Source organism: Harpia harpyja, chromosome 4 (genome assembly GCF_026419915.1).
Source record: "Harpia harpyja isolate bHarHar1 chromosome 4, bHarHar1 primary haplotype, whole genome shotgun sequence".
Lineage (NCBI taxonomy): Eukaryota > Metazoa > Chordata > Aves > Accipitriformes > Accipitridae > Harpia > Harpia harpyja.
The window spans coordinates 67090644-67234822 of record NC_068943.1 but is presented as its reverse complement, the minus strand read 5'-3'; the positions used below and the strand labels follow the sequence as shown (position 1 = coordinate 67234822).

General features: G+C 39.3%; 1 protein-coding gene across 6 annotated transcripts; it reads right to left on the bottom strand.

The window, feature by feature from the left end:
- Positions 1 to 25449: 25449 nt before the first annotated feature.
- ADGRG6 (adhesion G protein-coupled receptor G6) lies at positions 25450 to 142471 on the bottom strand. Of its 6 annotated transcripts, XM_052784542.1 has the most exons (27): positions 142090 to 142457; positions 135986 to 136086; positions 97565 to 97906; positions 91381 to 92001; positions 85301 to 85369; positions 81516 to 81599; positions 77041 to 80091; positions 74272 to 74357; positions 72839 to 72891; positions 72705 to 72758; positions 63235 to 63377; positions 62408 to 62522; positions 60313 to 60374; positions 58623 to 58830; positions 57971 to 58136; positions 54567 to 54707; positions 50776 to 50892; positions 49589 to 49634; positions 47710 to 47816; positions 44806 to 44933; positions 43236 to 43504; positions 41557 to 41671; positions 40167 to 40450; positions 36142 to 36243; positions 33040 to 33192; positions 30745 to 30791; positions 25450 to 28397 (listed from the first exon to the last, which is right to left on the bottom strand). In XM_052784542.1, coding segments are annotated over exons 1-26 (6633 nt in total). In that variant the 5' UTR covers positions 142092 to 142457; the 3' UTR covers positions 25450 to 28397; positions 30745 to 30777. The 6 variants fall into 6 exon arrangements, with proteins under 6 accessions (XP_052640502.1, XP_052640499.1, XP_052640501.1 ...); XM_052784539.1 differs by lacking the exon at positions 30745 to 30791 and having other exon boundaries at positions 142090 to 142455; XM_052784541.1 differs by lacking the exons at positions 30745 to 30791; positions 142090 to 142457 and adding an exon at positions 141300 to 141385.
- Between the last annotated feature and the right edge of the window lie 1708 nt (positions 142472 to 144179).

Below are 144179 nucleotides of genomic sequence, written 5' to 3'. Positions count from 1 at the left end.
TAGACTGTGTCTAAGGGCTGTGCAGCGTGGTCCAAGGAAGGTGTTAAAATTACTGGGAAGATCTCAGGCGGGGAGTCTGTGCTCTCCCTCTTAGGGTATGTCCCTCCCCGGTATCCCACATTGCCAGGAGGGTAGGAGAGCTGTACAGTGCCTTTATGGCCCTCAGAGCCCCCTCCCTGTGATGCCAGGTGGCTGCAAGGGCCTGTGCTGGACAGGGCAGGGATTCCCAGCTCTGGGAACAGATCAGGGTACGCAGGCTCCCTTGGGCTGCCCTGCCAGCTGTCTGTTTGGGTTTCAGCCTCAGCTTGACTTTTTTACACCGGCACCCAGGGTTTTGTGCTGAGGTATGTGAGCGGGTCCCCAGCACGCAGCAGGCTCTGCTCTGAGGCATCCCTGCTACGCCAGGCGTAGCTGGGGCTCCGAAGACCCTGCTGGATCCAGCACCGCAAAGGGGCTGGCTCCAGGAAGCCTCTCACCCCAAAGCACCCCGTTGTCCGTGAGCGGCAGCCTGCAGAAAGAGAGGTTACTGGCCCAGGCGGTGGTTGCATTACACCCTGACACATCAGGACTATCAGGTCTTAAAGGTTATCCTACCTAAGGAATTGCACGGGTTATTTGTATAAATGTCTGCATCTTATTGCTAGAAAGCTTCTGAAAGTTGTGTTTCCACTCCACTGGAGCAGGTATGCTGCAGGCTATGAGTGCTCCAGGTAAAGATATAAACGTGTCCTTCATCCTTCCACATTTCCTACTTCTAACTGCATTGTGTGGGGCCTGCCCCATTCATGTCATCTTTCGTACACTGGTGAGGCAAAGGACTGTTTTTCTCTATAGCTAAGGTAATAGCATTTTGAGGTTTTTTTTTCCACTTTTTGGAATCATTTCCCCTAAGAAGGAAAAAAATTACTCTTGATTACATGTATGCTAGACCTAACAACAAAAATTATACACCAACATTTCTATCAAGTACCTATCATAATGATTATTAGAGTTGTAGAGTGAAGCATCACCAGTATTAAGTATTTTTGCGGCTTTCACGGACCTGCTCCTCATGCTCTGCAGTTTTTCACCATATGTTTGTGCACGGTGCTTAACGGTGTCCGGAACAATGAAGAATACTGCAGTACAATAATAATGCTAAGTCCTCTCACAGAGCAACCTCACATTAATTTTAAAAGAAACTTCAGTCATTTAGGGATTGCAAGGTTACGCTAACAGTATTTAATGAGCTTTGTTCCAAGTCTATCCTGATATCATCAGCAATTCTGGTTCACAGATGAGGATGCAAATAAATAGAAGGGAATTACTTTCCAGAGCCATTAAAAATAGTAGGCAAGGGACAAAAGATACAGCTGTGGGAAAATAAGGTAATTATTTGTCAAAGTATTTTTTAACAGATTTTCTCAGCTTTTATGCTACTGCTAATGAGCATGAAGTTAGACAAATTACTTACAAATGTCTCTTTGAAAGCTGTTTCACTTCACTTCAGTAATACATTGTTTACCAAATATTTTCCTCATCTTAAGGCAGTACGTGGGATTAATTTGCTGTTATTCATTGTCAGGGTGATCATCTTTGCTTGTGATTAAAAACATACTGTAAGTAATTTCAGTTCGCTGAAACACAAACATTACAGAAGATATTCTGGAATAATGTAAATATAGTATTAAGTGTATGATTTTCTTATCCAATGCCCTGGTGGACATTTTGAGGGGTGGGGAACTACTTTTCATTTATAGAAGCACAAACAATGTGCAAGGAATTGTCATTGTGTTCCCATAATGCAAGTGACCCTGACATTTTTGTGTGGGATGCAGAAGGAATTAATGAAATTTTATAACCCAGTCAGGATATGCGAGTGCTGGATAAATATATGCTGTGGAAGTGGTGGTATAACATCATTGCCAGCGACAGCTTGCGTCATGGAAACCAAAATCTGAATAGGAACAGCAATTTCACTTCTTGCTTTCAGATGGCATCAAAGGTCCATGGGAAATTTGTTTTCATTAATGCATTCTTCACTGATGGCAGCAGGAAAAACATTTTTAGCCTGGAAAAAACAAATCAACCTTTTTTGAAGTGGTGAATATCCATAAGTTTTTTTTAATTTAAAATTTCTTCAACATATGCTTGGCATTCTGATATAGTAGAGACTTCAAAATCTTTACATCAGGTTTTTTTGTGTTTTCGATACAATGCTGCTACACAGCCCTCCATTCCTGTTTCCTGAGAAGCTATTTCTGGTCTCTAGCTGCAGCCAAGGCCTCAGCTCCAACACCAAGCATGAGGTAAAGCCTTAACTGGGACTCTTAATGACCATCGTAGACTGTGAAAGGCTACCATAAGATTTTCTTGTGTTCTATGTCCATGAAATGGCTCATGTAAAACAGAATCCCGGAACAGCTGGGGCTGGAGGCCTCTGGAGATCACCAGTTCAACCTCCCCGCTCAGAGCAGGGTCAGCTGGAGCAGGGACCTCAGGGCCATGCCCAGTTGTGTTTTGAGTCTCTGCAGGGATGGAGGTGCTACAACATCTCTGGGCAGCATCTTCCTATGTCCTGTCAGCCACAGTAAAAAAAGGGTTTTCTTATGTTTCACTGGAATTTCCTGTATTTCAACTTGGGCGAAAAAAGTCATGTGATGACACTATCTGCAGCTGTAAGAGGTCTTTCAAATTGCATGACTGAAACATACAAAGCCACTGTGCATCCTAGGAGGTTAGAAGAGGTACTACGTAAAGAAATGGACGTAGAGGCAGGTATGCTTAGTGTTAAATTTTAAAGTGAGGGAGACGTCCAGATAGAAAAGCAAACCTGGCTTAAGGCACAGCCAGAAAGGCAGCCATTTTTCACCTGCTCCTGATCATAAGGTTGGAAATCTCAACTCAGCTGACCCTGGCAAGGTCATATGCTGCATAGACAACTCAGCAAACCTTTACTCATGCAGAATTAATGACCAGGGTATGAAACTACATGATGGAACAGTTATTTGAGTACTAACCCACTAATACTTTTGCCTTGATGGCTTGACTGGCCAGGGAGCAGTCTGGATGTGCTGGCAGGGATAACGGGTGTGGTGGGTGCCCTAGAGAGACAGGCACAGAGTATTCAAATGCCAGAGCAGCTCTGAATCGCAGGATACAACTGAGTGCCTGCAGGTTCCCTTCAGCTATTTATGATCACTGTGTCAATCTCCTCTTGGTCAAACCACACGAGAAGTGACAGTACTCCTTGTATAACAAATGCATGTGGCCTTGAAAAGGCAAAAATTATAGATTTGTAGCTGAAACAATTTTTGTCCACCACTGTGGACCTTTCTTCAGCAAGACTAATACCCTTTGGTCTGAGGAATGCCATGGTGTACATCCTTAGGTCCCAGAGCAGTGGGGTGGCCCCTTTCTTTGATGGCAAATGAAGAAGGGAACATAATGTTGTCCAAAGACTTGGCCCTAGCAATGTTGAGATTTTTATCAAGATGTGCTGAAACATGGAGGGGAACTTCTCAGTAAGCTTATCCATTCCTGGAGATTTATTTGTTTTCAAAATTTTGGCCAGAAAGAAAGTGAACCTTGGCCGGTGCTGGTTGCTCTCACTCTATAAAATAAGCAAACCTCACCGAATCCTTTGTATATCAGCCTTTATCAGGTCTGCAGGCAAAAGTTTTAAATATAAAACGTTCATGGGGCGCTCAGTTCATAAGTGAAAGTGTGAATGCTATCTCAGCTCCCTGACAGTCATTCCTTTGGGATGTATTTCCAGGGCAAGGCCTGGAGGGATGGAGGTGGCACTGGTGGGGCAGAGAGAAGAAAGCACGGACCAGACTGCTGACAGCAGCAGCAGAGAACATCACTGTCCCTCCTCATCCCCCTCCATCCTCAGCTCTGCCTGCTGAATCTAAACCAGTGGTTATGAGTGGAGTATGCAACCCATGACAGTAACCAGAAGACTGAGGCAAGGCAAACAGACCATTGGAACAGATTTGAGAAAAGAAAAAGGAGGGAGGCAATGGCATGGGAAGCACTTTGATGGGATGGATGGGGAAGGTCCAGGATCAGATATAGAACCCCCAAACTCACCAATGTGGGGCAACAGGAGGATGGTCCGAATTCAGCTGAAGTGAAATTGTCTTCATTTTGTCCACGCCAAGAGGACCTTGAAGCACAGCCTCATGTTTCCCATGTGCTTTAACTGCCAAACTGAGTAAAAGCTAGAGACGACCCCTCCATATTTCCCTGCAGGCATACCTTGAGTGGGGTATGCTGGGCACCATGGCCAGGATCACCCATTTGTGGACCCTAGGAGGCCCGGGTATGAGGTGGGTGCTGGGAAGCTCAGTATGATCAAGGCTCGGGAAGCCTTGCACTGCCCAGGGGCAGACATTTAGATGCTCTGGTGGTAACTGGCAAAAGCTAAGGAAATGCGAAATGACAGGCAAAGCCTCTATCCCTCTGTCTCTCACCTGTACTCAGTGCTGCCTGCAAATACGTCCTCTCTTCTCTCAAAAGAGGCAAGCAAAAGAGATTTTTTAGTTGACTCTCGTGTTTTCCTGCACAAAGATGGAGGCATTATATTCCTGATTCGTCCTCGTCTAAATTTTTTACATTATGTTTTTTATGAACTCTAAAAGCCTGCCCCCCACTTCCCCGTTTCTGTACTGGATGGGACGTCACATGGTATGGAATACACCGTTGGCCAGTTTGGGTCAGGTGCCCTGGCTGTGTCCTGTGCCAACTTCTTGTGCCCCTCCAGCTTTCTCACTGGCTGGGCATGAGAAGCTGAAAAATCCTTGACATTAGTCTAAACACTACTGAGCAACAACTGAAAACATCAGTGTTATCAACATTCTTCGCTCTGAACTCAAAACATAGCACTGTACCAGCTACTAGGAAGACAGTTAACTCTATCCCAGCTGAAACCAGGACAGTATGATAGAAGAATGCAGTAAGGTTTAGGATCCTAAGTCCCATAGCAGGATTTGGTCCTTCAAATCAGCTAGATGCTATTACATATTTTATCCTAAGCCTTCCTTTCTCTTCTCCCATTGAGTTTACTTCTCTTTCATGTGCAACAGATAACCAGGATGAAACAAATATGTCTCCTTCCTGTGTATTATTTTGCTCATTTTCTGCAAGTTGGGTCCCTCAATGGTTGAAAATTCTTTTCAGGAATGGAGTTCTTTTATGACGTATGTTGAACATGTAGTAAGCACATCTATAGCCCTAGTCTGAATTGTTAGGCAGCAAGGAGAAAGACTTAATATCAAGAGGCTTAAAGTTATAATTATTGCCATTTTGGAGAAAGGGGAGGGCTTATGCAAGTGTTTAAATTGATCAAGCAATTAATTACTTTTCATGCTAAAGGGTTTTTTTTATTCCTATTCCCCTCTCACAAATATTTGTCGGAAACTGGTAGTTTCATTTCACTCCAATACGCACCAGATTCCTTTGGGGAAAAGATTGGCTCTAGGCAGATGCTCTGTTTAGCCAACTGCTTTGCTTTGGAGGGAAAAGAAAAAGATGTCAACACAAACACAAGTCTGTGATTGATGAGATGTTTTAGGGCAGTGGGGAATATTTCCAATTTTAATTTGTTATGCCCTTAATGATGAAAAAACTAAGGAGATTCCGAAAGCTTATTTAACTTACTTAAACTTACTTATTTGTTGGCCTCCTAAAGGCTAGACTTTTGCCAAGAATGAAATAAAATTAAAAAAAAAAAATTTTTTTTCTTCTGTCGAGTCAGGGATTTTTTTTAAATTTTAACTTGGTTTTTGAAAGGCATTATTTGCATTGGTACACAGCTGTGCCAGCCTGGCATTGTGAATATGATTAAGTGTGTGGTAATGAGTCCTTGAATATAGTGCATTTTTTTTATTTGACCAGTCAGTCTAGCACAAAACTCACAATTCCTGTGGGCAATGTCAGCTGTGAGACTAAGAACTCAGTGGTGCCAGCGACCAACATCTGGTCTATTTTCTTAGAAAATCAGGATTGATTTTCTAAGAATAACTGAGCACTGTAACCAATGGGTATTGATTATTTCAGGGAATGGCTCTCTCCTATTAGACTTATTTCCTTGCCATTAATAAGAAGACGCTCATTAGGAAAAGGGGTTTGAATCTTGAACAACTTCACAGGAAGGAACCTGTTTGTCAGTCCAGATTTGTATAGACAAATTTACAACATTCAGTCATATAAGAAAGGAACTTTTCCTTAGAACTTACATGGGTAAAGAAGGAAAAAAGAAAGGCTTTTATGTCATCACAATATTATTCTTTCTCACCTAGACAAGCAGTGCAGTCTTCCTAAGATGACCTTCCCAGTTCTGAATAAACTGCCTCCTTTTCCAAGCATTTCCAGGGATTTACTTGATCCTGCCTTAGGAACATATTATTTTTAGGAGTTTTGCCCATTTGGTTTGCTAAACAAATACAACTGTAAAATTAATGTTGTTTGCCTGCCCTTGCATGTTTAAGACCTCATTCAAAATGAAATCTTTTGGAAGGATCAAAAATATTCCTCTACTGTATTTCCTGTCTGGGTTTTGATTTTCTCTAAGTTCTCTTTTTAATGTTGTAATAATTCTTGTGATACAATAGCTTTCATTTGAAAGAAGGAAAAAAATGTTTTCTTTGCTCTGCACATCTAGTAGACACTCTTGATTTTAACTTTCTCATTTTTAACTCATTCATAGACCTGTAAGTTTTCTTCTGCTTCATGGCAGGAGACAGTGTCGTAAGAGGGCACATAAAGGATACTGCCTTGGCTTATAGCAGTTACAGGAAGGAAGGGGGATGAGGAGGGACGATGTTACCAGGCAGCACCTGCGACAGGTAGAGCTCTTAGTATGTGCTGTAGCTCTTTCAACACTGTGGCCAAGTGGTCTTTCAGCTGCTGAGCCTGTGCTCCAAACACAGCTTCTCTGAAAATGAGCAAGGTTCAGCTCAAGCCCAAAGATCCCGAAAAGCATGGATTGTTGAAGTCTGAAAATGCTCAGTGTGTGAGACATGACAGGTGACGCTCTACTTCCAGTCAAGCTCTGGATCACTGCATTTGACTTCCAGCTTATTACCCAGAGTCTGTCTGACTAAGAGGAGAATAATTTCCTCATCACCACATGTGGTATCATTGGCAATTTGATTTCCTGTTCCACCAGCATCACCTTGCAGTCCCAAATTAGAAAGGAATTATTTATATTTTAGTGTGTGTTGTAATACAGAGTTCCACCTTTCTTTTACAGAGAGGTGTTCAGCAAATGCGTCAGCAAATTGCAAGAGTGCTGTCTGCAGGCATGGTTTCAGTAAGCCCCCTTATTAAATATGGAACTCTCCCTAGACACTTCTCTGCAGCCAAAGATTTAAATATTCAAATAAATATTTAATGACTTGATGGTTTTCTTCTTCACTGGTGTGAATTTTCCTTTACATGCCAGAGGGACCTAACAGAAGAGCCAAGTGGCTTGAATCATGATAACCATGTTGCCAGTAAATGGCAAGCTGTATGTTTTGATTGGCAAAAACACTAAGGAACATACCAGCTGTGAATTATTTCTTCTCCCTGAGTAAGAAGGTTTGCAGGACAATTAAAAATAAAGCCAGATAATCTTGGGCTGGGAATGCTAAGGAAGTTGGGGAAAATACTGAAAAGATCTGAGAAAAATCCAGAATGAGCTCCCCCATGTTGTTCAAAACTATGCATAGTTAGCATCTATAGTCAAGCTACAGACTGCTCTACACACGTTTGAGGAAGAGGGATTGGATGAACCTGAATGAGGACAAAGACTTGGGAAAACCTACTTCTATTCTCCTGACATAGCCAATGTTAGACTTTCCAAAGAAGAGTGTGTATGTAGGGGAAAGCTGTGAATTAGCACTCGTAGTAAACTGTGGAAAATCTTAGTTAATAGATGGAAGTTGGAGATGGAAAGCTCTTGTTAATCCATCTAATTCAGAGTTATCACTCCAGGAGAGCTCCCTCATGATATTTTCTAGTGACTCATCTAGCCTCACATAAATTTATATCTATGAGGCTATTACTGTCTCTTGCTTTTTAGGAGTCGTGCTCATGGAAAATGGAAATCCAGGCTTAACTGCTAAGAAGTTGAAATTTATTGCGTCAGAATGCATGGCTCAGCTCCAGCAGAATGCTCCCTTATCCTTTCTCATTTAAAAATTAGGGCTTTTTTCACCTGCTCCTCAAATGTCATGATTCTTGATGTCTTGTACCTTAAGTACTCCATAGAGCATTCCTAAATTATGTTTTTTTCTGATTAGTTGTTATGGAACAAGATTCCTTCACTACCCAATTAGCTGTGGGATACCTATGGGGCAGCACCAGTTACAGACCTTGATGGACACAGACTTTATTGAAGTTATGGTTAACGCTGCGGCTGGAGTGGCAGCATGTATAGATTGTATATAGATTTTTAGGCTAAATCACTGGCACTGTCCTGAGTACTTTATAGCCCCAAACAAAAAGCAATCTGGTGAATAGAGAAGGCCATTAAACTATTCCTCTCCTGATGCCATGAGGTGTTCGCTCTGACACAAGGCTGGCCAGACACAGTGAGGGACCCAGATGTGAACTGCGCCTGTGCACACTGGTAGGCCAGCTGCTGGCTGGGTGATGCCATCTGTGTATCAAGGCACAGCCTGAAGGAAGGGAGGATCCCAGAAAAAAACATAATGCATTTTCCTTTTGCTGGCAAAAGAGTGTACTGCCTTACACATAAAACATGAGAAAGACTTTGTTAAAACAGAAAAAAAACCCACATATTTTTCAGGTCTTGCTACCATGTAAACCATAAGAGAATTTCTTGCAGGTATTTACATTTCAGGCTTTCGGGTGAAGTAGGACAAACTTTGCAGATAGCCAGGACTAGATGATGCTGGTGCCATGAGTTCTGAAGAATGTCAAACATAAAATTGCTAAACTATTACCTGTGGCAATAACACATAGCTTAAATCTTCAGCAATACCAAACAAATCAAAGCTGACAAAGGGAACTTCAGTCATGAAAGAGTGGTCTTGGAAAACATAGACCAGTGGCTCTAATTTTTCATTCTTGGAAATCAGTAAAAAAACTAATAAAGAGTAGAATAAACAGATACTGATAATACATAACAGGAAGGAAGAGGCAATATGGGTATTACCAAAGGCCGTTATGCCTCAGAGAGCTGTTAGAGTCCTTTGTCAGTAATATATGTAGATCCATGTAGTATAAATGGACTTGCTACAAGCTTTCAGCAAGATCATTAGCCAGGGGTCTTAAAAACCCTAAAATCTCTTAAAACCCCCTCCAACTAGAAAAGATGCCCCTTTGGGGTTGTTGTGGTTTAACCCCAGCCAGCAACTAAGCACCACGCAGCCGCTCACTCACTTGCCCCCCCCCCCCCCAGTGGGATGGGGGAGAAAATCAGGAAAAGAAGTAAAACTCGTGGGTTGAGATAAGAACAGTTTAATAGAACAGAAAAGAACAAACTAATAATGATAATGACAACACTAATAAAATAACAGTAATAATAAAAGGATTGGAATATACAAATGATGCACAGTGTAATTGCTCACCACCCGCTGATTGATGCCCAGTTAGTCCCTGAGCGGTGATCCACCCCCCCCGCCCCCACTCCCCCCCAGTTTCTATACTAGATGTGACGTCCCATGGTATGGAATACCCCGTTGGCCACTTTGGGTCAGCTGCCCTGGCTGTGTCCCCCTCCCAGCTTTCTCGCTGGCTGGGCATGAAAAGCTGAAAAACACTTGACTTTAGACTAAGCATTACTTAGCAACAACTGAAAACATCAGTGTTATCAACATTCTTCTCATACTGAACTCAAAACATAGCACCGTACCAGCTACTAGGAAGATAACTCTATCCCAGCTGAAACCAGGACAGGGGTAAAAAACTGCTAAAAGATAAAGAATGAAAACTTTTAGCAATGGAATGAGGTGTAGCCCCATGAGAGGTGCATTACCACAGGCTGTACTGTTAAATATACCCATACATGACTTGTGAGGAAAATAGAGGTAATGAAGTCTGAAGGTGATTTGGGATACTCAACCAGAAAGATGGCCGCAAGAAGCCATATCACAGTATTGGGCAACAGGGAAATAAAATGATAGATGAAATGTGATGTAAAGTACTGCATGGGGGGAAAAATGACAAATCCAGTCAATGGGCTCAAAATCAGCTACCAGCAATCACTTCAGACATGGCTTGTTTTTTATACTTTTTCTTAAAGTACCTGCAGATAGCCTCTATTGGCCAGACAAAAATAAGCTGGATGAATTTTCAGCCTGAACCCATGTGGCATTTTGTTGTGCTTAGAAATTTTGATGAAAAATTGGGAAGAGATGCAGACTTCATGAGCCCACTTTAAATGTTTTCTGCTTTCTTACCCTCTCTGTGATAATCAATTTTATCTTAAAAGGTTTGAACCATTAGTACTGCAATATTGACAGAAGACCGACTTACAGGACAGTACATATAAATTGTGTCATTCTTACCATGCAATCAAAAAAGCAGAGGAAACTTGGATGACATTGCAAAGGTAATAGGATTCAGGAATATAAGCATATGTAAATACTTGAATGCTTCTGTTTTAGGAAGGACATAAAAAATCATGTTTTAAATCTCTTGAGAGTTCATTTCTTATCCTGTGAGACACAGATAAAATATTATGATTTGGACAAGAAATGAATTTTGATACTAGCCTGGCTAAATCTAGGATGGATGATTATATTCTATTTATGTAAATGTTATAGAAAGTTTTAACCTTTTTTCTTTGGTTTTTTTTTTTTTTCTTCCAGTACTCCTAAAAGTGTTCCTGTACAGATGCTGTATTGCACTTGCGTTTGTTATATTTCCCTGGTGCTTTAAAAGGTTCTTTTCTGTGCCGTTTTCAAAAGGATCAAGTTTCTCTGGAGGACAAAAGTGAAAAGCAGCATCATCAGTGCCTTGTTCAGGGCCTTTCAGTCTGACACTGTCAAGCTGTCACACACCAAAACCCGTCCGCCAGAGCCCTTTATACACCAGCACTGACGGCAGCAGGAGCCGGGGTGCTGGAAGGACTGGCCACTTGAGGATGGCATCCTCACTCAGGGCTGTCCTCTAGAAACATCCTAGCTGTCCCTTTTCCTCTGCTGTACTCCATGCGCACTGTTGGATGGAAAGGTGGCATCAAGGAGTGATACCCACCTCTCAGACAGAGAATATTCTGTTTTCCCTAGACCTCCCTCTGCATATGAAGAGCTGCAGTGGAACAGATACTGTTTACTATGCTATGCCTTCTTGGCCAGGCAGTACCACAAAGTGAGGGTCATCTTTTCTCCTGTTTCTTGATTTTTATTTCTCCTGATTGCTCTTCCCTTAGATGCTGTCATCAGTTCTATACTGGAATGTGCTGCACATGTTTGAAAAGCATTGTCTTGCATAAATCATAAGCTCAAGAGTTGCTAGCGTTTTGCGATCCTTGTGTGGCAGTGAGTGGAACCTGGTCTATTGCTGAAACAGAACCTCTGGAAAGGGAGGAAGAATAAATCAGAAAATTGTTTCTCTCTGGTGACGTAGAAAGAAAAAAATCCATGGAAAGAATTCCCCTTCATAAACTGTAGATTGCACTTGTAGTTTATTGAGCCCAGAACAAAGATTTGATATCTATTTCCTTTCTATTACAGCTTGTGAACTCACAACTGGAATTTGCTTTTTATAAAAGAATAAAAGAAGAAGAAGGAAAAAAAAAGGTGCAGTGAGCCAGCCCATAAAACTATATTGGGCTCTTTAAAATTATATTATAATTGGAATTTTTGAACCTATGTAGAGTCATTACTGTGCTGAAATATCTGAAATAAGATATTTTCAACATAAAAGTTAAAGAAAAAAAACCACCAGTAGTATAGGGTAGGAAATTACAAATTGAAGCACTCAGTTTAAAAAGGATTATGGCTAATGTAAAATAGGCCATTCACTTAACACTGCTCTGCTATTTTGGCAGCTATGCACCAAGAGACAATTGAACAGTTGCATTATTTGTGGCTATAAGATTCTATGAGCAAATTCAAGTTACAGAGTAAATAAGCTGAGAAAATTAACTTTGTGAGGAGTCCTCTTACATCACTTAGGCTTGCTACTGTCCCAACAATGGTGATATAGAAAGGAAAACCAGAACAAGCTCCCTAAAAAGGGCAAAAACTGAGTGCCAAGGCCACAGAAATCTGACTCGGTTTACCTTCAGTTCTTCCAGTGTGGGGTCTAGGCCATCTTTTCTGATGGAAGAAGGACTAGCTCTGGTTTCCAGTGAGAAAATAGCACACAGAGCCCACAATGCCTGCCAAAGACCAGCAGGTCCATACAGGTAAACACCAAAGGGACTGCAGCTTTCCCAGGCTGGGGTCCAGCACTGTTCCCCTCCCGAGTGACCCAGAGAAGCAAACAAGGAAGAGGAGTAAGACAACCAAAACTAAGGCAGGCCTAGCAGAGGGATAGAAATGGAGATGGCACTCCTACGACTGTGTTGGTTGCCCCTTGCAGGTGCATATCAGGTCACTGGCGCCTGTGGGGCTAATTCTGACTTAACCTGATGTCATATGGCACTGCTTTTACACTGCAATCGGTTGTGATGTGCTGCAAGATCAGAGTGAGACCCTCAGTTAACTGTTTAAGCTTTGAGAAAGTTTACTAAAAGTACTTACGGACACTAAGAGAAGACCTCTTGCAGTGACAAACTTTCTAGCCTGTAGCTGCATCAGTTACGGTTAAAAGCAAAGGGTTCAGATTGTCCCAGGGTAAACACGTTGCTTTGTAAGCATTCATATCTTAATTCTTTAGAATTTATTACAGGGCTGGGAAAGAAACAGCATGTGAGATAAATGGAGTGACAAAAAGATGTATGGGAAGAACCTGTGATTATTAACTGAAATAATTCAGCATAGATTGTAATTCCACCAGTGTGACTGTGCTGATTTATGCCAACTGAAGCTGGGGTTGTTTGTTTGCTTGTCTTAATTGCATTCAAAAAGTAAAGTATTCATTTCTAATCCTCATGTTTGCAGAGAAGTGCTTGAAAACATAAGTGCATCTAACTGTTCGAAGAAGCAGAACACAATTATAATTATTATTATTTAATTTTGCAGTATTTAAAGAAAATTATCCCTATTTTTTTCAGACTATTTTGAGAATTAGATAGGAGTTTTGTGTAATGGTAGTTTCCCCTGTGTTTTTGTGTATCTTTCAAACAGTGCCAAAAGACAGCAAACATTACTTAAGGTAAGAATGCTTTAGCATAAAAATTAGGCAAGTTTGACTGTAGCAGATGTAGTGAATGTAGTAACTGAATTACCCCCTGCTTACCTGGAGAAATTGATTGATTGCATCCTGTACAAAGATTCTTAGAAATTTTTGTCTCTAGAATTTGCAAATATCTTTTCTCAGAATTTCACACCAAAATAGTTGAAGCCTCCTGTGACTGAAAGACCAGAAAGAAAAGAATTGAAATCCATAACCACACTGAAATTAATTACAAACTTTTTATTTTTTTCAGGAGGATTTTTTTCCAATCAATTTAACATGGTAGTCTGCTGGCTTGGTCATACTAGAGGATGAATTCTCTGTCCATCAGCAAGAAACAGAACAAGAAGCAGCACGTGCAATCTACCAAACCTTTTCTTTTATGGCTTGCCTTTAGTGGTGATCCGCCAATGTTCACTGCATTACTGGTTTTGCTGCTGAGCCAGCCTATAGTGAATGCCTCTCTGTTAGGGACATTTTTCCTGGGCTCCAGAAAGAGAAGAGGCAATTATTTTCTCATACTTTTCACAGAGTGCAAACTTGGGAGAGGGTGAACTCAGTGGCTTGGAGGAATGAAAAGCCCAGATGGGAGGTGGGGAGCAAAACAGCTTTGTGCTGCATCTCTGTGTGACCATGCCGTGTGTTTGCGTGGTGTTCTCATGGGCGCTGGTCAGGGGAGGGAAAAGACTAAACCCTTTCTGATACCTACATGCCTGTCTTCTTCACAGACCAGTCTACTTGGTGTCCTAAAAAGCCCCAGACAACATGTAAGTGTAAAAAAATACTCAGTGACGTGATAAAGATTGTAGCACATGAGCAATAAACTTCACAAAGACATCTAAAACTTCTTCTCTGCCTAATGTTCTTAAAGAATACCAAAAAGAGTCAAAACTGACACTGAGACAGCTGTAGGCTCCTTCTATTCACAGCCAGGTGTTCCAGAACTGGGGGACCGTGCAACTACAACTGATCAGGCATTTCTGCTGCAACTATTTATCATTCAGTCCCTCCACATGGATTTATTTTTTTCTTTTTTTCTTCTTTTTCTTGAGGATGTCCCCATTTTGCTGAGCCCAACAGCAGTTATCCAACAGCAGGTAGCATCCAGGGGATTGACTTGCTCCCCTCAACACCGAAGAGCAGTGCCTCAAAGAATGGCCTACAAGCCAAACAGTATTTTGGGGGTGACAACCTTGAAGAGTGGCTCGCAGGTCACACTGCCACAGGAGCCAGGTGACGCCCTGGGACCCCAGTGCTATGGGGAAGTTGGATGCAGGCAGAGGTTTTGCAGGAGTGTTGCAAGTTAAGTTTTGCATGTACAACATGTAACAGTCATTCTGTAGATACTAGGCATGCATGCAGAGAGCCGTATGAAACCCTATAAAATAGATAAGATCATTCAAGAGGCTGCCCGAAGGGGCAGTAGGAGGTAGATGCTGCTCTTAGACTGACTACTGCAGCCTTACTTGCCCACTCAAAGGACGGTAAAACTATTTTTAATTCAGCCATACACTGTAGCCCGCAATGTCCCCAGTTGCTGGACCTCTGCACGGGATGACTTCAGAAGAACTTATGCTGGTGCCTTGAATTATTAGATCCTCTGCTGGGATTTCTCATTTCAGTGGATTTTCCCTGTATTAAGCAGGAAAAATCCTAGAAATTCTTGCAGAATGGGAAAATTGTGTTGTCCTCAGTGCTGCTTGCAGTCAGGTCGTACCGTTCAGGCATAGAGGGGCTTGCCTGAACACACTGAAGCACAGGCTTGAAACCAATGTGGAATGAAAAGTGATTTCTGACAAAAAAATAAACCTCCATTTTGACCAGTATTTCCCATAGTGGTTTTCTTTTTGAAAACATAAATAAATAAAAGGAAAACATCTGTCAGTGCCTGCAGGTTTTTTGTATATACAGTTTTTGTTTTAAAAATGAAAAGACATGCCGAAGAATTAAAACTATATAATTTGTAAACATATCCCAGTAAAAATATATGAAACTTTTCCAACATTTTCTTCTACTTCTCTTGAATGTCGTCGTTGCCTTATAGCTTATGCATCAATTTATCTGTGTCTTTACCTGAATTTGAAGCCAATTATAGCAGACAGAAGTTTAATATTTGGCATGTGACAGATTTCCTAGGAACACCTTTGGTCATGAGTCCGGGGGTCTTTAGTGTCACTGGTGAATCTCAGTGACATTTGCCTTTCCCTGCTTTTGTGAACTGCTCCATACAGAAGTTGGACTAGATTTATTGAGCCAAGCATGTGTGGCAGCACTTTTCACAGAGAGGAAACAGCTCAAAGAAAAGTAAAACTTCCCCTTTTGCCTTTCTGACACTGCTGTGGCTACAGGAGGCACAGCTGCAGTTACAACCAGCAGCATGGCTTCTGGTGGCAAAGGCTTCCACATGGTTTATCACAACTTGCTCCGTGGCTGCTTATCGCTGATTATTCCTCAACATTTCTAGATGGGATTTCCTCTAATTGTTCAGTACCCTGGGCCTGATGTAGCTTATTTTTAATCATCCGCCCATCCCTGAGTGCTCCTGACTCTCCTGGAGCCCTGGGGCTGCGCGGTGGGATAGTATTGCTGTGGCTCTGCCGCCTTCCCACGCATGGCTTTATGCCCACGGCTGCACCTGCTGCCGGGCCGCCAGCTAAGAATAGTGCCCTATTAGCTGGCGCTATCTCTAAACTGCTGCTGAAGGAAAACAGCTAGTGAAAAACTCAGCGCTGCTGAGGGTCACAGAGGAAGCCTGGGGCTGAAATGGAGAGCACGAGGCTCTTCAGATGCCAGCGGGGCGCTTTGAAAGCACTATCTCCTTTCTGCCCATGTGTCTACCTCCGAGCGTCGGTGTGCTCTGAGTGCCGGAGTGCTCACCAGGAGATCCATGGGGAGTTTGAAGACAAGGTGACAGTTGGATTTAGGAACTTGCAGAAACTGAGCTTTGCCTAATGCTGCTGTCAGGAGGAAGGTCTTGTTTCAGTGGCATAGCAACCGCAAGATGAAAAGGGCCAGGAATGAGAGGGAAAGGCGAGATGGTGTCTCGCTCTGTAATGCAGTTTCCTGGTAGGGGAAATGCTTCTCATCCTGTGGTGCTCTAGACAGACTCCCACTGAGCAGCGTGAACCAGGCTCAGAGAACTCGGGATTTATTAGTGCTCTATTGCCCTCATAATGCTTTGATGCCTGCCTCATGTCGGGCTCTGTTTGGTCTCAGTGCAGAGTGCAGGAGCTCTCCCAGAGCCCCAGTAAGGACACACATGCTGTCCACATGTTGGGCTGAATGCTCGACCTCCTTCTCCTCCCTCACTCCCTGCTTTCCAGGGGAAGGGCGGCTCAGATGGGTGCCCTGGTAGGCCCCTTCCTTGGGGGTCAGGCCAGATGCCAAGCTCCTCACTGAGCAGTAAATACAAATTCTCCCACCAGGACAACGCTCAAGCCTGGACCCCTCGTTGTAAGTCTGGTGCTCTTCCAGCAGAGCAACCCGGAGGGCTGTTTGCCTGGTACACAGTGTCACAGGAGTCACCCACCACCCATTCTGGGGACAGTCTTGTGGGCCAGACTCACGATGGCTTTTACCCCAGAGTTTCATGTCTGCAGGAGACAAATGACACAATTTAAGGCTGCCCTTTGCCTTGATTTTTAGCTTTGGCTCATTCCTGAGCTTTAACTATAAATTTGCTTTTAGTTTAAGCTATCTGACAGTTTCTTGCAATTGATAGATTTATCACAGCAAGTGGAGACAGTCAATTTATATTTTGGTAAGTGTGCTTGGAAATGTTTTTTGTCCTGCCAGACAGGGAAGTGCAAGATGTGCTGTTCGTTCACTCTCATGTAGTGACTGACCAGCTGCAATTCCCTTTTCCTTACTTAGGACTTGAAATCTGTTTTAATCTAAAACTCCACTGCCATAAACTTGTAAGCAGCATTCCTTCTACCGACAAAAGTATGGTAAATCCAGTATGACAGAGAATTTATTCCCCCCCCCCCATGTTATAAACCATGCTGCTAAAAAAAGTACAGATATTTTTAAACACTATGTATGTGTTATCCAACGGTCTTGTAAGTTGATGTTCCTGCCTTTTAAAATGACAATTTCACTTACGTATAGAAATCATTTGGCTATAAAGGCTACAAAGAGAATTGCATCATTCAACCACTCTGAAATAATTTATTCTTATGACCAAAATCATTGCAAAGACAAGCAATCATTTATAATTTTTTATATAGCTACTTACACCCTGCTTCATAGGCACAACAAGAAGACATCAGTAGCATGTCACATTCAATAAATCAGTGCATTCAGGTCTCAGGCACGCAGTTCTGTTACAGCAAATGAATGTGCATCAGCTGAGTGAGGACTGGTAGCAGCTAGCTCGATTCCTAACGTGTGGCAAGTGCAAAGTAAAACATGTTAGAGAAAGAAAGAGGTGGATGAAGAACCTTCACCTTGGCAGTCCTGATGACTCAGGAGGATTGGGCAAACTTTTAAAATGGCAATAACTTGATTGTATGTCTGAGCCCCAAGATTTATGGAAAGGGAAAGCTGAGTGCTTGAGAAAAGATGCCAAACTTTGTGGATGTGAGAGGCCAGCCGAGGAGATTACATGTGGTGAAGCATCAGCCCCATGGCTATAAGCTGCTGCTACCTCTACATCGAGAATATACATCACATAACTACCTGAATTTAAAAGCTGTTGCTGTGCAGCTAGATGGATCGTGATAAAATGGAAAAATGAATAATCCATAGGGGTCGTTTGCGCATTTTGTTACAATATGCGAGCAAGGCCTGGAGAACCACTGCACTAATGCTCCACTGAAAGGACATCCATGCTAGAAAACCAAAAAATATATAGGGAGGCTATGCACAATACTAGGCTCAGGCTGAGCCCTCCATCTGGGGAGCGAAAGGAGGAGGGCTCTGTTCAGCCTGAGTAAAGCTTATGCTCCTCATCCTCCTTCAACAGTGTGGCTTAATAAAAAAATCACAAACGTATGACAAAAGAGTTAAAGAAAACTAGTCCTGTTTTAGCTGATATAAAGAAAACTATTTCTGCAAGACCTTCCTATCTTACATGTGGGTGTTGGTTCAGTGGACCCTATCCATCCCAAACTGGACAAATGAAGTTGTGCAAGACAAACCACCTTTGTTTTCTGAACTGAGGCACTTAGTCATCGGTAATTATTTAGAATGCATAAATGAGCCAAAACACTTCATAAAGCAATATTTTTTTTGTTCCTCAGCTATTGCATCTGCTGCTTTTCCACAACCACCTTAATATTAAAATGCTTCTTTTGGCGTTGTGCCAGCCATGGGAGAAACAAGCTGGTTGAAAGTAGCCACATGCCAATCACAATCATAGGGCTGCTCTACACACATTGAAATCTCTGGTTTACAGGAATAAGCCACCACAACTCCTATCATCAGGCAGCCAAAACCTCGTGATTTGTATGAGCCAAGACAATTCAAGGTTTGTGCGCATAGAAGCCCTTTTAGGCAGAGATTGATATCTAAGGAGGAAGGACTCTGCCAAAGGGAGAATTTTTTTCCTGTGGTATGAAAAATAACAAAACCCAAGCCATTTCATTAAATGCCTAAATGTGGAACTGGGTTGACACATTTACTTGCAAATATCCTGGAAAACTATCTGTTAGTTTCTGTATCCTGGACTTTGGGACAATTGCAGCTAGTGTTTTGCTTTTGTGATTGATTGTCAAAGCAGCAGTTTAGAAAAAAAGAAGAAACACATGGCCTGTTTTTCAGACCTGGCTGGGATGTGGGTATGTATGTGCATCAGGATATTCCTGCCTCCACATGTGCTACCAATATGCATTGTTACTTACATCCTTCCCAACTTACTGCCTGCTGAATACCTGCTGAAATGGCTGCTTAAACAGGGAGCACCGCAGCAGCCTCTGCGCATGCATACCCAAGTGTTTGAGAAGTTAATCCTTGCCATCCCTGGCAAATGTCAACACTTTGAGTCCAACTTCTTTGCGTTTTAACATTATCCCTGAAGCTTCTTTCTCAAGTTCTTTTTTCAGCCCCACCAAAAGAAAACACTGAAATGTCTTTTGCAGCACCTTCAGTAATGGATGGGTTTCTTGTAACTGGGAAGTAAAGGGCCTGTCAATTTTAGCTGGCAGGGTCAAAGGAAGTGCAGGCTACCACGCTCAAGGTAGCAGCTCACGCAGGCAACCGTATGAATTTAGCACAAAGGTTAAGGAGCGAAACAAATATCTGAAGCTCTGGCACAGATTTGACCTGGTCTGTAAAGGCACTAGTCAGAAGCCCTGGTTTCTAGTGTAAATAGCCCCCACAAGCCTACACTGGATGTTAATCTGAGTAAAATAATAATGAAAGAGGAAAACGGAACCAGAAAGGTTCTCAGGAGGGTGTCTAATTTTCCCCTCTGCTTTAAAGCAAACTTACCCGTGTCAAAATCAACCCTGAGATACATATGCCTAATCCCGAGGTTTGCAACCCACCTCTAAAAGGGACCAGGACTCAGAGGTCGTGGTGGCAACGGTGTCTGCAACTGCTCCTCCAGCACATGTGTTGCCTGCACACAGCAGGTTACTGCTGCTGATCGGCTGCACCACAGCACCCCGCCAGCGCCAGGCTGCTCAGGAGCTGCGACCTGTTGCTCTTGGGGCCTTCTCTGCTTTACATCTACAGCACAGGCTTTGGTAAGTGAAGGGGTGGGGGCTGTTGCTGCAGTGGGGGGAGGCTGGTGAATGGGGTGATTAATGGTAGTGTGGACGCATGGTGGGTGTGGGGTCCTTGTTTGGGAGGGTGAAGCTGTTGGGAAGGTGGATGAGGCAGTTGTTATGGGCAAAGGGTTTACAGCTGAGACATTGGGGGGAGAAGAAGATAAGCTGTGGAGATAGGGTACTGATATGAATTTATTGTGGGAGCACCTTCCTTCTCATGCAGTGTACTGTGTTAGTAAAAATAGTTACATGAAATTAAAGAGGATCACAGGGCAGGAGGTTGTCTCTGTATGTCATCTGATACTGCTGTCGGTGTTGGTGTCACCCACATGAGTGGGTTTAGGAAGCCCAGGTTCAGCCTGTTCTTAGACACCTCCAGTGATAAGGGGCCTCCTCTGTCCTGAAAGTCTTCCAGTGCTTCACTAGGACATATCCTTCACCTTTGCCTTGTTCAGGAGGCAATTTATACACTATCCTTACACCAGTCTCCAACTGATGTCCAGTCTGATTGCAGTGAGAGGATCTCTTTGCTTGAATGTAGGAAGCATCATATACAGCATCTGGTAGGCTAAAATATGGTCAGAAGATCGCTTATTTGCTGAACCAGAGCATGCATCAGTTTGGGTGAAAACAACAGGCAAATTGAAAAAGACCCATCTTTGGGAGACATTAAAAAATCAATGTGAATAAAAGAGCGGGATGCGTTAAAGTCAGCTGGCTGTTACCCAGCAACAGTATCTGACAGTCACACGCTCATAGACAGGCTGCTTCTGCCTATGCTGATCTTTTTCGGGTTGATCTTTTCTGCAGTGAAATGTGCATTTGGCTTTTGTCTCAGTTCTGCCCAGCCACCTCAGACGTACCACGACAGACTTGTTTCACTATGCCTCTAGCTGAAGCTGGTACAAAGATCTGGAGGTGTGCAGTGTGAGGCTTGAACAGGCTCACCTTTTCTTTGAAAACCCAGTGAAGTACCTCCACAGTGTAATCCTTAGAGTCACCTACTAGCAACTGGCAGGTTTGACCCCAGCTTCTCTTCCATCTAATGTAGCTAAAATAAATGTAAGTTTCTCATCTCCAGTGTGATCTGCCATCTAACCAGACCAGGGGGGGTGGGGCCTAGTTTGGATGACCATTTTAAGGCCCAGTCTGCCTAAATACATCCTGCTAACCTGCAAGAGGTATTAGCCTGACTGCTTCAAATCTTACTCCACAGGTACCACCATCTCTAGGCTACACCAAAGAAACAGCAAAGAAGCCATCCGTGGGTTGTGGTCCAGCTAGGCTGCTGGAGCTGCAGCCCCTTGAACTGCCCTCCCTGCAGAGCTCAGCCTGGGCCCATCTCACACCCAGTTGTTGCAAACACACACAAAACTCCTCTGAGAGCTCTTTGAATTGCACTCTGTATGGGAAACCACAGTATTTCAGCCCCTGTCCTCCAGTGCCCCTGCAAAGCTTTGTAAGTGCTGGGTTCCCATGCTCGCCCTCCTTTCTTGAGCACCCTCACTGTCCTAAACTGTCGATTGCAGCTCCGTGATCTGGGTGGTGTTGTCAGTGTCTGCATAATGCCCAGCTCACCCTGTACCTTGGGTAATTCTACAAAATGATCACGTCTGAGCAACGCGACGTTTGCAGCCAGACTGAGAGGCATGCTGGCACGTCTACTTTCCTGGGAAGAGAGTGTTGGTCGTAGGGAGCACAGAGAAACGGCAGGGAACTCATGCTGGCTCCTGCCTTGTGCAGAGCCGTGCTTGTGCAAGTTCACTGAGAAGCGATGTGCCAGTAATGCAGCTGTGCCATGACTCTGAACTTGTGCAATACCAACGCCACAAGTGTTTTGGAGAAGGGATGGTGTCATGACGTCTGTCATACTAGTCTTGTGCCCTGCTCTGTACACCAAGTCCTGACTGTTCCTGGGCCTCCCTTCCCACTGCTCCTTCTTCCCACAGCCAGGGCAGCCACGCCTATGGGCTCTCTCCAAAAACAGCAGGTGAGGCTAAAGCAGGTCATGTCCTTCCCTGCCTTCCCCACCCCATCCACCCCAGACCACCCCTCTCCCCTTAGCTTGGTGCTGGAGCAGGTGTGGGGTGAGAGGGGCATGCCAGTGACACTCCTGGGACAAGCACAGATGGCGGGATTCAAACTGTTTCAGAATATTTTCCCCAAAGATCTTGCCAGAATTGCAGATGAGACATTTTAATTTCAACACGGTGCTGTTTTCCAATAGAACAGCTTTCTGGTCAGTCCTGCCCCATGACGGAGCAGCCTTGGGTGCAGCTATACAGCTGAGCGTGTAGCTGAGCGGTTCTGCACCTTGCTCGAGCTGACCTGGTAATACGTGCCATGGGGAAAGATTATGTGGAGCAGAGGATCCAGCTGACAGCAGATCTGTCCCTGTGCTCTTGTGGGAAAAGGTGGTAGGGAGGTATGGGCCTGTGTGCCACAATCAGCAGAGTGCTGCTGGTTTTTTTCCCCTCCCTGGATAATTATGCATACAGTGAATTTCTGAGTCACAGGATGGCAGCCCAGCAGATCAAATCATTTGCCCAGTACTGGAATAAGCTGGTGTGCAAGCCTGAAGTGGTGAGCTGGCTCTGTTTGCTCAGCTGACAGCAGCGTAGCAGTTGCTAATTCTATTGCATCTCCTCAGAGCAAAAAAGGAGAAAATGTAGCAACCAGCAAGAGAAAATACAGAGAGACTCTGTATTGCTCTTTCCACTAAATATGCCCAAATGCAGGCAGACAGCTCTCTCCCCTCACTTCCCCGAGTGCAGAGTGTTTGCTTTATCCGGTGATGTAACAGATTGCTAAATAATAGACAAACCTGATATGAACTCTCCTACTTATCTCTGTGCCTGTGCTTACATGTGGAAGAATCTTGTTGCGTTTTTCACTTAACAGCTTTACAACTAGCAATGTGCCACTGCCCTCTGCTGGAAAAGCATGAGCAATCGTGCCAGGCTAGTGGGAAAGAAAACCAGAGTGGAATTTTGTAACTTTGTAATGTTAGTTGCATTTACTGCACTTGGCACTGGAGCGCTGTGAAATGCAGCGTGACAGGGACAGGAGGAGCCCTCCTCCCGGCAGGCAGAGCAGGTTGCACTCCTTTACCACAGCCCTCTTCTTCCCTTGCTTTAGTGGGCTCCCAGGGTGGGAAAAACCTGGCAGTGGAAGGAAACACCAGACCAGAGTTATCAGCATTCACTCTTTCTCGTACAGTTCACATATGGAATACAGTCGGATTTTTGAGAACTCTTTTCTATCTAAAGCTATGTTTTTTGAGAACTCTTACTAGAATAGTCTGGATAGAAAGTGCCCAGTTTAGACTATCTAGTACATGCTAAAGATTCAAGCTGGCATTTATTTTGTAGGGTAGGTCATTCAACACATCTTGAGGAAAACCATGTCATTCAAAGTGCTGTCAGGCAGCTGTGGTTATACAATCCATATGGACATCACCACAATCGTCACTGCTCATGAGTACTAAATCTGGGCTTAATCTAAGACCAATAGCAGCACTGGCTTTGAGCAAGCAGACATATCTGAGGAAGGGCTATCTTTCCAGAAAAGGTTTCTGTGAGATTTATTTAGCTATTTCTGGTGTGGTGTTTGAGCCTTATCAGACTGATTTCTCATCATGAGGGGCATTAGGTTCTTGTTGAACTATAGAGATATTATTGCTAGGTTAGTCTCCAAGCATGGAAATACTGGAGTTGCTGCCTTGAAGAACCAGGGCTTAAAGCTGGAGGGTCAAAAATATTAGTTTTAATTGACAGGTGCACAAATAGCCATGGTGGTGTGTCTTACTTACTCCAATGGCCTGCCTCCATCACTGGTCAGGGTGACATATCCTGGGGAAGGGGCAAGAAATCATGTGGAAAATGTACGAAGATGCAGAGCAGGCCTTGACAACTACCTTTTCCCTTTCCCTTTCCCTTTCCCTTTCCCTTTCCCCTTCTTTCCCTTTCAGTTTCTCTTTCTCTTCTTTCTTTTTCCCTTTCCCTTTCCCCTTCCCCTTCTTTCCCTTTCAGTTTCTCTTTCTCTTCTTTCTTTTTCCCTTTCCCTTTCCCTAGCACTGCAGCAAATTATTGTCCTGAGGATGGGAGTGCCATGATGGGGCCAGGAGATCTGAAAATTAAATGGCCCGAGTAACCAAAGACCGACTAAGCAGAGGGTGAAGGGGAAAGCCTCCTTAGTGTAGCAGCAGCTGGAGCACTGAGCATGAAATGGCTGCTCCAGAGACTGGTTTGCGTGATTGGTTTCCCTGACATTAACTTCTAAGCCCTTTGCCTAATTTGCTGACCCATATATGGTTTTCTGTCTTTATATATAGTGAATGCATAACAGCTTTTTATAATGGCTCCATGAATGACACACTGCTGCCCTGTAACTCGTTAGCTGTCCCTGTGGTTACATAGATGTGTCTGATTATAGATCAGCCTTTCAAAAGTAATAAAATGAAGTGGCATTTTATGTAACTCAATGGGTTACAGTAGGAAGCTGTTAACAGTAGAGGATTAAAATAAAATTGTTCTTGATATTTAAAAAGTGATGAAATGAAGAGAAAAATAAATCCACCCCCAAACGCTGCAAGTCACTCCTTCCAAGTTTGGCATCTGCCAAGATCCTACTTGGAAAAAAAAAAATGTGCTCCTTCCCTCAGAGGGTCCTCCCACATTGTTCAAGGCATAAAGCTCAAGGGTAGTATTCACTGTCCACATGGACAGACCATCCGCAGGCACACACAGCATCCTCATTAATAAATGCCGCTTATCACATGGGGCTTTTTTGATTGCTTTCTAAAAAACATTACTGCTAAATCTTCACATTCTGTGCATTTTCTATGGTGAGACTTAAATACAGGGGAGCAGATCTGACATATTTCAGTAGGTTTCCGTGTTCTTTAAAGGTAAACATTTAAAGGTAGGCCATTATTGTGTTACATTTAATGTTTATACATTGGGGTGTATTAATCAAGTGATTGGCTGACTAAAATATTTCAACAGTGATCAGTCAAAGTATGATTACAAGTTGAATCAAGTTACTGATAATGAGGGATGACATTCAGCTGAAAAGAAACATACGAATAGAAATAACTCGTGAGTTTTAGATTATTCATTTGTATTACTTCTAGAAGATCATCCCAGCATATTGTCCATTGCCTTGATTTTCCTTTCATTTCTATGGCATGACTGCTACCATAAATAAATGAACTTGCATAACTTTCAGATCATTCACTGGATGTGGCATTGAGTAAATCACAAAAGGGAAAAACATATTTTGCAAACTGTGTTACTCTGATGAGAGGGAGTTAGTCTTGCACATTTATTTCCAACATTTTGGCTAGGCATGTACCTGTCTCACATACTTAATAAACACAAGATTATTTTCCAGAATTCCACTGAGTAATTTTTCCCATTAAACACTAAAAAAGAAAAAAAAAAACCCACAACGATTCACTATTAAAAGACTTTAATTATTTGGAACACTAAGATCAAGAATGTTTACTTGAAAATGTTTCTTTCCACTTTAGTCCATCTTTAAACCTGTTACACTATATTCCACTGACTAGTATTACAAATTACACTGACATGTTTCCTTATACTTGTAAAAGATAGAACTACAGTAAATTGTTTCACAAGGCATTTGGAAAAAACATATATAAGAAATTATTCTTTCCCTCTTCTATGATGAAACAGAAGCTGAATTTTAAAGTAACAAGAACAGACATTGTAGAGCTAAATAGATTTGACATATTTAACCTCACAAATAAATAAATATATACAAGGGAGGTTACAGCATGTCAACTACAAAATAGAAGCTTTACATTGTAGAATTGAGAGCATTCAAGAGCATCTAACTGACACAGACAGTTTAAGATTACTACATGGTAGTAAAAAAAGAGAAAAAAATCTTAATTCAGCAAAAATATAGGTAGCTGTACTTTAAACTGATAGGATACAGCTCAGCTTCAGTCAGGATACTGTTTGCTTTTTATTTATATTTTACTAACCTATTTTGTTTTATTGATTCCTCATTTTTTCAGGAATATTTGTTTTTCCTTCTCTTCACTTCTGAACACCTTAATCAGGTAGAAATCTCACAGTAAGCTGCTGTGTGAACACTATTATCTACAGTAGTTAAGCAAGTGGGATGATAAAATGTAAGTTCAGCAAATGCTTGTACATAATCTCTCCCTAAATTATTTCCCTTATTAAAGATATCTGACAACACTCATTCCTGTTCATAATTACATTTTAAGCGAACTGGGTTGACTTTCATTCATACCACCATGTAAGTATTTGCAGTTATGAGACTGAGGTTTCATTAAGGTCCGTGTAGCGACAGCAGTGTTTCTGGACAGAATACCGTCAGGACATCCTCCTCCCACCAGGTGTTTGCAGCCAGGGAAAATACGCCATTTGTGCGGTCACAGCATTAAATGACCTCTGCACACAAAAGTGTGTGCAGAGAGCAAAGAAAGGCACAAATCCACATCCCTAATCACTGAACATCCACCTGCTTGGCAACTGAAAAATCTCAGCATAACTCTCTGGTCACCTTCTGAATGCAATTAATTAAATATTTGGTTAAAAATATTTTGGTTAAAAAAAAAAGCCTTTTAAAATGAAAATTTCCATTAGGAGACATTCTCCTCTGAAAACAGTATTAAAATACCTTTGATGTTTTGGCCCATGCCTTCAGTGACATGTGCAGTTACAATTGTTATAAAACCTGTCATTGGGCGAAACATGCATCATGAAGAGATGCGCTTTTGGCAGTCATGGCCACATGCTTATGTGTCACACATTTATAGAGATTAAAACAAGTAAGTATTTTATGCTCTTGTCTGTTCTCTGCACACACACAGCTCTGTGCCATTACGCACACAGTATATCAATGCAAAAAGCCTTAATGTTGCCTGAACACTGTTTAAACTCTGTGCCTCCAACAACCTCAATCAAGTCAACCAAGAGCGGGGCAGGAGAGGGATACTGATACTGATAACGTTATGTGCCCAGAAAGATGTTATTTATTTATTACTGGTAAACGTATTCCAGGTTATTCTAATGTTGCAATGCCATCTGATGGAGGTGTCTATACATACAGTATTTCTGAAGTACAGAGACTGACAAATGAACCCATGGGTTTACAAAGTATTCAGCTTGTATTTAAATACTTAAACTTGAGTTTTAGCACCGTTCATTGTTCTTAGATTGTCTGTGGTACACATTGTGGTTTCCTCTGTCATATTTACTGTGTGTGTGCATTATTACAAAAATATGTGTGGAGAGAGATCTAGGTATACATTTATATGTCTATATATAGTTGAATGTCTTCTATTTTGTTTAGTGAAAAAGAACAGTAAACATAGAATTGCAATGGGAGATGCTGCATTTCATACATACCGATCAATAAATGTTAAAACGTGACTTTGTGTAAACTTTGGGTTTACCTGTGTACTTGTTCTGCACAGACGCAAATCATAGGTACGACTGTCTGTTTCCATACGTATCAATGGACTTAAAATTTGCAAGCATTACTAGCAACCTGCACGCCCTTCTCAGCCAGCACATCTATGTAATAAGTGTGTTTCTATGTACATGGATACAAAATAGCCTGAGTTTACAGCACATACTGTTCTGGTAAGCAAGATTTGCATGATTAGGTCTATTTAGTAAAAAATGGTTTAAAATAACCCTTTAATGTGGGTGTTAGGGTTTTATTCACTTACTAATAAAGAACAGACAGCACTAGACAGTCAAGAAGCAAGAATCTAACAAGTGTCATAGGGAAAATCCATATTTTTCAAAAGAAAAAGACCATAAGTAGACTGTTCAATAAGAGCTTGCCTGTACTGCGTGACACGTCTGCTATTTTCTCAAGGAGTCAAGGCTTGCTTCTGTTTGAACTATATAATTTAGACTTAGGCTTGTGGTTCTTCAGTCTTAAAAAATATTTACACAGGATTACAATTAGGTGTCCAAGCATCATGTTGGCTGGCACACATTTAGAAACAGCTCAATACCATGGTGGAAAATTGTCTTTTTCCACAACAGTAAAAAGGTAGAGAAATTGGTCCTCGAGTGGAAGCTGTTAACAGGAGAACATTATAAATGGGAAAAAAAAAAACCCTAAACAAGTCACATTCTACGACATCCAGTACTCTCAATTCCAGGCAGACTTTTTGTCTTCCTTTGGTTTAAAAAATTCAGAAGCCCAGTTAGAACTTTGTGCTGTGACTAAATGTGTCAGACATGATGATGTTTTTATAGAAGTTATCGGAGTGAGGATTGCAGTATCCCTTGACCTTGTCAATAACCTGGTGGACAGGGATGATTGATGTCTGTTCTCCATCCTCTTGGGCAAATTTTGAAGATGGCTTGTCAAGAAAAACATTCTCTAGGAAGAGGAAAAAGCAACAAGTAGTTAGGGCTTCTTAAGCAAACTCATAGTTTAAGCGGTGTGTCACTCCTGTATAGATATGCCTTCAATTGCCACTACTGCTGAATGAAATTACTGCCCTAAAAGCCAGCAAACAACTTTTTGGCTTGGTGCTGCTGCTTCTAAATTCTTTTGAGATGCCTAGTTTTGTGGGCAGACCTCTCAGGTCTCTCTCGAAATTATCCCCCTATTCTTTTGCCTAAAGTGTAACTGAACCCTATGACCTTTTAACATACTAATTTACTGTTGATGCTTTGAATCTTACAAACTAAAAAGATTTTGATAACACTGGAATAGGGGTGACCTCCATAACATCTCGTAAATAACAACCCCACATAATAAAGTAGTGGAAAATGACAATAAACGGATTTAATTATTTCGACGTTGGAGGTTTTAAGCTGTGCACAGAAATAATTACTCTGCACAGAATGTAGCAGGAGATGACTTGCACCCTAAAACGCTTTGTGCTTGCCTAACATCACTTTGTTTTTTCCATAATGTGGAGGGTACGGACTGAACAACTGTGGGGAGGAAAAGATGCAGAAAAGTGGCATCCCTTCAGAGTTCATGTGCTATAAGCCAAGGGAGGAGCTGAATAGAAAAAGGAGCCAGGCAATTCCCAGCTGGGCTGGGAAAGTCTCCTTCAGCTAACAGTACTGCTGTTCGGAGAACTGTCAGCAGGTAGAGCTCATGTAGCGAGCAATGAGAAGGAGAGAGCCTGTATCTCATTTTCTCAAGTATAGTCCTAATGAGCTTTCTTATCTCTTCCACTGTAGTGAATAAATCTGGAATTAATTCTTTTAATCCAGTCAAGGTTTGGACCATCGCACGCCGACAGTAAGATGGAGTATCCTGTGGAGCAATGTTTTCTACAAGTGACATTTTTGATGGCTGTTTACAAGACCTTGGTGAAATCACCTTCAAAAATTCCTTGGTAAAGGATCATTTAAGAATTTAGCATATTAATTTAACTATGATTTCATACAAACCTTTTTTCTTATAGAAATAAATTAACCAAAACCAAACAGAAAAGTAACCCGTCCCTGCAGAAGTCATGATATCAAGCCATAACAGAGTATAAAGTATTGCAAGGGAGAAATGGATTGCAGAGTGAGAAATCAAAACAGTTTCACTCATGAAAAAAGAAACAGGCATGTTCAGGCATATCAGGATGATTTTTTCAAAGCACGCAAGAACATCCATGAATTGCAGCAAATAACTCCAATAACTCCATGTCCAACAGCAAACTGCTGAGTACTGTGTATCTTTCAAATGTATGCATTTACTAGCCAATAGTACTACATTTTGAAGTTTTTCTACATATTGAACATCTTATTACAAAGATGAAAATTTAATTCTCAGTCTTTAGGGAAAGTTTTTGAAATTCCTTGCAGATATGTATACTTTTTTTCACAAGTCATCATTACATTGTTAAATACCAGCTATTTCCTCATGAAATTTGCATGCACAGTAATTATGTACTGCTGTTGAAACTAGTGGGCCCCTCTATTTTTTAGCTCAGTGGGCTTCACACCTAAGTACAGGGTTAAAATCCTGTATCACTGAAGAAAGTGGGAGTTGTACCACCAAATTCTCTGCAGAAATAATCTTAACTTCTTATTCATAGAGGTGTTATATATGGGATTTAAGTACTATCTACAACATATTTGTTTCAGACTTGTAAATAGCAGGGCCACAAGATGTCAAAGTGATTACTTTTGTCTACCCAGTAGGGTCCACCCAATATTCGTGTCCCAGTTGGTGCATTCTGCAGTCAACCAGCAGTTCCTAGCATGTCTTTCAGTCATATATAGTTTGTCATTCAGAGTTATTTTGGGTGTGACTGGATATGAGAAAACAATAGCTAGAAGACTAATTCCATAGTGGCCATAGACCAAATAGAAATACAGTATCTTAAAATTCTTGTAACAACTTTTAAAAATACCAAAAATAATTCTAGGACTCAATCAGATTGTTTTTTGCTTTTTAATGTATGCTTTGTGTATGGGTGTTTCAACTTAATGTCCTTTCCCCAGACTACTGTACACAGGCATTAATGTCAGGACATGGTCTGTTTTCTAAAATGGTATCTTCCTAATGCTTCATGCCCCATGCAAAGTGCGGACACCCAGAGTTTGAAGCACACTTATCCTTTCATTCAGCACCAATGATGCAAGATGTAATAGTGAGAAACAAGCAGCGTTTCTGATTAGCAAAGTCCTTTGTGTCAATGAGGACATCATGCAAGTGGCATCCCTCCACCCTGTTCAAACCATGCATTCAGCAAAAGCAATTCTCACTTTACCTGTAATGCTCCACCACTGATGAGGAAAGGGCCTTAGAAGACATTATCTATACCACAAACACATGAATGCTTGTGTCAATTCCAGGGAGCACATTATAACCATGTTAACAAGAGTTGCCAAGACATGTTGCTATTACATTATTTGCTTGCAATTTAGCTAAGACATCAAACCGAGAAGTTTAGCTTTATTAAAAATCAGAATCTTAATGTTATTTTCTATTATTTTAACATGTGAGAAGATGTGTCAGTATTTAAAAACCTAATATTAGCAAAAATTCCTTTGGAGTGTCACAATAAATGTGTATTTTCAGATGTCAAAGCAAAATGTATAAAAATTTTAAAAATATGGAGAAAAATGTGGTATTCCCTTAATGTCCAATAAACCATCACATTACAAATTATGATTACATTACCAACTGCAATCCCTTTTAGGAAATAATTTATGCATGGGATTAAGCTCACTACTTTTGAAGAAAGTACATGAGCATGTTCCTAACTGCAAGTTTCTCTTAACTTATGTCTTCTTATCTGGAACTGTTTTATTGTTTTCCTTCAAGAACGCATTGCAAAAACTCCAGCACTAAGTCTCTTTAATTGTCAGACTGACAAAAAGCCCTGAGTCTAACAAAACATTTAAGCATATTTTTAGCATTAATCCCAATACCAAGGGGGTAGAGGTTGATCTGCCATGAGTACAAATGGGAATTCTCTGTCTGCAGAATGGAGAATACTCTGCTGCAGAAAGGGCACAATTCTCTCCTCCTCTACTATTAAATTAATAGTAGCACTGTGACCGGTGGATATTATAGATGCTGTTTGTGGAAGACTGCTGACAAAAGTGTCCCTTCATAAGAGAGCGAGCTGAAGACAGCTTGCACAGGGCTTCTGGGTGCCTGGCACATCAAACCTGAGATGGCAGCAGGGACAGGCACCCTGGTGAGGCAGGTGCCAGCTGTGTGCTCCCAGCATGACTGTGAACGGCAGTCCTGAGAGCAAGCTCAGCTACACCAGGGAATTTCTAAGATACCACTCATTTTTACTGCATTCGAAGCAAATGTACTTCATATACATTCTCAATAACCAAAAAAGATTTACACTCTTAAAATACCTGATGCACAACCCCTCATGCTAATGGATGCACTGAATATTGGTTAGTGAGAATATAACAATGTAATTCTTAAAAAAGGGGATTTCTAGACAAAAATTGTGTGCCTAACTGAACCAGTTAATGGTCATCAATAAAAACAGGAAGATATTTCCTGGGAACTATGCCACTTATCAAGAAAGAAGACTGTACCATCATAAATGAGACCCTGGGGCTTCTGAAAATAATTTATTCTTAAGAAACAATGGAACTTTCCTTCCACTAAAATAATCTATTTCATATCCAAAACAGTGCTTCTAACAAATATTTTAAAGATAGAAAATATGTCGTTGGGTTAAATATGTTTGCAGACTTTATTTTCTCTATGGTTTAGAAGAGGATTCTGTGATAATGTTACGTGACTTTATACAGTACAAAAGCATGAGTTCACAAAACCCAGTAACAAAAAAATCTGAACTATTTAAGTGATTTTCTGAAATATTATACCAGACCTAAGCAACAGACTTGCAAATCATTCCATCTCCACTCTTTTTGTGCTCCTTTAAAGTGTTCTTAAAATGAGCACATTTTTATGGCATGAGTGGAATATAGATGATGCCTTTTATTACATACACGATTGACATCTAAATAAAAAGCAGTAGATATGGCATGCTATTTGTAGAAGGGAAAGACAATGCATACTCTGGGAACACAGCATCCATTTCCAAGTAGCCTCCATTTGTGACTTTACCCATAAATGTGTTAAACGGAAGCAATTTGACCGAGTGAATCAGCTGTGGACTTGGATTCAGAAGACTTGATTCCTATTTGCAGCTATGCTGCTAGCTTTCGTGTTACCTTGAGTGACGAATGTCATCTCTGTGTGCTTTGGCTACCCTATGTTTACAATGGGGTAATAAGACTCACCTTCTTACAGCCAAAAAGGTGAAAGTGTTATAGAAAAAGCAAGATTTGCTTTTGTCACGCCTACTTTGTTTAGTACGGGAACATACTGAGATCAGAACTATATATTGGTTGTATCGTATATTAGGTTAAGATTCCTATTAAACAGTAACATATATTTTAAAACACTAAAACTATATAAATTGGTGAATTTTTTTCACATTAACCTTTGGGTAGAAATCCCTACTGTACCTTTAACATGAAACTACATATTTACAGAGGCACTGTGTTACAGTGCAAGAACTCACCTGTATGGCTGTTTCGTTTGCAATATGTATTCGTTGTTGATTTTGATTTGGATGTTAAGTAGGTTGAATTGGAGCCAATGGAACTAGAGGATAAGGATTTCCCAAGATTATCAGAACTCTTCTTTATAATATTGGTTGCTGTTTTGCTCCAATCTAAAAATGATTGAAAAGTTTTACATAAATAATTACCACAGTGTCGTGGTTTAACCCCAGCCAGCAACTAAACACCACGCAGCCGCTCACTCACTCCCCCCCACCCAGTGGGATGGGGGAGAAAATTGGGAAAAGAAGCAAAACCCGTGGGTTGAGATAAGAACGGTTTAATAGAACAGAAAAGAAGAAACTAATAATGATAATGATAACAGTTATAAAATGACAACAGTAATAATGAAAGGATTGGAATGTACAAATGATGCACAGTGCAATTGCTCACCACCCGCCGACCGACACCCAGCCAGTCCCCTGAGCCGCGATTCCCCGCCCCCACCTCCCGGTTCCTATACTAGATGGGACGTCACATGGTATGGAATACACCGTTGGCCAGTTTAGGTCAGGTGCCCTGGCTGTGTCCTGTGCCAACTTCTTGTGCCCCTCCAGCTTTCTCGCTGGCTGGGTATGAGAAGCTGAAAAATCCTTGACTTTAGTCTAAACACTACTGAGCAACAACTGAAAACATCAGTGTTATCAACATTCTTCGCATACTGAACTCAAAACATAGCACTGTACCAGCTACTAGAAAGACAGTTAACTCTATCCCAGCTGAAACCAGGACACATAGGTACTAAATGCCTAATTTATTCAATTATGAACATTTCAAGTATCAGATGCATTTCTTAGTCTTGCTTATAACAAACAGCCTATCCTTTTCCTGTCAGGTAGCCTCTTTGGTTCTTAAGAAACACAAGAATTATTCCAACTTGATTTACTTTGCTGTTTACCACAGTAGTTAAAATTGGTGGCTCTAACACTCTAACGGTCATTTGGCTGGATGGCAGAACCATAAGATTTGGCTTTCCAGGATGCACGAGAGCAGTGAAGATCTGTAGCAGTATAAGGATGCCAAAGTTTCATCACCTCGAGAGAAATCCAAAGGGGATGGATAGGAAAGGGAGGGATAGGAGCATTTACAGAGGTCTTATCATTTGAGGGCTTGATCTGCTGAGGTAGATACTACATACTAGTGGATTTGCACTTGCTGTTACAGGGTTTAACATATTGGTGCACTATTAATAACAATGAATAATAATGGTTATTCAGTAGTTCACATTTGAAGAGTTTTGTCTGAACCATTAACACCATAGGCTCTTATACTGGAACAACTTCCAAAAGTTAATTAAATACAAAATTAAACTAATACTGAAAAACTCATCACAAGTGTCCCAATACCAGTAGAATAAATGTATCTAACTACTTTTATATCATATACTTGCAGGTAGGTACAGGTAGTTTCACATGTTAGTCTTGTTGCTGCTATTCACTGTACTGCAATGGGATTCACAAAATGGAAGAGAAGTCCAAACCAAAGACACATGGGCCGCTTTAGTCTTGATTTAGATCAAGGCAAGGATTTTGTCCTAAATCATTACTACAGCATATAGGTTACTATTTCTCCGACCTAGCTATGGCAGTGTTGCAAGGCTTTGGCTTGTTTGTTTCTTTGCTTTATTATAACATGCCCTAAAGTACACTTAATTGGATAGGTATGCAAGTTCACATTTGGCTTATATTTCACTGTTCTGCCTGCAAACTGTGTCAGGTTCATGGAGAATAAAACCAGCGGGTGGTGATGGACTGGTTAATGCTAGATGTAATGACAGCACATTAACTGTACCACTGAGGTACTCAAATCCTTCAGGTTTTTACTTCTATCATACCCACAAGCTGCCCAACAGCAGCATAAAAATCTGGAAATAATTTGATCCATCTGTGTTTTCCAGTTCAGGAGTTACAGCATGAACCCCATGGAAACTGAACATACGAAACAATCTGGATGCCTGATCTGAATGAATACGCTTTTCCTAACTTGTATTAACTCTTTGAAATCATGAATCAGGTTGTCTTACTACAAAGTGAAAGCATAAATATTTTACAGTGTACAATGAGAATGCATTCTCTAAACAAAACAAAGCAAGACAAAACAAAAGTTTTGATGGCAAAGCAGTTACTTAAAATCTTGAAATGGCTGGATGCCAAGAGAGAAAAGACACAAGAGTATTTGGAACACTGTTATATATCTGGGATAGACTGGCTTACCTTATTAGGCAATGAGCTTATGCCACCTTACATCAACTGTAGATTTCAACCCTGGTCATTGAGCAAGAACCATATGGGCAAGAATTATATGGTCCACAGTCATTACATCATAAAGCAAACCAAGATCCAGTTGCCTAAAAAGGGGAGTCTAATGCCATCTGAGATGGCCGAAGGTGCTGGAGACTGTAAACACAGTGTCCCCAGTGTTGCACTTCAAAGTGTCCAAACCAATTGCTCTCCTTTCTCTCTGAGAGTCACAGATAAAGGTGAACTTCAGTTCTGGAACCTAATCAGGCTTCTGCTAAAGGAATTTGCTATGTTTTTGAGTCTCTAATGGTCTCCCTGAATTATATGGTGAAGGACAGAACAGTTTGAAAAGGCAAAGGTAAAGGCAAAAGACCTCAGAGTATTTCTATCTGCCTATTAAGAATTGCTCCTACGTCAACTTAACAGTCCACACAATTCAGTCAACATACTGTAATGTAGGAGAAAAGGAATAAGATTGTCTTTTGAATGACAGAGTTTGAATCCTGGATCTTAATTTAAATTTTTTTTTTTTTTTTCAGGGTCCAAAGGGCCTTCCAAAACCATTCGCATAGCACTACAAAATTTACTAGCTGCCTTCAGTGGAAAACTGAAAGAGAAGACTTGAGAATTTTTATGAAGTGATATCTGAGAAGTCCCTTGGCAATTGTTAGTACTGAAGTGAAGTGACAGCCTATGATTAATCTGTTTTCCCACATCTCTGGCTTACATTGTATTATATGAAAAATAACACAGCGAGCTGTTCACCTGGGCTTTTGTGGACTACTGCAGCATCTAAGGAGGGGAGCTGTGAATTGCTTTTACCTGAATTGTCTGCCAGTCGGAATCTGCCACAACAGAGATGTCTCCTCCATTGTTTCTGCACGTTTTCTTTCATAGCACAATGGAATACAAATATAAATAAACCTGCGACAAAAGCAAATAAACAGCGAGTGAAGCATGTATTTATAGATAGACAAACAGATTAACTAAAATCTGCTAACAAAAGACTATGAAGTACAAGCAAAGGAAAATAATCTTAAAATTTTCTTACTGTCATCTATGCCTCATTTAAGAGCTATGGAAATTAATTAAAGCTTTCTCATCCTCTAGCTGCTATATAAGTGTCTGGGATATCAGAAGAGAGAAAATAGGACCCCTTTTATTGACACTGTTGATTTAGATTCAGCTCAGTGTGGGTCTTTTTATTGTTCTTTTTGGCTTAGAGGAAATAATTAAAAGGTTCTGTCTTTGAACCAAATGAATATTTTGCACCCAACAAGACTGCAAGAGCCAGATTGCAAAGTAAATACAGATACTATTATATTAGCAAGAAGATATTTTATCTCCTCCTGTTCCATATCTACAGAACTGTGGGCTACATTCTTTTAAAACCAGAAGTCTTGTAACTGGCACTGAAGAGTGCCCTTAAAAAACACACTTGGATTTATGTGCATCACATGCATGTACTTGAAATGATTATGAAAATGGTAAGAATATGTTCACAAGTACTAATTAGGTGTCAGCTACTTACTTCTGAAGAAAATTACCTGCTTTGTGCATGCAATTACAATAAATGTGTTTTAAGAATGTTTTTGCAGAGTTTGTTTTTCTCATGCAATTGTATAATCTTTGTTTTCAAGACAGAAGATAAGCATCTACCATGTGGTAAAGAAGGTCTTAACTGGGTGTATGGTATGATTTCATCATTCTACAGAGATACTTTGGAGCTAAATATAGAAGTTGGAAATCTCATATGCTCCTGGCTCTTCCCAGGCAGGCACTGGCTGTGGAATCTTCCATCGTTCTCTGGCTTGGCCTGTTCTTGTTTTACTCTTATTCTCTGGGAAACAGCCAACCTGAGGCTGAACACCTGATGGCAAAATGTTACTGCCAAATCCCTCGTGATTATATCTTAAACATGAATAAATGCTACATAATATGGGCAAACATGGTTAAGTGCCATCCTCTAAACCCGTTCCTTTATGATCATTGAATAGTTCCATATATTAATGCATACTATGTTTCAGCTGGTAGAACAAAATGGCAGGGTACAGCTTGGAAAAAGATGCTCTGGAGCATAAAATTATCCTCTCTCCTCCGAAGTCCTGAGGTCTAATTTTGCATGAACACATATCATTGAACTGGACATGTATTTGCTTATAGCCATCAGGCCACACTAAGACCACTGAGATCAGTTTACTTTAGGTAAAGGTTGTGTCATGAAACACAGTTTTTGCAAAATTTTTCAAGACCTTATGGGGAAAAAAAAAGGAAAAGCACAATTTAAGAAAGGCAAACATACCTTAATGCATCCCATATGCAAGCTCTGTTGCATTATGGTTACTGTGTTTGTGTTCAGTAAAACATTTCTGTGTGATTTGTTTTAAACACAGAGTAATTCCAATGCAATCACTAGCAGCTCTTACAGGCTTAGAGATATGCAGTTGTTTGTGTCCCAAAGTACCTCTTAGGACTTCTGCACAGCTACAAACTTACTACATTGATGCTTAATTAAATTGTGGTTAATGTTTGGAACATTCTGAATGGTTAAAAAAGAAAATGCATATGTCTATAGTAATACAAAACAAATGTACTGCATTAAGTACTTTGCCTTTGCCGTGTCTGGGCTTGGTCTCCAAATTTTTTTTCTCTGCATTTCATTATTCATTAAGTTTACAATGTGCTTTAGTAATACAGCTTTGGTTTTGTTTCCCAGAGCCAAATCAGACCCTAGGCTTGGTTCTAGCTTGGCTCTGACTTGAAAGTATTTGGCTTGCCCAGGCATATATATAAAATAAGCAGCCAAAAAAGAGATGTTCCCGGATTTTTTACTCTGAGTGTCAAAGAAAGAAAAATCATTTCCTATGTAGATGAAATAGCAAAGTACAGTAACACCAGTAGTTGCTGCAATTTACTTTTTCACTGCCAGTGCCCTGAAAACTGTTGATGGAGGCTGCTGGTATAGCTTAAAATACTTGTGCAGTTTTCAAAAATTTGAGAGAGAGAATAAACATATTTACTGAAATCTCAATAATTACACTCATGCTAATACTGATGAAAGACTTGCCATACTGAACTGCTTTTTGCTGCTAGGAAATATTTCCTGATACAAATCCTAATTTTTTCTTTGCTCCATTCCATCCCCTTACTGCTACATGTGCACCGCACCAGTTATATGTGATTTTAAACATCTTCTTCCTCGTTTCTTTAGCTTTGCCTAGCTCTTTCTGATGCAGCAATAAGCATTTTCACGTACGGGATTGTTATCTTCCTGTGCTTGGTATGACATGCCTGAGCATATACTGTGTCATCATTGCTACCACGATCCATGAAGAGCTCATCACTCTTCTTTTTGCATTTACTTCTCAGGTTTTTCAGTTTCATCTTCTGACTTAACTGCCTTCCAGATGACCATTTTCCATTGAACAGTGCTATTACCCCACAGAGACTTAAGCAGTGGTGGTCAACTTTGTGTGCACTCTGCACATACAAGCTTAATTGATTGCACTGGAAATTCTGGTTACAGAGAACTTGTTCAATTTGATCCTTGGCATGCTTTTCAGAGTTTTAATCTTTTTTCATGTTCTTCCCATACTTTTAACCTCTCTAGGCCCTTCTGAATTTCTAACATGGACACATTGCAGCAAATACTTCATTATGCTTCTAGGGGAGTATCAGAATCTGTCCTTTGGAAAAAAAGTCTTTAGTAAGAACTCCACATCCAAACAACTTTTGCCATTTTGCCTAGCATTTTAGGTTGAAACTGAACCAAACCAAAACCCACAACATTATTCTCTTTCCACGAAAGCTCAATAAATCTTTTAGCGCAGTAAATACATCTCAACTGTAACAGATAAAATCCGCACAGTGTAACATTAAGTACTTTTTCCATAAAGGGAAGATTTTTTGCTGATCCTGGGAAAATTTATTTTTTATTTCAATATTTGTGTGGCACAACACATGCTCCTCCAATGACTTTCTTGGGTTTGTTTTTTTGTTTTTTGGGTTTGGTTTTTTTTTTCAGGCAAATTTATTTTTTATATCAATATGTGTGTGGTATAACACATGCCCTTCCAATGACCTTCTTGGTTTTTTCTTCTTGTTATGTTTTTAGTTTTTCTTTATTAGTGGGTAGGGCAAGCAGAGGTGGTGATTCTTATGTCATTTGGTACATATGCAAATTTCAGCTCTGAGCTGAAATTATTTTAAATGTCAGCTATATAATTCTGTAATTTATAACCATTTGATTACAATTTACAGCATTTTTTCAGAAGGATAAAGTATGTTGGAAAAGTAAAATATTTAAAATGTCAGTAAAGGAAACAAAAATAAGTTGACTATAACAGTCACTGAATTTTCCTTAAAGAACCAAAGAATATCCCATACCTCTGTGCTATCTCTCCACACTGAAACAGGACTGAATTTTGTTTCATGAGCTTCTCATGCCTTAACAAAATAGTTATGAGCTTTACAGATTCTTTAAAGGAATAAATTAAGGAAAGAGGCTTTCTATATTTGTTATAATTAGTGAAAGGAAATGCTGAAGGTCATACAGCATCTATCTCAACAGAGATCACTGCAGACTGTTAGCTAGGAATAGCACTATTTATAATACAGTGAATTTTATGGAAAAGACCTTGAAACATTAACTAATTTACCTAAGATATTCAACCCATATGTAGTTGGTACCATTATTCCACATAAGGGGAAACCAATGATGGTTTAGTATCAAGGAAAAACCTAGAGAGCTTGGATCTGAGTTCCCTAGTCAAATCACTGGACATAATATGTCCCAGAACAGCAACAGCTCAAATATTATTTGTTCACAGAACAGAAATTCAGCTTACCTTGCAATGAATTGAAAATTGAGAAGAGGTACAGGAAAGGAAGAGTTAAGGGACCCCAGGCAAAAAAGGCAAAGCCCCATGTCATGCCCAGGAGGAAGGTCAGGCTGACAACGCTACGGAGGTTCCTCAGGATCTCTTCCTTCAGGCTCCGATTAGTTCTTTTCCCATTCCTCCCACAGATCTGCACCATCACCACAATAAACATGGCAACATTCATCAGAAACATGATTCCAAAGTAGCCGGCACAAGTCACATAAAAGACGACTTCATTCTTGATCCAGCAGCTGTAAAAAAATATGAAAATATGATCATTTTTAGATAAGGCAAACTATCCTCCAATTATTTACATGACTACAAGGAAAATCAGTCTATGTCTGATACCACTGATGCAGAGCTATACTTTAAAATGAAACCTTTGTCCATTTTCTCTTTGTAAATAGGATGAAGCCCAGTGGCATCTTAAGTGACTATGGCCTATAGGATTATCATGTCAGAAATCTGAGGCTTGTACCACATTTTAGTTAAAACTAATTTAAAAGGAAATCTGACCTCAGATACAAGTTGTGGGAACTGCAACCCCATCAGGGAAAGTTTAGACTCAGCATGAGTAGCTTCACCACTTTCATCTGTGTGAAGCATATGATGCTTTAGTAACAGAATGAGCAAACTTGGATCTTCAGCGTCAAAATCTTAAGTTTTTGCCACTTGAGCTAAAGGAGAACTCATATATATATCTCTGGAGAAGAAACAGGACGGGTAGTCCTTTGAGGTAGCTATTTGACAGTCAGCCATGTGAGAGATCTAGCTTATTCCTCTAGCAGCAAATGGCCAGAATGCTTAGCATGATACTAAAATGATAATGATAATAAAAATACCGAATGACATTTTCATTTATCATGATGAAGCTTTGCCAGGCAAGGAACAGAAAACGAGGTAACAGTCATATAGAAATTTTGGCAATTGGAGATTACTATCTGGACATCAAGAGAAGAACACAGAAAGCTATTGAACTACATTGACAAAAGGCTGGTATATTTGCAAAGGAGACTATTTTTATACGACTTTTTTCTTTGCTCTTACCTAGAAGATATAGCTATCATTTAAGATAAACAAAACCAGGTACTTTTGTTTTATTTTCTTGACAAAACTTATGAATTATTCTTTTGTCAGAGGAGTGGTTGTACCTGGCATTGGGTAATGCAGATTTCCCTCCAATTTTTCTTACAGCCTTCTTCACACCTCAGATTTAAATAATTTAGAAAATGATTTTGCCCACTTTGCTTGTTTAATGCACCTCTGACTTTTCCAAAGCAATCTGACTGATGCTAATTTTTTTTTTTTTTTGTGGACTGTAAATGCTAAATTGTAAGATATTAGAAGAAATACTCACAAGTCGTCTCCTCCTTGCCCGGTAGCATCTTTGCCGTATAACTCTTTGCCATAAACATGACTTGCATTTGTATTAGCACTCGCTAAAACAATTGCTATCACCAGAGCTGGCAAACCTGTAACACAAGAAAACTTGCAGCTTGCTTTCAAATCTCCTAAACCTTCAAAATCACCATGCAAAGCTGAATTATTGATGTCTCCATCTCTATTGCTTTAGTACAAAGTATCCTGAGTTCTATGTGAGAAAACTGCACAGAGGAGTAGAAGGAAACAATTTTTCAAACAGTACAAATGTATGAAACTTGCAAAGCACTTAATGGGCATTAATGAATAAACCTCATAATGCTCTGTAAGGTAGAAAATGTTATTTTAGTATGCAATATGGAAACTAAAGTAAAATAATCACCCTTAATTACCCAAAGTTAAATCTGCAATTGCACACAGACTCTCATTATATAGTGAGAAGATTAACAAACTGTTACAAAAATGAGATCTAATGGAGGGATGGTATTGGGATTTTTTTGAGGGATATTTTTTCGGAGGTGCTAATGTCACTGGATTAGGCTGGGGAACTGGGGAACATGAACTTGAACCTGTAATTTCTCCACTGCTTCTCTCAACAGTAAATGTCTTCTCTTTTTCTACAGCATTATATATCCTTTACTTAAACGTGTCCCCCCCCAAATGAAGCAAACTGTGTATTTTTTAATAATAAGATAAAGGGAATATTTTTGGCAAATAGACAACTATGCAGAAGAGAACTCTGTGCAAAGAGGTACAGCTCCCACAAAAGAAATGTATGTTTCCTGACATGCCTTATTTACGTGTCTTATCCTTGCTATGACAAAACAGATTCAAAGGGGAAGAGGTTAATTTGCTTTTCCGACCACTCAGCCCTTGTCCTCTGCTGAGGTTGCCAAAGAGGATGCTAGTTGCCAATGGAAAGACATCAATTATCAGCTGGACTGAGGTCAGTGCTCTAGCCATGAGGTTAATGGTTTTGTATTGTGTTGTATTATTTCAAACACAATATGTGCATTCAAGCAGACGGCACAGATTCCTGATATAGAAAAAAATGAAGAATAAAAGCCTTGCTGCCTGAGCCTTGCAGTTATTTTTCAGTATTACATTTTCCATTTCAGTCCTGCTGTGTATACTGCTTAGGGCAGGCAGGATCTCTCTGTGGTTTAAACACTGTGCTGAATCTCAGGAAATTTTGGTTGTTTTTAATTCCACCATAGGCTTTGTACTTCTTGGCAAGAAACTTTAAGCTGGATTTAAACCTTTTTGAAAGTCAATGCAAAGATCCCCATAGGCTTTGTAGTAACTTCAAGAGTTTCTGAATTCATTGTGTGCCATGGTTCTCCATCTCTCATGTGACATTTCCCCTCTCCCATTCTGGCCTCTCTGGAAAGTTAAGACCAGTTTATCTGGTCTCTCTGCTCCTCCTCTGGCTGTAAGCTGCTCTGGGCAGAGAGTGCCAGTTATGGTGTATTTGCGCAGAATTATACAGGGGAACTCGGCGACAGAGAGGGCTGGCTGCACGCTGGCACTGCCATGGGGTGGGGGGAAGGAAATGCTATGCTGATTTTGATTCTGTTCTGCATTTATGATAAAGAGCTTTTATATAGCATCATTTCAATATACATGCTATGTAAATGTTGCATCTACTGAACTCACCCCAGCCAATGATGCAAAACTTCAGTATGTATCGCCGTATATACGTGTTGAACACTTTCACTAGAGCAATGTACATATGAACAGCTTCTAGTCCCATCCATGTAAAGGTGGCCAGAAGAAAAAAGTGCAAAAGTGCAGCTACAGCTATGCAGAGGCCACCTATGTCAAACGATGCAACCCAACCATCAAGCAAGAAGATGAGGTTAAGAAAGAGCAGGGCTGTGCTCAAATTCATCAGGATTTTGGATGGATAATCTCTTCGCAGCTTCCTAATGAGAGAAATACAGGTACATATCATTAATTGGCTTCAATCACCCAAGCCACTTAGAGCAGCTGGGTTTACCAGTTTACAAAGTAAATAAAAGCACAGGGATCTCCTCCTAGCTGTAAGCTTTTATGGCAGTAAGGCATAGTGATATGTACCTCTCTGTGATATCACTGAAGACTTCTGCTGTATGTAGTGTAGGAAAGCTACCACTTCTTTGGGTCCTTAATGAGCTAATTAATTGCCACAATATTTTAGCAACTGATTTATTATTAAAAACATTTCAAATTAAATATAATACAATGTGGTTTGTACTTCAAACAAAACCTGAAGAAAATGAAAAGAAAACTTTCAAAATACAGCTGAGTAGAAGCTTATCTCTGATCATTTTATATGTAAATCTTTGCTTAATTTTTGGAATATATTGTCCAGTGCGTGTTATTTTCTGTTTGTTTAGTTTTTTTTAATAGCATAGGAAGACTGAAGATGAAGTCAATTTTCTTTCTTAACTGATACACACTGAAATATATGAACTGAGGGGCAAGCCAACAACTTCTGCCATCTTGGACAAGAACACTATACCGTAGGTAATGCAATAGGAATGCAATCATTGGAGATATTTAGAACTCGAACCCTCCCCCTGCCAGCAAACTATCCTTCTTTAGCAGCTACTCTGTCCTGTCCTGTTACAGGCAGAATGGTTCCTTTGTGTTTACATGACTTCATTTTCTCTTTTCACTGTTCACAGAACTGTATCACTTCAGAACTTTTGCATTCTCTTGAGTCACTTTCACATTTCAGTAGGACTGCTGTTGAAATTATTGTAACACTTCACAATTTATTTTCATTTTAATTCTCTTCCCACTTCTTTCTGAAGGGCTCTAGAATGTAATTTTCTAGTTGGAAATTTCTCTTTTTATATTTAGGACTTGTTATGCTCACACAGGCAAATTTTGTTTTGTTTTTACAAAAAGCCTGGTTGAGGACTTTAAAATAATACATATCTGTTCAGAATCTAGAGGATACTATACTCCCAAAAGAGAAAATTCTGAGACACATTAGCTTTATTCCCAGACCTGAGCAGCACAACACATTGGAAACAGGAGGAAAGAGTCTGAACTTAGGTGCCCTTGAAAAAAGTTTCCACTTACAACATTGTGACCATGATTTTGCAGGTTGTTTTTTTTTTTAAACATAGATTGTCCTGCCTAGACAAATAAACCACACTAACCATGTAACTAATTTATTTTATTCATCACATACAGGTACATCCTTTGTGATGTTTTTCACAGAACTAATACTTACTCGAATGCAATATATGTCAGAAGAGTTGCAGCTGAAAATATAGCAGATATCCCACAGCCTATGTAAGAGATAAAGGTGAGGACCTTGGTATTCTGTGGGTCTATTTGTGTAACGGTTCTCTGAAGGTCCTACGGGAGAGAGGAGGAAGAGGCATCAGTTATAGCAAACACCTTTTCCATGAGCACAACATTCTTTCTTGGTAATTAGTCAAGTAAAACTCAAAAGCACTTTAGCAATACCACTATAACCCTGACATTAGGGTTCATGTTTACTGAGTATACTTAGTCTATAGTTGTTACACCTCTGACTTCCTTCCCATAGTTCTTCAAAACATTGTACTTTAAGTATTAAAACTGCTGAGATCAGCAGATAGACAGAGCCTGATACTGATCATTAAAATTCAGTACCAGGACTTCAAATTGTCCTTCTCTGGGAAAATCTCCCCTTTTCAAACTTTTTAGTTCTGTTGCTTATAGACAACTATCTTTAAGAAGATGTAAGAATTAGGAAAATGTAATTTAAAAGTATTCATACTGAAATGTGCAAAGTTCTGGGGAGCTTCTGACATCACTTCTCATTATTAAAACTTCATAAGAGTCAAGGTAGCTAATCATCTACGGGTGAAACCAAGGGCAAGATACTGCTTTTTGGTTTTATGGTCTGTTTTGACATGCAAACTACAGTTATAAATAGAATTGGTCAGAAAAATAGTGACAAAGACAACATTAAAAAAAAATAAATTGGAAATGAAGCAGGAACATTCTGAGGATTTTTTTTCCAGTTTTCTGTCCAACTGTAATTGCCACATAGTACCGTCTGAGAATGCATGCCAGTGTTATTTCCTTTTTTAAGGACAAGAAAAAATGAGAATGTTTGGATCTATATCACTGTGGAGTAAATGTGAGCAAATACTGACACATAATGGTGTCCATTCTACAGTCAATGTCACTGTTGTCCCTAGCAAAACTATCTAGCAAAAAGAAATTAATAAAAGGGTGCAAAACTTGCCATTCTTCATAGGAAAAGGAAGGAGCAGGTTTTTTACACCCTGTTCCAACCTTATATAACAGTTTATACATATAAGGAGAGTGTTATTTGAAAACAATTTAATGCCTAAATAAAAGCCAGAAAAGATTATTACAATGGAAAAGCAATTGGAAGGGTCAAAACTGTGTAAAAATCTATTGGAATACAGCCCAAATTCAAAGAACTTCTGCCTTATTTCCTACTGCCACAAATGTATTCGGAGAAGAGAAGGGACTCATTGAATATATCCTAAAGAAAGCCCTTTTTTTCCTCCCTTCGAGGATGAAAAGAGAAACAAGACCACAATTTAGCTTGCAAAAAAGACAAAGAGCTTATGGCTTTTTCATATCTACATTTGAGCATGACGTGAAGACAGCAGCTCTATTAAGAAGGGTCTGGAAGGCCAAAGCTGAAAAAGTCAGTGCATGCAGTTCCTTGTGTGGTTGTGTCATTGCAACAAGTTAAATCAAAACCCAAATACTTAGTCTAGGAGCATTGCCGTGATCAGGAGCAAACATCTTTTCTGCAGGTATGTTTTACAGGCCAAAGAATGTTAATTTCAGATGGAAAGAAATGTTTCAGCCCGTTACTGAGTATAAAAAATCACTAAATGTTAAGAAAAGATAGTAGTATTCCATCTTTTTCATGTTGGAATTATTTTCTCTCAAAAACACTTCACACGTGTGAATTGCCGGAGGCACCTGAATGCTAGACAAGTTACGCTACTGGGGCTACATGGTTCCCACTTTCATCTCCCTGATAGGCTCTACCTATCTCAGCCACCCAGCCTGGAGACTTTCCTTAAGGCTCTGGTAGAGTCCAAGTTACACGTTTTGTACCAGCCCTCTGTGGCAGACCTTTTCCAAGAGAAGGCCTGTACTGCAAGGCCCCCCAAAGCTGGTTAAAGCCATTTATAAGAACACAGCAAATACAGACTTACACATTTCATGAAAGAAGATATTGCTTTATACTTTTTGACATTAAATAAATATAAAACTTGTTAATTTGCAACCTAAATTTGCAAGGGACAATTTAGCCTCTTGAATCTCAGGATTCATCCTGATGAAAGGGAATTACTGAGTTTCCTTGACTTTTCATCCTCATTAGCAGTTTTACTGACTGTAGGGCATTTTTCTTTCCCTGACAATATGAGTCTCTCTTTTTTGTTGTTCTGAAAACAGCACCTCAACATTTTATCCTACTTTTTTTTTTTCTGCAAACAACTTCCCACTTTCCTGATCTTGAAATTTAAAATCTACCTAGGCTTGTTTCTCATTAATTTCCCTCTTGTTACACCTTCCTGTTTCAGCTGCAGGTCATTTTTGTCAGATTATATTGTTAAGGGAAATGACAGAGACCCCCTGCACCTTAGGACTCATTAAGATCAATTTTTTCTGTTTCACTATGGAAGTTGTAGTGCTGGGCCTTGGTTTTACAGTCCCTGACTTACTTTTTTGCCCAGCCATGTCCCAGCTTTGAAGTTGGATGTTATAACATGCTATTTGTATTTTGGTATCGCTCAGAAGTCTCAACCCCAGGTCTTCTGTGGCACAGTATTTTCAAAATTTGGAATACTCTTATGGGCACATTTTACTTTTTATTTTGTAATATTTAGCCACTTGTAAAGAACATAACAACAACAACAACAACTTTCATTACTAACTTTATTCATTACCTCATTCCCGAATCCTTATGACTAGCTGTTTTGTTATGAAAAGATAACTTTATGACAATAAGGGGCAAAATGATGTATCATTATTAAAAATCATGTGCAAAAGGAATAAACCAAGTAACAAAAATGAGAGTTGTCTTAACCCAAGATGAAGACTGCATTGAGTTCCTAGGAAAGATAACTTAGTGAACAGTGAGTTTGCCTACCATTAGGACCCCGAAGTGCGTGAGGTGGTTGCATAAGCAAACTGTCTCATTTTCATTGGACTCTGCGTGCACTTGGCAGCCCGCAGGGTTCCAGCCACCATTGCCACCTGTGGAAATGAAACAGGAGAAACTGTACTTTCCAACAAACTCATGTCACCCTCTCTTTTAACAGATTTCTCACTTCATCTGGTGCAATGCAGAAGTGCTTTCTCAAACTGAATGAGTGAACATTAAAAACAATCAGGAGAGAAGCAAGTGTCAGATTTCCTAGTTTCTGCAGAGAATCACACCAGATGAGTGTCCCAGTAATGGACTACTGAGCAGAAGCAATAGATGGAGATATATAATAAAGGTAGGGAGCTTTTCGGTTAATGAGGGTTGAATAAGACATACTATGTGGATCACGCATTAAGACACACCTTAGTTTTACCCAACAATAAGATGGTTTTAGAACTCCCTTTTACCACACTGATGTGAAGTCTGCACCTGCCTCCCTCCTACTCATATACCCCCAGGCACATGAAAGCATTTATGGCCCAGGAGCAGAGGGTCCCGCCCTTCCTCTCTGCCACGTGTAATGCAGGTGGTCAGAGCGAGTAATCCTTATGATCCTTTGTGGCCTTAAGAAACAACATGAAGTAAACTACCCCCTTCTCGACCCACCTGAAAAGGCCAGTCTGAAAAATAAGTAGAAAGATTTTATTTTTAAAAATTAAATGTTAAAGACTAGAATTTGTATTTCTCTTCTTTCATTTTTCTCTGCTAAAATACTAACTAATTTTGTCAAATAGTTCATATTCTCTGAACCCTTAAAGATATTTTTGCACAACTCCAGGCAAAATCCAGCAAATTATCTGACTGGCCCTATAACTTTACCTCAAATTCAAGACAGAATATCTCAAAAGACTGTGAAGATATTCCAAAACCACTTAAAACTCTCCCCACTCAAGCAGCCACTGAGAATAGTTTCCTCCCTGTGTGTTTCTCCTTTAATTTGCTTTTTAAGTTTATCTTCCTAACTGGATTCTTTTTTTTTTTTTTTTTGTTTATTTTTATCCTTATGAATTCTCCTCAGTTATTCTGTCTGAATTTCCTCCTTTCAAATACAACTTTGGTTGGTAAACTTCATTTCTTGCAAGACTTTGTACTAAACACCTCCACTCGAAATCCTGCTGCTAAGGACAGTTACTTCTTCCCTCTATCTGTTTCATCATAAGGAAGAGTAACATCTCAGTAGTGATCTCTAAAATAGAAGGATCTGGAAAGTCATCCCAGAGAATGACTTTGTCTGTGCAAAGGATGAAGAGCCTAAGTGTAACATCACACATGGGTTAGGCAGTAGCAATGAAGAATGGGCTAAAATGCTGCCTCGTTAATGTGTGTCTCCATATGGGACCTCATCATGCTGACTGTCATCCATTTACAAGTGGTTGAAGTTTGTGTAATGTGGTTCCTAACCTCCCATGGAGGAAAAACCAGCTTAAGGTTTGTAACAGGCACAATCTCGCAATCAAATAACCCAACATTTTAAAAATGACCGATTAAAAGTATGGCTAAGAACCATTAATGTGTCTGAGTAGCATCACTATTTAATTTGCATGTACAGACAGATCAGTGAAAAACTGCCATCGGATACAGAAAAGTAGAGAAACTTAATTTAGGAATTTAAATGTTAAACAAATTCACATAAAAAAACTTTTTAAAAGAATATTTAACATCTGCTGTTACAAGCAACTGTACTAACCAGAAGAAACGATACAGTCTAAAAACTTCATCTAATTCTGCAAGGATTGATTAAGAAGCAAAATGGCCAAGACTGTGACTGATTTTAAAACTTCATTCCCCACAAAAAAAAAAATTACAGTATTTTTAAACTTACCATTTTTGTTCATATCCCAGAAGACACAGGTAGGCTTAGGATCTTCCTAAGAACACATGCAAAAGTAGACTTTGTATGCCTCTTCAGACATAAATCTCATCAACATATGCATTTACAACAGCTGTTTTCCTACATATCTTTTCATTTAATGAGCAGAAGAATAAATATCATTTGGATTGTTGAAATTTTGTTTACTGTCAAATTAGAACTTGTTCTGCTGGAAAGACAGATCTACCCAGATTATAAAATCTAGAGCACTGTTCCTCTGCACTGTTCCTTTTCCACATCCTCCGAATAATGAAGTTTTATTGTCTCACTAAAGTTATCCATGAGTATGATGTCTTTACAGAGTCTAAATACTTTTTAATGTTCACTTCCTTAGGACTTCTCAGTGAATCCTCTATGTAACTGGCCTTGAAAATGTGCAAAAGCCTGCTGAACCTAAGTGGAGGTTGTTTTGTCTGACCTTAAAATTATCATTATAATGAAATGCGAGATAAAGTTAATTGAACTATGAAAATTACAAACCAGGTTCTCATTACCTAAACAATTTACTTAGGTATTGCATTTTAACAGCTTCTTTCTTAACTTCTCTAGTGCTATCATCTCTTTTGGAGTAGCTACTGACAACATGTCTGAGAACAGAGTCAAGCTCACACGTTTTTTAACTGAAACACTATGTGCCAAAAGGTTGCATTTGGTCTGTATTTCCCTAAGTTAATTGTAGTCATTTTTTAACAACGTGGTTCTGTCCGTTCTTCCTTTGCTGAAAACCACATAACAACAAAATAACTTGAGGAACTATTAACAAAGCAATTGATGTTTGATCAAAGAATTTAAGTCATTCTAAAGTTCCAGTGTAATAAATTGTGTCCCTGGTCACTGGTCATGAACATGGTCATGAACAGAGGTTTTGCCTCCAGTTATTGGCACAGAAATTGCCTCTGAGTGGCAGAATCAATAGTCTTTCAGATAGATGTTAGATCATGAACAGAGCAGGAATGTGTGAGGATAGGAGAGTTTATTTGTTTTTACTTTTTGCTTACTTGCTTTTGTTCTAGAGTTTTTATTTCCATTTGAGTTTATGTTCTTACTCAAAATCCACCCAAATCAATCAGGCTATATGCTTAGCCTTTACTATATATAATCTGCATTCCTGTTCCTCTGAATAACCAGTTTTGTTTTACCTGAATTTTGGTGTGCTTAATTGTAACCTTCACATAATCCTGAAGATCCTGGATGGTTATGTTTCCAATACTGCATGCCACAACAAAACTGGTCAAATTGGCAGGATTTTCTGCATCCTTTGAAAGATTCAGAAAAATATAATAAATGCTTAGACAGCACATAACATAAAAGCTAGAGCACGCAGTTTCATTTTTTGCGGCGTGCCAGAATAAATAAGTTGTCAGCATTTCTACACTTTTGATTATGCAATATAAGAACATTATGTTTATAAAATCAAATTATGGGTTTGCCTCATGGAAGTTTCCCTATTTTCCTTATAGTCATAAACATATAGGCACAATTATAGAGAGAGGTTAGAAGGCATAAGTTCCCCTTTTAATCGTTATGTCTGATGCCAACAAAACTATAACTCAAACAATGTAGCAGATAACAACCCATTATAAGATTAGCTCACTTCCCTAAACAAGAATGAACTAGCTTTCTTATCTTATTGTCGATGCTGTCCTTTTCAGTAGATGCAAAGTTTTTTGGGAATAACCTGTTTTCTGTGTATAGTTGCTAAATCATCCTCTATCTTACAATGAATGACTAAGAAGTAGTAAACAAATTCAAAGCAGTGTTACATACTGTACGAGATATCTCCTACAAGGTCTTATTTGATTGGAATTTAAATAGAAGACTGATGTTATCACTGAGAAATACCATTTCTAACCTGCAGTGAGAAAGCACTAGGTTGAGAATTTTCCAAATGAGAAGTTTTCCTTGGAAACTGGTGATTTATGAAAATGGAAGTGAGCTTCCATTGAAACCTGCATAGTTACATGCCTGGTTGGCCTTGTGGGAAGCTGGGAAGCTTGGTCACTGCCTGCAGCAGATCTTAGGTCAAATGAAGTCTATTGCCACTCACTTTCCCTCCAAAAATCTGGGCTGCAACTCCTGAACCCCCCTGATTCCTTCACTTTACGGGTTTTGTTAGCCTGACAAGATGTCGGGTATCAGCTTAGCACTGGGCTCATGAGATCCCACCACTTATGAGAGACAGAATAGCTTCAGTTATTAAGTGCACATTATCCTGAGAAGAACATTTCATTTCTTAAGAACAATATGCAAGAGTTTTCAAACACCGTATTTCAGATTATATTGGAGCTTTGTGACATAATTTCCTAAAAACTTAAAAGTTGCAAAGGAATAAAAATGCAGTTTTCTAGACAGTTCTTGAGCATTCAAACAAGAGAAAACCTCTTGCCTACCACCTAAATTTCAACATCTGACAAAGTCTATGAAAACCTTTGGACAGATTTCTATGGGTTTCAGTGGATTCTGTCTCTAGCAGATAACAAAAACTAGAAATAAATATCAGATGGTCTCTTTAGGGAAGGCAATTTATTCTTACTTGCCCTTAGAAAGGAAAAGAAATAATGTGTGCATTGAAGTAAAATACAGATAACTGCTTATTTAGCTATAAGGCTGTGCTCAGCTACAGTTAGGGGTAAGGTTTTTAGCCAATAAAATATATAGAGGTACAAGGTAAAGCAATGCTGAGGCTAGTGTCAGTGATATAAATCTGGTCTAGTCTAGACAATCATTACAATTCACATATTTACCATATTTGCACATTATTTTCATGTCCTCAGAACTCATGAGGATGATCCTTCCAACCTAACTTTAGACATGTAAAAAGAAGGTCTAGAACTGAAGTAGCCATTCTAGCATTTCTTAACATAGTCAATGAAAGGAAACTGGCACATCCAGGGCATAATCCATTTTACCTATTCTATACATCTAGGTCGAATACTGGTTGCCTAAAAGTAAGTGTCCATTTCAGAGGCTTTAAGGTATCCTGCCCAGTCTCCAGCTGCTACTGCAGAAGATCTCACATCTCTTACAGGTTCATTGTCACATCTGTTGGCCAGTAGTACCTTTGCACCTCGGGGTGTCTGAAATTGCACTACGCTCCTTTGTCTGGGCAACTGACGCCTAGTCCTGCACTAGGATGAGATGTGTCACACCTCAATGGTGTCCATTCTTTTCCATCAACTGGCTTTGAAGGTAGCTTTTGGATAACAGTTCAGGCATAGGTATGTGCATTGAACACACCGGCCTTTGGTGAAATGAATCCCGCCCTGAATAGCCTACATCAATTTTTCATATAGTCTTCTAAATAATGTAACCATCAGATTTTAATGAATGACAAGATAAAATTTACTAGCATTCTCTCAGTTGCAATAAAAAACCCCCTCCAGTGCTGTAAAGTATGATGTTTCACTGTTATGTTGAATGTTTATAAGAAATACAGCTAATAGCTATGGGAATTTTTTAAATTGCAATTGGAATAAATATATTTATGAAATACTTTTGGATAAAGAAATACTAATGGATAAAGTTATTGGGTTTGAGATGGCATGTAGAACAATTTATTTTTAGCCTTTATTTTTTTTAGACTTACTTTATTTTTAGACTTACTAAAATGCAAGTTTTACACATTTTTAATTAATTGTGTTGAACATGTCACCCATGAATAGCTTGAAAAACACAGAGAAAAAGGAAAGGAATTTTAGTTGCAAATGTAGGTGCAAATTTTTCTGGTTTTTGCTTTTCAATGACTTATTAAGTATCCCTTAGAAACACATTTTAGCACCATTAAAGGACACATTCTTACTTCATATGATTTTATGTCATTAAGACAAGCCTACATCTGTATTCTTCTGGTTTCTTTATTAAATATATCCATCTTGTTTTTCATAAAAGCAGGCTTAAAATGAATACTATTTTAAATAGTTAAAGATACTTCGGGGTGTATTTCAGAAGGCAACTGAGGGTCATGGGTATTTTCTTGCCTAGATTATCTGAAGAATCTGGATACACTGCCAATAAAAACGATAATATAGGGACAATACAATACTACAGAGTTCTGCGGATGCACAAGAGCCAAAGGTCACTTGAAATACTAATGGGAAAACAAACTCAAGTCTTCTGAGGCTCAGTCTACAGTTCACTATGAAACAATGTTTCCTTCTTAATTAACTCATTTTTTTTTCAAAATAGGTATGCTTTTGGTTGTTTTTTTCCAAGCTGCAAACTCTTCCTAATTTTTTTGGCATCTACCGTGCAGGAACTATTTATAATTACCATGTGATGGGACCCAAAGGAGAAAAAACCAAATCTACCTGAGTTCCTTTAGTTTTCAGGTACAAGTATTGTTATCCTTATTCCATATTAAAATACAGTGTGCTTGTGAGAACACATATATGAAAAGAAGAATATTATGTATAGAAACAAATGTTCTCTGGCTGATGACAATCAGCCCAGAGTTTCCAGCTGAATGTTAAGTAGTCAGCTGGATATGAGTGCCAACCAAGGAAAAGAGAAAGAAAGAGTACTTGACAGCATTATAGGCCAAATTCTCTTCTGATAGAAAAGAATCTGGCTCCGCTGAACATCAAGGACCTATATTAATGCATTTTAACAGAAGTTATGCCCTTTAAGAGGCCTTGCTACTTCACTCTGATTATAAGCAGCTGGGATACAGTTTTCCATAGATTAACCCGAGAAAGAGTTTATCTCACATGTGACAGGAATTTGCAGTCAAATCACTGACTTTAATTCAACTTGGGCACTTGGACTATTTTGTCACTCTGAACATAACACTGTCTCTAGTGCCTACATCTGTTATCACCTTCTCATTCCTATAACTCATGAGATGCTGTGAAATGATTACACTACAGGAAACTTTTAGCAGCTGGCTTTGTCTCACCCTAACCGAAATGACTTCAAACACATTAAAGTTTACCTGAAAAAGACCATTTTTATTGAAGAAAGTAAATTGAGCCCTGGATATAACTTCAAACTCATCTTGACTTAAATTCTTCAATAAACTTGGTGGCAGAATGACAGAAGCAAAGGCATTTGTCTGATCCTTGTCAAAATCTATCTGTTAAATAAAAACAACAGAAGGACATGTTCAAACAAAAACCAAACCATCCATTGTCACAACTGGGTTCACACCCTTACACAAAGATATCTCAACATGGGTCTAGAACCAATCAGCACTAATATGACCCGTACCTATGTAAGAGTTGATGCAATAAATAAATAAAAAAAAGGCTTAGGAGGTTTTCCCACCCTTCAAGCATCAGATCAGTTTTCTGCTACAAAAAAAGGTATTAGATAAAACAAACAAACAAACATCTCCACTGCTATAATGATGATTTGGAAATAATGAGATGGCAATAATGGCAGTCATAATAATTTTCAGTAAACTTCAAGACACTTTTCCTCATACCAAACAACATTGAGAACTGAAAAATACGCTCCAAATCCTTCTTTCTTGAGTTGTATTACTTAGCTTGATCTGCACATCTGAATTAATTCTCTTAGGAGCTTTTCTAGTTTCTCTGTTAGAGAATGGAGATTTTAAAATAATGATTAATGTCACCTCTCTATATTTATTGTGCTATGTAGCACAAAAAAGACACTTTCTGCCATCAATGTAAGCTTAATCTATACTGGCAACGTGTCAGACAGCTGAAAGCCCTCTATGGCACAGGTATGTAACTAGTGGGCAGGAAATAAATGAGGATGAAAACTTGCATTTCATTAGCTACCAGGCAGTAATTCTATGACTGCATCGTCTCCCTCGGTGACACACTTATGCCACCCTACCCATCAAAGGAAGGGGAGCAAGCCATCTCACAGTGGCTCTATAGTAAAAGCATTTAAGAATTTCACTGTGAGATTAGGAAACTCACACTCCTGACTTCTCCAGAGGCAACTTGCTCATGTATTTATGCCTCTCTTGATCAGCTGTATGATTCTAAAAGCACCATTAGCTAATAGAAAGTTAAAACCCATAGGCTACTGATAGATTTATTTAACTTCTAAATTTTCACTGATTTACTGTGAATAACAGGCACCCTTGGAAATTAGTGAGAAGTGGTTCATAGGTATCTTCTGACAAGGCTAAATACAGTTGAATAAAAGGTTTTCAAAGGACAATTCTGCCACATTAAACAGAAAGTGTGTGTGATAAAGACGTCCCATTAGGTATTGTCTGCAAATAGAGTGGAAGAGGCTTCTATAAAGAAGTGTGGATATATTACAGGAACAATTTAATAATATGAATCACCAAAGGCTAACTCAGTCAAAGGTTTGGCAAGAAACATAAAGACACAGGGGACTGAAAAAGAATCTTTCCAAATTGCCATGGATACATTTGCTTGATATCTACTTTAAGAAAAAAATATGAAATAAAATCTGGAAACACTCTGACATACAGCTTGAAGAGTTTAATGCTCCCTGATGAGCCTGGGATAGATCATCACATCGCTGGTGAAAAACCTGGGCTTTCAGAAGGGAATCTCCCTCCAGCAGGGATAGCAAGTATCTTTCCTGATAGGCATGGAAAATATAAGCAGTGACCACAGCTGCTGCAGACTTTTCTGGTAGGAAGGGTGCTAAGAATTCTCAATCAGCTGTTGGAAATGTGAAAGTCTGAGAATAAACTCATGTTCCAATAGGAACATTATAAATAATTTGACAGAGTTTGGGTTTTATGATTATTTAGACAGTGCTGTAATGAATGATTCCAGGGCAAGAAAATTCCTGGATGTCCTCAAGCCACAGATGGTAATTCTTATTATACATGCGAACATCCCAAACCTGGCTTCAGAATTTTTCCTTTCCTCTTTCCATAAATACAGGATGAAATCTGGAGGAGAAACATTCCTTTGATAACAATCAAAGAACAATCAGCTATTGACCTTCATAATAAGAGAGCTAAAAAAAGTAGATTTACAATCATAAAAAATTTCTAATAAAATTGATTCAAAGAATTTTAGCCAAAATATCTATGAATATAAACATGTGAAAACTCAATTACATTAAATCCATTTGTATCTATTTAAACCAGCATTTGGGTTTTGATCCAAAGTCTATATACACAACACAAAAAAGGCCTGCAGCCTATTATATTACTACTACTTTTTCTAGCACTGCCTTCATTACTGTTTTTGATTTTTACAGTACATAGTACTTTATAAAATGATCAGACATTTATTAGGATTGTTGTCTTGCCAATTTGCAGCAGGAATTAATTTGGTTCCATAAGATGCTTATACTCCAGTGATAGTCTTTAACACTTTTCATAATGCCATGTTTTACTTGAATTCAGTTTTGGTTCCTCTGGCCCAAATGATAGTATATTTCTTAAATTTTCTGTTTAATCTTTTCTGTGTGTTTCTCCAAGTAAGGCTCACTGTATTTGAATGGTTAGACTCCCAGGAAACTGAGATTACATTACCTCTGTCATAGACTTCTTATATAACTGTGAAAAAAATACATTGCACTACATTTTTAAAAGCATTTAGGTGCCATAAAATGCAGACAGGCATACAGTGAAATTTAAAAAGTCTCCGCACCTCATTGCTACTGATTTCAACAGAGCCTTTGGAAAATCCCAGTAGGTGCTCATGTGCATCTCAAATGCTATTTCATAGCTTTTAAATGCCTGAGCTTTTATATTTGTGAAAAAAGAAGAAAAATATTTTTGAGGTGATGATAAATATCTTAACTATAGCAGCCTGTCTAGATACTGTAGCACTGGAGACCATTCTGTATTTTGAGTGATCTGTGTTTCTTTTATTTTTCATGTCTAGGCTGGTCAAGCTCCACATGAATGTCTTGAACAGCCTCAGACATCCCAAATGGCATAAGCCTATCAACCTATGTGTGGACAACTGGATCACCCTTAGGTCTCTGTTAGCAGTAGGTGTTTAAACTATACTGGAAGGTTGAAGACCTATTGTATCTGCAGAAATCTATGTGTAGATACCTACCTTTAGGTGTCTTATTCTAAAGCTGAAATACATCAGTGGAGTTGTTAGCTAGTGTACAATGGGTAACACAGCAGACTGTTAAAGATTATTTTCCCTTTTCATTAGTAAAAAAAACCCCCTGAAACGGAAAAAATTCTGTTCTGGATTTGTAAGCAAATTACTTTTCATCTGTATGGAACATGTGAGTTTATCTGGGTTTCCTGTCACTCAAGGAAATACATTAATCTGTTTGGATGATTGCAGGAAAAAGGAAATAGTAGGGGGAGAATTGGGAGTTGTAAGTGGTTTTATAGGAACCACAGTAAACACACTTGGAACAACAGGAACATTTCACGTTCAAATACAACTGCTTGTTCCATACCTGGAAATCGGATGCATTATTCTGTGGACTGACACTGAAAGAACCACCTCTGAATGAAGTTGAGTTTATAGAAGACACTCCAAGTGCGAGGTTTCGTGTTGAAATACTCATGGATGGTCCAGTGAACTGGATCTTTAAAGCCAAGGCATCGATAGTTTTTAGAGCTCTAAAAACAGAAATAAAATTATTCTAAAAACTGAACACAGAAAAAAAAAAAGCTATGCTCTATGGTCTCCATGTTTAAGACGATCCTCTTATTATTGACTATGTTTCTATCACCCATCTGTGTATTCACAAGGAGACTGTCAGGCTGTAAATTTATGCATCTCTGTTGAAAACAGAAATTTTTGATTGACAGAAATGATATGACTACATATCACTGGTCCTGAAATAATTTTCCGACAATACTTAGATCTCTGCTCTGTCATGTATCAGGAGAGTTCTTTTCCATCCAAATACTTTAGCTTTGCCAGGCACATTAATTTTAGTACAAGTAGAAATATTTGTATATCTAATTTGGAAAATTCTTTTTGATGTAAATCAGAAAAGTTTGATTTTTGTACTGCAATTGTTTGTCTCCTTGTGGAAGGATGAATACTTCCAAGCTTGCAGGTTGCTCTCAAAAGCTTGTCTCAAATGCAGAAATACTTACTCTGAAGATGATGCTGCCAATACACTGTCTGAACTGGTTAGAATATTGGAAAAAATTGTGACCACGGTAGAACCCAGAGATTCATCAATTTCTTCATCATTCACAATTTTTTTGAGCTTCTGCACAACATCATTTACTTTGTCTGAGGTTAGCTGCTGCCCTTCACCAGTGAGATTCAGAAGCTGATTGGCTATATCAGCTGCGTTTTCTGTAAGTGTACATGTAAAATGAAGTAAAAAGAGAAAAAAATGCATATAAGTCCTGAAGAAATTCAGAAATACAAATTTTTATCCTCATTGTTGAAAGCTAAAGCATGTTCTGTGGTACTTGTAATGAACATAGGATTTTATCATTTTATCAAATTTATAATTTATGAAAAAGTATATAGAACCTGCTGATTATTATACGCTGTCTTCATTGGCTGTGTCTTTCTTTTCCTTAATATGATTTGAGTTTGTAAATCAGAATTATTATTGAAATGACTGATTGAACAAAAAAAAGGGAAAGTAAGGAATAAAAAGAACATTTTCTCTCTTTTTTTCTCCTTACGGTATACTTTCTTTTTCACTGGGAAAAACAGTGTCACTCTTGAAGTGAAAGAAATGCATCCAAAGTCACTATTACTGAGAAAGCATTCACCCTTTTAAGGCTTGGGGAGAAAGTCTGACCCCACTGCAAATATTTCAGTTCCTTCAGAAGACTGTATTCTTACTCAGAGTGTTGGCAAGCACAATGCACAAGCAAATTTAATGAGAAGAATCTTCCTGGTAAGAAAAGTTTGATAGTGTGTCCAATGGCAATACATTAGTGTAAATCACATGTTAAACTCTAGGTTTGATGCCACCTGGATAGAAAACTAATGTAAACACTAACATTTTACAATATCAAAATATGTGAGATTTATTGCAATTCGCAAATAAGATCTTGAAAGAAGATCAGCCTTCTTTAGTCTGCAACTGGCTGTGGTTTTTTAATGTTGTGTTTTATAATATAGCTTTTGCTACATTTACTGTAGCATGTTATTTTACATGAAACGATGTTTTCATATAGCCTGACTGCAAGTACTCAATCAACTAAGATAGGTAGCCAGGCTCCCTGGGACCCCTCTATCAGTGGAGAAAGAAAAAGAGGCTTCTCCAAGAAAGCAATTCAGAATAGGAGCTTACTGTAGGTGCTCTGAATTACTTATGAAAGTATCATTCTCTTCTCTAGCTCTGGCACTGAAAAAAGGGGCCATAAAATTGTCGTCTATTTATTTTATTACTCCTTTAAGGACAGAATGACATCAAGGGGTGTTTTGCAAACTGAGAATAAATCTGAAAATATCTGATCATAAGCCCAGTGAAGAGAGTGGGAGTCTTTCCACTGGCACCTACAGGCATTGGAAACATTTAAAAATTTGTCTGAACCTGAATATCAAATTGAGGCAAGCTACCACCTGCCTCTATTCTTGCTTAAATTACCTGAAGAGTTTGATTTATTTCATTAATTGGTATCCAGAATTGGGCTGAATTCAACTTGGTGCACTTCCCCAGAGTTTAAATATTTACTTTGCACTGATTTTTTAGAAAGATTTTAAATAGCATAATGGAGGAAGATATTCTTCCTTAATGTAACTTCCTTATAGTAAGCAGTAACCAAAGTCTACAAAACTATGCCTTTAGCCAATGGCCAACATCAATATACTCACCTGTGCAATTTCTAAGATCAGGCTGGCCCCAGTATGATGTATAATTCTGCAGACCCAAATAGCTAAAGAGGAAAAATGACAAAATTCACATGAATACAATAGCAAAATTATGTAAATGTTTCATACTTCTTTTGTAGGTGTCACAGTGGTCTACTCTTCTCAATTCACAATTTTCCTAGCAACTTGGCCCCTAGTAAAATGAAATATGTATGCTTGACAGTGGAAATATGTGATCAATTAAGTGACAGTGCTGACAGAAACCCTAGTTCTTTTGGACAAAGTCCCAGCTGATTCCTATACTGATTTGATAAACTGCATCAGTGGAAGTTCTGGCCTTGTATTTCAGGAAAGACCCAAATGTTGCCACAAACTATTATGCCCCTATTATGGCCTAATCGGATGCTGTTTCTATAATTACCCTTTGATATAAAGGGCTTTGCTCAAGTCAATAGCAGGCCATAATACCTCTCAGAAGAACATGCAGAGGAGCTATGTGGAGATATAAACTTATGCTACCCATGAAAACTAGGGCACGTCACCATCAGATCCAGGTCCAAGGTGAGGGGCAGATATAAAGGTGTTTTTTTTCAAAGTGCTTTTTTAAAAAGCCTTACCATAGAAAAATACCCAGATGTGGCTCCAAAATTAAACACACTTTTCCCTCAGTTTTCTTTAAAGACAGTCATGTTATCATAGCATGGCAAAGGTAGAATGGAGGATGGGAGAAAGTTATCCTTTCACTCAGCACATGATAGAATAAAGTTATTCCTCAGTTGATCACTATTATAGCAGCACACTAGCAGGTAACCTTCTACTGTAGGATGCGCAGGACTAGAGGAGACCATTAGAAGAGCTTCCTCTTCTTTCAAAACACATCCCACCTGTGCTCCATATTGGCAAAAGCTAGTGGAGGCAGAGGCAAGGAAAGAATAGCACAGTGCAGAACACAGTAATTTTTTTTATGAGAAGTGCTGCACATGGACAATCAATGGTATTGTGTAAACCACAAATGAACAATAAAGATAAGCAATACTGGGGCAGCAAAGGCCAGAAACCTTAATTTTTAATGATTCTGAGGCTCTAACAAAACAATTTGGCTTCTGCACTACTCTCTCTACAACAAAATTTGGTCAATCAGAATCCAGCAGTTCTTGTACAAGATTAAGAGGCTGAGGAAGTGAGTTAGTTAAATATAATGCTGGTTGCTTTCCTGTTTGGCACAGAACCTCAAAGCTGATTCATATCCATGTTGCCATATTGTTTTCAAAAAGTAAAAGATATGGTCTTCTCAGAACATGTTCCAGATGCAATGTAGGCAGATAAGACTACTATATTGCATTTAATGGTGATCATCCTAAATACTGAAGAAATTAATTAACATTGCATCATCATAGCCATGTTCAAGGCACTCAAAGGAGATCAAAGCCATATTGTTTTGGTAATATATGAAAGGAAGTAATAATACTCCCATTTTACAAATGGGAAATACAGATACAGTATCTAAATCTTCTGTACATGTTCCCAAAGAAAGCTTACATTAGGGAAAATTTATCCTAAACCTTAAAAACACAAGATCAAATCTTTAAGCATAAGATTATCCCCACCTTCAGTTATGACTAACTACTGGCAAAATACTTGTTTCACAGAATTTCTTTTACTTTTCCTTAATGAGATGAGAGGTTCTGGATTAAACCAAATACACATCTCATCTTCATAGAATTTTGTTGAGAATTTCTTATACAAGTCAGATAGTAGTAGAGGAGTGGTAGCGAATGTGAAACTTTGGTTTCAGTAACATAAACAGCATGACTTGAAGAAAGCAGTTTCATTCTGTAAGAAGGTGCTATTTTTATAGTCCCTTTGACATGTATTAATTGTGACCCTCAATATGCCCTGCAGAAGTGGTTGATGAACTTTTTTTTCTTACCAATGAAGTACATACTCTTACTGCACACACATAATCTCTCACAGTATAGAAATCATCTTCCTGAAATACAATACCAGCCAATGGCAACCATTGTGGGGGATGCAGTTAACTATATAACCAGAAAGTTGCATTTGAAGCTCTCAGCTTCTCAGATATTTGAATACCTACCAGGTTCTTGATGCAGTCTGAACTGAGCTCCCGTGGCATAATGTGAAGTTGGTCACAGTTGGTCTGGTATCTGGCCAAAAATAGTTTGGAGGGTTTTCTTCAGCTAAACATTTTTCTGTAAAAATAAAAGTATATCAATGTTAATGGTAAATTTCTTGATCTAATAATTTTCCATTTCTTGTCCTCAGCTCATCAGCCAGTATACAGCACAAAGCTGTCTTCAAATGAAATGCTTGGTTGTTATCTATGGAGTAGTGGCAATAGAGGAGTGCACAACAGGGGACAACATATACTGCTGCTGCTCAAGGGAAAGGATTAAACGTGCATGCTGCATCCACTTGCACTCCACCAGCCCCTACCTCCTCCATCCCAAGGGAAGGGCAATCTCTGACTGAAAGAAGGCGAATGGGAAAAGATGAGAGCTAGAAGAAGATTGATTAAAGGCAGCAGCTGGCAGAAGCACAAGCAACAGAGTTGAGGAGAGGGCATGAGGGGCCTTGGAGGTCCAAAATGTCTCTTTATAGCTCTGGCTGTAAATAATATTTCTTTATCCTCAAACTACCAGAGGAGCTGTCAGGAACTGTCCCAGCCTCTTTGAACCAGACAGCAAAACACTGACTAAAGCAATGTGGACAACTGTGTTTGTGTTAAAAGAGGTATCTTGAGCACAGCGCTTTCAGATTAGTGGAACACTGAGGCTTAAAGGGAGAGTTTAAAATCGGAAACAGTCATACTGTTTGGAAATGTGTGATTATTTTAACACAAAGATGCTTATTTATGGACAAGCAAACAAAATCTGTTGTGTAATGAAGCTGAAAACTACTTACCCACTGGATCAACTTCCACACTATGAAGCTTGTATCCTCCTTCTATGGTCCCATTATTATTTATGAGCTTCTGTCGGATGTCTTCCTCTTCTAAATTGATGTTGTTGGTAGAATTATAAACCAGAAGAGCCAAAACCCCAAAACTGCAAGGAAAATTATCTGAGTGTTTGAGTCAGAACAGCAGAAGCCAAATGTGTGGAAATAAAAATATCTGACAAACTCTTGTTTTCTGAGTATGGAACAATGTCACCAAGACAATGTTGCTCATTATCTGTAAGTTATTATTTTTGTATATATGGGGCCACAACAAGAAAGTACGGTTGGGAAATTTCATCCTCTAGTTACCATTAAAGAAGCATCTCATCAACAGAGCTAAGAAATGTTTTCAGAATATTTAGATTATTTTAAAAGATAGTAAAAGATGAAAGCATAAAGTTGTAAGTTGTGAGTTCTAAATGGGCCCTAATTAAATTTAAAAATCTGGTTGCTTATGGCTTAGGAACTTAAGAGCTGATTCATCCCACCTTACAAAACTTGTCAGGATGGGACAAGTCAACCTCCAGAGGGTCTATCTCTTCACAGTCTACAGAGGAAGACTAGAAGATTAATAAAGAACAGATGCCTAACATTTAAATGTTTAAATTTTGATGGAGAGAAAAACACCCTGACACACTTCTGAAACTTTTAGTCCTAATTAGGAAAGTCTAGTTGCTCAGATGAGTAATTCAAGTTTGAGCAGTAATAGCTGTTTTGTACTGTAGCCCACTGCTACTTTCTTGGGCATAAGAAGTAGTTCAAAGTGCCCAAGTCTCTTTCCTGTGAGAGAAATAAAACAGTCCCCACCCTTGTCCAAAAACATAGCTTTTCTGGAAGGGAAATAATGAACAGAAAAGCAGTTCTAGCAGGACACAGGAAAGCAGCCCAGAGTGGAAGGCTCAAAAATTTCCTCCTGGGACACAGAAAACACATGTTGGAGAAGAGAATATGCCGGTACCCAAGAGCATTGCTTGGCTCTGGCTAGTAGGAGGTGACGCCACTGAAGCATGGAACATTGGATCTCCATGGGAGCCAAAATGTGGAAAAAAGGAAAAAGCAAGCCTGCTTTGGGCTGTCTTCATCTTAGCCTTGCCCTTGGATACCCAGCAGCCTGAATAAAGGCAGACCATCGCGGTGTGGGAGCAGTTCCTGGCAGCCTGGGAAGTGGCAGCACTGCCAGCACACATACAGTGAGAAGGGCACACACTGAACAGAGGTGCTTTCACCAGTGGCCCCCCATGAGAGAAAGCAGCAGTGACCTAAAAGGTCTTGCGGTCTTCTTGAGGAAGAGTAGGAGAAAAAATCTGTAGGGGTGCTGTATGGGAGAGGGCTAGTGGGGTTTTCAGGTACCCCTTCCTAGACAGACCAGGACTCCATTTCCAAAAATCTTCCAGAAAGACATGCCCATGATGACAGCTCAGAGTTGCACTTTCCAGAGGTGCCTAATCTGGTACAGTATAAAACTGTAGCTTAGTGTACAGATGTTCCTCTTAGATGGCAGATTTAACCCTCTTTCTGTCAGACATCAATCTGAAAACTGAGTAACTCCAACCAATAATTCTGAAGTATTCTCATTAGTGAAATGGCATTAAAAGAGCTGACGTTAGAAAACAACCTTTCAGTCTAGGAAAAAAAGAAAAAAAGAAAAGCAAAGCCCAAACCTCATAAAGAAATCATGAATGTGAACTAAATTCTCCACACATTTCACTGTTGCAGATGTAAAGAAATAAGCAAATAAATATACACAGTCCATGGTTGGTGGGGTTTTTTGTTGTTTTTTTTTTGTTGAATACCAGTACACTTTTCTTTTTTCTTGCCATGTCTGCTGTTTTACTAGTAACATGTTGCTGGAGAAGATAAAAATGTGACTACCTGCTGGCTTGGCTTGTTTTTTCCCCAATGGCTGTATTTTAGCAGAGAAATTCCAGCTGTCCCTGGCCAGGTTGCTCCTGCCCTGCTCCCAGAGATACTGAGTTCCTCCTAACATTCCTTTGGTCTCTGTGGAGTGTTTAAAATATGGCAATAGCCTCATTAGGGTGGGTGTGCATTAGCAGGCTTTTGCTGTATGCCTTGTATATATTACAAGGCACAAGTTTATTATGGCATTTATTTTTAGCAGAAGCATGGAAATTGCCTAGGGGATTGCCAATTCCCTCAACCCTCCAGTACTTCAGCCCCAGAGTCTCCTGGCACTTAACCATCTTTCCTAAAAGATTCTGGCTTCAGTCATCTATTCCCTTTACTTCAGAAGAGGAAAACTTAATATACTGATGCCACTCCCTACCTCAGCACTTTGGCTGCAAAACAGAAGTCATAAGTTAACAGTCACCACTACTGCTATGCTGCCTATTGCAGGACTCCCAACTAACCAAAATGATATTTAGTACCCATAACCATGCAGAGGGATAATGGCAACAAAACAGAAGGGATAATGATAGATGAGGTAGAACTGGTTACAGTTATCTCAAACAATTATAGAGAAAAGTATTGATTATGAAGCTCTGATAAAAATAATCTGTTAAACCACTTCGTTATTTGTTTTCTGAGAAACTCTTAGAGCACAAGTCATATATACCGTGTAAGAAGAGCCTGTTCCATATTATGATGAAACATTTTCTATAAACTTTTCAGAATGACTCATGCTAGCTTCCCAAAGTAAATAAATACCTTTTAACTTGACAGCTGATGCAATATGAAGCTGAGTGCTTCCTTCCACTTTTGTCACACTCAGATCCCAAAAAGAAAACATTTTAATGGCGAAGAACAAAGCTCTCGATTTCGGAAACAGTAGGCCTACACTCAGATAAATGGCAACACTGCCATGCTCTTCTGGTGTCACCAGATTTGCTACACCCAACCTTACATCTTTTATTGTGTGCCATATAAAACCAGACAGATTCTCACAGCAGTAATCAATTACAAATTACACATCCCCTGCAGTAACCTGTACTGCTAGTATTACTGCTGTCAATATAAAAAAAATGGACTGTGGTGTAGGTAAACACAATGGGGATAAGTATTTATGCCTCTCTTCTCTTTGACTGAAATGGTGACAGCTGGAGCAAACAGGAAAGCAGGGGAAGACCGGCATCTATCCCACTGTCCTGGTCTGTTGAGCTAAGCTGGCTCAGAGAGAGGAGTTTACGGAGCTGCATCCTCATCAGAGGCAAAGGAGGCGGTGGGGGTGCCTGCGCTGCCATGGCACATACCACAAAGCCGGCTTTCTTCTCTGGCAGCGTGACTCAGAGCTATTCCAGGACAGTGTGCCTACACACAGGCTGTGGTCTCACTGCTATGCGATGCGAGGAGCCTGAAGGAAGGATTAACAAACCATGCGAACCGTGCAGCACGAACTGTCTCATACCTGAAGATATGTGGTTGAGGATTAGCAATGCATATTTCTCCTCTCATTTCAGTTCTACTAGACAGGCTGAACTAATACTGAATTACTGTGGTTGTCAAACTGTTTAACAATTCACTGTTAATTTCTTTCGTAGTTAATGTTAGTTGATGTAAAGTATATAAAGAATCATTTTTAAAGCACCTAAATACTCAGGGAGTCTAAATTTCCACTAAAAGGCACTGGGAATTTCATTCCTAACTACCTTGGCATATTTTAAAAAGTTTTAAGATGTCAGCATTAAATTCTTTACCAATCTTGCTGTTACGTTGGCTTTGAAGATAAGCAGCGATGGGTAGCTGTAACTCAAGACTGGCAGCACAGGTAGGCCCACATAGTCACCTGTAAACACTACTGACTTCTTCACGTTAACTGGACAGACAAAAAAAGAGCTGACTATTGCAGAAGTCACTCAGCGAAGATGTAATACAAACAGCAGACAAAATGTTAGAAAACACACTGAATGAGACAGAAAGAAATATGAAAGTAGAGGGAAATTAAAAGCATTCCACAAAAGCATCTGAGTTTTGGGTAAATTTTTAGTTGAGGTGATTTTGACTGTGATACCTTTAAAATGTTCAGAACAGAGAGCAAAAAAATAGGACTGGGCATAATAGACACATTCAAAGTCATGCCAAGGGTGAAGAGCTTACTTTCTCAGCGGAAGGTGATGTTATAGAAAAAATATAGTATCTGAGACTTCAGGGCACAAAACTAAAAATTGCACCTACTTTTTGGACTACTAAAAATAAAAGCTTCCTAAGCATTCCTTTTAAGTTAATGGCCACTGTATCAGAACAGTGCTGCGAGGAGCATGGTCACCCCTCTGTGCCTGTCCTTGTATCTCCGGGCCTTGTTCCTCCTTGCAGATCTGGAGTGGGAATGAAAACAACTATGGCTTTTCAACAGAAAGCACTTATAATATGTGATGATTTGGTATGAAGACTATTTGTTATTAGAGAATGTAGCAGAAAAGCAAACCAGAAAGGGCTGGAATCCCTCACATTTCAACAGCTGGTCTTCACTGAAATGAGTTTTTGGTTATGCTTGAACTATGTTCCAAAACAACAAAGAAAACCGCCATTCCCCAACACACTACTTTCCTAAAAATGGCAGCTAACAATGTCAGGTCTACACTAAATCCAGTTAAAGTCAGTGGAAAGACAAAGGAAGTCATTGGAAACTGGATCAAGAACAGGCAGCTTCAGCAGGAGACTAAGAAGGGATCATCCTTCAGTCACTTGGGAGGAATTCCCAAATTCCTCCATCTGTGATGAAGGCTTTCTTTACAGGTCATGGACACAGGATGCCAGCAGGGCACTGTGGAGAAACCTGTAGATTTCTGCTTGGCTCTTTGTTGGTCAATTTTTCAAGCAGAAATATTACCCATAATGTACACACTATGTGGCATTTTAAAATGTTGCTCAGCACTGGTCAAAGCTGTCCCTTATTGCCTTTGGTAGCACTGAAGTTGAAGTTGGGGGGAGTAGAAGTGGGCCCAGTCCAAGTTATTCCTAAAACCGCACCAGAAGAAACCAGGAAAATTTTTAAAATATGAATAGGCATCACAGATGTGTTCATTTACAACAAGAATAGCATTATTATTTCATAACAAATAATTTGAAGTAATCTACAAAGAATGCAAAGGCCTAATACTTTACTCTGTAAAGATACTTATAAAAGCAAAATTATGCTGCTCCAATGTTGCTAACTCCTGTTGAAAACTATTACACAACCTAATTAGCTTAAGTTTTATTCAAGTGCATTAAACTTTCCATTAAGCAACACGGGACCCAAGAATACAGCATGCAGGAGCCTGAATCTGCCTCACTGATACTGGTGGCAAAACTCCCACGGACTTAAAAAAAGTGGGACTAGGCAAGGGCAGCTCTGATTTCCTGCTTTCCACTCTATTTTCATTTCTAAGAGAAGGGATTTCAGTTTAAATTTAGTGGTCTCTACACAGGTGGCTGCCACTGTGGTTTTTAATTTGGATGAGTTGTTTAACAGTACTAACATTAATTTGTTTCACATAGTAGAAGCAACTGAATGCAGGAAATATGCCAAAATTGTGACAATCAAGTAGTGGAAGTTGGAGCAAACATAATCTTACTTGTGTGTTAAGTGGAGAAAAGGTTATAAATGAATTGGGGCCTGAATTCTCAAAATTGCTTGCAAAATAAAAGAAGAAAGGAGAAGCAGGGGAGCTGAGCTGCTTCTTAAAGACTAATTCCCCTACTAAGGCAGCCCTATATAGTCATCTGACAAGACCTAGGATCAGTAGGACCTTTCTGAGAAAAGCAGCAGCAGCAGTCATAGAAAGTTTTGACAAAGCTGCAGAGTCCTAAAAGGCAAAGAATTAATGAAAGAAACAAACACATTTATAATTTATCTACATAAAATCCATCAATCGGCTTCACTTTCAAAGGTTTGTGCAAAATAATGGTGGACAAAGAAACAGCTATGTCCATAGCACATTCTGAACTCCTGTCTACTTTATTTTGAACAGCTGTGCCCTCATTAAGAGATGGGAACAGTATGACCAGAGGAAAAACTTAAACACAAAGTCAAGTATAGCTGTGATAAAATTCTGTCTATTAAAGTAGTTAATAATCTACCAAAATATTATCTTGATACACTGCTGTCATCCAGAGATCTCACGGTATTAAAGGTGCTGATAATAATACGCACTTTTGGACTTGGCACACTCTGTTTGTCTCTCATCACCGTGTACATAAATGCATAATAAGCACAGTGTACTTTGGATTTCTGCAGCTCATAGGACACAGCAATGAAAGAATAACAATCCACTTCCATATTTTTGTTTTGTTTTGCTCTTCTCCAGAATGCAGTAGAGTTTAAAATATTTATTTGGAAAACACCTATTTTTAACATGCCAAAAAAAGCCAGCTTCCTACCTCCCACTTCCAGCTTCTATTTCTTCTCTGAAACATTCTCTGTAATGATTCTTCCTCTTTCACTTGCAAGAAGACTAGGTGGGGAGACTGATAACAGAAGTTCCTTGATAAGGTAGCACTGTGGTAAATAAGGGCTGAAGCAAAGCAAAATGCATAGAAAAGGTTGGGAAAGGTTGTTTTGTTGTTTGGTTGGTTGGTTTTTAACCGTTGTATAAAATACTAATCCAAAAGGTAAGGAAAAAAGATGCTATCTGAATGATAAGAATATGAATTCATATAAAGAGAGGGAAAACTTCTCAAAGAGAAATTTAAGGAATTATGAAATCTTAGAAATAAGAAGGCTATGATCTTGTGGAAAATTCAGAAAAGAGAGATAATGTTTAGTGAGTTAGAGTAAGACTAATATGTTAAGTTCTGTAAAAGACAAAGTTAAGACCATGATACTTAATGGTTAGGTCTTAAATTTTAACTGTGGAGTGAAATTCTGTTCAGATGAACATGAAGGCAAAAGGAATATAAAATACTTAAAAACTAAGGGAAATAGTGGAATGTCTAAAACTGCAACAGATTTATTCTTGACTATCCAAAAGGGAGAAATAAGAAAATCTTTGGAGAACTATTCACAGAAATAATTTGTAGGAATATTTAATTAATAGAAACTGTATGAAATCACACTGTAAGCAAGTTATGTACAAGACCTCAGCCATAACATTTCAGTGGATCACCTGAACAGTGAGAAATTAACCTTATTTCCATTAGAGATTAAAAACTTCCAACCTGTAACCTGCTAATTTTTTATACTCCAAAATGTTACTCTGGTGTCTTGTAAGATTTCCTTAAAATCCTACCCGGGACAAATCCAAGAAAGTGGAAAACCTAATACAGTATCTTGAAAGCAATGATCAGAAAGTAGTAAGAAAAAAAGTTTGCTTTCTGGATCTTCAGAGATTCAACAGATTTCTTCCTCGCAAAATCTAGAAACAGCTGTGTGAACCTCAAAGAACTGGAAATCTGGTGACTAAACCAAGGAACACTGAAGAGTACTGGGAAGCTGATCCTTCTTTTGTTTCAGAAGGGAAGCAATGTACAATGATAGACATATATTTAGAAGACCTAAAGCTGGGAGAACACCAACTTTTCCCAAATGTTTCTCCTGTAAGAGGTAAATTATGCATGAAAATAAATGCAAGCCATGAAAAATACATGAAAAAACAACAAAAAACCTGTGTATATATATTTCTATATAGGTATATGTGCATATACAATGTGTAAGAAGTGTAATTTTTGTTAGTCATATATCATGTAGCTCAATTAAATTTTTAATTATCCCTGTGTTACACCAAATGGGTTGCTAGGTTGGGCAGAATCTTGACTTCTCTTTTTTTTTTCTTTTCTAAGAAAACATGCACAGTGGAACAATCCTGATTATTTGGAGAACAGTAGCATTTTTTGTGACATGATTAGCATTTATACTAAAGTATTCAGAGTGATGACAAAATGCCATTTGGCCTTGACACAAAGTGCATTAGAGCCTATGAGAAGACTAGTTTCTCATTAGACCAGGCCTCCCTTTGAAAAACTTTATGACATATTATGAACATGTAATTCCATTGCCTCTGAAATTACATATGATGAGCAAAGTAAATAGGAATGGGGCTACTTTGCCATAACAGCGATACATTATTAGAAGTAATTTAGTGCCATATTCACTGTATGTCAGAAAGAGAGGGAAAGGAAAGGGAAAAGGAAAAGGGGATTACAAGAATAATTTCTCCCTCTTCACCTCTTTTTTTTAATAGACCAGGAAGAAGAAACAAAATCCAGAGGACAGAATAGTGGGGAGGTGAGATGAGAAGAAATTGGGTGTGCAGATCTGGGAAGAGCAGATGCTGACAAGCTGTGCTGCTAGCCTCCTAAAAGCTGCAGGAATAAGGATGGGGAAAACTTTACGTTCCTTGGCAGTCTTGGATTGTTGGTAAGACCTGAGGCATGATCTCCACTTAAAAGGTTTTGCTGGCATAACCATATCATTTAGAAGTGTGAAAAAAATTCCCACCCACATCACTACACCCTACTGTAAATGTAGGTCAAGCAGCAAAATAGCCCATTCAGAGACTGGATTTACACTATACCAGTTAAATTGTTTTGCCAATAAAAACTGCCTTTCTGCTGTGGGTGTGTGGGAAGGAGATAGTACGTTTTACAAATCTTTTCACATCTAGGTAAACTCTGTAGAAAACTGGAAGCATCAGTAACTACTTCCTGATGGTAAATTGGGAATACTGGGCCATCTCTGAAATTCGAAAGCCCAGCTGTTATCATGGCAGTTCTCAAGAATCAGCAGTTAAAGTCCTTTCCTACGGGACTGCAGATACATCCCATACCCACTTGCTACCCCTTCCTCACAAGAATAATTATGTTTTGATTTCCTCTCCTTAATTTAGTCCTAAGATTCACTCCCTCACCATATATCCCTCAGAAATCAGCCTGCTGCTTTCAAAGAAATCCCCTGAGGCCCAATTTTCAGGGGGTGTGACCCATCTAACTTTCTTTGGCTGCCTTTGAGGCCATCGCAACTCCAGTGCCTCCAAGCCCAGCAGAAGTCAGGAAATGAGAGCATATGGTAAATAGTTTAACTCACACTAGTTTGGCTTTCAATTCTAGTGTGATTTGTCAGTGTTTTGCATCTCGTAACATGTCTGTTAACTCAAAAGACTCTGGTTCAAGAGAATAAATACAGTGACAGTGGATAGATACCAGTGTACCAAAGCTTGTTGCTAAAGAAAGCTGGGTGTGCCGTACCACATATATATGATATGTCTATTCAGTTTTGTGACAAATGAAACCTGAGCGCTGAAAAAATGATCTGTTAAGGTTTAAAGCTCAGTAGGTTTAAACCAAAACAAACACAATAACCAGTATTAGGTTTCTGAGCCCATCCAGAACACTCAGCTTACCAGCAGTCATATATTTACAGACTAGCAGCATATGCCCAATAATAGACAATGAATCCCATAATAGACAATTAATCCAATAATAGACAATAAAGCCTGTTGTAAAGCCACTTGTAATAGCAGCCATTGCCTCTTTCAAGAAAATGTATTTTAAAATGTTACCTTTTAATACTTCTTTTTTCTCTTACTCCCTCTTTTGTGGAGCCAGGGTGGATGCTATATAAGAAATTAACATTAATTAGGGTGGGCTAATTCTCAAAAGGAACATAGCATAAACATCTTCCCCCTTCATTTACCTGATATTGACCACATACACAGTATAATTCCAGTTCTGGAAAGTACGGTTTAGCTGAAAAACAGGAAGACATTGATCACATGAATGGTGAGATGTTAATGGGGCTTTTTGCTGCTTAAGACAGAGTTGGAATTTCACCCTTCTCCCCCTTGAGAAGTCCTCTTCGGTTTTTCAAAGCAAAGAGAACACTCTCCCATTTCATTGAGGTGATTGTTGTATTAAACGTACAACTGGTAGCGAGAGATGTGGGCTTTTTTACTGCAGAAGGAAATCTGTAAGGTCATGATGCAGTGAACAGGTGAGTGCATGGGATGCTGAAACTTTCCTTTTCTCTCTCTCTTCCTCATCTTAAATTCTTAGAAACATTTTGATTAGAAAAGATTTACTGACAAAACTACAGGGTCAATTTTCACCTAAAAGTACAGCCTTATGATGATCTTTTTTTCAGACCTTTGTACTATTTATTCTGAGTGGGCAATGGTTGCTCAGTTTTCCCCCTGGGAGACGCTTTTGCATACTCTGCTAGGGCCAGGTGACACCTTTCTAGATTCTTTGGCTCAGGCACCTAGGTCCTTCACTGGGCTACTGCTGCTAAGAGAACAACCTTGGCAGATGTGGACGGCTGCATTTCTGTTTTGTAGATGACTATAGGTGGTTTCCTTAGTTTCTGAAATCTGAAAGCCTCCAGGTTTATTAAAAGGAAAATAAAGAACAACTGCCATATATTTATGACATCATATTTTCATGTAAGTAGTTGATATAAAGACTACTTACAGATTGTGTGAGTGCCACTATGTGAACTGTCAAAAATGACAAAGAATATCTCTATTCAGATGGGAGGAACTTTCAGAGGCAAGAAGTTCAAGAACACTCCACCCGGAGGGCCCAGAAAGGAGCTTTTATCTGCTAAAATGGGCTGAAAAACCAGGGGCTAATAGAAACCCCAACAACTGACCTATGGCAGAAGACTTCTAAAGTAAAAAATATTAAGGTAAATTGGAAAAGTGTATTGCCTCACACAAATGAATACTGCCTATTTTTTTATTATTTCTATCACAATATAGCTTCAAAACCACATTAGTATTTGGGGAGAAAAATTTTGGTCTGTATAGTGATGTTGGAACTTAGACATTTACCTCTTTCAGTGGACAATTCTGATTTCTCCATAGTTTCCAAAATCTCAACCAGTATCTACATTTCTTAAGAAGCTGGCTAGTATAGTGGAGACATTTCAAAATTTTATCCATAGTGCCTCATAGCTCCAGCTAGACCTGAATTCATTACTGTGCAAATCAATACTAGAAAGATCTTCAGAGAACACATATTAATTTAAGAATTTATTTGGTATTGTCTCTTTTTTTTCCTTTTCTGGTTGATATCATCAATGGGGCAGATTCATATATGTAATCACACAGAAGAGAAAACTTAACTTACCCATTCTGCAACCACATCATGTACTTTCGACACTGAGTTGGAGTTGGAACTAAAGACAGTTATAGATATCCTGTAGAATAGCCCACCTGTCCATTAAAAACAGCATTATAATGTTAGAAACTGAGCAAATTTACCTTTTTAATAATGAGACTTCAGTTTCCTGATGAATATAAAGATTGGGCTGAACCCCAGATACAAGGACACCTCAAGCTCCTGTTGGCATTATACAAGTTTGGAGTAAACAAGCCCTGCAGGCTTGGGCCCATTCTCACTAGTCCTGCCAAATTAGACAAGAATTCCCTCCCCCTCCATATTTTTAGGGATACTTTAAATGTGACATGGAAACTCACAAACAATGTACATATAAAAAAGTATTTTGCATATGCCTTTAATGTGATATGTAAAAGCAAGATCACGAAAGTGTCATGAATTTAAAAAATAATCATAATTACTGAAGTATGTAACACACATAAATTCTGCTCTCAGTCTTGTTGTTATAATCCAGAATTCAACCACTGCAGATTAGACTTAAAACTTTGTGATAACAGATAAGGCTCATCAATTGAAAGTAACAAGTTAACTGAGGACAGAATTAGATGGGAGAAGGGATATCCAGCTCTTGTTTTCACAGCAGTCTTTGTTCTTAGGCCTGGCGATGGCCAGATAGTAGAAGAACCTACATGAGCTTTACAAAAACGGCAGCTGAACAAACCATCTTTCAGTTACAAAATGTGTAACACTTGTCTTGGAGCAATTTTACATTCAGTAAAATTGTTTTGAAATGGCAGCAGGTAAATATAAATTCTCTTTAAGCTCATGAGTTGGTAGGCTGCATTACAAGATTTCACATCTAACAAATAACATCAAATCGTCTCATAGTTATGGTCTGTGTTAAAAGTTTATACTTTTCACAAGTAAAATTTTTTTCATTAAGCTACTATAAATTCTGTGCACTCTAGTTGGATTAAATTTCCCAGGATGTGGGGGAGGTTTAAGAACTTCTGGATCAATTCACTTGCATGTATAAGCACATGTGGCATTGCTTTGTTCAGGGCTGTTACCAAATGAACTTGTGGGTCTCGATCACAGATACACATATTTATAGAAATCTTATGTAAATCTTACAGAGACACTACATAAGACAGAACAGAACATGACAACAGTTATACAGAAATCCCCTTCTGTCTCTTGATTGTAAAGGAACTGCTCTTGCTGAGTCTAAATAAAAGACCTTTTATTCTAAGTGGAGCAAATTTTATAATTTTGCTACTTCATAGGTAATAATTTTAAAAGAGTTTGAAATAAAAGTATCTAGAAAAAACTTTAAAGTCAGTATTTTCCAATTTAATTGTGGAAATTTAACATATTGGTTACTATCCTATTCATGAGCTGGCTTGAGTATTATTCTTTCTTTTCATTATGGAATTGATTGTATGATCACTGAGACTAGTGTGAAAATTCCTCTGTGACAAAATACTAAATAATCAATTTCTTGCTGGAAGATGGTTTACCAGTTACCTTCTTTGGTAAGCTATGATCAAGTTTTAGATATGAGTAGAATGAACTTGCTTTTTGATTTATTGTCTTTTTTTCCTTCCTTAACTCAGCAGACACACAAATTTGGTGTGCAGTTTAATCTGAAAATGTATTTTAGTTGTTATTATTACTGTGATAGTTTCAAATAAAAAAGAGAAGTCTTTGGAAGTAGAAAATTGGACTTTGGACAGGTTGAAAACACTTGCAAGACTTGGATCTCATTTATATGTATATATCTCTGTATATACATATATTCAATTTTGTATGTATAATGTACCTTTTATATGTGCTATACAGATACACACATACAGAAAGTGTGCATTATATATATTCTCACACATTCATATATAATCATATATATAATTATAACCTTATTTATATAATTATGTATATGGACAAATCACCTTAATATAGGAATATGCAAAGTATTTTTAAAATCAAACGTAGTAACTACAAACTAGTCAACAGCTTCAAGATCTCCACCAGATGGTGACCCAAAGCATGTTTTAATGAGGCAAAAAAAGAACAAGAACAAAGAACTAATCTACATTTTTAAACACTCTCAGGAGACTGCAGTGGCAGATAGTGAAAACTAAAAATGATTTCTCACTCTCCAAATTAAACAGTGGAAATCCCACCTCAAAATGCTGAATGAAAAAAAATGTTTTTATGGGCAGAAAATTGATGAAAAGTCGCCAAAGATAATTTGAAAAAAGAGGGAAAAAGAACGTGGAAAAACAATTCTCCCCACACCTACCACCAACTATAAAAATATAATGATCAATGAAATACCAGGATTGTTTTTTTTTTTAATTCTGTTAGGCAAATTATCCAAAAGTTTCTTTTGGAAAATCTTTGCTTTTTGAAAGTTAGATCCTCAAAAATATAGGAATACTGTGAAAAACATTCATACAATCTCAAACAATAAAATGGCATAAAAATATATAAAATACATGGCAACCCAATATATTATCCTCACAGTCTCATGAGAGCTGTCTTAGAGAAGTACACAAAAATTAGAAATCACAGGTTAATGACATTTACTATCACCAAGATGTTACAAATTCCCTTCTACTGTAATTAAATTACTATTCCAAAATCTTTTCATATGCTCAATGGATCTATATCTAAAGGGTGAAAGCCAGCTACTTCTATGTTCAGTCTACCAACTGAATATCTAATAGATAAGATGATCTAGTTTTTTTCTACATCTAACTTAATGGCTTGACATACTGTAGTTGACCTCAGGTGGACACAGGCAGCCCAGCTCAGTGAAGGAGTAACATAAACAAGATAAAAAGACTGCAGGAGAGCTAGTAAGTTGATTCAGTGGTGGGTAAAGGGTGGTATTTTGGCTTGTCCCAGATGGTAAGTTGGCCAAGGAATGAACATGTGTCAAAACTGATGACTGGTGGTATGTTACAGAAGAAACTGGCATTTGGGACTGCATGAAAGAGTGCTGAATTGCTGCTGCAGGTGTTGTCAGAGTGCCCTTCAGGATGGTCTCTTTGTGCTGAATAATAACTCCACTGTATGAAGATGGCAAAGGTATTGCATCATTCATTATTGCAGTTCTTGATGACTCCAAAATAGAAGGGAGATTTGCAAAACGTCCATAATCAGCATTGTCAAAATCCAAGGCATGAGTACTAACAATATTCAGAGAAGACATTCCTTCTCTGTGCTTGCTAAAGGATCCATGCACCTCCCCTTCTGAAGCCCATTTGGAAAGCCTCAATATGTTTGTTGATGTCAGAACAACAGAATTCCTTATGTCTTCATTATCACCAATGATTTTTTGTTCTACTGCCCACAGAGAATATCTCAGACCGTCCCCTTGATTTTCAACAGAGTTTTGTCGTAAAACAGTCAGGTGATTTCTCGGTGTTACTGTTGTTGGCAAGCTTAACTCTGCTACATCCCACTGAGGGATCAGGCTTGGAGAAATTTTATCAAGATGGTTCTGAAAACTTTGTGGGAGTGGAGGTGTGGAGTAGCTGTTAGGAGGTACGCTGACTCTGAATTTTGAGTATGAATGAAGAAAGTGCCTTAATTCCAAAGACAATGTCATTGGAAGGAAGTCAGAATTCATTGAACTGATGTTTTTTAAAAAGACACCTGCATCTATTTGAACTTTACTTCTTGCTTTATCAATAGTATTTGTTATAGCATCATTTGCTGAAAGACTTTGAGACTGCAGTGATCCATGTGTTCTTGTACAGTTTACCAAACTCTTAACTGGTGTGTTGATCAAGGAAGCAGCTTGGCTATCCCTTGAATGTGAAGGCTGGGTACCTGAATGTGTTGGAAGGACAGAAACAAGCTGCTGCCTATTGTTTAGGAAGGTCATGGTTTTATCACTCACTATGTCAGTTCCAATTTGCATGTGCAAACTATCAAATATCATTAATTTTTCTGTGGAGTTTTCAAGTACCTTATCAAAGGGACTTACCTGTACCTGTACTGAGGGTTGACTCAAAGGTGCTTCCAGGGAAGGGAAAGGAAAATCAAAATAAAATTCACTGTTGGAAGGCACAGTTAGGTTTGCAAAGTTCATTGTTGACTGCAACTGTGATATTGTCCTGCCATTACTTTCTGAAATTCTCTTTGAAAGGCCTGGAATAAATGAACTAAAGATTTGTGTTTCTAAAGCTGATGCATGACTAGAGAAGTTAATTTCTTCAGCCCTGTGACCTAATAATCTAATGGCAGATGTTCGTTCAGAGATACTGTCAGAGTTAACAGGTGAACTAATGGATAGCAATCTCTCTGTTGGGGAAGAAAGCAGCTTATTAAATGAAAGCCACCAATTTTCTGATGGATCCCCAGAAAACACTTGAGATTCTTCTTTCAAATGATAGGAAACAGTCCAGAAACTCGGTGTTAAAGAAGGGGAAATATCTACATATTTTGTTGGAAAATCCAAGTAACCTGAGTCTGAGGATTTGCCAACTCTATTCATGTTCTCTGGCTCTAATATGGAAAAAGCTGACTCTTTGTTTTCATTGCTACCATGAAATGCATCTAAATTGTTCTCCAGTACTCCATTTCTGAGGGTCTCTCTTGGCTTTTGAAAATATACTGAATGTTTTAAATAATGAGACCAGTAATTGCTATTAGATATAAATATGCTGTCACTTTCCAAATATATGTCAGTCAACGATTGTTGATAAACAGGAAGGGTTGTTACAATGTGCTTATATGCTGAGCTTGTCCAGCCTGTTCCTACCAGAAGTGCTGAAAATGCTTGTAGTTCTCTACTGTGTCCTAGGACTGAATTTGTCTGTTGGATGTCAGGCATACATTTTGTGTATGCTTTTTTCATGTTTTGAAAAAAAGTTGTTGGGTTTGCACATGGAGTCTCCACAGAGGTTACATCTGTAATGCCTCCTGAGTGATGTTCCTTAATGTGTGTAGATTTTCTAAACTGAAATTCTGCTAACATAGAAAAAGGTTTCCTATCAGCATTGCCTTCTATCATTTTCAGGTAAAAATCTTCAGGTGTGAAGTCTAGCAAATCTAGCCTACTTTTTTGGAATGATGATTTCTCCTCTGTGGGTGATATAGATAAGCTAGAAAGAAAATGATGTCTGTCTTTTTGAATGCTAGAGGTGATATGATGAAATACAGTCTCACTCCACCAACTCACAGGCTCCAGGACATTGCTTATAGGCATGAAATTGCTTGTGCCGCTGTTGGAGGATGAAAGCCACACAGTTTCTTTTCTGTGTTCATAAGCAGTGCTGCCGCTGCTAATGGGAGAGTGGACCGCTGACTCAGAGTCAGAATGATCTAGCCCATCTGCCAAAATCCGTGCTAGCTCTGCATTAGGACTTCTGCTTTGAAGAAAAGGAACTGCTGCATTCAAAGAAGGCTCTGTAACAGCACCTGCTGCATCAGAAATTCCATGGAATGAACTTCTAGAATAATTCAAAATATTTTCATTTGGTAATTGATTCATCACAGTATTATCTAGGTCAGTTTTTTCTGTAAAAGTAGCCAAGGTATCGTTGCCGGTCTCCTCAGAATCAGCTGATGTGGATGTAGTTGGAAGAAACAAGCTGTACATGTTTTTTCTCTCTGGGTTCTCATCTGCTGAGTTTTTACTGAAACGGAGAGGCCTTTGCTTCACTGGCCAAATAATTGGGGTTGAGATAATTCCTATGGTTTTGACCCCTTCTATCTTAGACTCTTGCTGCCTCTGTGGTTGTGAATGGGAGGATTCAGGTGAATTTCTCTTCATTCTGAAGATAACCGTAGCAGGAACTCTGAATTCCTGCAGGTCTGTGTGTAGTAAGCCACATAGTTAATGGATTAAAGAAAATATATGCAACTTAACTGTCTGTTCTTGGCTGTCTGCTCTTGGTTTAAAAATCAGCTTACCAAGAGTGGAAAATGATGCCAGTTAGCTGAGTGAAAGTTTAATTTGCTTCTACTGTAAATGAATTTGGCTTATTTTTCTTAGTCTTTCTACTTTCTCTTGGGAGTTTTAAAGCCAAAGAAAGGACTTAATTGTCCAGTTTTTATTCATATTAACATTAATAAGGCATTCAGTTCCTTCTGCAGTTACAAAAATCAGAGTTAACTGCTCATGGTCAACGTAGAGTGAGTGGCTCCACAAAAAGAAAAAAGCACAATTTGGAAGAAATTTTCAATATTTTCTTCTTACTTCTACAGCTTAGTAAACCCAAACAGGCTGAATTCAGATAAATACTTTCACATTGTCTACTGTACTGCCTGATTGCCAATGTACAAGATATGATCTGCCAAAAGAAAAAATACTCCAAGAATTTTAAATCCTACAGTAACAACTGATGCATTTGGAAAAAAAAAACCCAACCCCCAGCCTCCCCCCCCCCCCCATTCTAATTTATTTCTGTGGTGCACACTGAAAAAATGAATCTTTACAAAAAATATCTTTAAGCCTCAGGTGAAAATTGCAGAAACCTATCTCTGTGTTGTTAATAATGTTTAACAAACTAATGAATATTTTAGCAGCGCCTCATAAAATGATGCTCAGTCTCTAGGAGACAGTGATATCACAGAATTTGAGAAAACCTCAAAAGAAATCCCTGCTTTTTTCCTGTGCTAATAATAGGCTCATTTACTACCTTATTTTTTCCCTTAATCTTTCTAAATGAAAAGTAAATGATATCTGATACTGTCAACATTTTCCCTAGTAAAGTCTGATCCAGCTCTTCTTGAAGTCAGTGGAAAGATTCCTGTTGACTCAGTGGAAGTGGCTTTGCTCCATAGGAATGATTCCACTTGGCTCCTGTGCCTGCTAGTGAGGAACAGACAACCCCAGCATACTACCACCCTGGATGCACAAGCAGGAGCTACACAATGCCTCATAATCTGCAGCCTTAAAACGTTTCAACAGCATGGTTCTTTTTGGACCCTTTTTAAAAATCCCTCTCCTTTCCCTCGTTCTTTGCATGGGTAAATACAATGGGTGACACAAAGTGAGTCCCTTTCGTACAAGAGCCAGGTAAACATGATACAAATAAACACAAAGTTTGGTTCTGTTCTCATTTACACCATTCTTACATGGTGCAGTGAAATTAGTCCTGGTTTATTTCAGTGTAAATGAGATCAGAACTGAGACATGACCCTTGACATTATGATAGTATAAAAAACACACCTTAAAATACAATAAATTTGCTCTAGACACAGTACAAGGAAAAATGTAACACAGGATTTCTTACCATTGTTTGGCTTATCGTTTCTATTAGTATCAGGCATGTTAGTGGTGACAGTGGGTGGTGTAGGAGTAGTAGCATTTACAGTAGCTGGTAATAAAGATGAGAAAGAGGTGAACTTGAATGAAATATGAATGTTAATAAGGTAAGACAAAATGGGAACAATGCATGACAATGTAAAATGAAACCATCTACACACAATGCCATAAATGTTAAATAAACACATCATTATTTTCTGCACAAAGTGACGAATGGATATGAACTGAGGTCCCAATCCTGCAGTCATCACTTTCACTGACTTGAGGTAGAGTTTTGCCAGTGTGAGGTTTGCAAGATCAGTCCTGTACTGCTTTCATAAACTCAAAATCCTCTTATGAGAGCTTCAGATCCAAACAGCTGTCCAAAGACCAGAAAATAGATCTTCTAAGTTTAAGATGCACGCACTTAGAATATTGCTTGTGAAAAGAATAATTGTCCCTACTCAGGGACTGAAGATGACAAACAAACAAGAAACTAAAACGCCCACGTAAGGATCCAGTTAACTCCATTGAACTCCATGCGATGAAAAGAATTGAAATCAGACTTGGAATAATTGAAGTGGAATATATATTTTGAAAGCTTCATGTAGGATTTCAGCTACACTGTTCCCACTGACACTAACAGGAGTCATCCCACACAACCCTGGCAAATGTTTCCCAGGAGAACCAGCTAGAACACTTTTGAAAATCAGAGTGAGGAACCAAAACTGCAAATTTCCCCCCCAGCATACTGTGGGAGGGTATACATGCTAGAGGAGTTAAAAGATCATGCCACTAAGTTTTCAAATAGTTTGGAAAACAATTTAATTTTATCTAGTAACTCCCAGAGAATGCAAATCCACTCACTGACAGATTTATTTTTTCCTGAAAACTCTTTTTAAAATCTGAAGGTTGGTGCAGTATAATCTCACAGTGTTACATGGCTTTTGCAGATTTTGACGAAGAACCAACCTGGAAAGGTTAAACAATTGTATTTTAGGCAAGAAATTGCACTTCTGATTTTTTGTGAGGTTGTTTTAGCTAACCTTTTGAGTCTGAAAGTCATAAACTCAGGTCTCAGCTTAGCAAGCAGATTCATGTTCAGGTTTCAGTGAAACAAGAAACTTAGGGAAAGAGAAGGAAGAGTTGGACACTGCAGCAAACAGGTTCTAACTGGGAAAGTGAGTATATAAAGTGACACCCTATAATACAAAAAGACTCTTCTTCCTTGAAACTTCAGGGCTATATTGTCTGAAAAAAAAGTTATAGGGCTTACTGATTATATCTTCCAGTCAACACTGTTAAAGGGGGCATCTTCTAATGAATGAAAATGTTTGCTAAGCATAATGGAGAAAACGACTCTTTTATCAGACTGTAGCTGACATAATCTGGCATCCACAAACTTTGTTACTGGTGCTATTGCACAACACACAGCAAACAAACAAAAAAGGAATCCAGACTGGCCTCTCAGTGTAAAATAAGTCTGCAGTGCTGACAAAAATAGACAGACAGACAACTTTTTATGATTTTCATTATTATGACAATAATGATGATGATGAACAGGGTAAATCTGATCTGCCACTTCCAGAGTGACAAACACAGAACACCAGTGACACTTTACCAAACAGTTTTCAGAGAAGGAAAGAGTATTACCTTCATGAAAGTACTGATAGTCTTTCTTGAAGATGCGATGGTCTAAGAAGTTAAGAAAGGCAAGTTTGAAAGGTAGCATCTTTTATTAGAGGTAATATCTTCTACTAGACAAGTTAATAAAGCTGGAAAAAAGGATGAAGCTTTTAGAAAAGCAGGCTTGTTTCGCTGAAAGTGTGTCCATTTCTGCAGCCATATTAGCTGACCTAATGAAAGATATTCTCCCTCCTTTCACACCACACCATTTTGATAGATGAAAACGCTCAGAGTTCTTCGAAGAGAATACACAAAGTACTTTACATGGTGGCTCTATTACTCTTTACATATAAAAATACTAACACTGAATAATTGTTCCTGTCACATTACCTAAGGTATTCCAGTAGTAGTATTTAGATCATATTGTGCTTTGTGAATATGATGCCTGAAAATTACTGTTTGAAATCCGATTATGGACATAACTGGCATTTCACTTTCCCTGTGGAGACCAGTACAATATGCTCCAAGAACCTGAACCAAATTTACCTCAGAAAAATCTGGAAGTACACTTGTCCTGGTTTCAGCTGGGATAGAGTTAACTGTCTTTCTAGTAGCTGGTACAGTGCTATGTTTTGAGTTCAGAGCGAAGAATGTTGATAACACTGATGTTTTCAGTTGTTGCTCAGTAGTGTTTAGACTAATGTCAAGGATTTTTCAGCTTCTCATGCCCAGCCAGTGAGAAAGCTGGAGGGGCACAAGAAGTTGGCACAGGACACAGCCAGGGCACCTGACCCAAACTGGCCAACGGTGTATTCCATACCATGTGACGTCCCATCCGGTATAGGAACGGGGAAGTGGGGGGGCAGGGATTCGCCGCTCGGGGACTGGCTGGGTGTCGGTCGGCGGGTGGTGAGCAATTGCACTGCGCATCATTTGTACATTCCAATCCTTTCATTATTGCTGTTGTCATTTTATTGGTGTTATCATTATCATTATTAGTTTCTTCTTTTCTGTTCTATTAAACCGTTCTTATCTCAACCCACGGGTTTTGCTTCTTTTCCCGATTTTCTCCCCCATCCCACTGGGTGAGGGGGAGTGAGTGAGCGGCTGCGTGGTGTTTAGTTGCTGGCTGGGGTTAAACCACGACAACACTGAAGACTGACATAAATCTCTTACTGGCTTCCCAAGCAGAGTGCATTTTCCTTTTTATTTTTAAGCTAAATCTGATTTACTTGTAAATGTTGGTTTTGAAAGAGTTCTGAGAATTCCTCTTCCCCTTTTATATTTTATTCTTTCCTGTCTCATTCTTCCACCATTCAGCCTGGAAAGGGTTACAGAGCTAGACATTATTTTTGGTGCAGCTGCTGCTGTGATTAAAGTTTAACATAGTATGCCACCCCTCATTAGCAGGTCTGTGTTGACAAAGGTATTATGGAAACGGGCTGATGTTGTTCATGTCAAGCATTTTTACAGAACTTCAGCCTCTAAGTAGAGCAGAAGGAATTAACTGTCCTTGCATGTCCAATGATTCACATGGCATGGAAATCTTTAGGGTTCACCTATTCCTTGCATTCAGCTGAGCTGACCTTTAAAAACATCTAATGAATTCTTATATGTGGTGATTTTTACACTATTAAACCATCACTAAGTGCTGTAACAAGTGTTTCATTAATGAATAGCTGCTGGATTTTGCAGTTTGATGTTAAATTTTTACCTGCTAATCTCAAAGTATCTAGCCTCAAAATAGCTTATTGGAAAAAAAATGAATAATAGTCAGTTCCTTTATTTACATCTGCTCATTTCTTTCTTACAGATATACCCACTTCTTATCCTGGTTAATATTTTACTGTCAAAATGTGCAGGAGGAAAAGAGATGGAGAAAGAAATGAAAGCAGTCAATTAATTCAGTTTTGATATAATGGACACTATTTGGAAAATGTATTATCAAGGGAGTGATCACATTTTTTCACATATTGTATGTACAGGACACCCACACACTTGATGAGACTAAAGCATTCCTTTCCTTGCTATTTTTTTTGACTGCAGTTCACCCTTTTAGAAACAATAATAAAAAGAAATGGAATAAAAACCCCAGGAAAATAAAGATTTCCCTAAGATGAAACTGCAAAAATGACCTGAGCTTCTTACCTTGGCAAAGGCTCCCCAGGTTTGCACAACTGGTTGGTTCAATTGCAGAAGAGGGAATTAGGTATGAGCCTTTAGAAAAACAAAGTAAAAGAATCAGAAAGGTTTGGCTACTGGGCATAAAACTATCAAGTCTGAAAATATGTTATATCTTGCAGTGACACAGTCCTTTTCCTAATTTCTCTCAGTGGCAAAACCGATACTGCCATTTGCCTGTAAGATTTATGTGTCTTAATTTTCTGTTGCAGCTGAGGGATCCACAAAAACCCCGTTGACTTACAAGTTACAGCCACTTATGTATCCTCCCCCAGTTTTCTTAGCTTTCGCTAAATAACATCGCATTAAATGAATGCAGCTCGCGTGTACTCCGTGAAACAGCGTTAAGCAGAGGGGTCAGTATGGCCATAGGATTTATGCAATCTTCATGAGTAGTAATGCACACCTTGGGAGAAGCAACCACGCTCCGCTGCTATAGCACAGGTTAGCTACCCAGCACACACTTCTGAGTAATCTGCCTGTGACAGACACCAACCAGATAAAAGGTGATTAAACTTGTTCCTCTGCCCAGGGCGTGGGCATGATTAATATTCTGGTATGCATGATTTATAAGCAGATAATGTTACAAGTCTGTATCTCTAGTAAATTATTCATAACAACATGCACACACTTTGATGATCTGGAGGCAAAACCGGGGCATGTAAGAATGGCTACAGAAAAACAACTGGTGAAACTGCATTAATTACACTTTGTGCATCCCAGTGGTTCAGCTGCAGATACAGCTGCTTTTGCACACTCTGTCGAAAAATAATCGGGCTGTAGAGCGTGGCATAATATGAACCTACTCAGAGCATTGCCCTTTTGGCTTTTGCTTTACCACTTCAGAATCATATTGACTTAATAAGGTTCTCTCATGAAACATTGTATCCTTCCATAAAATTACAGAGCCACCACCCATCAGCTCGTAAAGATAGCTAGGAAAATATTTCCTGTGGTGCAAGAACAGATGAAGCATGGGGCCTCCATACAGAAATCATGTCATGCCACAGATACCATTACATTTATTGCCGACAAAAATAGGGCAGAATTTAAAACCTGTGATCCTCAACAAATATGAAAGCTCAGGGTTGGGGGTTTTTTTGGCTTTTTTGTTTTTGTTTTTGTTTTTAAAATAGATTAAGAGATACAGGCAAATTCACTTCCTTGGTACACTTCCTATGAACTCCAGGAAGGATGTTCCAAGTGAACATACTAGCTCCTGTGTGAGATTTTTTCTTTTCCCCCAAATATATTTGCTAATATTAAACAGTCAATATCAAAACCTGCTGTAAGTAATGTCCTCTTCGCTCCGTATCATGGAAAGATCACCTGAAAGTTGGCTTGGAAAATCTGTGGACCTTCATATTTTCTTCAGTGAGTATTTAAAAAAAGATTGTGATTTTATTTGGTGAAGTTAAAAAAATCCAATCCAACTTCACAAAACACTTAAGTCAGAAGACTGTATTGGGTTTGCATGGCAAGATTTTGGTAGCAGGGGGGCTACAGAGGTGGCTTCTGTGAGAAGCTGCTAGAAGCTTCCCCCATGTCTGACAGAGCCAATGCCAGCTGGCTCCAAGACGGACCCACTGCTGGCCAAGGCCGAGCTCATCATTGATGGTGGTCACGCATCTAGGATAATGTATTTAAGAAGGGGGGAAAAAGAACCTGTGCAACAGCAATTGCAGCTGGGAGAGAGGAGTGAGAATATGTGAGAGAAACAACCCTGCAGACCCCCAGGTCAGTGAAGAAGGAAGGGGAGGAGGTGCTCCAGGCGCCGGAGCAGAGATTCCCCTGCAGTCCGTGGGGAGGACCTTGGTGAGGCAGGCTGTCCCCCTGCAGCCCATGGAGGTCCACAGTGGAGCAGATATCCACCTGCAGCCCGGGGAGGACCCCACGCCAGAGCAGGGGGATGCCCAAAGGAGGCTGTGACCCCGTGGAGAGCCCACACTGGAGCAGGGTCCTGGCAGGACCTGTGGCCCTGTGGAGAGAGGAGCCCACGCTGGAGCAGGTTTTCTGGCAGGACTTGTGACCCCACAGGGGACCCACGCTGGAGCAGTCTGTGCCTGAAGGACCGTACCCCATGGAAGGAACCCATACTGGAGCAGTTCGTGAAGAACTGCAGCCTGTGGGAAGGACCCACGGTGGAGAAGTTTGTGGAGGACTGTCTCCTGTGAGAGGGACCCCACGCTGGAGCAAGGGAAGAGTGAGGAGTCCTCCCCCTGAGGAGGAAGGAGTGGCACAGACAAAGTGTGATGGACTGACCACAACCCCCATTGCCCATCCCCCTGCACTGCCGGGGGGACGAGGTAGAGAAAATCAGGAGTGAAGTTAAGCCTGGGAAGAAGGGAGGCATGGGGGGAAGGTGTTTTTAAGATTTGGTTTTATTTCTCATTACCCTGCTCTGATTTGATTTATAATAAATTAATTTCCCCAAGTTGAGTCTGTTTTGCCCATGACAGTAATTGGTGAGTGATCCCTCCCTGTCCTTATCTTGACCCACGAGCCTTTCATTATATTTTCTCTCCACTGTCCACCTGAGGAGGGGAGTCATAGAGCGGCTTTGGGGGGCGCCTGGCTTCCAGTCAGGGTCAACCCACCCCAGCTGTATACTTTAAAGAGGAATATTTTCAGTGAATATATTCAATAAGATTTTAAAGTTTTAATTGGGTTGAATTCTGGCCAGACTAGGCATTCCTTCAGTGTCCACTAAAGAAAATATGATTTGGATGCAAACAGATACTTGCCAACAGGTACTTTATGAAGCCAAATGGCATGGTCAGTAATGTGAACAGCAGATATGGACCTGTATTATGGACACTTTGTGTGGTATATCTCACTCACTTCAAACGTTTAAAACTCAGACATCCGTATCTGCTCGTCACGCTAGACTTTATAGTCAATGGGGAGGAACAGGCACTCCCACAGCAAAGAACTTCTGACTTCACTGAGACATCTTCTCTAGTATGAGATGCACTGACCTTTGGAACAGCCTTTTTCATTCCACTATTCATAAACACCACTGAGGGCAATTAGCTCAGCCTGAAACATCATTCAGCTGCCTAAGGCAGACAGATCCCACCCTGAGTTGAATCTGACAGTGAAATTAAGAATTCCTCTGGCCTTTGGGAATGAAGGACTCATACAAAGTGTACATGAAGCAAATGCAATTGCAGGCATGGACAGACGTGCAGCCACATTACCCTTAAACTGAGTAGATCATATCCTGCTATAGGTGTAGCCAGTGCAGGCTCCAAAATCAGTACCAGAGGTTGATTAAATGCTCCTCAGTTTGCCTGCCTTGAGCTCTGAACTGGCGTTGTTACACCACTGTCATTACCTAGGCTACTTGTTTTAAAATTATTCTGGATACCCAGGCTGTGTACATATACCTTTAAATGCAAGCTGTGCGAAGGTACGGCAATAAAAACAGAATTCCGACAAGTCTTACAGAAACACCCCACCATGACTGCACAGCTGTGAAAACATTAGTCTAAGGAATAAACTAGGAGACGGTAAAACTATGAAAAGATTATCTGGAACAATTTGCCATTCGAGTGTTTTTACGCTCCATAAATCTACTTGTAAAAGCTTTGTCTGAAAAACCATGAAAATAATACCCCTTGAAAAATGTAAGCACTGTTCAGGCACAGATATGTTGAGATCACTGCTAAATGCTTGGTTTGGGTTTTTTTAAGTTACATGCCGCTTCCTGGGGAAGTGTTATTGGAGCTGTGTGAAAACCTCCTTTCTGCATAAATCCTTCCATTGCTGCTAAATGAAGCCCAATCAGTTAGAGTCATCTCCCTACTGTCAACGGTTTATTCATGGTTGATAGCCTGACTCATCAACTCTCCTGTTGAAGGCTGGTTTTACAATGAAGGCTTTTATTCAAGAAGATGAAGGGAAGAAAATTCTAACAATTCCTTCTCTGGAATTAGTAACCATTTTTGAAATGACACTGTACCCAGTACTTTCTTTTAGGAAATACTCTGGTTCAGGAAAGCCTGTATCATAGGGAGTGATTTAATATCTTCAAAAGAAAAAGACTGACTAGTGAGTTAGTTTTCTCCTAGGCTTAGTTAGAGGAAATAACGATGCTTATATATAGATACATTTGAAGTGGCTTGGATAGATACCTGGGCCTAACATAGGAATGCCAATATACATTTTCTAAAATAATGTTCTGCTGTAAGGAAACTGCTGAACAATGACATCCCAAGGAATAAAGCTGTCGAATGAAAACAAGTGTATTGTTTCTATGACCCCAGCTGTGTTATTACATTTGTGTCACAGGACTGTACAGTCTTTAACAGAAAGAATGACAAGACCCATACTCCAGTCAAAATTAAATGAGACCGCAACATTTACAGAGGTCTTGGTAGGTTGTTTAGTAAAAGTATTGTGGTAGTCTTCATGGTATAACAGTATAAGAGGAGTAAGATTTTCTGCGAAGTTATTTTCTGTCAGATCAGTTTGTACTGATAGAAAAGCAACAACATTTTTGTCCAGAACTCCTTTGTCAGTCATGGTCAATGTTTAGATCAGCCTTTCCTTTGCTCTGGCAGAGGGGTGAAGGCATCTAGTTGCTTGTCCTTTTATAGAGGTGTTGCTTAATTTTTTTTTAGCAGAGGCATGCTGAGAGCTGTCCCAGACAGTCTAGCTGTGAATGAGTACCTCACGTTTTGGTTTGAGTAAACTAAAGCAAGCAAGATGGTTTTTTTAGCCACCTTAATCCCTCATGAGCTATTAGATACAGCAACTAGCATGCCTTAATGATGCCAGCTTCTGTTTTAAGCCAAGGATTCTCAGACCGCTGACAGATGCTCTGTCAGGAGATGCTTATATTGACGCTATTTAAACTATGTTTAAATGAATAAGTAGTCAGGTGCCAGAGGAGCAAGAAGGCAGAATTGGAGAGGACAACATTAGATGGGAAGAGACCCCACGTGGTTCAGAAAGAACCAAGATTTTTAACTGTTTACTTTGTCTTTTTTGGTTTTTTTTTAACAAACGTGTATTTGCTACAATAGGAGGTCTCAAACTCTGTGGACATGGAGTTTGATAGCAGTTGATTTTCACAAGCATCATATGTGTGTGTATAGGCTACTGCTGGCCTTGATTCAGATTTTCCCCTATGCATTTTATAGTTATCCAAATATCTCTAAAGTTGTTACTAACCAAAATATTCTTAAAAAAAAAAAAATACTGGTCCAAAGTGACAAAGATTTTTCACTTTTGATTTTTTTTTTTATCTGGAAAAAATGTTCCAGTAGAAAATTATCAACCAACTGTAATAACATATACATATATAAAAAGTACACCTGGACATTTATGAGAATCAAGTGCCTGAGCCATGAAATGAGAATAGGTTGGACAATATATGGAAATTTATCTTCTGGCGTAATCTACAGGAAGAAAGACCTTCAGTAATTACCAATTAAAAGAAGGACAGATAATATGTCATCAGGAAGATAAAACATGATGATTTTGATCTAAAATCTTCCTTCCTGTCTGCCTCCTCTAATTTAATCTTTTCCTGTACTTTTTCTTTCTTATGGATTGCTGTTTGTCACTGCTTTTGCTGGCTCTGCACACACAGCACAAGGCTAGCAAGTGCTCCTTCTGGCTAATCAAAGGGCCAAAGAGCAGGTACAAAAACATTTACTAAATGGTTAGTTAACACACATTTTTTTCTCCAGAGACCACCGTAATCTTACTTGAGGCTAGCAGGTGCTTGCCTGTTATCCCCATTTCATATGAGTAGATGGCCAATAAACAAACTGTTTAGGAAAAGCTTTAGTCTGCAGACCATTTCAAGCAGCAACTCCATATACTTAGGGGAGTTGTTCTTTAGGAAATCAACTCTATACCCTTTCAAAGCCTCTGTGTATGGTAAGAGTTGAGCTAAAGTCTAAGAAAGGTAAGACCTAGCTGTTTTTCTTTCACAGGAAATCTCTTTTTCTTCTGTGCTGCTATATAATACGTTCAGCACAATGCAGAAATGTGGGGGGAAAATAAGCAAAAAAGATTTGGCAAGGCGTACTCACCACAACTCAAATTGTTTTCTGCTTTCAGTGCTGAAGTTGGAATACTCCAGAATTCATTTTCCCAGTCTACAATGTTTCCTTTCACATCACAGCTGAGGTTGGCCAGTGTTTGCGCATTCATGGTGAAATTCCAGAGGCGGAAGTTGTAAATGTCCCCATTTAGAGAGCTCACTTCATTGCTGTTAGAGCCCAGCACCAGCCTCCCGTTTCCAGGGATAACTTTGTCAAAGATACCCGGACAGTACACTATATGATAGGTGCTTTTGGCATATATACCTACACTGCCCGAGAAGCTATCCACTACGACACAGAGCTGTTGAAAGGTTCCTGTGAAAAACTCTGCATTTCGGGGCAATGCATTCTCAAGGATGCACTGTGTGCCTGAAAAGGACAGAAAATGGCCTTTTGTGGTCTTCCCAAAGCTGAAGAATTCTGTTGACAATGCATCGGTGTAGGAGAAGACCTTCCAGTCGTCATTGTCATCGCTGCTGCCCTTGGTTGCTTCAAAGCACAGTGTAAACTGGCTAAGCTCTGGCACTGAGACAGTCTCTGCCACGGACACAGCATCGACGTCGGGAACCTGGGGAATGATGACTTTCTGATTCCTCAGAGACACAGCGACTAGAACCAAGAGCAGATAAATAAATTAACAAAAAAATAAATTCATCGTATAGAAATAAAGGCAGACTGGCAGCAGGGGTTAAAGTAACATTCATTAAATCAAACATTTGTCAGGTGTTTTTTATCACTGTAATATAGTAATAGCACACACGAAGTGGAATTTGGTTTGGGAGTGCACTCAGCTGAAAATATGCAGAGTTCCTTTTCAACGGCACAGAGAATGCTGTGCTACACACAGTTAACAACCCCTCAGGTTGCATTGAGAGTGATATTAGGACATATTACCTACTAACTTCCAACTCTGCCTCGGCTCACTCTATAAAAATTACTACTCATTCATCTAGTAAGGATGCATTAGGCAATGGAATAAACCAGTTATTTGAAAAACACAGTATGACTTGCTTTTAAGATATATTATTTTAATTACTTGTCTGCATGACTGCATTACACCAATGAAGTTCAGGCCTTGCTTCCTTTAAATATCGCAATAGAATAAAGCCCCCATTACATTCCTTGGCAAACTGAAGCCTTTTGTTCCTGAATTCAGCTAATGGGTTTCTGCAAAACATTAGGCATCTTCTCATTTTGTCCCCAGCAGCCTTTTGGTTGACTACTGCAATCACATGTTCATGAATATTTATATCCAAGCTGTTCACTATTTGCTAGTATTTGGGTCAGCAGCTTTGGATTTTGCACAAGTATCTAGAAATGGCTAGTTCTCTTGCAAACATGCACTGCAGTAAGGGTATTTAGGCATGGGCGGAATTACTCCATCTCTAATCATTATTAAGTATTCTCATTTGCACTGACAAAATGGCTGCCACCAGATGTGAAAAACAGTATCACACAACATATGCTTTTTCTCCATGGGTATATTAATGAGAATTCTGTTCACTCTACTTTGGAGAACATTATTTTTCAAAATAAAGTGTCAATATGCTCAGTTTTACTGGCACATACATAGCCACAAAATTCTCCTAGTAAATTTCTCCACAGAAAGAAGTTTCAGGTTATCAGTCACGCAAAGGCATCGAGGTCAACAAGGCCACATTGCAGCAGCCCTCAGTTTTATTTCTGGCTCCGCAGTTCTGTGGCAGACCACATCTCCAGCAAATGTCTGCTACCTCTTTTATACATTTTCACAGTGTATATGCTGGAAGTGAAACTGTTTTTTGCTAGACCTGAAGAATAACTGCCACAGTAGTCTCCCCTGGGATTTTTAAGTGATGCCACAATGCATACTTTAATTACTACACCTGTTCCCTTCTCAGAACGAAATAAAAGCCTTTCAATATGAGAGGGTGAGACATGTGAGGGAAGGGTGACTGTCACACCGCACTCAGAAAATGAGACAGATATATGAGGTATAAGGATTCTGTGTAGTCTGTGGTATTGCAAATTCCCTTTGCCAGCTGCTTGCAAAGACTCTGAGCTCCAAACTACCATATTTGGATATACACAAGGACATAATTTGACCAATATATTATATAGTAAAATAACATAAAGCATTGCACATTATCCGCCAACCCAGCATGTGGCGAATGGGAGGGAAGAGAGAAAAATACTGGACTTTTATAGTTACTGGATTTACTTCATAGATTTTTTTTTCTTCCCAAGGGCAGAAGTATGTTGTAAGAATTTTATAGATAGAAAATGTGTTCAACTCTCCATTGAAAACAGGGGTATTTTTTTCATGGGTTAATTATACTGTAAGCTTATTTATGTAACATGGAAAGAGTTCCAGAAGAAGTATAAGGATTCAAGACTGGAAAAAGAATAAAGCTTATTCATACAAGCACTGTCCAGCCTGTGTTAGGGTGGTCAGGAGAGTTATGGTCCACCTGGTCACATTTAAACAGTATAGGAAGAGAAATAAACAGGCAGGATGTTGCTCCAGTACTGAACAAGTCTATTCAACTTTGCTGTACTCATCTGAGAGATTTAACCACTGGCACCTTCCCCATACAGTGAAAGGACAAAACTGACAAGTATTTTGTCCATGTGGAGAAAACAGAATCCTGCCATCGACATTAAGCGCAGATCTCTTTCCTGATTACTGTTGCACAGCCAGTCATCATACTGATAAATTTCAGATGTTAGTATTGGAGAAACTAGTTATTCTCTGAGGAAGAATACACATATATTCTCGGAATATTCATCCAAGTGTTTAGACTACTTTCAGAATGATGTTAAATTGTTTCTGTTAGGAATATAACTGGATTACAATGCACGGGGGCTTTTTTGGACACATTGCTATTTACGCATGAAGAATGTACAAAAGTCTTGGCAGCCTGGACACAGGAGGAGCAACCAGCAACAGGCAGCTCACTGTTCTGAGATCCACATCTGCTTTTACAGGAGCGCTGGGACGCACAAAGCCTGCCTCTGCTGCTCTTTAGAGCCCCTAGCTTACTTGCAGCTCACTGTCCCACATCTCATACACCCCTTTACACATAAGCAAACCAGGAGTCCCTAGATTGTATGTTACAATCCCTTGCAGGGAAAATGGCTTTCCTGCCAGCTGATGGGCTTTTCAGCATGGTTTGGTGCTTGAGCAGTGGCTTCTGCTGTTCCTAGCTTCACTGCTTTCAACTGCCCTTTCACTGATGCTGGAAGAAATGCATCAACTTTAATGAGGTCTGCGAGTGTCTACATACCAAATACCTGTTTGAGAGTATTTTGTTACTACCGCACTGAATTGAGCTTTTAATCTGGGCTACTGCAGTACTACTCAACTGTGTGTTAATTTTACATGACATTGTCTTAAGTGTTTCTGTACTAACAGAGGTCTGTCGGCTCTCCTTCCTCTCTTTTTGGTGACTGAGTGACTTTCACTCACCAGTGGAGCTATGACTTATGCAGTTAACTATTACTAGAAAATTATTTAACATGCCAGCTCTTCAGCTGGTGTAAATTGACATAATTCCCCCAAGACTAGCAAAGCTACCTTCATGTACTGCAGCTGAGGATATGGCCCATCCATCTGCTGTTGGTGTTTTGCAGGAGGTGACAATGAGGAAAGCAAACATTTGCACCCGTGGCCAACTTGTTATGGATAACAAGATGTGCTCTGTGAAACTCAGTTTGAAACTGCTCTTACATAAAACCAAGCAGTCACACAAAAGCTGTTCTATTCTCAGCTAATTCCCTCCCCAAACTCACTTACTCTCTTATATTTGTCTTTTCCCACATATATTTTGTTTTGTGTACATACTATGTATTAGGATGTACCACTAATATCTTTTTAAATACCATTTCTAGATAGTAAATTGGTGTGTGTCTTTGAACAGCCCTTTACTTTCCAACTTTGCATTATTCTGTGAAACTCAAAATTGAACAAACTAAACTACTTAATTTTATTATTTACATATTATTGTTTCTGAGAAATGAAAGAAAATATGAAGGTAACGCTGTTCCTCTTGCTCTGGGAGAAATTAATGATTTTGCCCAGGTATCATGTTCATAGTAGTAACAATGGTGTCACCTTGACAAAGGAGCTTTGAAAAGCCATTGGGGACCTGAAGTGAGGGGGTGTGCAATCTCTCCAATGGCTTTGGGAACTCTTTGCAAGGACAGGAGAATGTAGCACTGACATCTGCCATGCAGATGCATTGTAATTTCAGTGCGTGTGTGCATCGATGTCCTATTGTCTATATGCTTTAATAACTCGAAAGGAAAGCAGTACATTGTCATCCCTCTACCAAGCCCTTTTTTCTGTATCCATTGCCAGGTTAAACATTGCCATGATCTTTGTCTGTAACTATCTTCTGAACCCAATGTAATTGCACAACTATAGGCAGTAAGCAGAATACAGTTATAATTTGCCCTAAATGCATGCAGCCAGCTCTCCTGGCATCCATGGTCAAAATCAAGATGTCACGTGAGAGTTACAGATTTGCAATAATGAAACAAAATTCAGCAGCCTTAGCCTAGATGCTTAACAGAAAGCCTAGACATAGGGTTTCTGAGCTAATAGATACGCGAAACGTTAAAATATAAGTCACTGGTGAAGGTCACTGACACCTTTACTCACACTGGGGAGTAGTCTTCTCATTCAAAATAAAAGGATATCTTCCTAGACTATTTAACTTTAATGGTGCTATCCATGAACGTAAGGTACTATTCAATTTGGCATGGAAGTAATATTTTGCTTTCATAAAAATACATTACCTATAGGTATATATACACAAAGGGTTCTCTGACTATGTCTGTGGACCTTTCCTCTGCTCCTCAGTGAACACATCTGAGGGTAACATTGCATCTTTCAATTCCAATTGTAAGTCATCTTGTCACTGATACTTAAACATTAAAATATTAAAGAGGAATAAAGAAATAAATCATTTTGCATAATCTGATTGCATGTCACTTTTTTATGATCCACTTGATTTTACAACTTCTTACAATACAGCAAGAGCTGCTATTTTCAAATAGAGAAACCTTTCAGTAAATTTGCTTCCACTTTCAGAAGAGAACAGGTGCTCCTAGAATTATTACTACATTCATTTTGTGAGCATGAAAGGACCTCAGCAGAAAGAAGTATTTTTAGCTCCTCTGGTATAATGTTACCTTTTTTCTTTTCAGAACTGCACACAAATTTTGCTGGCATAATCAGGACTACTTTTGTCTAATGATTCCTGGGGGTTACTATCTTAATTATTTTAAAATATATGATATGTTTAAAAAATATAAAAAAAAAAAAAATCATGAGGAAGATGTGCTCGTGACTGAAGAGATAACTGCAAACCTCCCTGCTCTGTGTTTTTACAGCAGCCAGCTAACCAACAGAACATAAGCACACTACAGTAATATAAATGCTCAGTGCAATACTGGTATTCAGTCTAAGGTGTGTGATTTCAACAAAAAGAAAGCGAACTGAGAGCATGTAACTGTAAATTATAACACTGAAGGGGAATGAACTGTGCGTAGCATATGGGGCCTGTAAGTGATCATCCTAATGCCCTCTGTTACTGTGCGGCCCTTTAGAGTTATGTGAGAACAACTTCTAATTAATGCTTTAAACAACAGAACAAACATCAATCACATGTTATTTGTACCCTTATCTTCTAGGGGGAAAAGCATGAGTGCCTTTGCTCTGAGAAGTTCTGCCTTCTGCACAAACTCCTTCTCACTCTTGGGCATTTCACTGGGACAGAGGTCCAGGCTGGCATTGTTTCTGGCTCAGCTAAGTTCCCTCTCACATTCTCCTTTAGGTTTCTATGTCCTTCCGCAGGTATGCTGACCTGAAGGACAGGTGTCCTGCTTCCAAACACTCCAGCATAAATCTGCAGGGAAACGCACTATTAGACCTAAAGTCTTTGCATGTGAAATGTTTTTCTAACACACTTGATGTCATGTCCCAGAATAAAATAATTTCTTTTCATCCAAAGAAAAATAAATTAGTTAAAAAACCATACAAGAGAACTCTGTAGTTTTACCCTGCAGCCTCCCCATCCTTTCCCTTCTCATGGAGGACTTGATTCCTTTGGGAAGTTTTGTTCTAATCCTTGTAGGACATTTCCTTCTAACATCTATAAGAGGGATGAAATGTTTTGGGTCTACTCACTTCGTACATAGCTGGCATTAAAACCTTTCTTTTGGATACTGAAGTCGCTTTTAAATGACACTATCATTTCATTGCCGGTAGAGTTATAGGATAATCCTTTGGCAGTGATGCCACAAAGGTTCATTGGGCTTTCTCCATTGTCTAATGTCAGCGAATCATAAATACAGCCCGGAGCTTCTTCGATGTCAAAATCGATAAATGTTAGCTGTATGATGAATCCATGAGGTGCTCGGATGATCCACTTGCACGCTTGGCTGTTGGGATAATCACTGGGGAAGCACGGAGAAGTGAAAACTCCAGAGGGGTCAGTTAGCACGATCCTACAGTCGTAGCATCCGTGAGCTGGCAATAAAAATGGAGAAAGGCTGGAGGTCAGGAAGAGAGATAACTTAGCAGGAAAGTTATCATCAACACAATAACTAAATGTATTTCTATACAGAAAAAACATAAACAGAGATAGGAGGAAGAAAGGCAGAAAAAGGCATGGTTTCTAGTGGGCAAAATGCTGGAGGAATAGTACAGCAGAAGAATATGTTGTAGAAGAAATACTACACAAAAGAAATATAAATTATGCTGCTAAATATTCATTTGTGCACACAAAATATCTGCTATGTATATTGACCTGACAAAGGTGAAGCAAAAGCAACATTTTTGAATTCAGAAAGGCAAACGAATTCTTAAACTGCGACTTCTAAAAAGATGACTGGTATCATTTACATTTTTTGGCTGCTGGTCTGATGCTGACTGGTGGCTATTCCAGCAGCAGTGTGCCATGCTATTGTTACCAGTGGAATGTCCCTGGAATGCAGCAGCACAAGAGATGGGTTGAAGAGCGGCAGAAGCAGTAGCTCTGCAGAACTCTCAAAAGTTAGTCATCAGCATTTCTGGCAATGCTGTCCACATCACCCAGAAGGGTAGCAGTGAGCTACTGTTTTTTGAATCAACAGCAAATTACTGCACTCTTCCCATGCTGACTCAGCTCCATTGACATATTTGTGGCAGTCAGGCTCTAAGAAATTCTTGTCTTATTCCTCATACTCCTTTGCTCACCTGCTGTGCTTATCCGCGAGAATTTCAGGCCCAGTTAGTCCCCAGAGTTGCATTTCTTGTTTGGTTTACATTTGCTCATTTATCATATATTTACTTAGTGTATTATATGATATAATTACTGTGAACTGCCTGCTGCTAAAATCTGTAACAGTTTACCAAAGCAGCACTGAACAAACTAGGTGGGAACTGAATATTGCCAATAGATAACCAAAGAAACTAACTGGCACATTTATGCTGAATTACTTTGCAAACATTTCTTTAGGCCACAATCCTGCATCAAGTACTACAAGTATGAAAAAAATAGAACAATGTGAACATGCATTATTAGTTGCCCAAGCTAAAAGCAACTAAAAAAGTTGCCAAGTGTAAACTACATAGGGAGCAGCTATAAAACAGGAATAAATGCAACCAACTTCTCCAAAGAACCCTTGATGCTTCTTTCCACTGCTTGGGTCCTGATATTGTTCAGTCACATTCAAATGGTGTTTGGCCTAAGCAAATTGTCATGGTTTAACCCCAGACAACAACTAAGCACCACGCAGCTGCTCACTCACCTCTCCCCCCCCAGTGGGATGGGGGAGAGAATGAGAAAAAAAAAAGTAAAACTCGTGGCTTGAGATAAGAACAGTTTAATAGAACAGAAAGGAAGAAATTAATAATAGCAATAATAAAATGACAATAAGAATAATAAAAGAATTGGAATATACAGTACAAGTGATGCACAATGCAATTCTCACCACTTGCAGACCGATGCCCAGTTAGTTACTGAGCGGCGATCCCCCTCAACCCCACTTCCCCCAGTTTATATACTGGGCATGATATCACATGGTATGGAATATCCCTTTGGCCACTTTGGGTCAGCTGCCCTGGCTGTGTCCCCTCCCAACTTCTTGTGCCTCTCCAGCCTTCTTGCTGGCTGGGCATGAGAAGCTGAAAAATCCTTGACTTAGTCTAAACACGACTTAGCAACAGCTGAAAACATCAGTGTGTTATCAGCATTCTTCTCGTACTGAATCCAAACCATAACACTATACCAGCTACTAGGAAGACAATTAACTCTATCCCAGCTGAAGCCAGGACACAAACGGACCCTGACTCTGTGAATTGGCATGGCAAAAAAAGAAGCAGTTTACATCTGCAGGGAGAATCATGAGGTGTATTTTACAGAGTTTTTATAATTTTTATTTCCAAACCATGAATTCATATGGCCCCAAAGAGGTAAAGAGACTATAAATTAATTGGGCTCTCAGAGCCAAATACAGGCTGGTTGCATTAGAAAAGATCAGTGCGATGCTTATTTGTTCAAATGAGAAAAAAAATTGTCTGAAAGATTTGCAAGTAGCTTTGGGAAGAAGTGGCACTCATGACATAAGAAAACTTGATCTGTGTAGTACAAACAGGACCCTGTCCACTCTCAATTTCTCTGCAAATCTTTACAATTGGAGGACTATGCTTACCTGCCCTGAAATGCTGCCGTTCCATTTATCAACCAGAAAGGGAATATTTACTTATTAGTACGGTGACTATAAATCCTGCAGTTGTACAAACAGATGACAGCTTCATCCAGTGGATTTTGCACAGATAGGTATCAGTTCTCAGAGAACCACCCTAGACTGAGAGGAGGAGAAACAGGAAAAGCACTCTCTAAGCCACAAGCCACTGCGGTCTCCACGTCAAGGGTGAGTGAGCCTCTATGGGGCAGAGGGGCTGTAAGACAGCTCCGGCTGGAGCTGCCTCCAGCTGGAAGGCTCATTCATTCACACTCCTGCCTTTCTTATTGCTAGGATGAGGGCTACAGGGGCTGAGGATTTGGCAGCACACCGCGCTGACTCTCCTACTCATTTCTGTCAGAGAAATAAATGACACAGAGCTATTGGGACAATTGAGAGCTTTCCCTGTGCACCCAGGTGGACCTGAAGCCAGGGACGAAGCTGTTAAGTGATATAAATACATGTAGGAACATGGGTGTTAATGTACGCTCATTCAGCCTTGGACCCCTAAAGTAAATCTTAAGGGCATTACAAAACATTGCGGGACCAGAAAAAATATGCCACTTGTCAGTAAAAGTGTATCTCTCAAATTGGTAGAATATTACATTCAACATGAGACTGGAAAAGTCAAATTTGTCCGTCAGAAGGAACACAGACATTCTTCAGAGAGGCCCACCTTTATTAATTCTATTTATCACCATCAGCCAAAACAGGACTCAGCTCTTCTACTTATCTCTCTCTTGAGTATTTATCACTGTTTCTAAGTTGTGTAAAAACCCCCGTCAGTACACGTAACAAAAATACTTTTATCCCTGCTGTCTGTCACTGTAAATACTAAACCAGAAAGGTTATTTGTTTTTTTACTCATTTAATCTTTTCACTAGCATAATCTCATTTTATTATATCCATATTGTTTTGTTGGTTTTACAGAAATAACGTAAAAAACCAGTCCCTAAATTTAGGTAGGAAAATAAGTGCTCAAAACTTTACATACACAGAAGAAACAGATTTGGTGAGCAAAATAGTTTACTTTTTTGAAGTGGGTTGGCTCCATTTTGGCATAGTAGCTATTCTGTCCACGACTGCAATTTGAAGGAGAAATATCCTGTTTTCATGCAAATGTCCACAGTAGTAAGTAAAAAGAAAAGAAAACAAACAACAAAACTATATATAAACAGAATGGTTTTGAATGGAACTTTTTGCACAGCTTCTCATGAGATGACAGTTATTTTTCTATAAACACCACCTATTTTACTCATTAAAGAGAGAAATTGCTGTGGCAACCTTAGGCTGTCAGCCAAAGCTGACAGCTATTTTGCAATCCCATTGGCCCAGAACAGTTCTGAACTGTGGACACTGAATACTTGTTGCAATACACACCACAAGCATTTCTACAAGAATCTGAGATATTTTACTGATTTTAATGGGAACGAATTTAGGTATGATATTCTTGGTCAGGAACCCCACATATCCAGAATCTGCCTGTCGAGTATTTTTTATCACCCTAGACCACAGGAAATTCACTCTCTAAATATATTTTATCCAATAAAAGCCTTCATCTTTTCTCCCTCTCTGTTGTTCCCCAAACCAAAATGAACACCCTTCCCATACAGTGCAATCAAGCACTTAATTTCAACATTTCCTAAATTGAAAGTTTCACTGGGCAATTCATTTGTCTCCATCATGAGAATACCCTGGAGTATGGTATCTGTATACTAAAAAGGAAAATTAATAAATTCCTCTGGAGTATGTTAGAGCTTTCACCAAAGTTTTCTAAGTCATTCACAAATGTTAAATAACTTCAGAAGGGGGACTGACTGTAGGGGAAATGGCTTTTTCCTTCCTATGATGCCCATTTTATAAGGATAAAGTTAGGCATGGAGATAATGGGCAAAAATGGCAAAAGTTTCCATGGATTTTGGGTTCCTAATTTAAGAAATGAGAGTACTGATTTTCCTTAACTACTTAGTATTTGTACAGGGTTTTATATGTCCAAAGCACACTATCAATGACTTTAAACTGCAGCTGGGAAAGCAGTCTGCCAATCTGGCCCATTGTAGAAAATCCACAAATGAGTACTTAGTGGCCAATGGAAAATTTTGGTCAAAGCAATTTGGCCATCTTTAATAGGAACTTATCGGTAAAGGCAAGGAGAGAATCCTGTTCTCATGGTTGCCAACTTTCCTAACCATGAGACCATTCCCTCTCTTCTGTGAGTCTCCTGCCTATTTCACGTATATACCTTCTAATTGCTATGAAGAGGAAAGAACCCTAAACTAGTCTTTCCTACACCATGTTGAATCATCTGAAGACTGTCCTAAAAGTAAGGGGCTAAGGGAAACAGTATGTGACTCATTAAAGATTGCACCATACAAACAGACATGTGCACATGCAAACCTCATATCCTATGGAACGAAATTAATCACCCAGTTTGTCCTGTCTACCGATTTTGTCTCTTTATAGCCCCAGCACAGAATTCTACCATTTGAACTCATGAAGACACCTGTAGGCACTGAGATACACAATTTGAAAGCGACTTTCACAAGCCATTTGTGTGCAGCTGAACCCACAGTCAGACCCAGACCTACAATGCTGAACTGCAGATTTGGGAAGGAAACATTCTGTATATAACCTCATCCCATATGTTCACACTTTTTTTTTTGATTTCTTACATGACTAACACATTCCAGCACTTGCCTCCAAAATCTGTGCTAATACTCGTATTTTCCTCTAGCTCCTCACACTTCTCTACTTCTCTCCATTGTCATCATTTCCCCCCAAACCCTCATCTTTTGCCGTATTGTGCTCTGCACTTCTTTCTCAGGCATGAGTTTTGATTTCTACCTCTCCACCTGCTTTCATTTCTGCACTTATCCAACCTTGGAGAAATGCCGGACAACAAGTTTTGTTTGGCCAAGAATTTTTTTTAAAAGAGCAAAAGCAATCCAGCTTGGGACACTGCCTATTTCAGCCCTAAAGACTTAAAGTTTGTGAAGGTTAGGATCAAAAGAAAACAGGGTCTCTGGGAAAAAGTCTGCCCTTGCAATTCGTGCATTATTCAGTTTGTTTTCACACTAAGTTACACCTTGCATTGGGTTTTTCTTTTTCCAGCTGTAGCATGCAGCTGGCCTTCTGTGCAGCATTTTCCACCTGACAGAAGTGTAAATGACTACATATGTGTAGGCAGCAGCACAGGATACCAATGATAGCCAGTGTGGGTTGAATTAACACTACTGGTATTTTTTTTAATCCATTAAAATCCATTAAAAATCCATTTAAATCCATTAAATAAAAAAAAAATCCAAAAAAGTCCCTCATAAAAGTAAGATAGCATGCTGCTGGATTTCATTTTGGCATGAAAATTAACTCTACTTCTCCCTGTAGAGGACACAACTTTCATATGAAAATATCCTGAAATAAATCTATGTAGCTCTGGGATCGAATTTTCAGAAAACAGCACAAAACAGTTTATGTTAACTCTGGTCTGATTCAAGTGAACAATAAAACCTCCCCCGCCTGACAGAATTAGGCCAATCCTAAACCACAGAAAATCTTAGCTACAGTACTTAGCACTTTAGACATAAAAAAGCAGTACAGAACTAATTATAATTTGCTTTCATGTAGACATCTGAGAACATTTAAGCATTTCACATACATTTGAAAAGGTAGCACTTACAAGGATGGTAGTTTTGAACTGAGTAAGAGAGAAGTAAGGGGAGGTGACATGATGTAGGCCCTTGCAAGCATGTGGCAAAGCCCAAATCAGAAGTGAAACCTTACAATCATTTACTGTGACAGCACGAAAAAAATACCTATTTTGATGAACATTAGGCAGGAAAAAATCTTGCTTTATAATAAGCAATTAATTGTTGGGAGTTTTTTTTCTATTTCAAGGATGCCATAACAGAGATACGGCCAAACATTAGGTTAAACATATTTATGACTCCAAATAGATAGGTGAATGAGGTCAGCAATGGGCACACCTGCAGACAAGCAAGAGGAAGGGCCAAACCACCAAGATGTGGGTGGGCTGGAATGGCTACAGAACAAACAAACCCATGTTATTCCAATGAGACACAAACACTAAACCCAGAACAGCTATCACATGGCAAAGGCTTCAACAGTAGCTTATCTTCACTTAAAAAAAAATCATTTCGGACGTAAAGAGGATCTGTAGATCTACAGAAATACCTATACACAAAATGTGAATGTATTAATTGCAAAAAAGTGTCACGTCATTCACTCTGGACATAAAGTAATGCTCTGCTTACTCACTTATAAGTTAGTTATAAGACATATACAAATTTTTATGCAAAACATTAAGCAGAGCACTCTTCTGGAGCCTCTGCACACCAAACCATGTTGTCTGCTCTCTGTGCAACCCACAATTTGACCGAGTTCTGAGAAAGTGCAAATGCGGAGGTGTGGCAGGTTTATTTCTGCTTCTTTATTTACTTTCCAAATTGTAGAAGCTGTTTGATCTCCCCAAAAGATCCTTATTTTTCTACAGTATGCTCGCCTGATAAAAATTACTATACACAACACATAATTTAATGTTAGCATGCATTGTAATCTTCAAATTAAACAAACAATCCTAACTATTTAACTTCTGTATTTAAAAAAAAAAAAGAGGACAAAAATAAAACCCCAAAACAACAAAAAAGGATTATCTCTGCAATAAAAAGAAGGGAAGTAAGACTGATGTATATAAAAGTTTGTCCCTGCTCATACGGTGTTTCAGGGCTGAGGTCTACTGTCTGGAAATATGATTGTGATTGTGTATAAATGTAAATGTCCCCTGATGTGTAATGATAACGTGGAACCATTTCTACTTCAGCATTTCTACAGTGTGCACAACCCTAAATTCACAAAAATCTTGAGTAAATCTTAAAATCTCACAGATATGATTTGGATTTAAGCATGGACTTAAAATTCAGCAACTGTTTAAAGTCTTTTCTTGCACAATGATGCCTTTGAGTCCTGTATTTGAAGCTTTACAATCCCGTCTTCAGCCTTGCAGCCCCCTCAAGGAAGAACGGGAGGGCATGACTCCATAACTGTTGCGGTATGAAAACAAAAGGGGAATCACTGCATGGACCCGAGCAGTGAGGAAGGCTGTGCTATCCTCTCTAGTTTGATCATTTTCTTTTCCTTTTAAGGAAAGCAGTAATAACTGGACCAAGCTACGCAAACACCCATTCGGGGAGGCCCACTCTCAGACACACAGGTTGCATATGAAAAGCTGCTTACTGTGTGATTAAGTAATTAACATGAACCATTTTACACCTGGCCTAACATCCACACTGCAGTCCATACTCTTCCTCCCTTTCTTTGCCAACCCACTGGGCATATTCTAGATTTCCAGGTTGCTGACTGAATTTGGGGGGAGTGAGAAGTTGATCTTTTATATCAATCTGTCACAGAAATAGTTCCTTCCAATCTTTGAATTTTCTTCCCAAATTACTTTCTGCCTAAAGACCACGAAAGGCAAGGTAAGGTTTACTTCTAATTCAGTTATGAACTTTCTAAATATGTCACCATGTCAAAGTCTCTTATTCCCTGCCCTCCCCACTTAAAAATAGAAGCATTATTCCTCTGGGTAGGGTTCAAACCTGTCCCATCACCCTTTGTTAGCAGGATGTTATATTAACTTCCAGCTCTGCAAAGGCATTAGTAGCAGGCTTGACGCTGGTCAACTTGTGTGTGGAGAATTGTATTTCAGCTCACCTTTGAGGGGTTTTAAGTTTCTCCAAACACTGAACAGTTAAACTGCTGGTTACTAAAATACCAGTACAATTTAAATAATTCTCTAAAATATTCCTAAAATACATATTTATATTAATAGGTGTAGAATATATAGAATCCCCAACAAGATAAACATTACCAGTTTTTATGTGAAACCAGCTGCATAGAATCATCAGCAATATAACTAGCATAATTAAAAAAATAAAAATTTTATAAGCTTTATATGAGTGAAATTTTATATTATCCTACCCAAAGCTGCAACACATAAGTGCATTTTGCACAGCATAATAAAGATGCAATTAGGAAGAATCTTTCATCTCTCCATTATTCTTAGTTTGCAACTGTGACTTTTTTTGTTGATTTCTAAGAAAACACTATTTTAAGCACTATTAAAAACTCAGTCCTGACTCTCATTCTGCATCATTCCCATTGCATCATCTGCATAGTACTCCTTGTACCCAGCAACAATTTAAAGCCTCCATATTCCTGACTGGAAATAGCACATAACCCTGGCAGAGCCTTTTATAATTCAATGAAAGACAAGATTGTGCTCTCACAAAATAATTCAACAATTGGGTTTTGGCCACTGAAGCCAGGAGACAAAGAGAGTACTATGCCCTGGCCAGTCATATCAGCTTGCCTCGCATCTTCTTTTGCTGATGCATTATGTCCTGCAGCATACGCTTTAAATGGCTGAACCGGTTGGTGCACCTAAGAATAATGAAATGGTAGGAAAAAAACCCTCCTCACAGGACAGGCTAATATTTTGACATATGTGAAAGTGTACCTGTTGTCTGTGAAGTCACTTATTAATCCTGCTTCCTGTTGCTCTAACCCTTACTGCTTATCAGATTATTAACAAATTAAATTTTTCGTCACATGGAATTAGAACCGGTTACTTACTTTCTTTTGTAAGACAAGAACAAGGCACTTAATTAATGAAATTTTATGTGGCAAATTGAAAACTGATAAAAGACAGTATTTTCTCTTATGTTACAACGTCAGCCTGTGGAACTCTGACCTGAAAAGTATCAAAGCAGGGAACATAAAATTCGGAAAGACAACAGACATTTTTTCAAGTATCTAATAAGACCTCTGAATCCCTCCAGTTATATAATAATTGATAAGAAGACACATAACCGTAAGGAACTGCAAACCTCATAGCTTATGCTTGAAACTAACCTCAACTAACTGATCAGGAACAGTACTAATAGCTCCACCTTGATGCTAGGCACCATCCCAGGCTCTGGGACTTGACTGCCCGTACGGCCACAGTGCTCAGGCCAGCCCAGCCAGCTCTTCTCCAAACTCTTTCTGCGCATGGCTCAGCAGCCGGCACAGGCCAGGGACCATTCCCAGTATGCAACGTGAATACAGCTACCCTAGTTTTTATAACCGTGTGCATATGGGACACGGCGTGAGCTGGCCTCTGAGGCAGAGAACTGCCCTGGGCACGTCTCATTTACTGGAATAGAGGTGGCCAGTGCATGTGTGGGAAAGGGAAAGCAGCCATGCGAGGCAGAGCACGAGGCCCTATCTTGTGTGTCTTACATAGGAGCCAATAGAGTAGCTCTCGCTAGTTTTGGTGGTTCAAACACTACACGTAAATCCGGGAGAAACAGGTGGTAGTACATCCTGTTTCTAACATGATAATCAAAATTATCTTTCAGGATACACTTGAGGTCAGTAACAGTAATAATGTACCAAAAAAATCAGGAAAAGCAAAGCTTAATTTTCAAATCTGAGGTTAAGATGAGGAAAACAGAAGTGAGAATAGTAAATTAGTGACTCAGGAAGCATTTACCGTGAACGCAGGCAGTAACCAGCTACTACTAAACCTAGCAGCAAATTTTTCACTAAAACCAAGACAGCAGAAGCTGAGCTGCACTTCCTCATGACACAACTGTATAACACGGTCCTACACCAAGAAAGATTTTGTTATTTATTTTCTCATAAATAAATATATAAAACACAGCACAATTCTTGGTCCTCTTTGTAAGGGAAATAGACGGACTGGAGCTTTACACCGATTCAGGGTGTACCATTCACGTGCAGGCTGTTGAGACTTTGGACAGGACATTTCAGGGAACGGACCTCTTGACTTCTCAAGACTAGCTTCCTAACCAGCCCTCAAATGGAGGGGCTAAGTATCATCTAAGTATTGATACTATCAGCATTTGTTATGCACCAGATCTCCAAAACTTTATGATAGCCTTGGAAAGATCAGAGCTGATGCTCTTCAGTCTCTCAGACTGGGATGCTAGCACAGCCTAGAGACCATTAGAAATTCAGTGTGTTTCCAGGTATTCCATACCACCCCCAGGCCCCATTTTATGCTGGAATTCAGTAGGTATTTATTTCTGTTGGGTTGCCACTAAAAGCTCTGACCCCTCTTGATCGCTCTAGCACAAATATCCTACCTCCTGACAGCGACCGACTTTATCACAGCAGTGACTCCAGCACGTTTTGATTGATCTGGGAAATTGAGGGAACCAGCTACAATAGAAGAAAATACGTTCAGAGCCAGGGTGGGGGCCCTGCACTGCCTGTTTCCCCTTAGCTGTTGGGTTCGTGCCAATGAAAATGGAAGTAGAAATAAACACACTGACTGGGTAAATCTGCCCTGACCCATATGAGTGGAGTTCACACTGTAGACAAAGTTATGGATTTCCCCCAGAGGGAGGGGGTAATGTGAAAATCCTGTGTTACACCCATTGTAACTTAAGAATATTTTCATTGGCATTCCTGTGATAATCTTATAAAAATAACAGAATTGACTCGCTAGTTTTGGCCTGAGTTGGATTTTTTTTTCCACAAAGTAGCAGAAGTTTGGGACAAAGAGTGGTATTGACAGTTCAGTTTAGATATGCTTGGTAAAAAAGTATTAACTAGTAAGTATACAGGCTAGTACAATAAGCACATAAGCTAACACACATGTCAGTAAAGAGAAGATTATGTTAGGGAAGGGATAGGGTGGGAATAGGTGAGGTTTTTTGTGAGGCTGCTGCACATAACATAACGGTCTCAAACTGAGATCTAAATATCACACTCCATCACAAATCATGCTGAGATTTTCAAGAGGAATGGTCATCAAGAAAGTAATATTTTTGTCCACTCCAGCAAGAAGTTCTGGCTGCAGGCTTCTAGCTGTTCAGTTGCTGTATGTTACAAAGAGGATCACATCCTCAGCTGAAGTAAATCCATGAGCAGAGTTAGCTTCCACACAACTATACCAGGCTGTACGAGCTGAGGAGCTGTAGGGCCAAATAATTTCTTGGGTATCATTTGTGCAAGCATCGTGTTTGCTTGGGAAGCTGTTCAAAAAATGAATGGGAAAACAACTGACAATCTTTTAGTGAGGTATGGTTTGTAGGAATTTGAGATCCCACCAAACATATTCTTAGTAAAATTCAGTCATACAGATGCATACAAGAAATACATTTCCTTTACATATACATTGGACACAGACTAAAGAAATTGTTAGGATGAAATTTCTGGGTAACAGAATACTTTGTGCAGTGAAAGTAGAAAATACTGCCTCTTCACTGGCTGCTTTACCCACAAATCTAACACACACCCAGTATCCAAAGCAGTTTCCATTTGACCCATGATGCATTCAACATCTTTTATTGCTTGTAAGAGGACAGTTCAGTTGCAGAGTTTTCTTTCCCAGGCTGCAATGTTAGAATGCCTTTTCTGGCTGCTACTATCAGTGTTCTGAATAAGCATCATTCTTAACTCTTATGAAGGCCTCTAGAAAACACAAAGTAGAGGGGTTATTGTACTGCTAGTCAGTGATATTCTTCAAGCTATTTGTGTTTATAAGCCAAATTTTGGGTCTAGAAGTTTTTTTAGGATTTTTTAGCTATCCCAGAAAACCTGCTATTAATGACATGGATCTCTTGCAGTAGAGGTTAAAACTACAATTTGCTGGTGTTTAACAATATACAGAAATCGTGCACAATTACTTTACACTGGAAATCACTGTTATAATACAATACCAAGACATTCTAGACATACTGGGAAACACCAACTCAAAATTGATTTCATACAGAGCCTTTGAATCTTTTTTAGGGTTTTATTACCTGTCCTTTCTACTAGTTTTCAAAGTATCTATTCCAATATGATTTGGGCTACTTATACTTTAGCACTTCAGTACTTTCTGGTTCCTTTCAGTAAGCTATTGAAAAATAGATACTGTCAGTAATATATCTGTCTCATCTGATCTGCAAGAAGGAGCAATCTAAGTCAAACTATTTGTAGTGTTTTAACATCACAAAATAATAAAGAGTTCTTCTATTACACACAGAAATATTCTCTTCTACTCCATCATAGAAAATTAGTCATGCTTTCACCTTCCAAAGACAATAACATATTCAGTGTTAACACTTACTATTCAATCAGTTCTGCCCACAGCAAACTGAAATGATGTTCTGGATAATGATATCAGTTATTTTCTTTTACATTATTAATGGAGGGGTCAGGAGACTAGAAAGGGGTTAGAGCCTCTTTGCTAATTGAAGCTTTCACCTCTCACACTTCATTAAGGCACTTGCTGCAAACAGTGAAGCTACACAAGTAAAAGGGAGATCAGAAATTACTTCTCAATAGTTTGCATTGCTAAGAATAGAATAATGCTATCTACAATACGGCAAATTAATACCTATTGCTGGGGGGAAGTGCGTACATTTTTGACATTTAGTGTTACTCTGACATCTCTAATGCTGTTTTTTTTGCTCTATATTCTCAAACAAGCTATTCAGTGTAATTTTGAATAATTTCAGTGATACAGCATTTAGAACTGCTTTATCGCGGTGTTTCTGTCAGATGTAAAGATGGAATGGAATGGCATACCTAGCTCAAAACAGTAATTCCTTCACTGCTGTATTACTAATTTCCACTCCTGGTTTGTTGGTGTATTTCTGCTTTACATAAGAACAGAAAAGAAAACATTATGAATGTGGACAGCAGTCTTATATTAAACAGTCAAGTGTCTCCTTACTGCTTCCATTCAGCTTACAATGACTGATCTTTGTGTGACTACACCTGAACCTTTTATTTTTGTCAGTCTGGGCTATGTGATTTATTTTTCTAACCTCCATCCAGTTCTCCAACTGCTCTAGCCACTGAACTCCCACTGCAATCAATCAAGAAGCCTCCCTACTCATTCCAGTGCTTTTTCCAACTCTGTCAGCTTTTTCTCAGTTCCCTAGAAAAAAATATTCCATAGGTGAATGGACTTCAAAGTTAGGAATTTGATTCTGATCAAACTACATGTATTTAACTCCTTGAGGATGGACAGTGTGTGCCCCACTTCTCTTTTTGTGTCTTGCTTCTTTACTGAAAGGAAGAAAATAAATTTACAGTGATCAAATCAGAAATAAATAACTGATCTGTGTCTTTTTTGTCAACTATAACTGCTTAACACAAACCCTGAAAATATTCTCTCTTTAGCAAGGAACCTATGATAAGTTTGACTCAGTTTGGCTTGAAAACCTCTCTGTTAGGTTTCAAAATGCTTTATGTCTTGCTTTTATTATTTGTCTACTCTACATCTTAATGAACAGGTCTCCAGATACTCATGTGATGTTTTTTAACATGTCTGCTACAAAGCTATACTGGTCTCTATGTTCAAAACATGTATAGCATTTAATTACGCAATACTGGACAGCTTCAATCTCAGATACCAGGAGAAATCAACTCTTCACTGAAAGAGGAATTCTGCAAATAGACTTACAACTTCTTGTTTCCCCAAATTGAAATCAGCAAGTTATTCAGCTTATTATAAGAACAAGAACGCTTTCTTAGTCAACAGAACTTGCTTCAAGTGAAGGAATTTATTTTATTTTCTGTGATAGTTCTGCAGTCATCAGCATTATTTGGAAACAACACCTAAAACACTTGTCACGTAATGGAATCTACAGAGTCTTACAATTGACTTGCTCTGTAATTTCTGAAACCAAACCAAGCCAATCAACCAAAGGAAACCTCTTTCATGAATCTGTTATTTACATATAAAGCAGACAGGAAAAAGGTATTTTGTTAGCTCTGGAGACACAGTTTAAGGAGGTTTTAAAAGATTAGGAAGTATAATGACAGGTGCACAGTGTTCCTTGAAAGGAGACGGGAAGTGAGTACGAGACAGAACTTTATGGCATCATCCTTCTATAAAACTAAATGGACAAACTGTTCTCTCCTAATAATGACTATACACTAACATTTACAACCAAGTATTGTACCTTTACTTGACCTTTAACACATTGTACTGCATTAATTGCCTTAACTATTCAATTAATGACAGCCAAGCCCCGGGTTGCTCCCATATTCCTTCTGTCTGAGGTTATTTTTTAAAATATTTTCCTGAAATATTAAACTCTGCAGTTGTTTTTTATTCAACAAAGCCTTGAAGTTCAAGCAAGCCAACATATGTCATCATCTCAAAACTTAACATTCTCACCTTGTAATTTTTAATCTAATGCTTGTAGCAAAACCCACCCTCAGAGAACACCATTGACCGTGATGGTCTCCTCCTTAACATCATTTCCAACACCATTTTTTATTACATTTCAACTGTTCTCAAGGAAAGCCTATTTCAAAGCCACAGTGAAAAAGATATCTTCTTGTTTAGCGTTGGAGTCCATTTATCAATTTTCTCTGTCTTTGCACCTGAAATAGGAACTAATAACTATATGAAAGTAGCTGTTTAAGATCTGCCATCAGTATTGAATACCTAGACAGAATATCTGGACCCCTCTGAGAATCAAACCGCAGTTTGACTGCAAGTTTACTATTGTTGAAATTTTCAAAGACTCAGAGACTGATTCCTTCAAGATACTAAGTCCTGGGCCTTCCAGTGATGGAGCCTGACTGACATCTAAATTAAAATAGGCTTAATAAAAAGAGAAAATATGGAAGAGACACTAATCAAACTCTAATATTGAACACCTGACTCTTCGAAGTTCCGAAAGTGCTTACAATTCCCACTGCTTTCACATTACTTACCTTTTATTGTAGTTCTTAATCACAATTACTCTGATTCCACAAATACTCAAAATCTTAAAGTTCATGATGCTGTAACTTTTGAGCTAGCATTTGAACATGCAATGGTGCAAGCCCAAAGATGTAAATGTACCGGCATGGAGAGTACAAGCATACTTCTCAAAAAGACAGAGGGGATTTTGTCTCCTGAATGTAGATTTACTTTGCAGTAACAGTCAATAACAAGAGTTAGAAGCAACCAGTTAAAAGTCAGTATATTTCTACCCATGAGTACAGGTTTGTGATTATGCAGAGTTAACTGCCAAGTTTGGAGGGAGAAGTTGAGAGAAATATCTCGGTGTTATGGCACAGAATGATTAACAGAAAAGGAATTTTCTATGTGTGACAATTAATAAAAAAGTAGGAAAATATAAAGCATATGCCAATTGCTATGGCACATACCATTATGTTACCAGTATGACCCTTCACAATGTACTAAGTAGAGCAGCAAGGTATTTAAACTTACCTCATACAATAAATGGAATAAAGCAGTGTTCTTGGGGTTCTTTTTTTTTCACCTAACTTCTTCACGTATGCTGTGTAAACTATTAAACTGCAAACTGTAAACTTGGGTCCATAAGTAAACCCATCAATGACTTTTATCTCAGCTCTTTTAGGACTTATCTCAATGAACATTTCCCTGCATTGAAAATTCACTTCAGGGGCTAATGAAGCATATCAGTAAAGTGTACAAAAGCAGTCTGAGGACACTGGTGGGAATAGTGTCCATCTCCCACATCCACATCCTATCATCCTGTCAAGTACAAAGTTAGGGTGAACTCTATTCACTGTTGTCCACCCAGCTGTTCTAGATATTTTAATCTAAAGTCCAGAGAAACACTTAAAAGCAGGAATTCAGGGTAAGAAATTCCAAGTTTTGAAGAAGTTATGTTTAAATATGTTAAATAAATAACATATATAAAATACATCTAATTCTCTTTATTTTTGTTTGAGATTCTGTGCTTACTAGAAGCTTTTCTCCTTTCACGGTCCTTGGCCAGACCATCTAGATTTAGGCTACATCCAAAACTCTTTTAACTCAAAGAAATGTTCTCACTGTTTGCAGTGCAATTTGGATCAAATTCTATAGACTCAAACATGAAAAAATGTAGTTGACAATAAGGTAACCTCAGAGGGTGATCTGACTGCTGGTCAAGTACAGTTTCTGAAACAGAAAGAAATGACCTACTTTACTATCTTAACATACAAAGTTTAATATCTATCTGAACACAGAAAGTAATAAAAACTGTAAGATAATGAAGCAGATCACAGAACATTTCTGGAGGGAAAGAAAAACACAAATCCAAGGCCTAATATGGGCAATATGTTACCTTCATAGAGGTAGTGTCAGAAAAGGCAAGAAGTGGCCTAAAAACATAGAACTACCTGTTGTTTGGTGAGTCCTAGCTGTAACACAGAGTCACCATAGGAGAGCTACAGACATGGAAAATAAGGTAAGGCACACCATGACACCCCTTTGCTTGTTAAATGATCGTATCATTGTACTTACACAAGGGTGGAACAGAAAAAGGCAGACAAAGCCTGGTGAACAAATAATAAGGGCTATATATGACTCTCCCTTTCTCTTAATAGTATCTCCTTCTGAATATGACATACTGTATCGCAAGAGCAAGGATATTCCAAAACATCCATGAGGCCACCCCACAGGTAGGAAATAGGAAGAGGCATATTAAGGCTACAGTGTATAGATTGGAACCCGCTGTACAGACCTGCTAAAACACAGCTCAGCATATTTAACAAGTTGGTAAGTATTCCTTGCCATTCCATGGTGAGATTTTTTTAGTAGGCATATTTCACTCATGCAAGCAAGAGAAGAATGAGTCATGAAAGATTTCATAACAGCTCTGCAGAAATTAGTCCAACACCGTGGCTGTGGGAGAACTAAGCTGGACAGGCTGTCAGAGCACTGAGGAACAAGAAGAAAGAGTCCAAAACCATCATTAAGAAGCACAGAGTAAAGAGGATAGAGTCTGTGTAAACAGGAAATAAAGGAAGTCTTGCATTTCACCCTGACCACAGTGTCTAATTGCCATGGATAAGAAAAATTAAACAATTCCTTTCACACTACCTATGTGCATAACTGAGTAGTCATTGTATTCTGCATGCTGTCATGTCAACCTAAATCCACCTCGCTACAGTCCCGTGACAGCATTATTTCTTCAACACAAGTCAGTAACTAAGCCTAGAACTATGGTAGGCTCCTGTGGCAGGAATGGCAGAATTTTTAGGCAGATCATCTGAGTTTTATTTTGATTTATGACAGATCCCCTTTGTTAAGAGTAGGTCTTTGGTCAAGAGTTCAGTCAATAAAACTTAGTGACTTCATGTTTTCTTTCTTCTGAATTTTTCTATCAAGGACTCTCAGCTAGTAGCTCAACTAAGATACAGTCAATTAAAGAGCTTCTTAGTTAGGAGAAATATTCCTTCTTATTCTAATTACTCCAGTTGACCCCAGTGCCAAGGTCTGCAAAACAGATGTTGCAAAAGAGTTAAAGAATTATTATAGCTTAAAATTATTCTCTTAAGAGGGGGCTATTCCAGATCTCCTAGTTCCTATGAAATTAAACTTATTAAATCTATTTTAGTAGCTGCATGTCTGGCAGTAGAACCAATCATTGCAAGTTTTTCAGTGAAAGTTACTGAGCCATGGGTGCAAAGCGACACGGAAGTCTTCAGTATGGTTCAGGATAGCTTCAGTATAGCTCTCCCTCAGGATGAATGGAAAAGTCGAGAAACTTTTAACACCTGCAGGTATTAAGTCCAATATGAACCTAATACCTGGTCAGTTGATCCAGACATGTTAATTTGTGTAGCAAAGAAGTAGCTGGAAGATGTAAAATATGATAGCTGCTAATTGGACCTCCTGACAACAAGTAGCATAGGAATAACTAGACAGGAAATTTTATTTCCAAAAAAAAGGAAAAATTAAGAAACCTCCTTCAAAAAATATTCTGCAAAATAATATCAAATAAGTCACTTTGAGCAAATCAAAACATTTCACTGTTATTGCCTTTAAAAATTTTAGGAAACCTTTTTTAAATATTGAAGTCAATTCAGAACAGTGACTCAAAACCTTGCTTTGAATTTTCAAAGCAGTATTTTTTCATCCATCATCAGAACTTTTCAGCTAGAATTTTTATCCTGTCACTTTTCTTCAAAATTGATATACTTTTCAGTTTCAACAAAAGCAATACCTTTGAAGAAAAAAGAAAAAGCAGTCTGATTTAATAACAACTGCATGCCTCATCCAAACAGCTTTCCAGGAATTCTGATACTTTCCTCTTTGTAGTTTTCTTAAGTGTTACCGTGCAGTAAACTCTGTGGTGAGACAGAGTGCTGGAGATCCATCTGTAGTCTGAAAACCCTTCAGGTGTGCTAGACAGCTGTCCTCTGACTTTCATGACTACAGGGATTTCTCCATCCAGGCAGGTCCCATCCCCTCCTGTGTTCAGTCTCAAGACTACTCAGCCGGAACAGCCAAAACAGGCTCTGACAGTACACAGTACTAACAGCAATTACAACATTTTATAGCATGGGATAATTGAGTCATTATGATCAGGCTGCGACAACTACAAGAAGGAAAATGCTTACAGTAGCTCAGATGATAACTGCTTGCATATTTTCTTTAGTCAAGTCTGGATCAGTTATGAAAATGGCAGAGCAGTGCTTGACGGTCTGCCTAGGACACAGTTGGGTGAAATGCCTTCCTTCCAGATGAGGAAGGCCTACAACACTGAACAGACCCATTCAGCTACCCACTCGTATCTATACTATGTCATAGAAACAAAAGGTTGATGTAATCCCGATCTAAATGACCATGAAACTGTGACTACATCTTCCACTACTGAATCACATGCTGCCCTACGTGTAGTAATGGTTAGTAGTTAAATGTAATAATTACCCTAGTAATGGTGGCAGTCTAAACACATTTTTGGCTCATCTGGTAAATCTGCTCCAGCCCGAACTCTAAACTTAACTAAAATGTAGTGCCAGAAGCAACTTTAAGCAGTTTTTAGTTATGGAAATGGCAGGGAGTTGTTTGTAAGTAATCAGGCAACTCTTAGATTCATCCAGGTACGACTTGCAAACTTGTACCAGAAGTGTCTTCTTTTATTTATGACTAGACACACAATTGCACCTTCTATTTTCAAACTTCTTGGCTGTTCACAAGTGCTACCTCTGAGGCTGAACCTACTAACAAAACAACTGCAAAATGATAACAGAGACAAAAATATGAATACCGTAGCCTAAACCAGCTGATCATACCAACTTGTCAAATGGGACAAATCAACAAAAATAAACACCACCACACCTACATTCAAATCTTCTCAGTAGAGTAAGAATGATCTTGTTTTACCTGTCTGTGGAGAAAGGGCTGTGATGAAGCAGCTCCAGCAAAGTATAAGGGACAGAGTGGGTTAAGTGATACAGGTGTCATGAAGAGTTGTCATGACAGGTCTGGAAAGCCAACCTTGCAGCACCTACTGCTTTTATCAGTACGAGGTGCCACTGCTGCTGCTTGCAGGGGTGGTCCCACCTCCTCCATCATGAGCCACACATTCACATCTGTTCCTTAATGGCAGCGAGGCCACCTTGGGCCATATGTAGCAGGACTACAGCTGCTCTGTGGCTCATAGCAGACTTCTGCTCAAAGCAACATTCTGCTCTGAAGCTGGTCATCCTCCCAGGACTGTGTCTCCAAGAGTAACCAAAGGCCTAGTTTCATTTCAAAAGCCAAAGCAGGAGTTATAATGGGAAGTCACCTTGTTCTGGTTGTAATCCATGACTCTTAGCACAGAGGCAATGTGAAACATGTATTATTTCATGGCAAATGACAGTGACAATAAGAAAACAGTAGTTCCAGTGTAGAAATTTGTTAACCTCAGGGAGTCAAAGTGATGGTAAAGATTGTAGAGGACCAAGATACTATGGAAAACAGGTATATTAGAAATGTATTACAATAATCAGAAGTACATGATTTTCCTCCTTTTTGGCACTTGAAGTGGTAAAATATAATGTAGAAAAAACATTCTAAACAAGATACCAGGCAGGTATAAAAAGACATACTTCTGACTTCTTGCCCATGAGACTACCCTTGCACACCAGTAACACAATTAATTTTAAAAGAATTCTAAGAAGTTCTAGCTATGAATCATGGCCACTATCTTTATATGTATCTTTTATATATTATTTTGTAAAGTGGAATATATGAAAAGCTACTGTTCCAGTTGTAATGCTGATAGCCCGAAAGAATTTAAAAGCCTAATAGTTTAAACACATTAAATAATTTGGGTATTCTCATTCACACTAATTTGTCTTATACTTAAATCTGTTTTAAACCAATTTTGTTATTCCCTGCAAATGCAAACCTTGCTATTTCATTTACAAGTTACAAGCCTTCCTGTTCTAAGAAAACAGTTACTTTCCAGGAAGTAATAGTATCAGAAGTTTCTCGGCATTTGGGTTTACTAAAAAACGAAAACTAGCACAGCAGTGTTATCTTCCACTTAGAACTGACTTCTGCATGGTCTTTCAAACAGAAAGGTATAAAACCCTCTGATCTCTGAACTAGCTGATCTCTGAACTGCCCATGAATAAGAAATAATCTATTCTGTTTATGTGACCATATCTGAGTCAATATGAAGATATGCAGATGTGCTCTATCCTTCTAGGGAGAAGTAGGACTGTTAGTCCCATGACTACCAGATCTGCACTGTGCAGAGTTAACAGGTTTGTCTCTAACTTTGTGAGATAGAATGTATAGCATACATGATGAATTGCAGACTGTGTCAGTTCCTTCAGCATTTTAGTTTATTCCTGTCTCTTCTGCATTTCAGAAGAAAGCAGAAATTCATGCTTTCATTTTCCAATGATGGTTCTTTTCTCCCCTTCACAGTCTGAGGGGAGCAGGATACGCCCTCAATGTCATAGAAAAACAGACATTTGATTCTGTCCTCAAGATGGCCAAACTGTGGTCTAGCTATTTGCTACAACTGAAAATGTTCTTCTGCTAATGTTCACCGCTGTGAGCTGCAAGAGTGGCTCTAGGACAAAATTATAATGAGGAACTAGCACTCAAGTGAGCTGCTCAAACCTTTCATTACATTTTAATAAAGTACTAGAAGTACCACTCAGTCCTTTCCACTGCTTGTCAACGTGATCAAACACATCCTATTATTTCCGAGCCCATTTCTGCAAGATGCAGTCTTAGTCTAGAGCACTGGAACAGCAGTGTAATTACAAGTCATACATCCTGAAGATTTGCTAATAATGTTAACACCTGTAAAGGTTGCCTGTAACTGGCAGTCAGGTAAAACTGGTTTACTCCAATTTTATTTTTCTTACTGAGCAGACCAGTGCCTTGGCTACCACAAGGGATCTGTGGTATAAGAAATGCTAGAATTAGTGGACACCTGGATAAATAAAATCTATTTGAGAGAGTCAACATGACTTCTGTAAAGTGATGTTTTTGTCTTACAAACCTCTTGGAGTTCTCTCCAGGGTTCAGTTGTGCTATGTGGCTAAATATGACCCAGTTGACATAGTTCACTTGGATATCCAAAAAGTTTCTGGCGAAGACTTTCGCCAAAGGCTTTAAAAGAAACTAAGCAGCCATTACATAATAGGAAGGTTCTGGCATGGATAAATAACTGGTTAAGAGGTAGGGCGTAGGAACAATTCTGAAGCTGTAAAAAGGCAAGAAAGTCACCAGCAGAGTTCCACAGGGTTCTTTGCTGGGATACACATTACTTAACATATCCAGAAAGTATCTGGAAAAACAGTAGAAGAGTACAGACAAAGTTTGCTGACAACAGAAATCTACTCCAGATAGTAGACACCTTGAAGGCAAACTGTAAAGAACTGAAAAATGAGTCTCTCAGAGTGACTGGTAATAAAATGACAAGTAAAATTCAACATAGGTAAGTGTGACAGTGCCCTGAGTGCACTAAAAGCCTTTAAGTGGCTTTCAGTTCTTGATGGACATACACTGTAGGTGCATCTGTCTCTGGCTGCTCCTGACCCAACTCCCTGGATAGACCCTGGACCTGGTTCATTGCCTCACCCCATCTGCTCACCCAGCTCAGACATGGTGGGACTGTGCCCAGTCAGTGAGGGCCCTGTCTGCTCTGGGGTCGCCCGGGCTCCCAGATCCTCCTCCATCATGGGCCACCCAGCTCCTGCTGCTCCCAGCTAGCTGAAAGCCCAGGGCACGTGTGGGTGTCCTAGCCTGGGCTTAAATGAAGCCCTTGAGCCACAGAGGATGCCTGTGTGGGGATCCTGGGTGGGGATGGTAAGGGCAAGTGAGGGAGTAGTCAAGTACTCTTCAAGCTGGGAAAGAGATGGTGTAATGGAGATCTGACAAAAGGTCTGTGGGTGACAGGGAAAAGGGAGAAAGGGGGTATCTGCTCACTGGCTTCACTTGGTGGGCCCTTGTTATAGAAGCCAGGTTCAAAGAAAGGAGAACAAGGTGGTTCTTCATGCAGCGGGAAGTGGACATGTGGCACTCCCTGCCTGAGAACAAGTGTGGATGTGCGACCTCAAAGGGAGACCGGGCAACTAATTGGCAGAAATGTATTGCAGACTAATAAACAGGCAAGCCACACCAGCCCCGGTGAGATTTTCATTCCCAAAATGGAAACAGTTGAAGACTGGGAGAGTTTTGAGGGGAAGCATGATGTACTTAGGCCTTGTTTTAACTCTTCTATTCCAGGTGCCCGTCTATGAACACTGAGCTGCTTGGACCCCTGGCTTAAACCAGTAACAGACCTACTTCTGTTCCAAGGGCAGACAGGCATCAGGACCTTGTCCATGGTTACAGGAAAATTAAATTATTTGATGACTTGTGACCTGAAAACTGCCATAGTTATTAGTTTCTTAATTTCTGGAAGACTCATTTGTCCTACCACTAGCTACATGGCTGGAGGGTAAGAAAAACAACCATAGCTCTAAAGGAAATCCTTTTTCCAATCTGATGTTTTAAGGATTACAGTCCTTGTTCTTTTTGAGGATGTTGGCACCAAAGGTGTTAAGGAAGCAGGGGGACGCTTGGCACTGCATGCCAGTTGCAGTCTTTCATCTAGCAGAAGATCTTCACATCAAAGGTATCCTACCCTTGACTAAATGTATTTATTTATTTACTTATTTTATTTATTGCTGATGAAGTTGGCACCTTTCCACAAAGCTCTGGGCACCCTGCCATTCCTTCAGTTACACAGAAAGATTTTATGTGTTTCAGAGAACCCCACTTCTTAGCAAAATGCCGCCTTCATTCAAACCTCAGTCCACACAGGATCTACTCATCCAGACTCCAACATTCCCCCAGTGCTCCTCCAAAAAATAACACTGCAGAAGTAGAAGCCTTAACATCTCTAGATAGGTATTTTCTTGTCTCTCTTTTGCCAAGTGTAACATTGAATCCTCTGTTCCAAACGCAAAGTGGTTTGTTTTTTTTTTTCCAACAGGATGACACAAATCAATCATCAATAAAGTAAGAATTACAGTGCCTTAAAAAACCCCCACCCACTCCCCCCACCAAAACAAAACCCCCATGCACAGTATTGCCCTGGAAAGAACATTGGAGAAGATGGGAAAAAGATATATTTCAAATGTGTAACCAGAAATCCCCTTGAAGTTACGGATGGAATAAAAAAATTGAAAGGGGGGGGGGGTGCGGGGAGAATCTACAAGTGGTAGTAGCATGTAGGAAGTACTACAACAGAATACCTCTCTGTTCCTTTTTTCTTTTTCATTATGACATACTATGTTCTGGTGTTACATAGGTCGCACAGAACCAGGTTGCTATTGTTCTAACTGCTGGGTCATTCAAAGGCCGCAATAAATAATTAAATTAAAAGGGAAGTTCTTCTACTCATAAGCAAATTGCTTCATAGTGAAGTGGTTTGATTATTCCAATCACTGTCAATCTCAGCTTCCTTAAACTGCCTCAAAAATATGGTGGAGAACATCCCGATTAAGTGAGAAAGAATGAAACAAGAAAAATAAGCAAATAACATTTTGTTAACAAGACTTTCTGCTCTGCATGTGGGTTAAATAAAAATTCTGAGTAAGCATCTCTAACAGTAATTATATTTTTATCTGCATATACACACACATACCAACATTATAAACCCCTCCCAGAAACACGCAGGCACCATTAGAATTGCACAATCAAGGACTATTCAAGTTAGGAAATGCCAGAGTTAGCCTTCCTTTGGCCTTTGTGCATAAATAATTGAAAAAAATGTTCAATTACATAATCACACACTACCATTTTTGCAGGACCTCATTCAGTGCACAGGAAGGACAAATCCCATGAAATAAGCAACTTTTCAGTATCCTGCTTTACCTCTGTTCTTCGATGTGTGACCCTCAGCCTTGCAGCAATTCCAGTCCTCTCCTGAGACAGAATCACTAATTTCCTCGTAAGCTCTTCTGTGGTGTTCATTAGTATAACATCTGAATGTTTCTCCAACAGTTATTAATTAAAAACTTACTATATGACTGTGAGGGAAGAAATGTTCTTAAATTCATTTTATAGAAGAGTAGTTGGTGAATATCAAGATGGAAAGAATCCTCTGATGTTAGGTGTCTAAATTTCAGACACACAAGACCTAACTTATTCATGATTTGCAGCTTTATATAGAGGTTAATGTAGTCAAACACGGTTCCTATTCACTTCAACTGCAATTATAGATGCAAATCACTCTATAGCTTTAAATTAGGCACAGAAAATGAGACACATTAAAGACAGCCATAAAATTCATTTGCTCAGCCACCCCTAACAGACAAGAGTCAGAGACAGCATTCAGTTTTCTAGCACAGCCTTCAACCACCCTAGCCATGAGATCTTGCAGTCCAATGCCTTGTTTAGTGTACATATTCTACCTCTGGCCACATATTCAGCAAAGGCCTTAAAAACCATGTTTGCTTTCAGCCTCATAACAAGTCTGCTCTGTACAAATCTGGATGCCAATGACAAAAAGGAGGTGACTGTAATTAAAACCTGCATCATCATGGTGGATGTGAAAATGGAAAATTCTATAGCCAACCTGAATTCTTCAATTCTGTTATTTCCAAATTATTGAATTGCCAGCTTTCCAACCTTAGTATTTTCTTTATAATATTTTCTTCCTAAAGCTTTATTCTGTTATTTAAAATAAGTCAAACTTTGAAAACCACCATTGTGTGACAATCAGAGGAAACCTACCCCACTGGTTTATGCCTTTATTTCCACCACACACGTCTCTGACATTTCAACCGAAGTAGCAAGGGCTGATTCTAGATTATCATTCTCTATTCCAGTTCACTAGCTGAATCCAAATCTTTTCCTCACCTCCACATAAGACAGGAAATTATTAGAAAGTAAAAAAATGCAAATGTCTTACTCTGTCAGAATTAGTAGGAATGAAGGGTTGTGTTACTTTAAAGCAGTAACAGACAAGTAAGAGACATTTAATAGAATGTGAAATTTCAGAAATAAACGTACTGTGTTTTTTTACAGGGAAATGGCAACATCCGTATGCAATTGGGAGCCTGGATATTCACTCCAATCTCTCATATTGCTGCTGATAAAAAGGTGCTCACAACGAAAAACATTATTTATTCAAGTCTCATACATATGTATTTTTCCATGACCAAAGCAGCCCATACTCAAGAACATAGTTTACTTAAAGTGTGGACAAAGGCTCTGTGCTATTTGGCCGGACTTATAAATCTCTCAGTGCTCACAGACAGTACTGGAGATCCACCTGCACAATCCAAATACACACATTAACAGGTTTCTGTATGCATATTTGTCCTTAAACTGTTCTAAAAGTTTAGCTCAACATTCTCCTGTATTAAAGTTTAAGTTGCATCATAAGCATATGATGTTTTATAGATATTTTTGTCAATCATTTTTATCACATATAATTTATATTAATTGCATTTTTAAAGTAGTACCAAAGAACAAGTCAAGTAACTTTATTTATGGCAATACACAAGCACAGGGTAATGTCTGATCCTACATCCAGACAATATATCCCCAGTGAGATATGATGATGCTAACTAGTATTAGTTTACTTACGAAAGATCACGCTACATGGAGAAAAATAATAAAATACCACCATTATTACTATTTGACATTTATATTATAACTTTAAGGGGGCAACCCTTATGGATTTGCATTATACTTTAAAAACATAGCAGATGAATTGTTAATCTTACTGAAAACTCTGTATGTGTAATGTACACCATAACCCCAAGCAAGGGCCATATGGGAACATACTCACTAGATCAGTGTTTAGGCTGGGCATATTGACCTTCAGTGTTTTTCATAATTGTTGACAAATTGGTAAGTATAGCCCAACAGTGGTATCTAATGGTGCAGATTATCTCCTTGCACTTCAGGTAACTCATTCTTGAATTTATAGACTACCTTGGCCATACAAAGTTGACTTGCATAGCATTTGATTATCATGATATTTGTTACCAACAGTATTTGTATACATACTTCTAAGTTTACACTCCAAGACCGTAAGTTTTATGAGGAATGATGTAAAAGGACTAATGGAAACTGTTTATGAGAACTATTGTGAGGGCCAATATAAAAAAAGTGAACTACAAACATGAAGACAATTAAATTACGACAAACTATAAAGAACAAATTGCAAGTACCACAGAAGAGCTTCTTGGAAAGAAAAAAAAAAGTTTCCTTTAATTTTCACCAACTGCTATTAAGTAATTTATGTTTGTGAGTCACAATGTTCATGTTTTGATGACAAGATTCTAGTTTAAGACCTTTCATTGTTTTTAAAATATGCAAGATTATTTTCCATTTTGCTGCCATTTTATTATTTCTTACAATGAATTCTGCGAAGGAGAGCTAATAGAAATCTAATGTGGAAATACCATGAACTGCTAAAAGACCAGATTCTTTTTTTTTTTTTTTTTGTAGTTTGGCTTGATCCCTGCTAATAGAAGATGTTTCTTCAGATTTTCACATATTTCAAGTGAATAAACACAGTAGCTGATTAAGATAAGAACCATTGCAGACCTCACCCTGAAGATTAAAACTCTGGCAAGGCTGAGCTGTCTTCTCACTAGAAACACACACACTACAGTACAACATGAGGAAAGCTCAAAAAACCTTTCATGCCACTATAATCAAAAGCAATCCATTTAAAGAAGAAAAAGAAAGCTTTCCCCTGTGTGTTAAGATTAAAAACCAGGCAGATTATGGATGGATGGGTAGGTAGAAACAAGAGTGGATGTCTGGATTCTTACGATATTTTAACTGGCTGTGCCAGTTACTGAACAATCCCCAGGTGGATGCAGAAAACCTAGCTGAAAAGAGGGTGAGACAGCAAAAATGCTGTCTTCTCAGCTCAGTTTTTGGGAGTCCTGAGAATGCTTGTTTCCCACTGAATCTCTGGGAATCTGAGGTGCTCCGAACTCCTGCAAATGGTACTGTCCCCCGCATAAAGCATGAACAGTGCTGGAAGAAAATGTCTTTCAGTATCAGTCCTTCCAGGAGAGTTTTGCATTTGCGTTTTTTGCTGGAGCTCAAGTCAATTCTTAAGTACCAAGTCAGGATTCACATGACATGGGGATTACACAGTCAAAAAGCAGAGTACAAAACCCTCTTCCATTTCAAGCATTACTGCGTGAGATCACAGTAGTCTGCAGACAAAACCCACAAGTTACAACATATAATTGCTGCCAAGTGTACACAGCAACTCTTCTTTCATTCTTTAAGCCTTTTTCCTTTCTGAGTACTGAACAGCAGTGCTGCAGCACCATGTAAGTTAAATCTTTTAAAGGCATGGGGCAGAACTTTGGCTTCCTCTGACATAACAGCATTGTTTGGCCAAGACACCAACTTTCAAATAGTTTCTAATTTGACATTTGGGGAGGGATTTTCCAAAGTGCTCAACAGTGAGGTATCTCGGCTCTTATCCAAGGGGGCAGTAAAACTTGCACTGACTTTGGTGGGACCAAATAAAATCAATGTTATGCAATCCAGTTAAAATGAAGGAACCACTGGACTATATATAGCTGAACATTTACTGAAGAGTGTCTTTATATCTTATTCCAAAAGCTGAGCAAAACTATTTCAAGGTTAAAGCAGATCTGTCTCAATTTCACCATTCCTAAGGATAAAAAAAGCAAATAGCATGCTTGCTATGAATTTATTTTATTATTTTTTCAATCACTTTATTAGTAAGTTATTTTTGATAACTTTCTTGAAAACAAAGTTTTTATTTAAGAAGCTTAATTCTTTTTAGAAATAAGAAAATATGGTGAAATTTAAAAATTAACATTGTAACTTTCTCCTTCAAATTCAGAATATTTATTACATCAGAAAACTGATAAAGATGATAAAGCAAGATAAATGTTTTGAAAACAATACCTTTAAAAACTGGACTCTTCTCAGCTACATTTCTGGTATCTGATACATTCCATTGCAATGATGTGCTATTCAGAAAAGATTTATGCAGCCAAGCACAAGAAAATAGGCATTTTTTTCCCTAAGATCTTGAGTTCAGCTATTGATTATATAATTAAATTGCCAGTCGCTCAATTCGGATATGCTATAAACAATATAGAAAAACTTCAGGTATTTTTTCTTGAGGGTAGTGGTCAAAGGAGTCAGAAACTACAGGAGTTGCCTGAAAAAGAGTACTTGTATTGTGTACATCAACACTGCTGACAACAGGGGGAAGAAAACCACTCAAAATTAAAGACAACTGACTAAGCCAGACATGTATTATTTGCAGGTAACTTCTAAGTTACTAGTGTTTGGCAAGGGATTTAGAAACCACTCATTTAGTATTACCCACATGTGAAACATATGCACAGATTTTATTAGAGGCAGGGAGTGTATATAGAGACATGTTTGCCTCTTTAATCGTCAGTACTATCTTCCAATTGCCATGTGCCACCAGAGAGAGAAATTTATTATTATACCAATGCTACTTCTACGATTTTGACTTCCACTGAGACCCTTCTGGGAACATGGAAGGCTTAGATGCAATTCATTTGTAATGCAGTGAAATAATCGCTTGACAGAAGAGTAATTTCCCATATGCAGAGACAGAGGGAAGCCCCGACTGGTAGTATTGTTGCTATACAATGTCTTTGCCAGTTCCAGTGGCAAGATTTTAGCAGAAGCATACCCAATCAAAATAAGATCAAAATACCAGACATCACAGAAGCAATATATTGCCAAAATCTAACAGGTCAAAGCAAAAATCCTACATTTTTTAAACTGGTTACATAATAAAGTGTAACCAGAGCAGCTGATGCACACAGCACATGTGATGTACCAGGCTTCCACATGGAAGGGATGGGGCTCATTGTTTTTATAGTTACACTTCCTTTAAATATTTCTATCAAGCAATATTTTGTTTTTTAAACACCCCACAGCTTCTAACTCATTGTATGAATAATGCCTTTGTTCAATACCAGCATTTCACCCTTTTATTTTTGTATGTATATTACAGATATGATTTCTTGAAATATAACAATTCTCTAAAGCAAAGTTAAAATCCAAGACAAGTTGAACACAATTTGGGCGATTTGTTACTCAAAATATTGCACAGGTGGACACCCATACCCAGTATGAAATCTCCTAGTTATTTTAGATTTCAGTACAAAAGACACAATATTGGTGTTCCTTTGCATATGTTTAACGACTCAGCAGGCAAGGCGCTTTCAGCATCCCCTGTATAGTTCCAGTATCTGTAAAGTTCAGTATGATACATGAATAACATAATTTGGAATTGGAAAATATTTAGACACAGAATTAGAAGAAAAAAAAAACAGTAAAAGATTTAAAATTTAAACCCGCTTACAGGCCTTTCCTGTAAATTCAAGACAATAAGGAAAAAAACACCTAACACAAAACCACACTTCCCCTCACTCCTCATGCCACAAAATAAAAATCACTGAGGACTGGGGCCTGCACAAATGCCTCTGTGATAACTTCAACCATGAGGTCTTTTTCTCCACCTAAAAAGCAATTCTGAAAAAAAAAAAAAAAAAAATTACTTCAGCTTCATAGTATGGATTTGTCACTGCACAGCTCTTAAAGAGAAGAGCTATGAGAAGCCCAAGCATGCATCTGAACAAACCAAACTCTGTTCAAGATAGGGAGTTGCAGTTTTCTGTCTGACTCTCATTAAGAAGCATATTCATAAGGGAAAAAGCTGGAATTGGAAAAACTCTGATTGCATTGTATTCTTTCAAAAATTAGGTTAGCTGTGTGACGATCTTTTAATGGATCTACCCTGTGTTCTGCAAGAGCTAACTCCTGCAGATATTTATCCCCGATAAAAGCAGTTGTTTTATAATGTACTGGAAGACAGTTGAACTACTTTGGGGATATCCAGAAAAAAAGTGGTTTCAAGAATGGGAACAAACTTTCTGTCACTCTTTAAAAGAGAAAAATATTTTCCAACACACACTTTTTCAGTCTACAAGAACTTTTAAAAAAATATGTTCTTTGAAAATAAGCCATGCTGACACTTCTATAGTATATTAAGTATCTTACATCTTAATTGATATAGCTGTAGTTTTGGAGTATTAAACAATCTGAGCTACAACTGTGGTGGCCTCTCTTGTCAAAAGTGACTATTTGCTACAGTGGAAATTGGACAAACCAGTAAATAACAGAAAAGATGCTCAGAAATTACTAAAGGGAAAATTCACAGAATGGGAATTGGTAAGCATGTTTGGGGGCTGAAATCTTGAGGACAATTAGCAAAATTGTTTCCAACTAACAAACTGAAAACAGTCAACGTACTGCTCAAGCTGCTGCTATCCCACACAATAGGGTAAAAATGACAACATGAAAGATGAGAAAAAAGGAGCACAAGTTCATAGTGGTACCAAAAAATTATGACTGGAGTTGGGTCTAGAGTAGAAAGTGGCTTGATTCTTCAAGAGAAGGCAAATAAAATGAATTAGTGTGAATGATACCCGGAGGCCAGACTACATAAGCAGAACTCTAACTATGAATTATGCACTTAATTTTCCTGTAGTGCAGCAAGAGTTAGAGCTTAGTCTGTCATTTACAGGAACTGAGCAGACAAGTGAGCATGGAATTCAGACAAAACAAGAGGTATTTCTGGAAGCCCTGCCTTCCATTGATATGAGTGCCTATATAATCACATTTAGGGCAGGAAAAGTAGTTTTGGTTCAATGTATCACAGTAAGGGATGTACCTCTCTGATGTAACTTATCACTATTACACTTATATTTTAGTTAACTCTGTAGAAAATGTTTACAGTCTATAGTTGAAATACTTTCTTTTCCTCTCATAGGAGAGAGATTTTTCTCTTCTATGATGAGAGGAAGAAATTCTGAAACAGTACAGGTGAATTATTTAATCAGAGGTATTTCTATACACCATCTTAACAAGGAATGTAATTTTCCGGGTGGGTGGTCTTATTTCTTAGTACCTTACTAAATTGTAGCTTAAATTCCTTCACTTCATTTTTTTTCAAATTCTTGTAAAATGAAAGTCATATATGTTTTTCTTCATTTTAGAATTGTCTATACATAATACATGGGGTACATATATCTGTCTCAGACATCTCTGTCTGTAGTTTTAATAAAAATGCAAATTTTAACATTTCAATTATCAGACAGTGATAACTGAGGCCTTGATCTAGTGAACATTACATGTTATACCTTATGCAAATCACTTAAGCAATCCATTAAGTAAGCAAATCCAATATTCTAGCAAAACAATCATGGACTTAACAATATGCATCCAAAATCTGCAAGATCAGCCCTTCTTATTAATTGACAAGTGCTGACTTTACAGTGGTAATCACTCACTTCTAAAAGGTCCACAGGTATATGAAATCAACCATTTTAATTACTCAGTATTAATTGTAATACATATTAAAACACGTCACATAATTGCTAGACTTGTATGTAAGGAACTTTTATCTGGAAAACTGTTCTCTTCCTAGTTAAGACCTTCACTTCATGATGCAACATTTCTCATATTAATAATCCACAAGAGAAGAAAAGTGACATTCACAAAGACTTAAAAGTCTTTTAATGAGACAGAAACTCATTTTGTTCTAAAATATTCACTCACTTTATTGAGAGCGACTGACAAACACCATAAAGAATGAATTTCTTTTCATAATAACCTCTATCAGAGGCAGCCTTTTGTAAAGCACAGTCCAGTTGGCCAAAGTTATTTGGGGGCTATTGTTGCATATACCACTGTGCTAGATACTTGTATTGTCTGTTTTCATAGACAACATTGACAAAGTGACAAATTGTCATTTGGCTATGTTTTTAATTTTTAACAGTAAAGAGAAAAAATGAGGCAAAAGTAAATTATAAATGGATTCTAAAATCTACAGTTCATAAAGAAAGGACCTTCAGTGAAAGGTATATTCTTTCTTTAAAGGTATATTCTTAGAGAAAGGTACATTATTTAGTCTATCTTCTAATAAAGGAGTGCAGAGACCCTGTAAGATGAGGTCCTAGTGAGCTTTGAATTCCTGTGATGTTTCATGATATTCCATTTGGGTTTGGCTACAGGTGCATATCAGAGGAAGGGGAAAAAAAAAAATCACTGTGCTTTTAAGGCAATATTGTTATGGTTAATGCAATGAGGTCCAAACACCTTAGGGAAAAGAATTATCTGCACCATCAAAAAACTATAGCTAAAAAGTAAAGAGAGGTAATAAGAGGCAACTTCCTGTGAAATTCATTCCAATGGTGATTTACTTTTACATTAACAAACTGTCAACTAAGGGAAATACAAGAAAGCCAACTGGTAACTTTTTCTCTGCAAGATTTGTATGAACAGAAATTATAAACACGTGCCTCAAGGCAGCAGAAATTTAGATATTAAACAGAACATAAAGGATTGCTTTTGATTTGTTTTGCTTAAGCTACATTAAAATATAAAAGATGACTGACAGAGAAAGGGGAAAGAATAAAATTCTTTGGAGCTATTCATTAAATATCCAGCTTCCTTCTGACTAATCTCTCAGTTACACATGATGTATGTATGCCTATGTAAGGAAAGAGACTGCCAGACTGAATACTTTTTTCAAACTTTTTAGGTTTTCTGAGTTTTTCCATAACATTCAGAAATGTGAATTTCCATGTCTGAGTCAGGGACAGCACTCTCAGTCACATTTACCCTTCTCAGCACTATATGCATGCCTGTTCCCACCCTGGGCATGCAATGGGAGAAGTTTCACAAAGCACCAATAATAATGTTATAAAATCATCTCCCGTCTCCCCGCCATATGCAAAGATTGTGCTGACTGATGGGTTAATGTCTTGGCACTTTGGTTCTTGCTGTGCACATGGTAAGAGAGAGGAAGATAAGGGAATGTGCTGACAACCATTTAATCATTTTCATGGCGATAGGATCTTTGGTCCTTGTCTGGGGTAGGCAATTTCAGATCTGTGGTGAAAAAACACACTTCCTGACCTGGGCCGTTCAAGATAAAACCCAATCCATTTTCACAGACAGCAATGTGACTAACCCTTGCTGCTAGCGTGGGTGGCATTAGCAATACTTCCCACCACACTCCCTTCCCATCTCTTATTAGGCTCCTGAGCCCACGGGGTCACTCTGAAACTCTCCCATAAACAAGGGAGGACTTTAATCCCTCCTTTATCTACTCAAGCCCAATTAAGAAGCATGACGGACAGAGATGATCCTATATTGCAGACCATTATCAGCCATGTGGGTGAAGGACATGCTTTCAGATTTAGTCTTGTTTCTCACCTCTCTTTTTCTTGATGAATTAAAAACAGCACAAATTTTTGCTTTGAATCAGCACTAAAAAAAAAGAAATTAAAATTTCAGGGACTGTAATAGAATTGAAACTTACTCTTCAGTGAGTTCAGTGGGGATTGATTAAAGCCCTTTGAGGACATGGAAACTTGACTACAGACAGCAATGCACTTTACTGATGGATGAACAAAAGGACAATTGCTCACTCTGGCATTAGCTACAGTCATAGTAATTCTGTAATAACAGCAGTATGGCGCATGATGCAGCAATAGTGTAATAAGAATTGTAGATGCACTCATGGCTTTGTTAAAATAAATATTTTCCACATCCTGAATAAAATTAAATATGGTTGCATGGTAGTCAAAATTTAAAACAGCTATTGACTCTTATGTAATTATGTATCTGTTGATGACAGAAAAAGGTAAAAACTCTTACGAGGATGTTGCAATCTCCTCAAAATGTGCAAGTGTTCAAAACCCTGGTAGTACAGTACTGACAAGACACTTGAAAACTAGTTTGAAAAGTAATCATGCAAACTGGAATCTGCTTTTAAGGTCACCAAAAAATCTCAAGTTCTGCTCTTGGGTTACCATAGATAGCACAGTTAAAACCAAAAGACAGTACTATATTGAAACATTAGACATTTTGCTATGAGAGCAGAAAGGCCAAAAAGTGAGGGGAGACTAAACTGAACACTTCTTGTGAGGTTACACACACCTGAAGCAACTGATTTTTACTTTCCATACTGAACTGCTGCTTCCTTATGTCAGATAAAAATGAGGCCATTGCAACAGGACAAACGCCAACACAATTTTGTAGGCACAGCAAAAGCACTGTCATTCTGAGAAGTGCAATGTCCAATGGATCTCCTAATTTCCCAGATTTTGAGCCAAAATAGATTCTATAGGGCGAAGATTAAGGAAGCACTAGAGAAAGTAGGGAATTTTGGAAATCATCTAATATATTTCTCAGCGCCAAGGAAAGCAGACTATATATTTAAACCATTTCTGGCAGATATTACTATACATTCCCAAGGATCGAGATTCCCTAGTCTTCCTTGGCAATCTATTCCACTGCTATCTATACCTTTCGATGAGATGTCCTCCCCTCATTTATCTTGCTGTAATTTAAGCCAATTCTTTCTGCCCTTTCAACTGCCCAGAAAGATCAGTCTATCCCTTCCCACTGCAGCTATCTCTTTAAATAGTCTCAGTTCTTATGCAATCCCCCTTCTGCCTACTCTAGACCAAAAAATCTTAATTCCTTCTGTCTGCCCTCATTAGTTATGTTTTCCAGAACTCTGTTTACTTTTTGTTCTCTTTTGGGCTCTCTGAAACCAACAAAATGTACATACAAACAAAAAGTTAGGAATGTCAGAATCTCAGATAAAAGCAGATTTAACTAATTCTGTTTAAAACAGCACCATTTTAACACCTCAGCTTCTATAAAGTCCTTTCACTGGAAGATAGGCAAGCTGTTTACAAGGGAGGCAAGACATACACTCATCGTTATAGGCAGGGAAACTAAGGCACAGCTAAATGACTCACTCAAGGCCATCAGGGATGTCTACCCCAAACAGGAACAGAAGACTGTCAAGCTGTTTACTGAGCTGCTCAGTAACTTCACCCCATGTTACAACACATGACCTGAAGCCAGTATGCCAAAACAGTTACAACTGCTGAGATTTTAACTAAAGTACGTGTTACATTCTTATAATAATTTTCTATTTTTCTAATTTCTTTCTGTCTTTCTGTTTTAAGTGTCAGAGTCTATCCATTGATTCCTCTGAGGTATCAGACCTATATTTTGGGATTACACTCCATTGCTGCACCTTGCTGCTTGTCAGTACCTTACTGATCAATTTGTGGCTAAACATTCTTTTCACAGACCATACCACTCCTGTTCTAAATTTTCTGCTGTGTAATCCTTCTCCCAAGTTTTGTTTCTGAAAGCAGGCCAAGTGCTGTAGTTCTTCTCAAGTTAAACTATAAAATTATTACTTTTGCATTTTTTCCACGTCACAGCATGACTGATATTTTTACCCTCATGAATAGCCCTTTAAATAATACCTAAAATCTGTACCTGAAGATCTTAATCCCTTGCTTGTATGTAACCTCCTCTAGGCAAAGCTTAATAAGCCCCAATAGCTTTCTAACCTTACAGCTCACTAGTGAAGCTGGATGAATGTCAGGTTTTATGATATTTCTACTGTAACTTCAGTAAAGTTTAAGCTGCCGGAGAGATTATGGATACCATATAAATCCACAGCCAAAGTGACCAATACATTTTAAGAAGACGATATAAAAAATGCAGGAGCAGCAGTGTTTCCCACCTTGTCTGCCTTACTCTATTAAAAAGAACAGATGAAAAGACTCCATTTTGCAGCATAACCTATGCTTTTACATCAACATAAAAAGAATGATGAATCCCGAGGGTCTACAGGCAACTACTGCCAAATGACAGGTTGCTGTAAAGCTAAATGTCTCATTTTCATTTCAGTCGAATATTAACAGCAGACTATCTGTGATCTCTTTCACTGTTGAACAGCAAACATTTGTCTATTGAGCCTGGGTGTTTCCAGTGTACCTTATTTATCTACTCATCGTTCAGGCAGATAGGGAAATGTCTTTTCCGTTTATTGAAAGTTTTGAAGATTTCAAATCTTTTCCAGTCAAAGCAAGAAAGAAAAAGCCCCCAGGGGCACACGCTTGAAATGTAAAAGACTCAGGTTCAGGTCTCTGCTCTGATTTCCATCAGAGACCTGGTTCTGAGTATCCTATATGCCAAATCAGTGCCTGAGAAAAGAGCACAGACAGTAACTATAATAGAGGATACGGAATTATCTAGAACACTTTCACTGCTTTTACCAATCCAATGGCACCAACCACTTTATTGCTGAAGTAGTTAGCCAGTGGCATATATGATTTTGTAGAAGTGTATCCTGGAGTTTGGCATAGGGCTTTTGACCCATCTACTTGTTCAGTGCCAGCACAGGCAGCAACAGTATGCTGTGATTAGCTGAATGCGCAGGTGAGCTTGTAGTTTGCTTTCTCTGTCCTCACGGCATACTGGCTAGGACCTCCTGGCTCATGGGACTTACTCTTGCTGTGTCACCTGTACTTTCAATAACTAAACTTTTATCAAGAGGAATTAGCAAAGACTAATGGTCTTAATGTTCTAGTCACCAGATAACAGCCCAGAGCAGCTGTAAATTAGAGCTGCATGGCCCAGGATCACATATGGCTCAGGAACACAGGGAGAAAAAGGCCATCAGCCAACAGAGCCACAGGTGAGAGTTGGTTCCTAAGGACTTTTCTGGCTACACAATTTAATGGAAATGGAAAACACCTATTAAAGTGACATGAAGCTGGAAGGTGCTACTGCACAGCTACTGCATTGTTTTTTCTCTAAATAGAAAGTACAGGTTTAAAAAAAAACAACCCGCACTTTTTAGTTAGAGAAAAAAAAAAAAAAAAATCAAAGAAACTAGAAACTCTTTCTATATATAAACCATCCTTTTTCCAATGGCAAGTCTGTAACAGCAAAACTACCCATCTGATATGGAATTAGCTGAGCACTACAAGCTGCTCCAAAATTTTCATATGCTCCAGAATAAACTCCAGAGTTTTTTTTCCAGTAAAGCAGCTGGAGCTCCTAAAATATTTTGCACTCTAGTGGTTAGGAAAAGACATTTAGTAAATGAAATCTCTCATTCATATGGTTAAAGAAAACAGAATGTGTTACGTTACTCTATACTCAAGTATCACTACAGACCAAGATGATGTTAAGTTTAAACTGATTGTTCTTTACAGTGTATGATTATCCTATGTACATATAGCTTGCTGAGGAATGTTTCTATTATTTGAATCATAAAAGTGTTTAAAAATAATAAGCACACTACAGTTATTTTACAGATTTGAACTAGAGTGAAGGGAATACATAATCTACAGGCACAAACAGTGCTGTGGAAAATGGGAGAACTACGTGATTAGTCGCAGTATTCCAACAACCAGAAGAAATTCAAGAGAGAGGTAAATACTAACAAGGTAAAAGCAAAGGAAGGGCAAAATGACAGAATTCAAAGAACAAAGAAAAAAATAACAGCAAAATGATAAAAAAACAACAAAAAGAAAATTCAGCAGTAGCAGAAAATATGACCCAACCTAGCAAATCACAACTAATAATTACAACGCATCGCTTTCACCAAAATGTTATTCTGTATATAATTCAGTCATATGTAAGCATAATCCTTAGTCATCAAACCTTTGGCTCCTAGGCCTTTTATTTAAGCAAGAAGATAATTTGCTGACTTACCTGCTTGCTGCATGTATATAATATATGTGGTAAACAAGCAGAGACAGTGCTGCAGCTTCCATTTCCAGTGATAGCACCACATTTTACTTACATGAGACATCCTGTGGAAAAAAAAGGAGCAGGAATTCAGGGAGCTTTACAACAAGCCAAGAAAATGAGAAAATACTGTTGTTAGTCAAACTAGTAACTAGCAGTAAATAAAGTAGCACTTGAAATTTATGGATGGCCCTAGTGTTCCTTAAACAGAGACAGAAGTCTCTATGCTTACTAAAAATGGTCAGAAATGATGTTGTCTTGTTCTTAACAGACAACGAAGTGGAAGGCTTGTCAGTGCTGGGCTTCTAAGCAGATAGGTGTGGGTGGTATTTCAGTGAAAGAAACAAGCAGCCCATATGGTGACTGTCTGAAAGAGTTAAGGTGTATGTTTTTTTTGGAGATTACAAAGTTTTACTTTACCTATTTACATAATTTACAAATACATTTATGCTGTTTAAATGTATATATAAATACATATTTGTTACTAACTATATAAAGAAGGTAGGTGAGAATTTGCCTCAGCCCTTAACCAGCCTTTCCATATTTTTCAGTGCTAATATTTTGATAGCTACAACATTTTCTGCTGGCAACTTTAATGAAAATCCTGAAACTTTCCTTGCCAAAATCTAGGGGCTCATCTGTGCTTCCAGAGAAGTCAGGGACATTTTTACTATTTAATAAAACAAATGCAATTACATAAAAATCTTTATCAGTTATAGCTTGAAGTTAAAGTTTCCTTTGTCTTGAATTGTACAGGACATTTAATGGCTAAACCAGTATGTTTCCTCCGTGGTGGGCAGAAGAGGAAGCAAGAAAGGCTCTTAATAAATTTGGTCAGACATTTAACCATGTATCCAAAATGAATGGTGCTCCATTACATTCCTGTCTCATTTTATTCAACAAGTTAGCAACAAGGAAAAGCAAGCAACAAGTAATGAAACACATGTATTTTTTTGACCAACTCCTTCCCCTCCTATTTGGTGATGATAACTGGCTTTTGTTCATTAAGGTATTATCTACTTATACTGGGAGAAAATCTCTGACAGAATCCCCAAAATATTTCAAAAGTCTATTCCCAGAAACAGTATGTGAAGAACCACCGCAAATGAATAGTCATGAAGAAACACCGATGAACACAAATGTCTTCCAGGTTAGTGCATATTAAATACAGAAAAAAGAAAGATATTTGGAATGGCCACCAGTATGATTTATCAGGATGAAAATGTGAAAGAGATAAGTGAAAGAAAGTACAGAGTTCATACTCAGTGGCAAGAAAAATTAATTTTCTTAAACTTGGGAAAATAGTCTTCCTTCTGCTCCACAGACATTGTTGTGAAACTGCCAGTGAAACCTGAGGGCAAATGTAAATCTTTTCCCAGTATCAGCTTCCATTTCTTCCCAAAGTGGAGTTCTGTAATCTAGACAAGCCAAACTTAATGCAGCAAGATAAACCATTGTAAAGGAACAACTAATGTTTCAGTTTTAAAAGTAGCAGTTCATCAAACCACTCCTGTGGGCTAGTTGCCAATGGGCCCAGGTAAATGGCACTTCAGCAGATTGCTGCCATCAGTCAGGTTTCCCTTCAGTGCAGTGTTACATAGCACAAGTGTCTGATTACAAAAGAAATCCAGTTCTTTATGGGTAGGTCTATCAAATTAGGAATTTGAAGCCGATTTATTTTTCTGAGATATTGTAAAGTCAAACTTAACAAGTGTTGAAGACAAGCACAGAAAACACTGGGCTCTGAAATACAAGAATCTCTTTGATGAAGCCAGACACACAAAATAACCAGATTTTCAAACAATAGAATTATTGTCCTTCAACTTAATGACCCCAAAATCCCTATTAAAATCTCAGACAACAGAATGCTGAGGTTTGCGAACAGTTAGTGTTCAATGTATATAATTCATAAATCCACAGTATCCTTAATATTAATTTAGAAAATTGGCTTTGAACAGAAGTCATTTTAAGACATGAAAAGAGCTATATGTACATGCAAACACATACAGCATGCATATATACTCACAGAGTGGTGAAATGGAAACGTTAAGGATAACAGTATGACATACCAGAGATACAGAAGAATATTGCTGTTTCTACAGAAGAAATTGTTGGCAGCTACTGGTGAGCTACATGCCAGCCTGCTGCATAATCTACCAATGCAAACCTGTAGAAGTGGTTGCATTACTGGTTTTTGGTTTGTTTTGAGCAAGCACAGTTAAAGTTATCAGACTAGGAAACAGTCGCAAAAAATTATTTATTAATTCAGAAGAAATCTGTGCTGGTTTTCATCATATTGACACATTTTCTGTGTGTTACAGCAATCATCACTTTTGATGTGTCTGTGAACTCAGCTGAAGTTTTTGCTCATTGAATAGCTAGTGAATCCAAGACACAACTTTTGAGATACTCAAGGAAAATAACATGACAAGTTTCTGCTGCCTAGGCCTGGAGTGAATCTACCCAGTCACATTGCCTTTAGTGCCCTTCTCAAAGAATCTGAGATTCTGCATTAGTCTGAGAGAGCTATTTAATTTGGCCATTTTCTATTTGTTGATGTTTACTTGCATTGCGGTAACACTTACAAGCCAATACTCCACAATGTTAGTTTACAGTCTGTTTCCTCATCCTCAGTCTTGTAAAAAGCACAAGTCAAAAAAGATTTCAAGAACGTAGATAATCAACAACAGAGCAGAGCATAAATACATGCAAACAACAAGGCAGAAAGGAGTAACTATAAAGATTTTTCCCCAGAGAAAAAAAGCTAGATAATTATACGATGGCTATAAAAAAAAATTACAATTCTCCACCAAAATAAATACATAAAAAATAGCAAACCTGTCTCCTCCACTTACATTCTCTACTGCTGAAGGACAAAACAATTTTCTTTACACCACAGCATGTCAGTTGACAAGAAAGAAAGGTTTATCAAACTCAAGAATGCCCACAGAAGCAGCACACTACCAAAACACTCCACTAATACATGCACCATGAGTCAGATCTGTTTCTTTTGAAGATCTATGTTACAAAGAATAAGCTCTAGCTGAGTGCTATAAATGAATGAGGAAAGCTGTTATTTACATGTTCTTGAGATCTTGCATAGACAAAAAGCCAAAATCCAGAAACCTGACTGCTCATAGCCTTACACTGTGATGTGTGTAACACTCCTGTTCACACAAGAAGTTTTCAGGGATGGAAGTCAGCTAACACATTGCCAACAAAAAGGCTTCTTTTATAACAAAATCCATCCCTGGTATTTTTATAATGTGACATCCCAACTGGCAGACAATTACAAAAAGGAGCCAGAGAAACTGATAAGTACTTCCCAGGCATTAAAAAAACCAACACAACAACTTAGTCGCAGATATTATTCACCTGTTAATACCCACTATGTTTATTTTAGGGTTCATTTTCTTGATTATTAGTGTTAATTAACATCTAGAAATTAATCCAAACAGCATATGAATAATTAAACAGAAAAATTAGCAAACAGTTCTGGGCTATTTTATGGCTTATTAAGGGATGATATGGTCCCCTGCCACAACAGCACTGCCTTGATGGCCTAAGAGACCACTTTGGTCTTGTGTTCCTATTTTAAATAGTATTAAAAGGATGTGTTCTGTCCTTTAACATTCATCAATAGCACAGAGAATGGACATCAGTACAGCAATGTACTAAAACACACCAAGAGTTTAAATAAGTAAAGCAGTCCATAACAAAGATCTCAGAACATATACAGATTATTTCAGTCTTCAACCCCGAATACATTAAAATTGCTGAACCCTGTTCATAGTGGGTTTTCTTCTCTATTTTGTTTCAATTTAAATGAAAAAGCCCTGTTCTGTCCCCAGCTGGTAACATGCTAGCAGCTCTGAACAAACTATTATAGATTGTCAAACACAGAACCAAAACAATATTTTACCCAATATATTTGGGGACTATTAGGACACCTATGGTAGGAGTACATCCATTACAGTTGGATATAGTCTCACAACAGCAATGCCTCTTAGAAAAATTACAAAGTGATCTTCTATGGAGTCTGATAGAAGAACTACTAATTTTTCTATGGACTTGTATTATTCCATTGTAGACACTGTGTGACATGACCAGCTATGCACTCTAGCTACCAATTCAATACAGTCCAGTCCACAGCTACTTTCATTTCCTATAACATAGGGAGACAATGAGCTTATTCACCATTCATTCCAGAAGAGCAAAGTAGACATGTAATTTATCTAAACCATAAATGGATAGTAACTTGACGTAGTTCAAGATTAAATTAGTGGGATTCTTGCTACATATAACTACTAAACCTTTTACTCTACATGCCAGCAACCAGCTAACACAACATCATCACCTTTAGGGAGTATACAGCTCTGCAAGAAAATATACACAAGATGTGAATAATCCTGGAGCATTTCATTTGTATACTGTACAGCCCCAAAACATGCAATACATATTCAAATACACCATCTTCCTTGTTCAAAGCTTCAGCAAAGTTCCCTGGAGTAGGATGTGAATTCTGCCTCAGGCAGACTGACATGACTTTCTTTGGTCTTTGACATGTTTAAAGCTATTACAGAAAAATGTTGCTGACACTTTAAAATTAAAAGAAAGATAACATCAGTTTCACATTTTTTTCCCTCATATAGGTTGTAAACAAAAAGATTTTGAGCTTAATCACTCTTAAGTGGAACTGCAACAAGTGAAAGGTGATTACAACTCACATTAGTTCCTGCAGGTTAACAGAGAGGTTGATTTTAACTTTGAAACCCTTGCTTTAAACTATAGTACCTGAATGTCATGAAAGATTAATTACACAATGCCACTTAAAACTTTCATTTTGTTAAGCATTACTTGTTCCTACTTCTTCTTACAGTCAACCTTGAAAGCACCCTCACACTCATCGAAAGAGATAAAAAAATGAGACACTGCCTTTTAATTTAAACAGTGCCAGCTGCATCAGATCCGTCTGAAGTCCCTCGGCTTTCCTTTCCAAATGAACTTTTCCCAGTTGCAGGCAACTGATCTGCTGGCTGTTTGCAACTTTGTAGCACTGCAACGCGAGGTCTTTAGGAACTCCTTCTCATTTCTGCCTCAACTCCACCGTGCGCTGTTAGAAAACCTCTACCCTTTTCCCCTTGCACTGATTCCCTTAGGTCCAGCCCCAGGTCCCCTCTCTCACCTGGCTGTGAACGCACCACCGAAACTACTAATCCCAAATTTTAGCACCTTGCCTTACCTTCGGTAAGAGCTTGTCAGCAAAGGTAAAACATACCGGGGGAGGCGCCCGGAGGCCACGGCAGTGGCCCGCCCGGGGCAGGGCGGCGTGCGGACGGACGGACGGGAGGGAAGAGAAGGAGGGAAGGAAGGAGGGCCGCCGACCCGCCCGCCCCTCGCCCCCCGACGGCGGCGGAGCCCGCGCTGCCTCCTCTCCACTGTGCGCTGCAGGGAGGAGCGGTGGGGCTGGGATGGTTTTATGGAGCCCGCCCGGCCCTCCCTCTCCTTTTTTCCCTACTTGTGCTGGCACCGCACCTGGAGGGCTGGCAACGGTGCCTGTGGTGGACGGGGCTCCTCGACGTGAGCGACAGCGGCCTCGGCCCCGAGCTGAGAGGCCGGGCCGGGCGGGTGCCGGGGCACCGGCGTTCAGAGCGGCGGGCGGCAAGCGGGGCCGAGGGTTTCGCTACTTGCCTCCAAGCACGGGGAAACTCACCGGCGCAGTCCTAAGGACGGGATTACTGTGCTCTCAGAAAGGCAGCGGCCGCCCGGGACCCTGCAGGGCAGCCGCGGGCGGACCCGGAGCCCGCACGGGGCAGAGCCCTGCCTGCCCTGCCCTCTGAGCGCCCGACGTGAAACTGTCTCGTTTCCCCATTCCTTCAGCCCTACCTATCTGCACGGCTCAAACCTGGCGTTACTCATCACCTACTACGGGGGGTGGGGTGGCGGGGGGGAAAGCCCTGCCTATCTTGCCGTGGTTTCTTGCCCCACGAAGGAGCCCGCGGGGATTATCCGCGCTCCCCGAGCGGCAAGCCGCAGCCCTCGCCCCGGAGTCCGGAGAAAAGACTTACATGGTGACATTACGGGGCGGCTCTCCTCCGGGGCTCAGCAACCATCCTCCCCCGCTGCCGCTCGCTCTGCCTCTGGCCCACTCCCGCGCGGGCTCCTCGCAAAGGTCATCGCTGCTCGCCCACCTCTCTTCCACGCCCGCCCCCGCACACGCCGCCCGCGGCGGCCGGGGCCGCGCCGATCCGCTCCTCCTCCGCCGCGATGCCCCCCGCCTCCCCCCGCCCCGCCACCGGGACCTGCCTCTCTCGGCACAAGTCGGGGAAACTTCGCTGCCGAGGGAAGCCGCCCCCGCGGAGAGCAGGGGCCGCCCCGCCCGCGCCGGCCGGTCCCCGCGCCCGCCGCGCCGAGGGGGGCTCAGGTGGCGGCTCCGGCGCGGCCCGGCGGGCTGGCCCGGCCCCACCCGCCGCCCGGGTGGCAGGAGGGGATCCGCCGAGCCGCCGCCGCCACCGGGGGGCCCCGCGCTCTCCTCCGGCGGCCCGCTCCACGGGACCGGCGCGCCGCTCGGGGGAGAGGGGTGGCTACCGGCATCCCGCCGCCTGCGACCCCCGGGAGGGGGGCTCCCCGGGCGGCACCCCACGCCGCCCTTCACGCAGTCACAGCCACGCAGCACCCCGGCCCGCTGGTTAGGGGCTAGCCCGGGGGTGCACAGTCCCCCAGCACGTTTACACCCCCCAGGAGACGGTAGCCACAGGCCCAAAGCCACCCCCAAAGGACACAGGCCACCTCTCAGGAGATCCCACACCACGGGCGCTACCCTTGATGGTCACAACCTCCTGGGCACACGGTACCTCGCAGCATCCCAGTGGCAGCAGGTCCCTGGGGGCAAAGGCACAGCCCCCCTCCACTGCACAGCGCACACCGCAGACGTGAGCGCACACAGGCCTGCCTGCACGCCTCGGGGAAACAAACCACCGCTCTGTGTCCCAGGGCTGCCGACACAGACCCCAGAGCACTTATAGTGTGCCATTTTTCTCTGATGCACACAACGCACTACACTTGGGATAGAAGATAGGTACGTGGAGGTGATGCATCTCTGACCCATTTTCTGAAGCATACAAGGCTGTATGCCGCTCGCACATACAGTGCCGGCCCACACCTCACTTCTGGGTAGCATTTTTGGAGGATGGTAGTTTGTACCATTTCCTAACGATCCTGAGTTGCTTTGTCCAATTAAAATCCGTAGAATGTGGTACTGCACTACAGCGAGGTAGGAAAACACTGAAATGATAGAAAGGGAAACACAGCAAAACACAAGGTCACAAAAGAAGTCCAAAATTTTCGCAGTACTCCTTGGATCTGAGCTGGCAGGATTAGGAGGGATGGGGGAAGAGAGGACTTGGCATAGTGAATCATTCAATGAAGTTATCGGCATGCAACGGCAGTTAAAAGCAAACAGAATTCCTATTTAAAAAAGATAAAGAAAACATCACTAAATTTTTCATGAACTTTATACTGAACATTAATATTCACTCATTCTGGTCAATTTTTATTATCTGTCTTCAAAACCAATAAGCAGTAGGCTTGCTTTCATTTAACTTCCTCCACTGAACATGGGCACAGGAACCGCTGGGGCGAGGTTAGCCAACTCTGCATGGCCAGCTGCGACTCGAAGGCCGTACAAACGACTTATGTTCACGGTCAGCCCTTTCTCTGCGTGACGAGCTCTGTATTGTGAGCAGGTATTGCACTGCTTTCCGCCCTGCTTCGGGGTCTGGCGTCACACAAGGGGTGCCCCCAGGGGACTGTGGGAGACACAGGGAGGGGGTACGTGCCAGCTTTCCTCCAAGACTTGTAGTCAACTGCCCTATTGCTTTCTGTAGCAATCTGCTCTATTTCTGGATAAAGCCTGCGTAGATCAACTTTATATTGCATTTGCAATGAGTCCAATGTATCAATGCACATAAGACTTACTCTATTATGTACGGTCAGCTTGTGCTTGGGCAATAAACCTACAAGTTCTCGCTGCCTGGGTTTAGTGTACACACGCAGATTGCGTTTACCTCACATGCCCAGCAAAGTTTGTGCATCTAGAATGCATTGAACTCGCTGTACCTGTGCAGATCAATTGAAGATTAAGCTCAATATCTCCTAG

What these genes read in the sequence shown, in the direction of transcription:
- ADGRG6 (XM_052784539.1), bottom strand. An exon ending in ATGATGTGGTTGCAGAATGG is followed by an intron (nt 72,892 to 74,271) that starts GTAAGTTAAGTT and finishes CCTGTTTTTCAG; the next exon opens with CTAAACCGTACTTTCCAGAA. An exon ending in ATAATGCATCCGATTTCCAG is followed by an intron (nt 54,708 to 57,970) that starts GTATGGAACAAG and finishes TTTATTTAACAG; the next exon opens with ATAGATTTTGACAAGGATCA.